Raw genomic sequence first — 118,482 nt, 5'->3', positions numbered from 1 at the left:
TTTTCTTGATTATTCACTCTAACGGGGGACGGGGGGAAAGATGTGACATAGATAATACAAATCCCATCGGGGCAGCAGCAACAGATGGCAGCCTCAGGAACGTGGGACCGGGATAAATACAGCGGCAGTCAGGAGTCGTGTTGTGTGTGAGGTTGTTGGGAAGGAAAATAGATTTATGGCTAGGCCGAATTACAAAAATCTGTAGGGAATTCACCCATGAAAAATTGAGCGGATTATTTTTAATTGTTGGTTAAACCTCTGAGAATATACGGGTGATACTACAGTCAGGCTACAACGGCTCACTTAAATATGCCTATTGTACTCTCCTGAGTGCTTAGTACATTGCACAGAGTAAATGCTCAAATACTATTGCTGGACTGATTGAGTAGCCTATAATTACCTGGTAATTACAAAGCACAAGGAAAAGTGGGTTTGGACCTTTTTAAGGATGGAGACTTTGCTTTTTTACAGATGAATCAGCGGCTTAAACTGAATTTTGTGCTTTTAGTAAAAGTCTTTTATTTATTGCCCAGATTTTTTTTCGTCTGAGAAGTCAATCACAAATGCATGCCTTGGTCAGTTACAAATCAAAAAAGGCTTAGGAAAAGCCACTGCTATTAATTCAATTCCATGTTTGAAGAACCACAACTCAACTTTCACACTTAGAAACCCCAGGAACCATAAAACAAAAATATCTTGAAACAATTATCCTAATTCAGGTCCTCTTTATTTTCTCCCTGCCTCTGGCTTCTGAATAAAGATATCCTACTTTAAATATTTGTTCACAGATACACTGTGGCAGGATTAGAACAAAAAAAATCAGACTAAAATAGCAATAGTTTGACAACAGGAGCTGATTTGATTAGCAAAATACTCAGCAACCAGATGTCAAATTCCATTTCATTTTCACATTCTTATAAGATACAAACCGAAAGAAGATGCATACAACTACCTGGAGAAAAAAAAAAAAGGTAAAACTAGGATACTAGGGGAAAGCTACACTATATAATTACAAAATGCCTTTAAATGTAGAGGGAGTGTGATACTGAACCCTTAACCTCTTCTCAAGCTGTAAAATACAATGTCTATATACATATCCAAATCTCCAGCTACAACAGGCATTGCTTTAGCAGAGCCATAAACACTGAAGAACACTGAAAACTGAATTAGTCTAAATTAAATGGACAAGGAAGGCAGAGGAAAAGAAAGGTAATCAGGGGAAAAAGGTCCCTGTGGTTTAAAACTTGGATTCCCTACTTTTAGAATTAAGTTTGATGCTCAACATCACCAGGAAGGGAGTAAACAGTATTTACAAACATGAATTTCATCAATTTTGCAGAGGCTCCTTCGCTAAAACAAATTAAATATTTCCCCTTGTACTTAGCTCACAGCAAAGTGTACTCTGAAAATGTTTCAGGCTTATTACAGCTTATAATTGCCTTGTAATTATTTTACGGTGACTCAGGTTTATGCAAATTGTACTCTCCTCCTTACGAAGCATAAGCTTAGTGACCAAGTGTAGTCCGGCATTCACCTTGAATTACATTCACATGCTTAAAATCTTCCCCTCTACACTGGCTGTGAGGAGAAATAGGAGGTCTCACCCATCCCCCTGCACCATCACCCCAAATTTCCAGTTGTGTCAGACTGCCAAATGTCCATTAAAAATGTCCTCACTCCCCACCTCCACCTCCGGATTAACCGCTAGATGGTGCCCAGTTCATTTCCCTTGAAGACCACCTAGAGTGAGGCGTTTTAGGGTTAGCTGTCAGGGCCACTTTTATTTCTCTTTGGCCATTCCACTGTCCTACAAAACAAAACCGGAAACATAAATTTCATTTCTCCAACATTTAAACCCCCAAACCCAATTTCCCTTTTCAATCTGAATGGGATGCTCCCCCAAAGTCCAGTTTTGACCCCAAAGGTGCTGTCCTCATGAATGGTGGCTTGCAAGGATGGATTAACTCAAGCCAGGAACTGGGTCAACCTACCATCAGCATCTGCTGTGCTTTATTCTGTAACCAGCCCAGGCCAGACTGTTTTCAATATTGTCCCAGACACACGCCTATCAAGAAAACACCAGCACTTAAATGGACTGTTATTTCCAACCATAAAAGTGTGTGAGGAGCCAGTGAAATGGTTAACCAAGGGCAGAAACAGGCCTTTCACATCTGACAGGAGAGTTAACGGAGTGGCGAGAACCTGCTCAACTAGGGGGGAGGAAAAAAAAAAGACTTGTGAAATTTTAGATCAATTCATACTATGGCTTATTTGGAGGTGGCCATCCTAAAGAGTTACATGATAGCAAGGCTTCTTCTTTTGCACAAACAATTGTAGTTATTCCTGCCAGCATTAAAAAAAAAAAGCAGCATCTTTGGCTTTGCTTTCACCTCTTGGAGGTATTTCAGGAAAAAAAGCAAGAGCGTGGAGAACATCAGAAAGTACTTTGAGAGGAAACCTGATACAGTGACTGTCAATGAAACCCTACAGGTTTAATTCTTATGGAATTACTGTATCGTACCAGGCTCTTTGCAATCAAGGCTAAATGTGATATCAGTGGCTTATCTTTCCAGATTGTGAGTGAAATCTCTACTCAATTACCTGTTACAATAGTCACCAGAAAGTTACAAAATAATTTCTTAGTTCTCCATTTAGATCTATCTAAGGAATTGTAAAGTTTCTTGAAAGGGACAGGGAAGAGAATTGGCAGTAAGTTATAAAAATGAACACTCCAGCTTTGTCCAATTGATCCAAGGAGTTCAGAATTAATCAAAGGAAATCAATATGCAACATCAATGAGCAGACTGTAAAGCTACAGCCTAGAATACATCAAACACTATAAAGCAGAAGCATTTTGACATCTTCCACATCCCCTTAAGCATTTACAAATGACAAAAAGACAATTTTACAGATTTTTTCACAGAGCCGCTTTCTTACTTATTGTATATATTTGATTCAGTTACAGAATGGCAAAGATGGGACACATCTGGAGAAGGATCTGGAGCGGGCTCGGAAGAAGTCGGTTCAATCTTCGACAGTGCCAGATTCTTTTGGTCTAAAAGCTGCTTATCAAATATTTCCCTCTCCCTGAAGGACACAAACACTCAGTTAACATTGATTTATTACTTTAAGAAAATGCCCCCACTACAGACAAAATTACTGATGAAATTGGTGGTAACCCAAGGCAGGTAGCAGGTGAGAAAACTTCAGAGTGGTAAACTATGTTCCGCATTAGGAATGAGAAACAGACTGTAAACTCGTTATGGGCAGGGAATGTGTCTGCTAATTGTTATACTGTACTCTCCTAAGTGCTTACTACAGTGTTTTGCACACAGCAAGGACTCAATAAATACGGTTGAATGAATAACCCACTTTCCTAAACCAAAACAATTTCATCTAAGAAATCTGGTCAAAAGAACATCTGGTTTGGGACAGAGTGATGAATAATCATCACAATAATGATAATAATAATAATGGTACTTGTTAAGCACTTACTATGTGCCAAGCACTGTACTAAGTGTTGGGGTAGATAGAAATTAATCAGGTTGGCTGCAGTCCCTGTCCCACATGAGGCTCACACTCTTAATCCCCATTTTACAGATGAGGGAACTGAGGCCCGGAGAAGTTAAGTGATTTGCCCAAAGTCACACAGCAGGCATGTGTCGGAGGTGGGATTAGAACCCAGGTCCTTCTTACTCTCAGACCTGTGCTCTAACCACTAAGCCACACTGCTTCTCAACATTAAACATTAAGGCTAGTTGACCGCCCTTCAAACCAGAGCATCCCCAACCAAAGGATGGACTGCAGACCCACGGCGGTGCCATGCTGCAGCACCTTTCATGGTCAGCCAGGTTGGCAACTGGTGCGGGCAAGCCCAGCCCAACCAGGTGAGCAGCAGAAGCAGCAGCCCAGGTTGGGGATGGATGTGTCAATGGCAGAGAGAAAGGATGCTCAGGCTGAGGTATTGGGGGGGGTGGTACAAAGTTAAAGGCCAGCCTTTGACCTAGACGTGGAAATTTAGGGGGGGGGGGGGGGGGGGGGGGGGGGGAGAGAGAGAGAGAGAGAGAGAGAGAGAGAGAGAGAGAGAGAGAGAGAGAGAGAGAGAGAGAGAGAGAGAGAGAGAGAGAGAGAGAGAGAGAGAGAGAGAGAGAGAGAGAGAGAGAGAGAGAGAGAGAGAGAGAGAGAGAGAGAGAGAGAGACATACACAGAGAGAGAGAGAGTGTGTGTGTGTGTGTGTGTGTGCGCGCGCATATACAATGGAAGCTGTTGTTTCCCCTCCCATGCCTATATGGACTAAACTCCCACCTCACTCTCCCTAGGTTTCTGAAAAGACCTGAGAGCAGTTTAATCAACCAATCAATGGTACTTATTGAATGCTTACTTCTATGTGCAGAGCAGTGTATTAAGTGCTTGGGAGAGTGCGATATAAACAGAGTACTTAGGTACGTATCTGTAATGACATATTGATGTCTCTCCTTCTAGACCGTAAGCTCGTTGGGGGCAGGGAATGTGTCTGTTTATTGTTGCATTGCACTCTCCCAAGTCCTTAGTACAGTGCTCTGCACCCAGTAAGCGTTCAATAATAATAATAATGCATTTATTAAGCACTTTACTATGTAAAAAGCACTGTTCTAAACGCTGGGGAGGTTACAAGGTGATCAGGTTGTCCCATGTGGGGCTCACAGTCTTAATCCCCATTTTCCAGATGAGGTAACAGGCACAGAGAAGTGAAGTGTCTTGCCCAAAGTCACACAGCTGACAAGTGGCAGAGCCGGCATTTGAACCCATGACCTTTGACTCCAAGGCCTGTGCTCTTTCCACTGAGCTCAATAAATAGAACTGAGTGGACTCTGTACATATATATAATTTATTACTTACATTAATGTCTGTCCCCTGCTGTAGACTGTAAGCTCATTGTGGGCAGGAAATGTGCCTGTTATATTGTACTCTCCCAAGCGCTTAGTACAATGCTCCTCACACAGTAAGCGCTCAATAAATACGATCAACTGACTGACCAACTAGACACATTCCCTGTCCACAACGAGCTTACAGTTTAGAGAGCAGCGCTATCTTTTAATTTTGAGCAAGGCGGCAAAAGGCATGCCAGCGAAGCTGGGAGTCCAGTCCTGCTCAACAAACCATTATTCATTCATTCAATCGTATTTATTGAGCGCTTACTGTGTGCAGAGCACTGTACTAAGCGCTTGGGAAGTACAAGTTGGCAACATATAGAGACAGTCCCTACCCAACAGTGGGCTCACAGTCTAGAAGGGGGAGACAGGGAGCGGGCACCTATGCCAAGAATGAGTGGGGGTGGAAAGAGCTAAGAATTTCTGAGCAGCCCTGGAGAGACCCAGCCATTTTTATCTGTATGCATCAATCTAGAACAAAGCCTGAGGTGGTTTCCCCCATCCCCACCCCCAACACAAGGCTAGCATTCAGTGAAAACATCCCCCACTTCTCTGCCTACATAGCTTGGAATGGAAGGGAGCAAGGCAGGACATTAAAAAGAACCGACAGTATTAACCTGGCTAGCGCCCCAATCTGTCTCCTCCCTTCTAGACTGTGAGTCCGTTGTAGGGTAGGGATTGTCTCTATTTGTTGCCGAATTCTACTTTCCAAGTGCTTATTACAGTGCTCTGCACACAGTAAGTGCTCAATAAATATGACTGAATGAAATGAATGAATGGTGTGGAGAGTTAGAACCCTTAAAACCCAGGGATCCAGGTCAACTTATCTTCAGTTTGTCCCTTTATTCATCATTTATTTCCAGCCTCTTCATTAGAGGCATGCCAATTCATTATTTTAATTTCCACCTTTCCCAAGCCCACCTCCATCTTTTTGCCCCAGTTAATTTCTTCCCCCAAATACATTCGCTCCCACACAGAGGTGGGCTTGGGGTTTACTGCCAATTTGGATTTCCATGAAAGTCACAAAGGAAGGAAACAGAAAGGAGAGGAGCACATATTACATTTCTCTTATGGCCCACATCCTGATTTCCCTTATGACAATCCTGATGTTTTACACTCTGGGCATATGGGCCAGTGCTTATTTTCACTGCTGCTTAACCAATCTGATAATTGGACACCTGGACTACTTTACTGCCTTTTGATTAGCACCTACCACCGCAACTCACTGGAACAATAGTTAATAAAAAAATAAGTTAATGCTTATACCGCTTGCTTACAGATGGCCCTTTGATGTACTTTTCTTCAGCTGTCTTGTAGTCTATCTCATCAACAGCAGAAATTGCATAAATGATTGCCTGTAAAAGATAACACAGAGCTTAAAGTTGAAACACCACAATCTAAAAGATTGCAATTCACTATAATAAGCATAAGTATACATTGAATGGTTTTCACTGGTATTTTTAATTTACATTTCTACCACTACATTCTCCAAATGTTTACTTGCAGCTCTTAGAACATTAAGTTGTCTTTTAAAGAAATCAAGTTTACTCAAAGATGGGACTTTAACTTTTTTAAATTTTAATTTTTCTAAGAATTCCTATCTTTTGTAAAAACTGCTGCATAAGACACATTAGCTCTAAAATGAATGGGAAAGGGATGAAAACAGGAAGACTTTCGAACAGTTTTCAAAACTCGTAACATTGGAAACTAATTTTCAATTGATTTGAAACAGTAATTGAGGCCTTCTGATCTCCTTCCTGACAATGTTGAAATAAGAAATTTTGATAACTAAGATAAAGTCATCTAAATTGTTAGATGTTTGTTCAACATAAAGCATTAACGCACCAAAGCAGCATGGCCGAGCAGAAAGAGCACGGGACTGAGAGTCAGAGGATCTGGGTTATAACCTGGCTCTGCCACTTGCCTGCTGCATAATCTTGGACAAGTCACTTTGCTCCTCTGGGCCTCAGTTTCCTCATCTGTAAAATGGGGATTCGAACCTGTTCTCCCTCCTAACTTAGACTGTGAGCCCTGTGTGGGACAGGGACACGTTCACCCTGATAGTCTTGTATCTACCCTAGTGGCTGACACAGAGTTAGGCACTTAAATACCACTATTATCATTATTAATAATAATAATAATAAACCAAATCATTACAGAAAGTAAATTATACACTTGGAACTATTTGTATTTTGAGCAAGAACTTTCCCCCTTGCTCTGGAGTTCAAAGAACTAAGGATCAGGGTTTCATCAGTGTCAGTGGTATTTGAGTGCTTACTGTGTGCAGAACACTGTACTAAGCATCTGGGAGAGTACTATATAACAGAGTTGGTAGACACGCTCCCTGCCCATAACAAGCTTACGGTCTACAGAGGGAGAAGTAAAAGGTCTCAAGAAAAGAACCTCAACTAGGCCTCAAGTAGAGACCTCAAAGTAGAGGTCTCAGGTAAAAAAAAAAAAAAACAAACCTGGCTATCCTCTATTATTTGTTGGTATTCATAAGAGGAACTTGAATTACTTTATTAAAAAATATTAAAATGGACCATTTACTAAACCACCAGTTTTAAGCGGCCAAGATTGCATTTAGTGGTGAAAACGTTCTTGCGCTTTTTGATTGGCATGAGAAGGAAGCTGGATTAAAGTCTGATTTACTCAATCTCTGAAATATGTTCCATGCTGTCAACATTCACATTTCAGTAAGACTGCAGAAGACAGCAATGCCTGTGCTAATTAAAAAGTATTTTAGCATACTTCAGTTTCTACATTAAAAAAACAAACTACAAACCATTGGGCTGGACAAAATGCTTAGGCACTTCAAACTCTTTGGCTCAAACCCCAAGGACTCTTTCCTGGGTCAACAAGTCCCCAGATATTAGAAATGGGCCAACGAGTCCCCAAATATTAGAAATGGATAAAGTCAGCAACTTACTTCAGGCAAAAGAACATCCAGAATAAGTTTTATTCTATCACCATTTATTAAAGTCAGTTTACTGCCTATTTCTTGGCAGACGTCTTGTAAATAGTTCACCACCAGGTTCAGCTGTTCATCATCTTCAAGGTAGGTTTCAATACAGGCTATGTACTGACTTGAATTTAAATACTCGTTCAGCCACCTTGACTGCTTTTTGTGTTTTAGAATGGCCAAAAGATGGTCTTCTGCCCCCTTGTTTTTCACTATATACTCCACCAACTTCTCATTGGCCCTGTCTCTGGCAGCCCTCGTCCGATCGGGAAGCACTTTCTTGGAGGGCTTCACCTTGCTAAGGGGGGTCTCTAGCAAGGGCTCTTCAGGACAGTCTTTCTTTGAGCTGGGAAAAGTCATGGTGAAGGCACCTTGTTTGATTCCTTTTCTAACTGGATTGCCTGAAAATGAGATCAACTTTGCTAATGAAACCTTTAATTACAAACCACCAAATAATGCAGCATACAAGCACATGCGGAGAAGGCACCACAAATGTATCTGCATATGAGTGACTACAAAGAGAATGGGATTTCCTCTCAGCTGGATCTAAAAATAAATAAATAAATAAAAGGAAATTAAGCAGACTTGACAAAATAACATTATTCCGTGTAATTCCGCCACTCTTTCTGAATCAATCAACTGGTGACATTTAATCAAATCAAATGTATTGCAAGCATATATCGGAGAATACAGAAACTAATGTTGAGAATGTTTCTAGGATGCCTGCTAAAATTCTGTCCATAGTTTCTTCTCGCTTTGAAAAATACAGTTGTACTTACTCATATCAGCTGAGCAATATTCTAAGAAGGACCCCGCAAAAGAACCACAGCCTGGGGTGAAAAAAAAAACAACAAAGTTCATAAAAATCCAAAAGACTCCTGGGGAAAATATACCAGATAGAAATGATCAAAATACTGTATATTTCAGGGCTTTCTATGTGAATACCGAACTAGACAGGCTTTCTTCAGCCTTCAATGAAGGAGTTACAATGAAACACCCCGACCGTCTCAGGACCAGTCAAATGCTCAAAGAGCCACTCTACTTTTTTAAAGTGTGAACCTTCTAAAAGTGAGCTAAAAAGGTAATGAGAGTGACCATTATTCATTCCCATCAGCCAGGCTGAAAGGGAAAAACCAACCCTTTTGAAAAAAGCTACTTTTTCCTTTGTTCAAAGTCAAACTTTTCTTATTTTTAGACTCTATGTATCAATTGGCAGGGCTGGGCTCACCCGCCAAGGCCCTGGGAAAATCTCAGTGGGCCAGTGAGGGCTGGGTCCGACACCAAGTGGCTCACTGAAGTTCCTTTACTTCGATCCACGAGGCTATTCTAACTGGTGCTGAAGAGCTGAAAAGTAAAATGACTTCAGCTCCTCGAGCCCTCTCTTTTCTTCCCAAGACTGGTCCAGGAAGAATTTTCGGAGCTGGTCTGACCCTACCCAACACCATCACGCCAGCTGTGCCACGAGGCATGAATCCCTTTGCCCCCACACGACAAAGGGGCTTAAAATGGGCCTGGCTACCACGGGGCCAAAAAATTTAACAGACCCTCCCCTCTCTCATTACTTTAGGTCCTCTGAATCACAGAGGTGTTGGGCTGGAAAGGATCTCCAGGGATCGTTTGATCCATCCCCCTCGTGCCTCTGGGGACATGTCATCTAAACCCTTCCACCCAGATGAGGACCTGTTATGTTCTTTATTTAAAAACAATGACAACCACCACCATCCACAACCTCCTTTGATAACCTGTTTCACACCCCTTAACACCCCTTACTATTGGGGACATGTCTGAAGTGTATCTGAGAGAACATAATAATAATAATAATAATAATGGTATTTGTTAAGCACTTACTACATGCGAAGCACTGTTCTAAGCGCTGGGGGAGATGCAAGGTAATCAGGTTGTCCCATGTGGGGCTCACAGTCTTAATCCCCATTTTACAGATGATGTAACAGGCACAGAGAAGTTAAGTGACTTGCCCAAAGTCACACAGCCGATAAGTGGCAGAGCCGGAATTAGAGCCCACGACCTCCCAAGCCCGGGCTCTTTCCACCAAGCCAGGCTGCTTCTCCTGCGACATTTTAACACCCATTTCCTCTCTTTCTCTATGGATGATGACGTGAACTGCGTAAAAACTTCTGGTGCACTAATTCTTCTGAAGAATGGCGTTGGCCCCATTGCTTACCTAGTCTGATTCTGTAATCAGAAATCAGAGAGATGCACCAATCGATATCCTGGCTGAACTTCTCCTTGGCCTTAATCTACAATCAAAAAAGTCAGTGAGTTTCAAGTTAATGAAACAACTCCCAGTATTCTTCAGAACCAAATTGGAAAATCTGGGGGCTTCTGCATGCCAAAGGATGGAGAAACATCTATCTTTGCAAATCAAAGAAGTTCCTTCCCCGTATTGTTAAAAAAAAGAAAAAAAAAGAAAAAAAGTGCAGTCCTATAGTTTTAAGGCTCTACAGCAGATACATTTGAAGACTACAGGTTTTAGAATTCTTTTTAGGGGAGCCAGTATCACCGGGAGATGTGTTTGCAGCTATTTATTAAACCATACCCCACTGTGGGAGCAGCTTTTCATCCTCTCCCAACTTGCTGAAAAGTGTACATTGCACTAAAATTAGTATTGGATTGGCCTGATGCCCTGCAAGCTACCACTTCCAGCTTCAGATAGCTATTTTAGGTTATGAGCAATTAAAGCTCATCTTACTGAGCAGCTGTCGCTAGATAAAAGCGTAGCTTGGAGCTTCAATAAAAAGGGGTTAATCGTTTAAGCTTTGGCACATTAAGTATGAGACATCAGAGCCATTCAGAGTATGGACTGCCGACTATTCGCTACTGCTGTATTTTACCCTTCGAAGACAGAAATTATGATCGAGTAAGTTTCTAGCAGAATTTGCTACAGTTAGTTACTGACGCTTAACTCCAATTGAATTTAGTATGGAAGAAGAAGAATGTGATGCGGATTACTGAGTCCTGGCAAATACACAAAGGGCCACAAAAACCAATAAATTGGCGGAACTTCTGCAAACACGAAGAAGATTCAAGCTCCCAACTGCACTTAGGAAAGAAAAACACGTGAAAATCAGTTATTTTGCTACAGCCAAATCCTATAATTTAATAAATATGGACAATTAAAACAAAATACCACCAGCCCGGGTTAACTCAGTAACATTAACTACAAAATCACAACTTTAAGGCAATGCCTAATTAAGAGAGCGAACTTTGGGCTGACTCCCTTTGATGCTACTTCAAGTTTTCAACCTCTCTCACCAGAACAGGAAAAGAAGTTCTCAGATCCCCTTTTGCTGGGGCAATCACGTCCAATTCCACTAGTTTCAAGGACTGCCAACTTCACTGCCTGATTACTTCACATGGGCTTTCCTGGCAATAAACAGAGCCTGATTACAAAGGGCTACCCTGGATTCATCTCATGCCCACAATGGTTGTCAGTGGGTCCAGGAATTTTTAAGTGGCCAGCCCATAAGAGAGTTAGATTTTTAAAATCAATCTGAAGAATAAGTTTGGTAGAAATAACTACCTAAACATTTGAAGTCATAAATCCAGAACTTCCCACCATACCTACCATTAGTTCCTGTTTCTCTTCACAATCAAAATGCTTTAATCTTTTAAGGGGTGCTGTAAAACTTGAGGAAGCAGAGAAAAACTGGATTAAGAGGAATGCATATCAAAATCACCTAAACACACTTAATCAGGCCTTTATTCTCTCCCCTCCTCCCCAAACTAGAACGTATGATCAACTTAATGACAAACTAGCTAGGTTTCTCATGTTCTTTCTCTGGCATCCCAGTGAAGATTTAATTAAATCTCATGAACCACACAACCTTCCGTTAAGATCCCTTCCAGCTCTATGACCCTATAATCTGCTCTCTGCAAGAATATTACCATCACCTTGCGTTTATCTGGCACCTTTCTCCCGAACAGCTCGCTGAGTTTTCACAATTACTTTCTCACTTGCCCTTATGCAACAACCTCATATGGGAAGCAAAGCCAAGGCAGAGATGTAACGTGAATCGAAAGAGATCCCCGGGTCTGGGGTAGGACGGAGCTGATATTCGGGGCTTTTTATTTTTGACCTTGACGAAGCGGCCTCCCACTGACTTTACCCCAATTTGTGTCCGTATACCCTTTGCTGCGGTTTCAAAGTTGAGGGTACAGCACGTCAATCAATCGATTGTATTTATTGAGCGCTTGCTGTGTGCAGGGCCCTGTACTAAGCGCTCAGGAGAGCACGACATTATAACAGACACATTCTCTGCCCAGAGCTGATAGCCCAGAGGGGGAGACAGACATGAATAAATGACAGATATGAATAAATTATGGCTATGCCCATAAATGCTGTGGGTCTATCCTGTAAATAATCAGCATCCTACAGGAGGCTCCAATGCAAGCTCTTGATAACTTGGGGAATATCTGGATCTCTTCCAAAGTTATAGGATACTGGACTTTGGCAGGATGCCTACCAGCAGGGGTGGCAGTGTGAGCAGCGCTATACCCACCACTAGTGCTTTCATCAGTTCCTTTATTCAGGGTCTCAGTCTCCAAGTAGTTGCAGAAACTCCTTACTGTCAGCTCCAAGGCAATTGATCAATTCGCCCCTCCTATACTACCTCGCTGATTTCCTACTTCATCCCAGCCCGCACGCTTCGCTCCTCCGACGCCAACCCACTCACTGTACCTCGATCTCGTCTATCTCACCGCCAACCTCTTGCCCACATCCTGCCTCTGGCTTGTAACCCCTTCCCCCTTCATATTCATCAGACCATCACTCTCCCCACCTTCAAAGCATTAAAATCACATCTCCTCCAAGAGACCTTCCCCAACCACACCCCCATTTCCCCTACTTCCTCTCCCTTCTGTGTCCAGTGCTTGGCACATAGTAAGCGCTTAACAAATACCAAATTATTATCTATGCACTTGGATTTGTACCCTTTAATCAATCAATCAATCGTATTTATTGAGCGCTTACTGTGTGCAGAGCACTGTACTAAGCGCTTGGGAAGTACAAGTTGGCAACATATAGAGACAGTCCCTACCCAACAGTGGGCTCACAGTCTAAAAAGGGGGAGACAGAGAACAAAACCAAACATACTAACAAAATAAAATAAATAGAATAGATATGTACAAGCAAAATAAATAGAGTAATAAATATGTACAAACATATATACAGGTGCTGTGGGGAAGGGAAGGAGGTAAGATGGGGGGATGGAGAGGGGGACGAGGGGGAGAGGAAGGAAGGGGCTCAGTCTGGGAAGGCCTCCTGGAGGAGGTGAGCTCTCAGTAGGGCCTTGAAGGGAGGAAGAGAGCTAGCTTGGCGGACGGGCAGAGGGAGGGCATTTCAGGCCCAGGGGATGACGTGGGCCGGGGGTCGATGGCGGGACAGGTGAGAACGAGGTACAGTGAGGAGGTTAGCGGCAGAGGAGCGGAGGGTGCGGGGTGGGCTGTAGAAGGAGAGAAGGGAGGTGAGGTAGGAGGGGGCGAGGTGATGGAGAGCCTTGAAGCCCAGGGTGAGGAGTTTTTTTTAGCTTTAAGCACTTGACATTCAGCCCTGCAGCATGTATGTACATACCCATATTTTAATGTCTCTCGCCCCCCTCAAAACTGTAAGCACCTGGTGGGCAGGGAACGTGTCTACCAACTGTTGCACTGTACTCTCCCAAGTGCTTAATACAGTGCTCTGCACATATTAAGCACTCAAAAAATATGACTCAGATTTCGAATGGACCGAGGCTCAGTCATTTTTCATAACAGAAAACTCTATCATCAAGTTCTTGACGGAGGCTTTTAATCTTCTTCCAGGTGGAGGCTGGTTAATTCTGCCAGTTAAGTCAACAACACCCACAGGAGCTGCCCTAAGACTTGCTTCCTTCAGAAACCCTAGGTACTCCAATTGTATTTCTATAATCCACTACTCAATTCACACCAAGCTCACAAGATTTCTCTTCAGATACCTCCGTCCATGAAAAAGCCAAGTGAGAAAAATGTTTTACCCTTTCTTTTCAGAACACAAATCCTTTTCAACAAAAAGCACACTTGCTTTATCTTTCCGCCATACACTTTTGACCTGTTGATAAACAAATCCAAAGTGAAACCATTATGCAGATTCATTTCCTAAAACAACACAAAAAAGACATTTGGGGCATATCTGTAAGACCATGATTCTGAAATTATTCAATTGTCTTTACAGAAAACAGTTGCTATTTGATGACAGGAGTTCCTCAAAAATACAGATCTCCAGCAAATAAAACCTATCCCTTCTAAAGGTGACGAGAGTCGAAGGTTTGATTTATTACAAAACTCAATCAATTGTCCCTGCTCAATAAAAAATGCCCACTGTTAGAAAGCAGTGGCAAACGGTAAATTCACCCTTGGTAAAAGCCTCAGCCTACTTTCAAGCTGCTGACTTATGTGGAACTTGTTCTGTAGGTCTTGGAAAGATAGGGGTAAAGCATCCAATGGGGGAGGATTCTTTCAAGATAGCTATTGGGCTTTATTTTCCAGTTAATCATTTTTTTAAAAAAGTAGCAATAGTACCCTTGTTAGAGAAGACGACTCATTCTGTCTCGACAAGGGACAGTTGGAACAAAAGTGCATGTAATGGCATCAGTCAGTGGTGTTTATCGAGCACTGTACTAAGTGCTCGATAATTCTTCCATTTGTTAGTAGCAAGTGCATTTTTGGATAAAGTCTTCTTCGGAGTGTCAAACACCACTCTGCTACTGACTTTAAAGAGTTAGTCTTGCCACTTTATCCACATCCTCTACGGGGAAGAAATGAACTCTCAAGCTCCACGGACCCATCTGCACATTATGACTCTCTCAAAGCAAGTCGGTCATTTTAAAGCTTCATTTTCGGATTGGATATAAACATGGGAAGAGCGATCATGTATGATTTGAAAGCTCAGAAAAATTTGGCGGGCAAATAGCCGCTAAGAGATGATGGACAAAATCTACAACAGATAAGACAGGAGAAGAAGAGGATTACCGGGAAACAAGCCCAAACACCCTGAGAATTTGGCATTACTCCTAGGAAGAAAATGCAAACATGTGAATGACTTGGAAGAATTAAACGAAATTCTACTGGGAAACTAGTGCTCTTGGGATTACAAGAATGTTAGTTTCAAGCACATGAACAATCATTTATTACGCTAACATTGTAGATGATGGAGGTGGTGATTCTTACCACTGCTGGCCAATATGGGTATTTTTGACATTTACACCAGACTAACATTCCTGCTTCTATCGAACAAGGCTCTATGGCACAAAAAAAAAAGGGAGAAGAAAGGAATGAGAAATTGATCTGAACAATCAGACATATGCAATAGGTTGAATGGTCTAGACCAGAAGCTGTTCGTTCATCCAGGATGCCAAACCACCAAGGGCAGTAGTACTTCCGGGAGCCTTTCAAAGTATGGTAGGGGGTGAGGTCACTCTGGCAGTGGTAGTTGCTTCTTGCCGGGCTCCCCGTTGAGGCGAGAACTCTGCAGGGGCCAGCAAAAAGCAGAGGAGCAGCTGGGAGCACAGCATATCACGGTCCCAAAGCCCTAGAAGCGTGTACCCTGGGAAGTTGGCAGCAGGAGCAGTTTCTCTTACCAACTCCAGCTGCTAATGCAGCAGCTCACTCCAGTGGGTAAGGGGGGGGGAAGGGGGGGCAGGGGGCACCAAAGGGGCGGACGCACGGACAGGCCGACCTGTTCAGGTGTCAGTTAAAGCCATGTCAGCACAGGAATCTAGCCTCCCCCCCACCCCGCCAAAAAAGTGAACCCCCCCCGCCCCCCAAATTAGACTATGGAGAGATCACTGTGTGAACTGGAGGCTCAATACACTAACAAAAAAATCTTAAACTCGGGAAGAACCTTAGCAATCAATTCATTTCCAAAACATTCAGAGATCTCCAGGCACACTGAAGCCAAGTGACACCTGCTTGGGCACTTAATGATCAGAGTGTTCTATTTTTCTCCAATTTCTGCTTTAAACGGTGGTCCTAAGAGTCGCTCAGTAATATGAAGCACTTTCTTCCTGGGGGAAAAGTGATGCAAATTACGCTGAATAAGAAGGGGAAATTTCTGAAAAGCAGACAAACTGGTACCTTAAGTTCAAGGTGTCAAACAATTTAACCAAACCCTCTTGGATTTCTATGTAACTTGAAAGAAACTGTCCCAGTTATTTCTTACTTTGGTACAAAAGGATAGTCGGAAGTTCTTCATCTTCCTCTTCTTCATCTACAAAGTTAGTGTTCAGAGATGAGGTTTCTAGGGAGCTAAGCTCCAATGATAGGTCGGAGGATTGAAATCCTGTCAATGAAAGTGGATTAGACTTTTGTTTTACCTCAGCATTGCCTCATGGTTTTAACAAGCTAAAGACACATAGCAGGAAACGATTTTCTGAAGAAAAGGAATGCTTAGCATGCAACACAAAAGGCTAATGCAACCAGGAGGTCAGAATGCACAGTGTGAACCTGGCATAATATGTCCGGCTCTAGTAGGGTATACACCGAGTTAATTAAAAAGCCAAACATCCTGGAAGGCTGGCCAGGAAAAAAAAAAAAGGACTTTTAAGGAGCGAAGTGATGAAAGATGGACTGGAAGCCTTTCTAGAAAAAGGGACTTTTAAGGAGAGAAGAAGAGAGCCATCGGGTGCCCTTCCACCTTAAGAAATGGAAGACAGTTTCAGGTGAACAGGTGAAGAATTACTTTAAGATTCCGGCAATTCTTCCCGAGAGGGGACCTTTTTTCTCTGTGGCTTTCCGCTGGGCCTGCATGGGCTCGGGGAGTTCTTAGCCTGTGTCCACCACTGGCACTCGCCTAGCCACAAGGGAGTGAGAAACAGCCTCCAAAGGCGTGGCTGTGCGGGTAGCAGGAAAGGGACCGAACCGCACTGCAGCGTCTCTGCTCGGTGCTACGAGGTCCCACAGACCCAGAGGCAGAAAGTACCTGCCGCCCTTCAAGACTAGGAAATAGGTGGCCCTCGTTTGCCAGGACGCTTTCGTGGATTTGGGATCCACATTTGGCCAAAAATACCAAGACCTCTCCAGAACGATAGAAAAAAAGCAAAACGAAAAAACCCAGCAGGCCACGGTGGCGAACCCCATAGCAGACTCTGGATGCCTAACCAAAGTTGGCAGCACAACCCGAAGCAGTTCCCCTGCTCGGAAACAGTTGGAAGCCTTTAACTTTTACAGATCCCCGTTTGGCCTGCACATCACGAACGCCAGGAAAAGCCTACCAGGTTTTAATCCAAACCCAATGCTAACTCACTAAATCTTGACCTGCAGCCAATACAACTTGATTTGACTTTCATTACTATCGAACCCATCCCAGCCATTTTTTATTTTATCTGTGGCCATTAAAAGTGAGGTGTTGACCTACACCCAACCAGATGCCAAATTTATTCCGATCTGCCCGGGGCTGGATCTGCCGGACCCGCCTGTGGGTTAACCCTCGCATACTAGGGGAGGGACAATTCCCCAATGTGGGGAAAAAAAAAAAAGACAGCACTGTGGAGTGAGAGCAGGCTGTAGCAATTTTTGCTACACCTAACAGTGATTAACCATGCAGCACAAATTTGCTGTCATCACGAGATGTGGCCAGAAATAAAACTGCAACACCAAATTGCCTCCTCTGCCTCACCTCGCTCCAAATTTGTTTGGGAAGTTTTTTCAGCCAACTCAAAAGGAGGTGAATTTGGAGGAACGATATTCCCGGTACCGCTTAGAGCAAAGTACAGCGGGAATCTGCCTCTCCCCTAACTCTGTTGCTTGGGACTAGACTTTGGGCAAATCACAGAGCTGTGACTTCCTATTAAATTGGTAGCTAGCAATAAATATTCAAGGTTCAGACTGGGTGTGGGAGAATTGGTTCCAATCGATTTCAGTATCAAAAGAAAAAAAAAAATCACCACGAGAAAACATAGAGAGATTATGCAAAGTTAATTTCCATGGAAAAGTTTTTACCTTCTTCATCCTCCTCAAAATCTGGGAGCTGAAGATCTTTGATTTTAGTCAGTGAGCAGTCTGGAGACCAGTCACCGTCAGAGGTACTGGGAAAAGATCTGGGGCTTCTCGTGTGTTGTCTACTTTGATACTGGGTCCTGTCTGTATTTAGATCTTGTTTCTGATCCACTGGCTTTTTACTTCCATCTGAAGCCTTGCTGTATTTCCTTGAGGACTTTGTAATGTCCTCATTCTCTGACCATTTAGGGGCACTGTCTGTAGAAAAATTCAAGGATTTTTTGGTGGAACAATTTGCCCTTTTTCCTGAAGCTGATGACTTGGAGAGTTTAATGGCGGTCCAAGCGGGTGAGCTTTCTTCAGTGGGGCACCAGTCTCCACCCCTCGTGGCATCAGGAGGTGAATCAACTCTGGTGCTCCTTGTCCTCCTTCTGTCCACCGTGGCGTTTTGAAAGAAATTAGCTTTCTTTCGGCTGGAACTTGAGCTTTGGCAATCCTCATCCTGAGGGGTCTGAATGCCCAAAATGACGGTAGTTGGAGACGTCGAGAGACGGGTTTTGTTTTTGTGGGTTTTATCAGGCTTCCTCCAACCAATTTCACATCCAGTTTCCTTGGTGGAAGTTGGACTGAACTGTTCATTTTCTTTCAAAAAGGATCCAGGCCTTTCCAAGATCCCTTCGTGGAAATCAGGGGAACAGTTAGAGACAGAAAACAAAGGCCCTGTTTGGTTTTCTTTCTGCAAGACAGGCGTTGTCATTTCTTCATCTGAAGAGGTTGCTGCTCTAGTATTGGATTTCACATTCAAAATATCCAGGGCAACGTTAAGTGACTTTCTGTAAGTTATTTCCTCAGGCTTAACATTCCTCTCAGTCTGGGATGCTGAAAGATATGAAAAGCAAATTTTGTTCAGTGCTCTACGTCTCTAGTGCTGATCTTGGAGTTAATTACAAGGTCAGGAAAGTTCTGCCCCAAATAAGACACTTTTACAGGTTGCGGGTAAAACTGACTCATGCTCAGGACCCCGTTAGCCGCTGGGTAGAGGCCAAGGTGCTACCTGAGGTCCCCGGGAGATACCATGACAGTCAACTTAACAGCAGACCTTTGTCGCCATGGCAGCCACAGAGGAAGGAAGGGTGGACACGTGGTCTGGGGAGAGTAGATGGGGTGCGTTTTGGTCCAGGGGATCCCCCTCTAGCTTCCACTCCTCAAGGCCCCCCACCAAAGCCTTCAGCGTGGCTCAGTGGAAAGAGCCCGGGCTTTGGAGTCGGAGGTCATGGGTTCAAATCCCGGCTCTGCCAATTGTCGGCTGTGTGACTTTGGGCAAGTCACTTAACTTCTCTGTGCCTCAGTTACCTCATCTGTAAAATGGGGATTAAGACTGTGAGCTCCCCATGGGACAACCTGATCACCTCCCCAGTGCTTACAACAGTGCTTTGCAAATAGTAAGCGCTTAATAAATGCCATTAAAAAAAAAACCTAGAAACTAGCCTACCAAATAGAACAGTGTGGTCCAGTGGAAAGAACATGGGACTAGGAGTCAGGAAACCTGGCTTCCGATTTCCAGTTCTGCCACTGGCCTGGTGCGTGACCGACGGCAAATCACTTAACTCCTCGTGTCTCAGTTTCCCTCATCTGCAAAATGGGGGATAAGATATCTGTCTGTTTCCCCTGCCTCTTGGATTGTGGGTTCCATGTGAGTCAGGGGCTGGGTCTGAACTGATTATCCTCCATCTGTCCAATCACTTAGCATAGTGAAAGACTCGAAATGCTTAATAAATACCATAATTATTATTACTGATATCACTTAGTGACAAAGAACAAACTCATTCCAACTATCAACACTTTTCGACATTTTTACAAGAGCTCCCGTGCTCTAAAACGCATTAAAAAAAAAAAAAGGAAATAGGATTTTGCAAGGAGCTACTCATCTGGGGAAACCATTTATGCCTAACAAACAAATACTGGTTTAATGTATGAACCTTGGGGGAAGAAAGTGAGCCGTAAAAAAAAAATTGGGGACTGGTAAATTCTTTGCAAGATTGCTTTAAAGAATGCAAGAAAGAACTATTTAAGGGTTGACACAGAGGCACTGGCATTGATGGGGACTTCAGGAGAACTACTGAAAAACTCAATAAATGCAGAACTACTTTCACTGAGGTTAAATTTCTGAGTGGCAACAACATACTGGATATAGGTAATGAGCTGGTTTCCAGGGCCTTTTGGGAGTAATTTGGGAGTTACAGCAGATTCAGCTTACTTGAACAGCATCTTTTATTTTCAACTTAAAAATCTTTCAGAAATGTTAAGTTAGAGAGACCAAAAATATTTTGATGCTTCACTAGGAAACTAGGAATGTACCTCTTCATTTAGGTTTGAATTTAAAACCTACATTTAAAAAGAAAAAAAGGTATAGTCTCACCGAATTTAGTGACAATATCGTCAATGTGTGTCTTCTCTAGGATCTGGATTTCTCTGCACTGCACGCTAATTCTGCAAAAACAATAACTGTCATATACCATATGCCAATGATACAAAACAGTTTTAAATCAATCACTTTTTCTGGAGACAAAGGAAAGTCTGAATGCTGAAGAGGAAAAAATGTGGAAACCAAAATTCCCAGCAACACTTTGAAATCAAGTATCAGAAGCTAGTGACAAAAGTTGGCCACGAGGGTCTTCTTTTAATATAGATTTACGATGCAGTGTAGATGTATGGGTTAAAATGAACAGTAAGTACAGGCAGTCCTCGACTTAAAAGACATTTCAAGTTACAGCAAACTGCATTTATAACATATCTAAATGTAGTTTCTGCATAACACATTGGTTTTGCCTTTCCAACACTAGCCTCTTAGGGCACTAGTTTGGGGTGGGTGGTGGGTGGGAGAGGGCAAGGGACATACACAGGAGACACGTGGAAATGGGGAGAAGATTGGATCAAAGATGAGGAGGACAACCTGACTGCCAGGCAGAGTTACCCCACCCATTTTACCTCTGATGAAGTTTGAAAAAAAAAAAAAAATCAGCTACCCTATCATGGAACATCTCTGACTCAAAATAAACACATTAATGTAGCTCTACACTTGACTGAATACCCAACTCTGGGTGATTTTAGAACGGGCAAGGTATCTAACCTCGGTTCAGGAATCAATCCCCTATACAATTGACAGTTGGAATTAATTTTCTCTTAGGAACTGTGTTCCAACTTCAAGAACCAACTGTATCAAGTCTGAAGGCCGCCTGTACTTTTGAAAAAATAAAATGTATTGTTTTCTGAAATGGTGGTTTCTCCTTCCTTACCTAGCTCAGGAAGCATTTCAAACTAAAGGCTTAAAAATACATTCACTTACTGAATTCAAATTTGATAAATAAGAATTTGCAATCTTCCGTTTAGAATACCACCATTTCTCTAAAGAGGAAAGCACAATGTATATAGATTTCAGTCTTCTTTCAATCTTTAGGAATAAAAAAGGAAACAGTTTTTCTTGTAGAACTGAGCAAATGAAAAGAATACCTGAATAAAGAGATACCATACTTAACTTTTTATCTAGTGAAAGTATTTCGACATCTACAGAGTCTGGCTCCGCGTTCTGGGTATCTTCTCTTCTGGAAATTCCCGTTTTGGATAAAACCTAAGTTTAAAAAAGCGATTGTCTTCTCAGTAACACAGATTCATAATCCTGTCAGAGTTTTGTCAGCGTGTGTGTTTATGCTGTTCGTTCCCGATAGACCGCGACAACAGAATTAGGGAACGTTCTTCCACCAATTTGCGTCGGCCTGGCTACAGCACGATATGGTGTTGGAGGAAATGGTTAAGATGCATGTGGGCAGCAGCAGACCCGGGGTGAGTGTTGCAGCACAAGTTATCTTTCATGCAGGGTCCTGCGAGAATGCAATTTCTGCGCTAATCGGAGAACTGTGTCATCAGCATCAGCAGAGACTTTCACAAAGCTTGTTGCGGCCAGGGAATGTATCTGTTTATTGTTATATTGTACCCTCCCAAGTACTTAGTACAGTGCTCTGCACACAGTAAGAGCTCAATAAATATGATTGACAGACTAAGAGAACACAAAAAATTGACATTAGAGCCACAGAGGAAGGATCTATCCAGGGCCATAGGTGGACAATTTTATGCCCGTTGCTCTGCTCTTTCCCATCTAGAGGCAAAGGCTTCTGAGTCAGGAGGGACGTCCAAAGGACTTTTTACTTGTGCCTTCTGCAAGTGACCCCTCACGTCCACACCACTACCAATCAATGAAATTTATTGAATGCTTACTATGACCAGAGTATCATCATCGATATTTATTGAGCGCCTATGTGCCGAGCACTGGGCTAAGCACTGGGGAGAGGACAATACAGCAGAGTTGGCAGACACGTTCCCTACCCACAACGAGCCAGTGCTACCACTCTCACGGTTCTTTCAGGAACCAGAGTTAGGGGAGCAAGGGAGAGGGCCCTTCTAAATGTGCCCTCTTCCTCAAGGCAGGCGTGACAGTTATTAGCACCCTTGCCATAAGCCTGGCAGATCCCTGGGCATCGAGGACTGTCTCTTCATGAGACACCACCTTATCTCACTGCCTTCCTACATTTGTTTCAACCCACTTAAAAATGGGTGAAAAATGGCCCCATCTGGAAGGGTGCCTAGAAGCTATGATTAAGGTTTGGCTACGCTAGTCAGTGCTTGATGTGCCCCTCACTCGAACGGGAACCTGAAAACCCACGCCATTGTGTCACGCTGTGCTTCCCTGCCGCAGAAGAGCTATGGCCCCCTGAGGCAGCGGGAGGTAGGATCACACACTGGATAAACTTAAATTGTGCGAGGATACTCCATCTTGACCCAAATCAAGCAGCCACTCATTTCAAAGCCTGCTGGAGCATCGTTTGAACCCACAGTGCACTTCAAGTGGAAATTCGAGTTAAAAATGTAAAAATCTCCATTGCGGTTCATTTTCAACCAGGTGGTGGACTGACTAGCTTAATCGCTTTTACTAAGACGAAACCCAGGAATCTCTCTCTCTCATCTCTCGAAACGATGGCGGTTACCTTTGCTGGCCATAAACGGCCTTCCCATTTGCATAGGACATAGTCCGCATCCGTCATGATTAAGATTCTGGTGGTAACAATCTGGCATCAACCAGTCTGCTTCAAGCTCTGATGTACTCTGCAATGAAATGAAAATGAAAATCACTTGAAAACGTTTAACCTATTGTTTTACCGTTGCCACAGCAGCCAAGGGCAAAGGGCAACATTGTACAATGCATCCACAAGTACACAGATGAACCACTGTTGTGATGCTGAAATGGGGGATTCGACAAGAAACACGCTTAGGAGGAGAAATGGCTGGCTGTAGTTCCTGGGGAAGGTTTTTATCTCTTGCATTTTTTAGTATACTAAAAACAATGCCATTTCCCAACCCACAATGCCTTGGTCTCAATTAGAAGGAACTTCAACATAAAATGATTTTCCACATTTCTTTCGATTTTTGCACCTCAGAAACATTATATATGCACATACAATGCACTTAGGAAAATCTTTAAACAATAAAGAAGCCAGACCCTGAGAATGTACTGTAGGTATTTACTCCCAGTGCTCAGTACGGTGCTCTGCATACAATAAGTGCTTAATAAATACTATTACTACTACTACTTCTAAAAAGACTTACACGACTGAAGATTCCTCATCAGTTTAACCAAAATTCCTGGTTCGGGCTACACAAAAACCGAAACAAATGCAGATTACAAAGTGGCTCCATTTACGCCGAATCAACATACTAAAGCGGGAGTAAAGTGTTGGGTTTTTTTTAAACCCCGCCAAACTTTCAACTCCATTCCTCCTTTTGTGAGCTAGCAGTGCCAGAGCAGGGGAGGGAAAGGGGAAGGGGCGCGGCAACCCCAATACCACTGGTTTTCTCGTCTCTGGGAAAGCATCCCAAGTTTCTGCTTTCTACTTTGGACCCAATACAAGAGGGGAGAGGGTTACCAATGTTTGTCTCCCACCCGGTTGACGTAGCCCTGCGCCATCGCTTCCCGCGACGCAAAACCAGCAAAACCCCTAAAACTGGGGAGAACCCCTGCCTATTCCCTCCCCCGACCTTTTCCCTTCAGGGGGAGCAAATGGCAAAAGAAAAAAAGAAAAAGGACAATACAGAGCTGGGGATGGAGGAAGGTGCTAAGGAGGAAAGGAGGTAAGAAAGACAGAGAGGAGGCGGGAGCACAAACACCCTCGGGCTGGGGGAAGGGGGGAAGGAAGAAAGGAAGGGAGGAAAGGAAGGAGGGAGAGAGAACGGAGGAGATTAGGAAAGAGGAAGGGAGGGAAGGGGCAGGACTTCCTTCTCGCAGGGCCCCTGCTAGTCACCCGGGGGGGGGGGGGTGAGGGGGGCGGTGGCGATAGTTACCGCGCATGCGCAAAGGCGACATCGGTCCAGCCCCTAGGAAACTTGTATCGACAGAAGTTGAGGGGCAGAAACGAACCCCCCCCCCCCACCGCCCAGGGGTGAACCAGCCTGTCAACTCGCCCCCAAACTCCACTCCCGCCCCCCGCAGACGCATCCTCCTCAGGGGCGAATAGCCACCACCTGCTCCTTAGGAGAGGCCTCTCTTCTCCCCCCTTCCCGCCCCCCTCCCCCCATATTTTCCCGGTTTCGGGGCCGAAGGTCCATACTAGGCTCACCCCATCCGGGGTACGGGGACTATTCCTCCTCCGATGCCTCCCGCTGCAGCAAAAACAGCAGCACCCCCCGCCCCCCGTTTGGGGGAGGAGCGGCAGTGGGTTAGGGATCAAAATTCAAGCCTTCCCCGCCCCTCCGTGTTCGCTCTCTCTCTGTCTCTCTTCTCCCTCCACCCCCTTCCCCTACTGCCTCACCCTACGGTCTCCGTCTCCTGCCGTTCCTGGGGCCGTAGGTTGTGCGGGTTTGGGGGCGGAGAGGGCGGCTTCAACCCGGGCTGCCCCCTCCTCTCCCAATTAATCAATGGTATTTATTGAGCGCTTACGGTGTGCTAACCGCTTAGGACAGTTCAATACTCTCCTCCGTCTCGAAGTGGCTTCGGGCTAGGCTCCACCCCTCCTGAAGGCGCCTCTCGGCGCTGGCAGAAAAGAAGGACGCGTAGGGTGAAGAGTAGAAGTGGTGAGAGCGCGCATTTGGTCCCTCCCGATCGCGCGCGCGCGCGCCTGCGGGGACGGGGAACGCGCCGTGGCTCCCTTCCGAGTACGCGCGCGCGACCAGGGCGGAGGACGCGCCTTGGTTCCCTTCCGAGTGCGCATGCGCGACTAGGGCGGAGGACGCGCCTTGGCTCCCTCCCGAGTAGGAGCGCGCGCGCGCGACCAGGGCGGGGGACGCGCCTTGGCTCCCTCCCGAGTGCGCGCGCGCGCGACCAGGGCGGGGGACGCGCCATTGCTCGCTCCCGTCCTGGTTGTCCTCCGCCTGTGTCTGCCTCGTCATTCTCTTGGCCAGTTTCCTGCTCCCTTTCCTCCCCGCCGTGTCAGCTTTGAGTCATCTCCGTGCCGTCCTTCGTCGTCCCCCTCCCTCCGACAATAAAACCCTCTTCCATTGCCCAGTGTTTGCTGAGCGCAGTATTAGAATTACCGACATTATCTTTCCCTCGGTGAATTTACTTTCTCATGAATTTACTTTCTCATGGGGGAAGAAAGGCAGGCACAAATTAGATTTATATCGAATTCGTTCATTGCCCATTCCCTGCCCACAACGAGTTTACAGCCTAGAAGGGAGACAGACATTAATAGAAATAAATAAATTACAGATAGGTAGATCAACTGTGGGGCTGGAAGGGGGGATGGCTAAAGAGCCAGTCAGGGCTTCGCAGAAGGGAGTGGGAGAAAAGGAAAAGGGGGGGGGGGGTTTAGTCAGGGAAGGCCTCTTGGAGGAGATGGGCCTTCAATAAGGCTTTGAAGGCGGGGGGGAAGAGTCATTGTCTGTCGGATATGAGGAGGAAGGGCGTTCCAGGCCAGAGGCAGGACCTGGGTGAGAGGTCAGTGGTGAGACAGATGAGATAATAATAATAATGGTATTTAAGTGCTTACTATGTAATAATAGTAATAATGGTATTTGTTAAGCGCTTACTATGTGCCAAGCACTGTTCTACGCATTGGGGTAGATACAAGGTAATCAGGTTGTTCCACGTGGGGCTCACTGTCTTAATCCCCATTTTACAGATAAGGTAACTGAGGCACAGAGAAGTTAAGTGACTTGCCCAAAGTCACACAGCTGACAAGTGGAGGAGCAGGGATTAGAACCCATGACCTCTGACTCCCAAACCCTTGCTCTTTCCACTAAGTCACGCTGCTTCTCTATGTACCAGGCACTGTACTGTGTGCTGGGATGGATACAAGCAAATCAACTTGGACATAGTCCCTGTCCCAAATGGGGCTGATAGTCTCAATCCCCATTTTACAGATGAAGTAACTGAGGCACAAGAAGTGAAGTGACTTGCCCAAGATCACACAGCAGACAAGTAGCAGAACCAGGATTAGAACTGATGACCTTCTGACTCTCAGGCCTGTGCTCTATCCACTACGCTATGCTGCTTCTCAAGAAGCAGATTGAGATACAGTGATTCGTTTGTTCAGTTGTATTTATTGAGCACTTACTGTGTGCAAAGCACTAAACACTTGGGAGAGTACAATATAACAACAATCAGACACATTCCCTGCCGCAAGGAGCTCAGTCTAGAGGGAGAAGGTTAGCATTAGGGGACTGAAGTGTGCAGGTTGGGTTGTAATAGGAGAGTAGCGAGGTGAAGCCGGAGGGGACAAGGTGAGCTCAGTTTTAGACGTATTAAGTTCCAGGTGATGGGAGGACATCCAATTAGAGATGTTCTGCATTAGCCTTCTCGCAGACCTCCCTGCCTCCTGTCTCTCCCCACTCCAGTCTACACTTCATTCTGCTACCCAGATCATTTTCCTAAAAAAAAATTCAGTCCACATCTCCCCACTTCCTCAAGAAACTCCAGTGGTTGCCCATCCACTTCTACATCAGCGTGGCTCAGTGGAAAGAGCCTGGGCTTTGGAGTCAGAGGTCATGGGTTCAAATCCCGGCTCTGCCACTTGTCAGCTGTGTGACTTTGGGCAAGGCACTTAAATTCTCTGGGCCTCAGTTCCCTCATCTGTAAAATAGGGATGAAGACTGTGAGCCCCATGTGGGACAAACTGATTACCTTGTATTTACCCCAGCGCTTAGAACAGTGCTTGGCATACAGTAAGCGCTTAACAAATACCAACATTATTATTATTATTACGTCAAACAGAAACTCCTTACCATTGGCTTTAAAGCACTCAATTAGCTTGCCCCCTCCTATCTTACCTTGCTGATCACCTACTACAACCCAGCCCACTCACTTCGCTCCTGTAATGCCAACATACTCACTGTACCTCATGTACCCCTTACCCACATCCTGCTTCTGGCCTGGAACTCCCACTCTCTTCATTTCCAACAGACTAGCACTCTCTCCACCTTCAAAGTCTTATTAAAATAACATCTTCTCCAAGAGGCCTTCCCCGACTAAGCCCTCGTTTTCCCCACTCCCGCTCCCTTCTTTGTCACCCTTGCACTTGTAGCTGGACCCTTTAAGCACCTGATATTCAACCGATCCTCCACCCCACAGCACTTATGTACATATCAGTAATTTATTTTAATGTCTGTCTACCCCACTGTAAACTCCTTCTGGACATGAACATATCTGCCAACTCTGTTGTATTGTGCTCTCTCAAGCGCTGATTGGTCTGCACACAGTAAGCTCAATAAATCCCATTGATTGATTGATTCCCTTTTTATTCTCAACAGCGACACCAAATTGTTTGTGGAATTCTTGTGGTGGTTACCTTCGTGGATGTCAGTCCTCATGGTTAAGGATAGGCCTTCTAGTATCCTTAGCTCTTCCTCTAATAATCCATTATGTTCCTGTTGTCCAGGAATCTGTCTAAATCCTTCTAATCAATCCTTACTTTTCCCTCTAATAGCCCATCATTGATTTATTGTCCATAAGTTTATCCCAACCCTTTGAACTGATTGATATTTCCTTTCTCTCTGGTTGTCATTCTTTCCTTCAGTCGCTGGTCGGAGCCTAATCCATCACATAAGGCCAGCCCCCTCAACCCAAATGCCCAATTTAATCAAACCTTTTTTTTTTTTATTGATCTTCCTGGGATGGATTCGTGTTGTCACTAACAGTTCCCAATATTTATTCTCAACTAATCAAGCGCTAGGTCCAGTTTATTCTGTCAGCAAGTGTGCTGCAGTGGGAATTTCCTACAAGAATAATAATAATAATTGTGGTATTTGTTAAAGCGCTTACTTTGTGCCAGGCACTGTACTAAGTGCTGGTGTGGATACAAGCAAATCAGGTTGGATATGGTCCCTGATCCACATGAGGTAATTGAGGCACAGGCAAGTGAAATGACTTGCCCAAGGTCACACACCAGACAAGTGGCAGAGCTGGAATTAGAACCCAGGTCCTTCAGACTCCTAGGCCCATGCTGTATCCACTAGGCCATGCTGCTTCTCAGTCACAATAGTGACTGAAGCTTAGTTTCTCAACTCTCTTGTACACCTGTGAATTGCAACTTCTGACAACTGTCTCTGATTTACCAGAGGGATAGGGGGTAATTAATTTTGAAATTACCTGTAGGGCTACATTAATTAGCATCTCAACCAGCCAATCCCTTAAGTTCTGTACTAGTTCCAGGCCAATAGGAAATGTTTCAGGTGGAGGTATTGAGTGACAAAAATGAGTAGGAAAATATATTAGTCAAAACTACTCAAAAGTTAATGTTTTCTTCAATATAACTGATGAAACAAACATTCCCATTTGGGAAACAGAGGAATTGCTCACTGAAACCATCAGTTGCAAATGGCAAACATGTGGACTCTTAGGGGCATCCAAACATATGTTCATTAAAATAATTTGCGACTTGTTGAAATAAATGTTTCATTTGACATACATTTGCCATTATAGACTACCTCTCCATTCATGTGTCTATGAGAAGCAGTGTGGCTCAGTGGAAAGAGCACGAGCTTGGGAGTCAGAGGTCATGGGTCTAATCCTGGATCCACCATATGTCTGCTGTGTGACCTTGGGCAAGTCACTTAACTTCTCGGAGCCTCAGTTACCTCATCTGTGAAATGGGGATTAAGACTATGAGCCCCACGTGGGACAACCTGATCATCTTGTATCCCCCCAGTGCTTAGAACATTGCTTTGCACATAGTAAGCACTTAACAAATGCCATCATTATTATTTTGAAATCCTTTTAAGGAATACTAGAAACATTTGAACTCAAATAATGATGGTATTTATTAAACCCTTACTATGGTCCCAAACCCTGTGCTAAGCACCAGGGTAGATACAAGATAATCAGGTCAGACCAGACTTCCAGTCTCATGGAGAAAAAAACTGGTATTTTGTCCCCATTTTACAGATGAGGGAACTGAGGCCCAGAGAAGTGAAGCGCCTTGCTCAAAGTCGCAGAGTCGGGACTAGAACCCACATCTCCTGACCTCCAGTTCTGTGCTCTTTCCATTAAGCCTCCCTAATTCCCTTAGTCTGTTTTTCCTTCTTTTGCTAACAACAAAAAGGACAAAGGAAGCATTGGGTTAACAGTGAGCCGGAAAGTTACTAATCTCCTGGCATTGGTCTCACTGCTCAGCTGCACACTGTAGGTTCAGTGGCTTTCAGCATGAATTTTTCCATGAAGAAGAATAGTAAAAAGAACATTTGCGTGATGCTGGCCCTGCCAACTTGTAGGTGAAGATGAGGCATTCATAGTATTTGTTTCAGCTGCTGAAGGGATAATAGTGCAAAGTTACCCCTCCTCCTCCTCCCCACCTTCCACCCTGCAAGGCTGGCTATCTGGGAGCTATATAATAATAATTATTATAATGGTATTTAAGTGCTTACTATGTGCCAAGCACTGTTCTAAGCACTGGGGTAGACACAAGGTAATCAGGTTGTCCCACGTGGGGCTCACAGTCTTAATCCCCATTTGACAGATGAGGTAACTGAGGCACAGAGAAGTTGAGTGACTTGCCCAAAGTGGCTCACTTAGCCTGAAATCCCTTCCTAAGTTCCCATCCATGCAGGGCCACCCCTAAGAGAATCCATCAACTTCTGGGTTCAGTGAGGGCGGGGAGGTCTTTAAGGAGAAGCATCATGGTGTAGTGGATAATCAATCAATCAATCAATCGCATTTATTGAGCACTTACTGTGTGCAGAGCACTGTACTAAGCACTTGGGAAGTACAAGATGGCAACAAATAGAGACAGTCCCTACCCAAAACATGGGCCTGGGAGTCAAAAGGTCATGGGTTCTAATCACGGCTACGCTTGTCTGCTGTGTGACCTTGGGCAAGTCGCTTCACTTCTCTGGGACTGTTACCTCATCTGTAAAAATGCAGATTGAGATTGTGAGTCCCACGGGACTCAACTTGATTTGCTTGTATCCACCCCAGCACTTAGTACAGTGCCTGGCACATGTTAAGCGCTTACCAAACACCATTGTTATTATTAAAGAGTGGTCCTACTCACTGGTACAGTAGCTGCACACCTTAAATTGCCCACCCTGCCTTATGTACGAGTCAATGAGCCTTTGGTTTTAGACTGTGAGCCCACTGCTGGGTAGGGACTGTTTCTATATGTTACCAACTTGTACTTCCCAAGTGCTTAGTACAGTGCTCTGCACACAGTAAGCACTCAATAAATACGATTGATGATGATGATGATGATGGTTCCAAGGGCTAGCTGAATGCTTCTGGCTGAGTCCTCCCAGCCCCAGTGACTAGGCTGCTGTAGCCAGTCCACTGGGGAATTGGCAAAACTAGTCAAAGGGAGAGACGACCTTGGGCATCTGACCCAAAAGAAGATCAGTCTGACAGCTGAACATCAAGCAATAGAAGCATCATGATAATGATCCATATTTAATGAAATTTCTGTTTTTATAAATACCCACACCATTGAAAATGTTAACAGCAACAGTAGCATTCATCAATCATTATTCAAACACGTTTCAAAAACACAATGTGACATCATATTACTACGAGTCAGGGACTAGACGTCCACTATCTTTAAAGAGCATAAGTGTTTAGAATAACTTATTTGACAAGACACGCCAGCTAGGAATACTCCCATTTTTTGCTTGTCTTCCCTCAAAATCCCTCCATTGTTAGGGGACAGTCATTCTCTTCCACTCCCAAGAGCCACATCCATTAGACCAGCCAGACTCCAACTGCAATCAGCCAGTTTACCTACACAAAAAGTAATGGGTTGAACCCCACCATGTTTTCCTTCTGTTTCCTTTTGATTTTTTGAAGTCTTTCACTTGGCTATTAGCTATTTCAGAATAGAAGGTCCACTGTAATTGAAAGGTTTTGCTTTTCTCCCTCTTCTCTGGCCTTTCTTGGAAAAAGGTGAATTACAAGTCTTTCTTTCAAGGCCCAGTATCACATTCTCTCCCATTATCCCCGGACAAGGGCCTTTTCTTTGGCCCACACTCTTTTCTACAAACTGATGTCCTCCCAATTTTTTGTTCAATTTGTGTTCTTCCCCACCCTCCCGCCCAGCCCCCCACCTCTCTACATGTTACTGAGTCTCTATTTTGGTTTGACATAAGACATTTTGGGTTTAGATAAGGAATTTGGGTTTTTATCTCCTAAACTGTTTTGGGCGCACACCCTGTTACATACTATCTTCACAGAATTAGAGAGAGACTGAATTGGAATTTGCCATCTTTACAAAACAAGATGTTGCACAAAAACGGTCTTCTCACTCTTTTTGATTTCTCTTTACAACTTTTTTTTAAGGTATTGTTAAGCTCTTACTATGTGCAGGGCACAATTCTAAATGCTGGGATAGATACAAGGTAATCAGGTTGGACACAGTCCATATCCCACAGGGGGCTCACAGTCTTAATCCCCTTTTTACAGATGAGGGAACTGAGGCATAGAGAGTGAAGTGACTTGCTCAAAGTCACACAGCAGACAAGAGGCAGAGCCAGGATTAGAACCCAGGTCCTTCTGACTCCTAGGCCCCTGTTCTATCCACTAGGCCATGCTGCTTCTCTAAAAGTCTGTAACCTCACCTCCATCCACTTGGGCAGATTTCCATCGGCACAACTAACACTTAAGCTAAGCCAAAACTGAAATAGGTCAATTATAAGCCCTTTTATACAATCCTCTGAACACACGCACAGCCAAATTGGCCCTATTTACCTACTTCATTCTCTTGCAATGACATGGTTTTCAGGCTTGAATCAATCATTTTTACAGGCATGCCTGTAATAATGTGACTGGACAATGTAAGCTGAAGTAAGTAAAGCTCCAAGTATTGTTTTTGAAGTGCCATTCTAAAATGTCATCTCAACAATAATTTATGGGATTGTTTATGCTATACAGCAGGGTATGGAGGCTTTTCACTTACCATCAGGGAACCTGGATACATTAATGTTTCATACTCTTAGCAAAAAGACTCGCAGCATAGGAAAGAGGGGATGACCCACGATACCTAGAATTTCTTTCACGGAAAAAGTGGACTCTTATAAGGTTCAGAAAAATGCCCACAGATATCCAAGGTTCTTGAAGAAAAAGTATTCAAGAACACAGCAATAGCTGAACGGTTGTGAAGTTAGCCAAGAGATGATATGGAAACAAAACACTGCTTATCTAAATGTGGCTAGATACATCCATATGTGAGCAGGAGATGCATCTTAAAAGCCTAGCTTAGTACTGAAGGCTGAATTTATAATCGTCTGGGCTGAGGTACTTTCTCTTTCAGGAAAAGTATAGTTGTAAATTTATGAGCAAATATTCTTTTTCTCAGTGGAACTAAAATTCTAGAGTCAGGTAATCAGCTCCAGTAGCACCACATGATGTCAGTCTGCAGGGGTGGGGAGAGAGAGGGAGAGAGAGAGAAATGGGAATTTACCAAAAATCTGACAAATATTTTTCTCAAAGGATGACACCCTCCTGAGAGAGATTTCATCAGCAATGTATATACAGAGAGAGGCACTGTCCTTCCAAAGCCATTAATTCCCATAAATAGATTAATTCATTTTCTGTGTTGGTTCAGTAATTTTTAGTTTTCATTTTTGTGTATCCTATCACAAGAAGATGGTTCGAATCTTTAAAACCAAATCAGAACTCAGTGGAAATCAGTACTCGTCCCATACTGTGTGTCTGTCATTTGCTGTAATACGTGTTTTGTAGGCATTTCAATCCAGCCATGACAGACCAGCAGTGTTTTGTAATGTGTCCAGCTGCCAGGGCTGTCTCATCTTTGAAGCAGACATGTCCCCGCAGTGCAGTTTTATCCTGCTATTCAGGTAGGAGAGAGCTTCACCTGTCTGGGCAGTGGGCTGGGGTCGGGGGGAGGGGGTGAAGAGGTGGGGGTGGGGTTAAAGAGGAGGCATGACTGAAGGCAGGGGAATATAGTTGATGACCAGCAAGGTCCCTCCCACCCTCATGATTCTATTTACACATACCCCTTTTGGCTTTCCAGTACCATGACAACACGCTCCCACCCCACACTCCACCCCCAAGCCCAGAAGTCCCTTTCAAAACCTTGTTCAGATCCTTTGTCCATTTAATGCTAATTTGGGGAAGGGATTATGGTGTTATTAAAAACTGGTCTCGAGCTCTTCTGTTACTGTGGCCGAAATCTTTAGAGGATGAACCGCTGAGGTATTTAAAAATATTTTTCACCATTAAAATCATACAGCATATTGTAATTTTGCAAACCGACGCGAAGCCTGAGACCACCAGCGGTGAAGATGTTTCAGCGTTCTTTGTTATTCCGAAGGATCACGCTATTACTGGGAAATTGGAGCTTCTTGAAGCGGCTGAAACTGTAGTGTACTGAAAGCACCGACCAGGCTAAAATCAACGGGACTTCAAAGGAGACTAAAGCTAACAGCTACAATCCACAGGGAGTCAATGACTTAAAACACATTTTTTTTTCCCCTTTGGAGGAGATAAAATGACTGAGGTCAGATTTGACAGAGTCTTTGGCTCTACCTAAAACATTACCCGGCGTCTGGCTTGGCATTTTTAAAGAATTAGACACATAATACGCACATAACCTCTTCCCCCAAATATGTCCATCAGGGTGACTTGTGTTAAAAACCATGTCAGGCCACAAAACCAGTCTTGAAGAGCACGTGATGAATAGCCCTTTGGCTGAGATCAAATGTTAGGTTGTGTGCCTGGGGTCTAGAGGCTGCTTTGGTAGAAGGATGCACTATGCTGAACTTGCGTATCCTTTCTATCTCTTAAGGACGGAGGCAATTTTCTGGTCAGAGGCGGAGAGGTAGAAAGGAAGCCTTTAACTACGGTTGCTGTCTCTTGCCCCACCTGGAAGGAAGTGATTTTGACACCAAGATTCATTCTGGAAGGGGCGATTAGAATGCGAGATAACTTTGACCGGTTGAACAAAACGATTAGGAATGAACAGGAAGAAACGAAAGCCAGAAAGAGAGATACGTTCAGGGTAACATAATGTGCTGCCAGCGCAAGATGGGGAGGATCGGATTGACCAGCCCTGTGAGTTACAAACTACAAACGAGTAGGAAATAGGGGTGCTGTGATTCAGTCAATCAATGGTATTTATTGAGTGTTTACTGTGTGCAGGGCACTGTCATTAAAAACCAAACAAGATGCCCCTCCCCCCACAAAATGGCGGAGGCCACAGGACATAAAAACAGGAATGGAGCTTTCAGGAACCCTCTCCTTGGTCTTGACCATTCATCAGGCTGGGATACAAACACTGAGTCCAGTTGTGAATGCTACCTTATCAGAAGGAAGGATAACCAAGTCGGTCCCAGAAGAGGAGGAAAAGAAGCAAAAGGATTTAAAAAGAAGATTTAGGGAGTAAAATTAAAAGAGCTGGGGCCATCCAGTCCAGAGAAATGAAGATTAAAAGGGAAACAGTCACAGACTCAACTGAACTTATTGGTATCATTGAGGATGCTAAGGGGAAGCTTGATCGTTATCTTCAAGCACATGAGAAATTTCAGGGAGAGGAAGTTTTTTCTCCATCTCCATGGAAGAAAGGGGAGGGGCAATAATGGGCTTTGGATTAGAGCTATTGAGTCTTTGAACATAAGGGCCAATTCCATGGGGGCGATATGGGTCACTGCTTCCCGTGGGTTTCCAGCCTCCCTGGGCCCAGGCCTCTGACCAGATCTGAGAATCTCCAGGTGGGGCTGAAAAGAGCTAAGAGGTTGTGGGCAGGGATGAAAAGCTCCCAGATCCGGTCTTTGTACTTTTTAAATAATAATAATAATAATTTTGGTATTTGTTAAGCATCAGCTATGTGCCAGGAACTGTACAAAGCGCCAGGGTGGATATAAGCAAATCAGGTTGGACACAGTCCCCGTCCCATGTGGAGCTCACAGTCTCAATCCCATTTTACAGATGAGGTAACTGAGGCCCAGAGAAATGAAGTGACCTGCCCAAGGTCACACAGCAGACAAGTGACAGAGCTGGGATTAGAACTCATGACCTTCTGACTCCCAGGCACATGCTCTATCCATTAGGCCTCGCTGCTCCTCTGAAACCTACCTTTCTCCCCATCCCTACCCCATTTGGTCCCCCCCAGCTCAACCACTTTTGGCCCCCAGGCTCAAAATGAAAGGTGTGGCACCTCTGGTGATGAATATCTTCCTGAATGTCTTATAGACCCACCCTTAGAGGGGACTGTGTCTGGCCTGATTATTTTGCAACTTCCCCTGCACTTAGAACACCGCTTGATGCATTGGAAGCACTTGATAAATACAATTATTATTGGACGGTGTGGCGGGGCGCTTAGTACAGTGCTCTGCACATAGTAAGCACTCAGTAAATACCATTGATGGAGGGTCGGGGAGCAAAAGGGGGAGGAGGGCAGCCCTAGGATTCTATCGCTTTATTTTCTTTACAGTACAAACCCATCACCCGAAAATGTCACTGCCAGCTTCCCCAGGCAAGTCTGATCCATCAAGAAATCTTCCCAAACCCAGAAGTGTGGTTCTAACGCTCTCAGGTGCTCACCTTTCCACGTTCCTCCTCCCTCTGCCGTTTTCTCTCCTTTATCTACCATTCTATAAGTCCCTTGGCTCAAGCGTGAAAGAGATACCGCTAAGGTTCTAAGAGGAAGCAGCTCCCCTGGCCTTCTCCAGCCCACCCCTGCCCCCGGGGAACACATGCCCACCCCCACCTCTATTTACAGTGCTAACTTTCACAGCCGGCTCCATTGGAAACAACTTGGGAAGCAGCAGAACCCTCTTTCAGGGAGGCTTCGAGGCCCTCAGACTTGGCCAAACTGCTCTTGTTCCCCGCTCCCTCTGGCGGGCCAGAGATCTGGCCGCCCGCAGGACTGCAGGTTTCTTTGGTACCGACGTGTCCCCGGCTGTTCCTGGAGCCGTCGTGATGCCCATGGTTTCCCAGCCGGCTGGAGGCCACGACGGCTTTCATTGCGGCCTGTTGAAAGAAGAAGAGGGTGGAGGGAAAATAAGGCATGTGGCTTACAGCTGTCCTGGGGCCTTCTCAGTTCGACAGACATCACTTCTGAGATGCTGACCGTGTCTCCTCAAAATAGTAATTATGGTACTTGATAATAACGATGGTATTTGTTAAGTGCTTACTATGTGCCAAACACTGTTCTAAGCACTGGGGTAGATACAAGGTAATCAGGTTGTTCCATGTGGGGCTCACAGTCTTAATCCCCATTTTCCAGATGAGCTAACTGAGGCACAGAGGAGTTAAGTGACTTGCCCAAAGTCACACAGCTGACAAGTGGCGGAGCCGGGATAGCCGGGCGGACCCTTGACCTCTGACTCCCAAACCCATGCTATTGCCACTAAGCCAGCCTGCTTCCAAGGACTTGATAAGTCCTTGCTATGTGCTAAACACTAAACTAAGCGCTCAGGTAGATACAAGATCATCAGGTTTGGTACGGTCCCTGTCCCAAATGGGGCTCACAGTCTGAGGGAATAGGATTTAATCCCAGTTTTACAGATGAGGAAACTGAGGCACAGAAAAGTGAAGTAAAGGTCACAATGTAGGCAAGTGGTGAATCTGGGAAATAGAACCCAGGTACTCTGGCTCCCAGGCCTGTGCTCTTTCTGTGAGGCCACAATGCTAATGAGTCATTTTTTTCTGACACACTTAAGGCTCCTAACTGACGTTTTCTCACAGGCCTTCACAACATCCTTGGAGCCAGGAGGGGGAAAAAAAAAATCAATGGGATAAACTGGGGAAAAGGTTTTCTTCTGAGGATAAAATCTTGTTAAAAAGAAGCCACTTGGCCCCTCGCAAAAAGCCTGATAGTGGGGTCTCCTTCAAATTATGGAAGGGCAGCGGCAACTGAAGAGGGGAGAAGTGGCAGTGGCTTGGGGTGGTCAGAGAGAGACTGCCCAGGGGAGCTTGTGGGAGGTACAGCGAGTCTGGGTCTCTTCCCCGGCTGCTTCTCCTTCAAGGTCCCCCTGCCCGGGCCCCCCAGCCCAGCTGCCGTTGGTCACTGAGTGGTCAGAAATTCCTAGTGCCTGCCTAGGAGTTGCTCATAACCAACTCGCATCTTTGCTGCATTAATGTAATAAGTAGGTGCTTGCTGGGCCGCTGGTAAAGAATACTGATTTCCTTGAGGGATCGTGCCTACCAACTCTACTGAATCGTAATAATAATGGTATTCGTTAAGGCTTGAGATGCTTAACAAACAAGCAAAAACTCCTCACTCTCGGCTTCAAGGCTTTCCATCACCTCGCCCCCTCCTACCTCATCTTCCTTCTCTCCTTCTCCAGCTCAGCCCGTACCCTCCGCTCCTCTGCCGCTAACCTCCTCACTGGGCCTCGTTCTCGCCTGTCCCACCATCAACCCCCAGCCCACGTCCTTCCCCTGGCCAGGAATGCCCTCCCTCCACACATCCGCCAAACTACCTCTCTTTCTTCCTTCAAAGCCCTACTGAGAGCTCACCTCCTCCAGGAGGCCTTCCCAGACTGAGCCCCCTTTTTCCTCTCCTCCTCCCGCCCAACGCCCCCCCAACCCTACCTCCTTCCCCTCCCCACAGCACTTGTATATATTTGTACAGATTTATTACTCTATTGTACTTGTACATACTTACTACTCTATTTTATTAATGATGTGCATATAGCTATAACTCTATTTATTCTGATGGTTTTGACGCCTGTCTACATGTTTTGTTTTGTTGTCAGTCTCCCCCTTCTAGACTGTGAGCTCGTTGTTGGGTCAGGACCGTCTCTATATGTTGCCGACTTGTACTTCCCAAGCTCTTAGTACAATGCTCTGCACACAGTAAGTGCTCAGTAAATACAACTGAATGAACGGAATGAGGCAGATGGCTTACAGCTGTCCCTAGCTCTTTTTAGTTCCATGGACGTCATTTCTGAGATGCCAACTGGGTTCCTCAAAATAATAATAATAAGAAGAACAATAATAATAATAATGACAATAATAGTTGTAAAGTGCTTACTATGTGCCAAACACTGTATTAAGCACTGGGGTAGATACAAGATAATCTGGTTGGACACAGTCCCTGTCCCACATGGGGCTCCCCATCTTGAATACCATCTTGGGTATTGAATTCCCTACTTACAGATGAAGAAACTTGGGCCCAGAGAAGTGAAGTGATTTTGCCCAAGGCTCAAACAGTGGGCAAGTGGTGGAGCTCAGATTAGAACCCAGGTCCTCTGACTCTCAGAACCTAGGTTCTTTTCATTAGGCCGCACCACTTCTCTACTCTCCCAGGTGCTTATTACAGTGCTCGGCACACAGTAAGTGTTCAATAAATACCACTGACTGACTGATTTCACTAGCTGCAGGATGCTGGTAAGCATATTCTGTGGGCTAGCAAAACGTTTAGAACACCAGACCATGAGCCACACCCAAGACTGTCTCCAAGACTCCAGGAAGCAGCACTGCTTAATGGAAATGCTTAATGCCCCTGCTCTCCCTTCCTCCCTCCAGGCTCGTGTCTCCTCCTGCCTTCAGGACATCTCCATCTGGATATCTGCCCGCCATCTAAAACTCAATATGTCCAAGACTCAACTCCTTATCTTCTCCCCCAAACCTTGCCCTCTCCCTGACTTTCCCGTCGCTGTAGACGGCACTACCATCCTTCCCATCTCACAAGCCCGCAACCTTGGTGTCATCCTCGACTCCGCTCTCTCATTCATCCCACACATCCAATCCGTCACCAAAACCTGCCGGTCTCACCTCCACAACATCGCCAAGATCTGCCCTTTCCTCTCCGTCCAAACTGCTACCTTGCAGGTTCAATTTCTCATCCTATCCCGACTGGATTACTGCCTCAGCCTCCTCTCTGATCTCCCATCCTCCTGTCTCTCCCCACTTCAGTCTATACTTCACTCTGATGCCCAGATCATCTTTGTGCAGAAATGCTCTAGGGATGTTACTCCCGTCCTCAAAAATCTCCAGTGGTTGCCTGTCAACCTACGAATCAAGCAAAAACTCCTCACTCTCGGCTTCAAGGCTCTCCATCACCTCGCACCCTCCTACCTCACCTCCCTTCTCTTCTTCTACAGCCCAGCCTGCACCCTCCGCTCCTCTGCTGCTAACCTCCTCACTGTACCTCATTCTCGCCTGTCCCGCCGTCGACCCCTGGCCCAGGCCCCCCTGGCCTAGAATGCCCTCCCTCCACACATCCGCCAAGCTAGCTCTCTTCCTCCCTTCAAAACCCTACTGAGAGCTCACCTCCTCCAGGAGGCCTTCCCAGACTGAGCCCCCTTTTTCCTCTCCTCCTCTCCATCCCCCCCGCACTACCTCCTTCCCCTCCCCACAGCACTTGTATATATATTTGTACAGATTTATTACTCTATTTATTTTACTTGTACATATTTACTGTTCTATTTATATTGTTATTGATGTGCGTATAGCTTTAATTCTATTTGTTCTGACGATTTTGACACCTGTCTACATGTTTTGTTTTGTTGTCTGTCTTCCTCTTCTAGACTGTGAGCCTGTTGTTGGGTAGGGACCGTCTCTATATGTTGCCGACTTGTACTTCCCAAGCGCTTAGTACAGTGCTCTGCACACAGTAAGCGCTCAATAAATACAATTGAATAAATGAATGAATGAAAGAACATGGGTCTGGGAGTCAGAGGACCTGGGTTCTAATCCCAGCTCCACCACTTGCCTGTATGACCTTGAGCAAGTCACTTCACTTCTCTGAGGCTAAATTTCCAGACCTGTAAAATGGAGATTCAATGCCTGTTCTCCCTCCTCTTAGATGGGGAACCCCATGTGGGACAGGGAATGGGTCCAACCACATGATCTTGCATCTACCCTACTGCTTAATACAGTTCTTGGTGCGTCGTAAGCGCTTAACAAATACCACAATTATTATTTTAGCCAACGGCAGTACCAGGATGCTTGGAGGAACCAGTCAGTCAATTGTATTTACTGAGCGCTTACTGTGTGCAGAGCACTGTGCTAAGCGCTTGGTAGAGTACAATACAACAATATAACAGACACGTTATCTGCCCACAACAAGCTTACAGTCTAGAGAACCACACATGAAGGTTACCCTCCTGGACATCCATCCTTATAAATAAAGGGTAGAATGTCTAATATCCCTAACTTTCCCTCCACAAGCCTACCTTCTCTCTCTGTGGCTCTGTTTCTCTCTGTTTCTCTCATTAAATCCTGAGAAATGCTATCCTGGGTCAGACCAGTTCAGGATTCTGTTTCCCCCAGTGGCACCAGGAACCATGTGCAGTGACCCTCCTGGACATCCATCCTCATGATTAGGGATGGACCATCTCATTTTCCCTCCAGTAACCCACTGAGGACCACCTACCCATCAATTTACCCAAACCCCGCTGAACCTGCTAATAGTTTGGGCCGGCACAACTGCCTTTGGGAACAAATTCCATACGCTTACCCCACAACGTGAGGAAGGATGCATTTCTCTTTACACAGGACTGGTTTAGAGAAGGCTTCGTAAAATATAAAGCGGGATGATGACAACTATAAGTCAGCCACTAAGGTGATAAAGTCCCTCATTCTAGGATCCAGTGAAACAGGTCCAGCCCCACCTAGATATTATACTGTTTCTACTGTCTTTAGTGGCTGACAACAATCATATAATAAGAACAAGTAGGGAGCCCACAGAACACTACATGTGGAAATTGTCAGTGCAAAAGACAGTAATAATAATAATCATAATCGTGGTATTTGTTAAGCACTTACTATGTGCCAGGCACTGTACTAGTACTGGGGTGGATACAAGAAAATTGGGTTGGGCACATTCCCTGTCCCACATGGGGCTCACAGTCCCAATCCCCATTTTACAGGTGAGGGAACTGAGGCACAGAGAGTAAAGTGACTTGCCCAAGGTCACACAGCAGACAAGTAGCAGATCCGGGATTAAAACCCAGAGAATGTGTCTGTTTATTGTTCATTCATTCATTCAATCGTATTTATTGAGCACTTACTGTGTGCAGAGCACTGTACTAAGCGCATGAGAAGTACAAGTCGGCAACATATAGAGATGGTCCCTAACTAACAATGGGCTCACAGTCTAGAAGGGGGAGACAGACAACAAAACAAATCATGTTTTGTTGTATTGTTGTATTGTACTCTCCCAAGAGCTTAGTACAGTGTACTGCAGACAGTAAGCACTCAATAAATATGATTGAATGAATGAATCAATGCATGACCTTCTGATTCCCAGGCCCGTGCACTATCCACTACGCCATGCACAGTGTTCCAGCCTTACTTTCAACTTCCGTCGGGCATTGAACTCCTGTAATTTCTTCTGGGTGCTGTCCATGTGGGCAAATTTAGCCGCTTTGCCCGTAACCCAGGGGTGCTCTAGGGCCTGATGCACGGTGAGCCTCTTTCGTGGGTCCAGGACGATCAGTTTCTGAACCTGTGACCAGGAATAAGTTGAGATATGGGCAAAACTTTATTACGTGGGACCCAGGAGGAGACACAAGCATGATTCTGAATAGGATGCTAGAGGGTGGCGGCCGGAAGGCATTAGGCTTCAGTCCAAATCGAAGAGCTACAGAACTGTAGTGTTATCCAGCATTCTCCACGGTTGGTGAACTGCGGGCACCTGCCCCTCCTGACACCAAATCTGACTCCTTAAGCACTCACGGACCAAACTCAACGTCAAGTGGCACAACAGGATCACAAGCAGCGGAGTCCTGGAACAAAGGCGGTCCACTAGCACTGAAGCTCTGCTCACGTCAGCACGGCCACCCTGGGTGGGCCACAGGAAGAGGATGGATGACGCTAGGGGACCCCAGCAGCTGCTCTATGGCTAGCTGAAACTGGGCCACCGACGCAGTCATGCAAAGCCTCAGACGATGCTACAGTTCGGCTGAAAACCGGGAGACCCCTGAAGCAGGCGGACCAGCCTGGCCTGCTGCAATCCAGAAAGGAGAGGCTCTTTCTGAGACGAAGCTGTGAGAGGCTAGTGAGACAGAGACAAAAGCAAAGGCGGCACTGGGCGCTGCCAAGGACCGACACAACAAAGAACGCTCTTTGTGTGTGGGCCCAGGGTGGTTGGGGTAGGGGGTTCCTCGCTGGTCTCACCTATGGCCATAGGTGAACTTTACTGTCAGTGGCGTCTTCTTTGGGTACAAAGGACAACTAGATTTCTCGTTGTAATTGTGTCGATCTCTCCTCTTGTTCACATTCATGCCGTTCCTTGGCTGGGGTTGGGCTTTGGAAAGAATCCGTTGGGATGATGCTTGCAGATGAATTGCCACTGGGAAGGATGCATGTTGGAGCTTTGATGCCTATGACTGGATGCGGGTTTTAAGGCAAGGGGCATCCAATAAGTGCAAAGGTCTGCTCCTTGCTCAGAAGCAAATTTGACGCACCCGCTGCTGGCGACTCATTTTTGTATCAGCCAATCGATTCAGGCTGGGGTTTGAAAGGCTTAAAACAGGGGAGCTAAGAGGTTGCAGAGATCAAAATGGCTCAATTTTCATCTTTTGTCCCTGCCTGTAATTTGTTATTGGGCAGGAGTTGAGAAATCACCTCAATGGTATGGTCATAAAACTTTCTTTCCTCTCATTTCTTCTCCAGGATATTTTAAATGGGGCCGAGGGGAGCATTTTACATAATTTTTCAAAAGCAACTGCCTACTGCTTCTGAGTGATTACTCCAGGCTGTATATATTTCAAAGTCCTTTGCCCACCTGGATCGCCTATTGTGCCAGACTCACCATGTTGCTTATGGGGTTCACAGTTTTTCCTTGCATAAGACCATCTCCTGCGGAGCTCTCTTTCAGCTTGGCTAATTCCTGTTCTGCAGCACGGAATGGCTTACCAGATCCTTGGCGTTGAGCGAGACCTCATCCCACCAGGGCGAAATAAACTCATAGTCACAGTTCAGGATCCTGCTGTACATGTACTGATCTCCTCGGGCGTCGAAAAACGGCTCGAACCCACACAGCCTGTCGACGAAGCCGAGCGTGCGTTAGACAACAGCGGGGTCACTGGGAAGCACCTTCGGAAGCTTCTGCTCACATGAGGTGCTTGGCAGGGTATCCCCTAATTCTAATCACAATAATCATCATGATAATAATGACTTTGGTCTCTCATGAGTGCTTACCATGTGCCCAGCACCGTACTAAGCACCGGGGAAGAGACAAGATGATCGGCTCGGACGCGGTCCCTGTCCCACGGGAAAGAATAAAAACCTCAAGGGACCTGAGGACCACTGACACGGTTGTGGCATGCTCAATTGCATCCATCTTCAAAAGTTTTATTAACATTTAGTATGGCACGAAAAACTCAAGTCCTGATTCCTCCGTCTTTTTTCCAAGGCTCCGGAGAAAGAAATCGAGAGACTCTGGACTGTGGCAAGCAGATACTGATGGTGTCCAAAACCCCCCAAATTGCTGGTGTGCAACACCCTCACAGCTACCTAAACATCAAGGTTGAGTAGAATGGAGCTTCCTGCCCGGGAACCCAGTCACGGGAATTCCCCCGAGCCCACAGGCTCAGCCGGCACCCCAAAAAAGAAATCAAGCCAGGCCTAAAAGAAAATGGGCAGCAGGCAAGCAAATACCAACTGGAGCACGAGGGAGGCATTTCCTCAGGGTGCAGAGGCTCCCTGCCACCTAGTGCCCAACCCCAGGCGCTTGAAAGGGTAATAATAATAGTCATAATGATGGTATTTGTTAAGGGCTTACTATGTGCCAGGCACCGTTCTAAATGCTGGGGTAGAAACAAGGTAATCGGATAATTGGACATGGTCCCTGTCCCATATAGGGCTCACAGTCTTAATCCCCATTTTCCAGATGATGGAACTGGGGCTCAGAGAAGTGAAGTTACTTGCCCAAGGTCACACAGGAGACAAGTGGCGGAGCTGGGATTAGACCCCATGACCTTCTGACTCCCAGGCCTGTGCTCTATCCACTAGGCCACGCTGCTTCTCGTGGGGACAGGTCCACATTTTGGCCTGGGAAGGGACAGTATTTCTGAGCCACTCTGCAACGCACACCAGCCCTGCCCGGGGCCGATTTTGCCTGACTGGTGGTGGGAATTTATAGCCAGCTCCCTGTTTCACTCCCTTCATCCATGCCAGGGGAGGGGGGAGGCTAGCAGTAATGCTGAAGACAAGTGACTTCGCCCTTGCTCTCCAAGCAGCAACGCTGAAGGCAAGAGACTCACCCTGTGCTCCGCTAGCAGCATTCCTAGGGACGTAAGGTAATTCCTTTCCATACACGGTAATCAAGTCACAATGTCACGATGGCTTGTGACAAGGCAGGAGCTGCCTAACCTTCCCTTCAGTCCCAATGACGGCAACTCTTCTATCAGCTGGCAGTTCCTGTTTTGTGCTGTGAAACTCAGCCAGGTGGAATAAAGCCGTTCAGAGCAACCGGGCTTGAAAAGGGCCAGCGGGGCCCATTAGCATGGCGTTGGCTAGTAATATTTAAAAAAACCATAGGTAACAGTTGGCCAAAAGAAATGACTAAATCAGCTCCTGGAAAGAAAGCTTTCAACACAGAAAGCCAAAGCTCTGTAGGTGAGAGTCTTTGTCCAAACGGGGATTAAGAAAGCCAAGCCCGCTGATAGCTGGATACTGCGTACCGAGGTCTCCCAGCCTACTTGTCGAGAGGCGAAATGAGTTGTTTTTGCTGCTGCTGTGGTGGAGGCTTCCTTTTTCTAAATGTTTTCCTTTATTTTAGAAATGATCCCGGAAGCTTCTTGGGACCAGGGATCGTGTTGACCAACTCTATTGTATTGTGCTCTCCCAAGCGCTTAGTCCAGTGCTCTGCACACAGTCAGTGCTCAATAACTACATTGATTGATTGATGGATTGATTGACTGGGGAAAACCCCAGAGAAAACAAGCCCACATGGGACCTCACAGGTGTTGCCCAAAGCGAGGACAGCAGCTCTTCCGATCCACATGACCCAAAATGGTAGCGGGAACCCGGATGAGTCATCGGCCTGTCCCGTCCCCCGCCAGTCCCCACCCGCTTTAATCCAGGAAAGAGGCAGACAGGTCTGCCACACGTTAAAATGATTACTCACAGGATGTAGGTTATGACTCCCACTGACCACATGTCCACCTCAGGTCCATACGGCCCCCCATGGAGAATTTCAGGAGCTGGAAAGTCCAATCAACATTTAGAAACCCACGCGGAAGACCCACTGAAGAGAATAATAATAATAATTAATAATTATGGTACTTGTTAAGCACTTACTAAGTGCCAGACACTATACTAGAGAAGCTGCATGGCTCAGTGGAAAGAGCACGGGCTTTGGAGTCAGAGGTCATGGGTTCAAATCCCGGCTCCGCCAATTGTCAGCTGTGTGACTTTGGGCAAGTCACTTAACTTCTCTGGGCCTCAGTTACCTCATCTGTCAAATGGGGATTAAGACTGTGAGCCCCCCGTGGGACAACCTCATCACCTTGTAACCTCCCCAGCACTTAGAACAGTGCTTTGCACATAGTAAGTGCTTAATAAATGCCATTATTATTATTATTATTATTATTATTATTACTAAGCGCTGGGGTGTATACAAGCAAATCGGATTGGATCCAGTCCCTGTCCCATGTGGGGCTCACTGTCTGGGCTTTGACATCCAAGAGGTATGGAACCGGTGACTAGCATGCAGCACCTTGACCTAGATTTCCCATCTCCTAGAAGCTGGGACTCCAGAGTGCTTCCGGGATCCCATGCAAATTGCCAGGGAAGTAGCAAATCCCAAATTCCTGAGCCTCCAAGCTAAATCGGCAAGCCTCAAATGAGAGCAGGCTCAGATTCCCCCACCTTCCTGGTCATGCCACTCCATCTGGAACCTCAGTACACATGGATTCATCCACTTCCTATTACTTATCCCCTTTGCAATTTGTGTTTCTATTTTCCCCCTCTTGATTATGGTAGATTGGTTAATTCATATCTGTTGTTCGCCTTTTAAACTGTAAACTCCTCAAGGGCAGGGATTATATCTTCAACTTCACCTGTAGGTCCTCCAAGTGCCCAATTCAGTGCTTCGCACATGGTAATAATAATAATAATAATAATAATTGTGACATTTGTTAAGTGCTTACTATGTGCCAGGCACTGTACTAAGCACTAGGGTAGATATAAGGGTTCACAGTCATTCATTCATTCATTCAATTGTATTTATTGAGCTCTTACTGTGTGCAGAGCACTGTACTAAGGGCTTGGAAAGTACAATACGGCAATAAACAGAGACAATCCATGCCCAAAACGGGCTCACAGTCTTAATCCCCATTTTACAGATGAGGTCTGCACATGGTAGACACTGACTAAATATTGTTAATGTGGCTATTAATTGACAGAAAGTTAAACATTTGGCTAAGGCACTCTTCTGTTTTACCTGCAATTCTAAATAATAATAATAATAATGATAATAATAATAATTCCATCTGTCCTAACATTCAGAAATATATTCCTGCTACTTCAGATACTTGGTTGCTCTTGACCATCCTTGAAAGAAACTTGCTAACTTACCGCAATATCCTGGAGTTCCACAGACAGTCTTCATGGTGCCTTGTTCATCCACAATCTTAGACAACCCAAAATCGCCTTTAAGCAAACAGAAGGAGGGCATGCATTAGAGAAGTGTGCTGTGCACTCTCCACCTGCTGCTTCCAACACCCCACCTCCACCCCCACCCCTACCACCAAGATTATTATTATTATGGTATTTGTTTAGCGCTTACTATGAGAAGCAGTTTACTTGCTTACTTAGCAAGCAAGTAAGCTTACTTGCTTACGTAGAGAAGCAGCCTGGCTCAGTGGACAGGGCATGGGCTTGGGAATCAGAGGTCATGGGTTCTAATTCTGGCTCCACCACTTGTCAGCTGTGTGACCTCGGGCAAGTCACTTAACTTCTCTGTGCCTCAGTTACCTCATCTGTAAAATGGGGATTAAGACTGTAAGCCCCATGTAGGACAACCTAATTACCCTTTATCTCTTTCAGCACCTAGAACAGTGCTTGGCACATAGTAAGCGCTTGACAAATACCATTATTATTATTATTATTATCATTATTATTATGTGCAAGGCACTGTATTAAGCACTGGGGTGGATACAAGCAAATAGGGTTGGACACAGTCCCTGTCCCGCATGGGACTCATAGTCTCAATCCCCATTTTACAGATGAGGTAACGGAGGCACAGAGAAGTTAAGTGAACTGCCCAAGGTCACACAGCAGACAAATGGCAGAGCCGGGATTTTATGATGGGGGGGCCCTGGACCCTCTGGTCTCTGGCTCTTTCTCTTCCCGTGCACCTGAGGAGCCCCCTAGTGGATGGGAGGACCCAGATGAACTCGTAGCCTGAGTGACCTTTGCATCAGCACCCCAGTGTGACCACCCCGTGGCTGCCTTCATCTTGCAGTTGCAAGCGAATCCGTTTTGCAGTGCTCAAGAACAAGGCCTGATTGCTGAGAAAAATCCACAAATCAAACTTCCTCACCCCAGAGGGGTCCACTGAGATCCCATGCTGCAGAAGTGACTGCACAGTTCCCTGCCCTATCTCTAGCTGTGCTGGGGGCTTCTGGGGTGGCGGGGGGGTCGGTCAGGACCAGGTTCGTTTCTTCCAGTCCTTTCCCTCCAAACAGGGGAAATGGAGTACACGTCTGAGGTCTTCCTGGCTGCTAGGAGGCCCCCCAAGGGGAGCAAACAAGTTTGCACAACAAGGGGAAATACTTGTGGGTGTATGGGGTGGTCAGGACTGTGAGCCCTGCATTGCCCTTTACCCAGAGATAAACCAACATCACTAACACCATCTTGGAAAACAAAGGACAGCTAGAAGGGTTGTCAGGGAGGGGGAATCCTGTCTCAAACACAATATGGAGGGGCTCAGCAACCTTGGCTTGAGTCCTCCTATTCCCAAGAAACCCCATCTTCAATAACACAGATCAGTGTAAAGAGCCTGGGCATGGGAGTCAAAGGATGTGGGTTCTAATCCCGGCTCCACCATGTGTCTGCTGTGTGACCTTGGGCAAGTCTCTTCACTTCTCTGGGCCTCAGTTCCCTCATCTGTAAAATGAGGATTAAGACTGCGAGCCCCATGTGGAACATGGACGGTGTCCAACCTGATTAGCTTGTATCTACCCCAGCACTTAGTACAGTGCTTGGCATGTAGTAAGCACTTACCAAATACCATTACAAAAAAAAAAATCAACCAAGTCAAGTGGGAAGTGGATCCAGGCTAACCACGGTGCCTCACAGGGACTGAGCCTGATCTATGGGTCTTGAGACCTTGGACTCAGGCCAGGATCAAAGGCCCTCCACAGGCCTTCACCTGCTTTTCCTGCTCCATTTTGGGGGGTTTGGGACCTTGAGGAGTGGGCCACACCTCAGAAGGAGATTGCGCATGTGGAGCTTTGCCAACCTTGGGGCAATCTTACGTGCCAATGCGCGATGGCACCACGGAGCACTGAGGCTCAAGACCACTTCCTATTCGGGCTCAAGACCACTTCCTGTTCACTGTAGACCCAGGCTCCTGAGCCAACATGCTGCAATCCTGAACTTGGTGAAAGCAAGTGGGGCAGGACAGACCATGTGAGGGTGGCCCATGCAGGGCTCTACTTCTGAGTATGGAAAGTCGGCCTGAGGCATTCGTTTCTGACCACCTCTGACAGCTCCATTCCTGCACCCCCCATCACTCCCTCCTGCATGGCTCCCTCCATCCCCTGTCCCCCACCCCACCCCACCACCCTGGTCTTCTTCATTCAGTTACTAAACGTTACCAATTTCCTTTTCTTGTTCTTCCCCTATATTTCATCCTCCCTTAACTCTGCGCGCTGCCAGACACAACTGCTGATAGCAGCCGTTTCTCTCAGTGCCTGATCTTTGCAGATTCTGCTTGGAAAATGACCGTAATTCAGAAGCGGAAGAATTCCAGAAAGGGAAACGTGGCACTCAAGTGTTGATAAGGTCGCCAACGGCAGCATAAAAATGGTTCTGGGAACAAGGGGAGAAATGAAGCTTGAACCGAGAGAGGAAAGAGGAAATAGGATCTTTCGGCTAAAACGTTTAAAGATGTTCTAGGCCAGGCGGCGTGGCTTGTTATTTCCAGCATCAGCATCTGAGTCTCCAGAAACATTGTCGTTTTTATTCCGCTTGGAGAACGCAAACCCTGTGATGTGTATCGTTTTAAGAGCCCAGGCAGACGGGCAGTCACAGAAGCAGGAGATAGGTGTAAAAAGAAAAAAAAAATCCTTCGGACTTACCTATTTTTAAAGAAGCATCTGGAGAGAGATCTGCGTACAGGAGATTTTCGGGCTTCAGGTCCCTGTGGACGACTCCGTTCGCATGTAAATACTGAAAAAAGGAAGAGCAACCGCCCGCCCCCTTCTCATGAGAAAAATTCTATTTTTCATTCAGACCTCTGTCCTAAGCAAACACAGAGTTTAATCCATTCCTAACAGTGGTTCTAGTCATGCACTAACAAGGAATCCCTTAACCAATTTGGGTCCCTGTCACCCAGTAGACACTCCCTGATTAATCCTTACCTTCCTGATCATGTCACACCATCAGCCATTGTAGAACTCATGGGCAAGTCTGTTTACTCATCACTGATTTATTTAATTGTTTACTTTCAGTTTTTATCATTTGTATCTATGCTTTTACTCTTACCTACTTTACGTTTGCTAATTTGCCTCTGCTTGTCTCCCTCAAAAGGTTGCAAATTACCTGAAGGCAGGGCAGGAGGGGCCTGGAGTCTTTTACTTTTCTATCCTGTGTTCCCAAGGACTCAGTTCAGTATGGTGCACAGCATGGCCTAGTGCAAAGAGCCTGAGTTTGGGAGACAGAGGACCTGTGTTCTAATCCTGGCTCCATCGCTTGTCTGCTGTGGACACTTCTCTTTGCCTCAGTTTCCTCATCTGTCAAATGGGGATTAAATCCTACTCCTTCCTACTTAGATGTGAGCCCCATATGGGACAAGGACTGTGTCCAACCTGATTATCTTATATCTATCCCACTGCTTAGTACAGTGCTTGGCACAAAGTGCTTAACAAGTACCGTAAAAAATTTTAAATAGGGAAGCCCAGTGCAGTGCTCAGTGCCCAGGAGATGATCAGTACAGTACCCTGCACAGAGTAGACACCCATTAGAGTGTTCTGCACACAGGAGGTACTCAGTATGTGCTTTGCCCAAAGTAGGTGCCCAGTACAGTACTCTGCATACAGTACACATTTGAGAAATGCTGTGGAAGAGAAAGGGAGGCACTCTGCAAAGCTGCAGTACTAAATTACTGGGAGCTGGTTACTAAATGAATGCAGGGGCATCAAACTCAAACTTGTTTTTAGCATAATGTCTGCTAGCAATCGCTCTGATGGGCTGGGGATCCCAGGGAAGAGAGTAGTGTGATGAAGGAAGTAGATTCTGTCACTCTCTGATAGGGGGGACAGCAACAGCACAAAAAAAAAAATAGACCCCCAGATGCACGTGACCTCAACACACATTCCTCCACATGCAGGATAACATGATGATGCCATGACGTGATATCAATGCCATTTTTGCGGTTGTCCGCCAGATTCCTCCTGAACCTAGAGCCTTCCTCCAGGACACTCCCTCCTTCAACCCCATGGTGTAGTGGACAGAGCACGGGCCCGTGAGTCAGAAGGTCATGGGTTCTAATCACGACTCCGCCACATGTCTGCTGTGTGACCTTGGGCAAGTCACTTCACTTCTCTGGACATCAGTTACCTCATCTATAAAATGGGGATTGTGACTGTGAGCCTCAGGTAGGACAGGGACTATGCCCAATCCGATTTGCTCGTATCCTCCCCAGCGCTTAGTACAGTACCTAACACATAGTAAGTGCTCAACAAATACCACAATTATTATTAATTGCTCAGAGCCATTGCATTCCCCTCATAGTTTCCTCTGAACAAGGTCGCGGCTTCCAGGCACAGAATTTGGTAGCAGGAGTCGAAAGGGAAGGGGGACTCGGCCTTGAAAATATAAATAGCAGACAGAAAGATGTCCAGTGTAAAACCCATAACCAACTGCGGACAGATTGGAAGAAAACCGAACAATTGTTCTCTGGGTTCCTAAACCTCCAGAACCTTTGGCTCTGCCTGTTTTTTCCTGACACCTCCAAACTTTATTCTTAGAGAGAGACCGAATCATTCAGGGGTGGGAGAGGACAAGGGCTTCCCTCCGTGATGCTGCCACTTGCTCTCAAACCTGTACTAAAAACGGGGAGGCGCCCGTGACTGACTGATTGAGTGAGTGGGAGCTGGGGGCCTGAGCATTTAGGACAACGAGGGGCATTTTTGAGACGCTCATGAAAAATTCATAAGGTTTTGGGGTTTTCTCCTCTCTTGTATCAGTCCCACCAGTATGTACTGGGCTTGTCCTGTGGGAAGAGCACTGAACTGGGCTCTTATTGTGTGCAGAGCATTGTACTAAGCTATTGGGAGCACACAAAAGAAATAGAAGACACGGTTCCTGCCCTCCAGGAATTTACGATCCGATGGGGCAGATAAGCGGACACAATCACAAAAGTACATTCCTCCCAGCTTGTGGATGGGCAGATGGAACCAAGGCTATTATTGGTCATTTGATATTTCACCTTTAAATGACCGCTTCAGGGCAGGACAGTGAAGGGCCTCTATTGCCTTAGGGGATTATGGCTGCTTCCCAATGTGAGTATTAAGCCGATCAGAGCACAGAATGGTATTTCTACCCCCAGGAGAGACTTTTTTTTGATGGCATTTGTTAAGCACTTACTATGTGCAGAGCACTGTTCTAAGCGCTGGGGGGGGATACATGGTGATCAAATTGTCCCATGTGGGGCTCACAGTCTTAATCCCCATTTTACAGATGAGGTAACTGAGGCTCAGAGAAGTTAAGTGACTTGCCCAAGGTCACCCAGCAGACATGTGGCAGAGCGGGATTCGAAGCCATGACCTCTGACTCCAAAGCCCGTGCTCTTTCCACTGAGCCACGCTGCTTCTCTCAAGGACTTCATCCTTTATCTCCTGGAGGTGATCCTTCATGCCATCTAGAACCATCCTCACCCCCCACCCACACCTCCTTGTCCCCTTCACACTCATTCATTCATTCAATCGTATTTATTAAGCGCTTACTGTGTGCAGAGCACTGTAGTAAGAGCTTGGGAAAGTACAATACAAAAATAAACAGTGACATTCCCTGCCCACACCGAACTCACAGTCTAGAGTGGGGGAGAAAAACATCAAGAAATACGATTGAATGAATACAAATAAATAAAATTACAGATAGGTACATAAGTGCTTTGGGGCTGGGAGGGTGGGGAGAAGAGCAAAGGCGTAAATAAAATTATGGATATGTACCTAGGTGCTTTGGGGCTACTTTTCCACTTTAGTTATTTGAAGCGAGTCACTCAGAGGCTAGCTAGCCCCACCCTCTATTGCCTGTGAGAAATCCCTCCGGTTCCCTGCCCTGAGAGGCCCACAACAGAGACTGAAACCAACATTCACTTGGGCTAAAAAGGCTCAGCAGTGGGCTCATTCAATTGTACTTATTAAGCGCTTACTGTGTGCAGCGCACTGTACTAAACACTTATAGTTCTGCCCGTGGAGGTCTGGACACTTTTGGAGCCCATGGCCAGGTGGTTTGGCCATTATTCCTAGACATCACATCTGCAGCGGGCAAGTGGGGACAGAGAGAGCTGGTACCCTCACTTGTAAGCATTTTCACCCAGAGGACTCTGGTGGCGCGGAGGATTCTCCTCTAACCTGAGGGTTGTGTCCTTGACGAACCCTCCGTTATGGAAAACCTGCATTTTAGTACTCACCTCCAGTCTGATGTCATGCACATGCGCACAATCGTTTCTTCCAATCCTGCCACTGGGTCGCGTTCCATCCAGACACATGGGCGTTGTTAGAAGAGCATTCCATAATTCTGCCATTGCGCTCTTGCCGATATGCATAGTAAAAACATACTCTGGCCAAACTGACTGGACTGTGATTTAACATTGACCGAGTGCCAACAAGGTACTAGACTCTACTGGAGTTTTCCACATACTGTGCCGGATGGCTCCAAATTTGACTCCTGTGAGCATGGGGGGGAAGGGGGGAGATTTTCTCGAACTTCTTCCCCCTCCTCCCCTCAAGGGGCCTCTGTGTGAAGTACAGAGCAAACGGCTATCCTAGAGTCCCCATTTTGAAGCCCACGGTTGCTATAGAAACCCTCTGCAGCTGACCTTTATTCAGAGAATCGAAGACCTTTCCCGATGCAATCCTTTGCTTGTTCCCTCATTGCTCCCCCATCTTCCCAGCAGTGAGGATTTTTAAAGGCCTCCCTCGCTAAACAATACATTATGGATTTCTCTGCAGAGCGTGAGCCCACTGGGGCGAATTTCAATAGAGGAGCAAACGAGCTCCCCCTCCCTCACCTCCCCCCCCCCCCCCCAACCTTCCCCGCCAGGCACTGTCAGACCTTGTCGTTGATGATCACTTTACAATAGTGAAGGAAGTCTGACAGCGCCAGCTAGGGCCAAGCATTGCTGCTTCTCCACGGGTCCCTGGCTCCGCCGCATGTAGGACAGCCTGGCGGACTTCATGAGGTTGGGAAGAACACCGGACCTTGTCCGCCTGGGACTTTAGCCGATTCCTACCCGTCTCCTTTGCTGGAGGTCCGGGGCTCTGAAGACCTGGCTCAGCAACCGTCTTCTTCCCACTGCAGAAATGTGTGTAGGGCTGACAAGGTCCTGCCTCCGGGGTGTGTCCCTGTTTGCAATAGCGCTCCTGCCTGCTGTCCACTCTCGATTATCCACACAGATGCAAGGGAGCCCATGGCCTGGGCAGCAGATGACGATGAGGGATGGGGGCCCCCGGATGAGTGGATGCTGAAGAGAGCCACTGTTACGGACTGGGAGTGCGGGAGGAGACTGGAACAATGGGAAGGTCAGAGGGAAGAATAGACTTCTAGACTGTGAGCCCACGGTTGGGTAGGGACCGTCTCTATATGTTGCCAACTTGTACTTCCCAAGCGCTTAGTACAGTGCTCTGCACACAGTAAGCTCTCAATAAATACGATTGAATTAATGAATGAGGGAAGGATTGTGTGTGTGTGTGTGTGTGTGTGTGTGTGTGTGTGGCGGGGGGAGGAGGGGCAGGTGGCCGGTCAGGGTTTAGGATCGGCCACGAGTCATCCACAATGTGGGGAATCCACTCATGGATCATTGGGAATCGACAGTCTCTAGTTTGGTGTGAGGTGGAAATCCAGAAGAACTCACGTCCCTTCCAGATTTGGCCGCTGGCTTCTGAAGTACCTGCTCCAATCCCTGACAGGGGCTGATTATGTCCATCGCTTCAAAGGAAGATGGCACTTGTCTGCAGACACTCACCATGGTCCTGAGCAATGGTCCAAGGCTACACTGGCTGCCTGCCTAGGTGATAGTAAAAGTCCATAATGGGGCATTAGAGCAGAAAGTTAGAGTTATTAGAGAGAAGAATTAAAGCTGTTCAGAGGTTCGAGAAGGGTAAAATGGTAGCTCCTCGAAGGCAGAGATCGCGTCTACTTACTCTCTTGTACCCTCCCAAGCACTTCACCCAGTTCAATAAATACCCCTGATTGATTGAAAGGAAGAAAGGCCTATGAAGGGTTAGAGAAGGAGCATTTAGAGAGGGTTTCAATCAACTCATAGACGAGCGGTCCATGATGGGTTATCAGAGGATAAGTTGAGGATGTAGAGGGGCAAATTAAGGATAGTAGATGGGAGATCGAGGAGTTGGACAGCCAGCAAACACACAGTTCCTCCAAGCATCCTGGTGCCACTGTTGGAGACAGAGCCCTGGGCCACTGCTTCTGGCTTTATGATCTTATGCGGCCATTTGAGGTAGAGAACAAGAGTTGGCACGAAATCCCATCACACTGCTGGCTCATGAGTCTTGCTGATGGTGGTGTGTGACGAAGGAGAGGCTAGAGGGCCTAGTTTCATACTGAGATAACAGGTCGAACACACAGTCCTGGAGAGCCGGGAGAGGGAACAATCATCTTGCTTTGACTTGACACTGATATGGACCTCGCCGAGGGAGACCAAGGCCAGGACACGGGTGTCAGGCAAGTAGATTCTTTGCCGACCAAATGTTTCAGGGAAAAACTCCATTTTATCCAGAAGCCTGGTGGGGCAAAGGCCTGAAGCTCAGCCCGGGCTGCTTGAGAGTCGCAGGGCAGGAAAGGTAACAGACCCCCATCCTCAGAGCAGGGAGGGAAGGATCTGTGCACACATCAGAAGCCCACCACAGCCGCCTTCCTGAAAGTGGCCCCCACACCTTGCTTTGAACCCTGCCACAGCTACTATTCTAGGGTTAAGAAATATCGCTTGCAGTACGTGTGTGTGTGGTGGTGGCGGGGTGGGGGGAGGCTTGGGGGCCAGGGGAGAGGAGCAGATACACAGAGGTAAGGAAGGGCATAAGCCTGGGCTGGAGGTGGGTGAGAAAGGATGAACTTTGGCCAAAGGGACCCACCAGATTTCCCAGGCTGCAGGTCCATAAATCGACTTGATTTGTAAGGTCCTTGAAAGCAGGGATTGTGTCTACTTACCCACTGCACTTTCACCAGTGCTAAGTACAGTGCCCTGCATAGAGTAAACACTCAATAAATACCACTGATTAATTGACCCTGCATTCAGGGCCTGACTCACACTTGCATTGGCTGGTCATAAGCATGCAACAGACTGTTAAAGAGCTGCTTAACGGCAGTCCTTGCTCCTTCTGGAGGCTGGCTCTGTGGTGCTTCTGTTCCTCCAGCCCTCTATCCCTTCACCCTGCTGCCACCCAGGGAGCCTGAGGGCAGGCTCAAGAGTCAGACGAGCTGGCAGCAGAGGTGGGAGAGGGCTGACAGGGCTGTCCACACCCTCTAGCATCAGCTGTCAATTACACAGACTCCTAAGTCAAACAGGAGGCCAGATAATGTGAGCCCGTTGTTGGGTAGGGACTGTCTCTATATGTTGCCGAATTGTACTTTCCAAGTGCTTAGTACAGTGTTCTGCACGCAGTAAGCACTCAATAAATACAATTGAATGAATGAATAATGACCCCATGGCTTTGATTTCCATAGGCAAAGCCTCTTGTTCTCCAGGGAACTGCCCTGATCTGTCCCTCAAAACTCCAGTTACTGATCTCCCTTTTGCTACATTGACTGAGGCTGGGAGTACTGTAACCATTTTTTTAATGGTATTTGTTAAGCGCTTACTATGTGTCAAACACTGATCAAAGCACTGGGTTAGATATAAGTTAATTAGGTTAGACAAAGTCCCTGTCCCACATGTGGCTCATGGTTTAAGTAGGAGGGAGAACAGAAGAACAGAGGCACAGAGAAGTGAAGTGACTTGCCCAAGGTCCCACAGCAAGCAATTGGCAGAGCCAGGATTAGAACCCAGGTCCCCTGACTCATTCACGCAGCAGCGGGGCTTAAGGGAAAAAGTCCGGGCCTGGGAGTCACAGGACTTGGCTTCATTCATTCATTCATACTTATTAAGCACTTACTGTGTGCCGAGCACTGTACTAAGCACTTGGGAAAGTACAATACAACAATAAAGTGTGACAATCCCTGCCCACAACGAGCCTGGCTCTGCCACTTGTCTGCTGTGGGCCCTTGGGCAAGTCACTTAATTTCTCTGAGCCTCAATTTCCTCATCTAGTAAATGGAGATTCAATTCCCGTTCTCCCTCCTACATAGACTGTGATCTCCATGTGGGACAGGGACTGTGTTTGACCTGATTATTTTGTATCACCCCCAGTGCTAGGCACATGGCAAATACTTAACAAACACCACAATTATTAGTATGAATCATCAGGCGTCCGACTGAGAGATGGGTGACGGTTGACCTTGATAAGTGAGGAAAACAGCCAGAAAACCAAAACAGCAAGAGAAGGTGGGTTTCTCAGCCCGACACAGGCCACATTGTGCAGACCAGCTGCACAAGGACAAAGCTACCATGTGTTTCCCTTTAATTTAAAGCAATTCAAATGGGCCCCATGGGGCCTGGGGAGAGGGACGTTTGGCACAGGAAGGACAAGCTATTGCCGCCCAAGGGCAAACCCTGCAGGCTGCCGTAGGTGAAGTGAACAAGATGTCAAACACGTAGTCCGGTTCTATCCTGGCAAATTATTGACACTTCTGGAGTCCAGGTCTAAAAAGGCAAATTTATGCAGATAATTCAAGGTCCCACAAATATACACTAACCTCAATGACCTGGCTAGTCCCAGTAAGCCCCAGTAGGGAAGCAGCATGGCTTAGTGGATAGAGCATGGGCCTGGGAATCAGAAGGACCTGGATTCTAATCCTAGCCCTGCCCCATGGCTGCTGTGTGACCGTGGGCAAGTCATTTAATTTATCTGGGCCTCAGTTCCCTCACCTGTAAAATGAGAATTATGAGTGTCAGCCCCATGTGGGACAGGGACTGTGTCCAACCTGATTAACTTGTATCTATCCTAGTGCTTAGCACATATGAGCTTAACAGGTATCATAATTATTATTGTTAAGATGGTTTTTTTTTTTTACTAGGGGAGGGAACTGAATCATCCAGATAATGAAGTTAAATATGTCTATTTCGACATGAATGATCTGGATAATTTGCCTGGGTAGCACAGGCCACAGAATCAAGGGACCAGGGCCGACCACCTTTTCTCCTGCCGATTGGTTCATCTATTTGAGAAGATTGTTCACCTCCCTTGATCAGTTACTCCAGTTCCTCACACCTCTTCCTCCAGCACTCAACCCCTTCAGCACCCTGAGGGAAGCAGTGGAGGGCAGCGGTTTGTGGAGCGTAGAGCGGTGGCAGCAGCTGCCAACTATTTAGTCTTCAACTTCCAGCACCGCTCCCTTCCTCCCACTTCTTTCTGAGAAGACCGCCCACCCCCACGGCACTGGACGCTGGAACCCCCACTGGAAGGGCCTGGGTCCTGAATCAGGCGTGAGACCTCAACTTGGTGCAGGGCTTAGGTCGTGGCCCTATTTGGCCCTCCCCTCCCCTCTTCCCTCCGGCTGCGGGGAGAGGGATGATGGCAGCATGGCCCCATGGATAGAGCCTGGGCCTGGGAGTCAGAAGGTCACGGGTTCCAATCCCAGCCCCGCCATGTGCCTGCTGCGTGACCTTGGGCAAGTCACTTCCCTTCTCTGGGCCTCAGTTACCTCAACTATAAAATGGGGATTGAGACTGTGAGCCCCTCGTGGGACAGGGACTGTGTCCAACCCGATTTGCTTGTATCCATCCCAGTGCTTAGTACAGTGCCTGGCACATAGTAAGTGCTTAACAAATACCAGAATTATTAAAGAGCACTTAAGGCATTGGCAAAGCTCCCCAAAAGCAAAGAGAGGTGGCAAAGTGAAGGTTTCAGGCTTACCGCTACTGCTTCCAGGATCTGCTTGACCACATGGGCAGCATCTCGCTCACTGTAGAAACCCCGTTCCACGATCCTGCAAGCACATGGGGCCAAGAAGGGATCAAGGGGAAGTCAATAGGAGGCAACAAGAGAGTGGCGGCCCCAGGTGAGTGCCCCAAATGCACAGAGCTCGCCCTGAACCGACACCAACCCTGCTTCCGCTCTAGGGTCCCAGGAATATCACTCGCTAAAAATTTTAGGCTTGCAGTGTAGCACAGCTGGCCTGGGCTTGAGAGGATGAAGTGAGCTTGGGTGCATCTCCTAATTGGTCTTGGAAGCCACATGATCGATAGCCAATGCCTCGGGGTGCTGGTGGACCTGTACTCCTGCTCTCTCCCACTTGGAGCTCGAGGGTCCTCCCTTTGAAGATGACCCCGAGGTCGGCAACAGGATGAGGGGGCCAGGCTTGGGAGGTGGGAGGGCAGCCATGCCCAAGATGATCTCTGACACGCAGGTTGAACTGCAGATGCCAGATTTCCCTCTTCCCTGGCCCCATGGGGCCTATTTGAATGGCTTTAAAGGGAAACACATGGTAGCTTTGTCCTTGTGCAGCTAGTCTGCAGAATGTGGCCTGTGTCAGGCTGAGGAACCTATCTTCCCTTGCCTTTTTGATTTCCTGGCTGTTCCTCACCTACGCATTCAATTGTATTTATTGAATACTTACTGTGTGCAGAGCACTGTACTAAGCACTTGGGAGAGTACGATATAACAATAAGCACAAACATTCCCTGCCCACAATGAGCTTACAGTTTAAAGGACTCTCTCATTCAGTTAGGGAGCTCAATGACTCATAATAATAATAGTAATAATGGTATTTGTTAAGCGTTCACTATGTGCCAGGCACTGTACTAAGTACTGGGGTGGGTACAAGAAAATCAGGTTGTACACAATCTTAATCTCCATTTTACTCATGAGGTAAGTGAGGCACACAGAAGTGAAGTGATTTGTCCAAGGTCACACAGCAGACAAGTGGCAGAGCCAGGATTAGAACCCAGGTTCTTTTGACTCCCAAGCCTGCGCTCTATCCACTAGACCATGCTACTTCTACTCAAGAAACAGTAGTAGTAGCAATAGTATTAATTAAGCTCTTACTGTGTGCAGAACACTGTACTGAGCGCTGGGAAAGAACACACAAGTGGGAATTAGACACGGTCCCTTTCACTGAGCGTCCAGAAGGGTCCATGGTTATTGAGGTCAATCAGGCCAGCATGACCCATCCCCATTAATTTAATTAATTTAATGATAATATTTGTTAAGTGCTTACTATGTGCCAAGAACTGTTTTAAGCGCTGGGGTAGGTACAAGGTAATCAGGTCGTCCCACGTGGGGCTCACAGTCTTTATCCCCATTTTACATATAAGGTAACTGAGGTACAGAGAAGTGAAGTGACTTGCCCAAAGTCACACAGCTGATAAATGGCGGAGCCGGGATTAGAACCTGCGAACTCTGACTTCCAAGCCCGGGCTCTTGCCACTAAGCCACACTGCTTCCATTACTGTGGAAACAATTCAGGGGAACTTCTGACACCGACAACATCAATAGAGTCTTAACAGGCTTATCCCTACATGGGCAAGGGGGCTTATAAGATGCCCTATTCTATCTTTGTAGGATGCATCTTTGTGGAAAGACAAGAGATTGTCTTTCAATGAGACTCCCACCTATCTCACCATCAGCGGGGTCATCTTTGAACACATAGGATGGTTCTAAAAGGAGCACCCCTGTGGTCACAGGACACCATTTTGGCGAGGGTAGAAGTGCCGGTCCATGCTGGCAGCTGGACGGCTGTTTCCCTCCACCTCCCGCAAGGATGGGTCTAAAACAGCCATGTCTGAAGGGAGTGGTGCTGGGGAGGGTGCAGGCTTCTGCTGCCCTGGCCAGTAATTCTCCTCCTGAAATAAAGACTCTCACACTCAATTTTCTCAGCACTGCCCGAGGCCCCTCGTGACTCTCCTGAGCATTTCAGATCCCTCAGGGAAGGCAGGGTTGGGGCAGATTTCACAGAGGCATGCGACCTCCATCTGGATGTAAATGGATTCTCTGGAGCGATAAATATGGCCTGTTCTGGAATTATTTGGCTGCCAGACTGGCCGATTTTTCTGTTTAATTAGGGAAGCATGGATGGACCCCCTATTCCCCATCCGTCAAGTTCTTGCTCTGCGCTGAGTCACAAAAAGGCCCTTAACCCTCAGATGGTAGAGGTGTCCCTCCCCACATCCCTGGGTCTTACCTGGGGGTGAAACCACTGTTGCCACTCCAAAAACTAACTGGGCCAGACTCTTGGTCTTGCTAAGAAGACTCAATAAGTGCTTTGGCCATAGAGAATGGAAGAGAAGGTCTGGGTCCAGGGTGAAGCTGGATACTTGTTCAGATTCCAAGTGTACTGTTGGGTGGCATTGCCACCTTCTCCCTTGGGATTCAGGTTTTTCCTACCCATCTCCTCCCCTCCCCACCCCCCCAACCCCGCTCCCCGACTAGCTCCCTGATATGCTTTGGCCTATACTCTCTGGATATTTTCAGACAAAAAGAACCTCCCCTGCCCAGACTGTAAGCTCATTGTGGACAGGGAACGTGTCTACCAACTCTAATATATGTACTCTCCCAAGCACTTAGTACAGTGCATTGTACACAGTCAGCGTGCAATAAATACAATTAAGAAAAGTCAGACCCCTCCCCTACAAAAGAAAGGAATTGCCTACACCCTAACCTCCAGCCTCCAACAAGTTAAAGAAGCCATGCAAATTGACACCAGTCCTCAGGGCCCAGTGGTCCCAAAGAAACAAGCTGAGAGCAGCTAAGCATTCTTGCAGGAAAACTGAAGTCATGATTCATAGCCCTGTTTCCTGATGCTGGATCATCCCTTGGGCCAGGCCTACAGAGCAAAATAGACAATTGGAACAGTGATCTGGATAGTTTGGACCTCCCCAAACCACTTTGGTCTCAAATATCCAGAATTCGGGCCTGGAGAATGTTTGGGCCTGGAATCCCCCGATACGCCTCAAATCCTTCCTTCAACTTCTTTAAAAATACCCTTTGATCAGAATTTTTCTAGCAAGCTGCAATCTGGAAAGAAGCTCCAAGAGGATCAGAAGCTAAAAAAACACTACAAACCACAAACACACACAAACACACATAAACACACACACACCTCTACTTGACAAAGGCAAAGGGTGTGTGTGGGGGGGGGTGTGGGTGTGGGTGTGTGCGCGCATGAGCACGCACAGTGTGGCAGGGATTGGGGGTTCCCACTTTTACCTTTTCTGCCACACTCACACTCATAGGTGAACTTCACCATCAGCGATGTCATCTTACAATACAAAGGACAGCTGTACATATCCCCCCCACCCCCACGCACTCATGTGATAGGATATTACGGTATACGCATGGTTATTTTAACACATATATACAGACATTTCAGTGCACACAGACATCTGAATATTTGGGCCCAAATAAATCCAGTCTCCCAAGCTTCCAAATAATTCAGATCAATGATTCTGCATCTGAATATCCAGCTAATTGGCATGGCTAACAGCTTAAGGGTAGTAGGAAAGGCAAGTGGACACATCTGGCAGTGGAGAGAGAGACACGCACAGAATCTCCCCTGCAGAACTGGTCTCTGGAGAAATCAGGGACCCCCTGAGCAGCCTCAGCCTCAGCCTCAGTCTGGGCCTCGCCCTCAGCCGGAAACAGAGTTTATTTCTAAGAGAGCCAGAGGTGGGTCAGCTCCATTCTTCCGACAGGAAGAAAGCGCAGTTGGGGGGGCATGGAGAGAGAGAGCAGGGGAAAGGTTAACACATCAAAAGCCACTCGGTGTTAGTCCCGGGCAAATCACCTGCCTCTTGGAATTGCCCAGGAATACGACCCCGGGAGAAGAAAGATGGTAATTTATTCGCCGAGACACCACGCCATCCCTTCTTTTGCTCTCTTCATGTTAAGGACCGACAGGTTAAATGGAGGTCTGGCTGATGAATTACCTGTCAAAGAGTTCTCCTCCCGTCACCAGCTCAAGAATCAGAGCAATCTCGGAGGGCGTTTCAAAGATCTCCTTCAGCTTGATCTGGGAAACCAAAGAAGAGAAAAGGACAGAAAGCCAGAGACCAAGAGAGAAAGAGAGAGACACAGAGAGGCAGGAGAGTTGAGAGAGACAAAGGAGAGAGCCAGTGACCCAGAGAGAGGGAGAGGGAGAGAGAGATAGAGAGAGAAAGAGAGAGCGAGAGAAAGAGAAAGAAAAAGCAACAATCACAGTTCAGGGCAAGGTCTCCTGACATCTCTGGCTTTGCTGTTGAAGTCCTTGTTTCTGACATGCTATGGGGCAGTGTGGATTGAACCGCCCCATCAATTACCCAACAGACATAAATCCAGCTGATACAGGGGAGCCATGGCCTGTACTTGGCATAAATCAGTTTACTCCCTTAACAGATTTACTCTTTTTAGAAGACACTTTTGAAGGGGGCTCACGGAAACCTACAGTGGCCACGGAGGAGTAAATAAATGCCGAACAGGCTGTCCGGATTTAACAAGGTTTGCGCTGAAAGCCGTCTGCTGTCATCTCCCTCCCCTAATTTTTTGACAAGGCATTTTAATTATTCAGTTGGGCTGGCTGTTCATTTAATCAGGCAGGATGTGATCCCAACTTAGGAATAGGAGCAGACTGGATGCGGAATAGCTGTTCTCCCCCGCCTCTCATGCCCATTTCTGTATCAGTTTATCCAAAATGAGCCAAGTTGACTTTTTTTTTTAAAATGGTATTTGTTAAGCACTTACTATGTGCCAGGCATTGTACTAAGCACTGAGATAGATACAAGATCATCAGTTTGGACAAAGTCCATGTCCCATGAAGGGCTCACAATCTCAATCCCCATTTTACAGATGAGGAAACTGAGGCACGGAGAAGTTAGATGACTTGCCCAAGGTCACACAGCAGACAAGTGGATTAGAATCCCAGGCCTGTGCTCTTTCCACTGAGCCAGGCTACTTCTAACTAGGCCATGCTGATTCTCAAGCTGCTTCTCCGGTTAGTTCCATGGCAAACAGGTCCCAAGTTGTGTGATATAGTTTTCAGATCCATATCACTACTTTCCTTTGTGCTGTTTAGACACAGTCTGACGCTTCAGGAAAGGACTGTGCTGAAGGTCTAGCATTTCAGCATGCAATGAAATAGGTATTTTTTTTAATATTTGAGATCCACCACTATCATTTATCTTATTAAGCCTCCAACAAACCATCTATGAAGAAAGTGTCTCTACAGTGGACCTTATTTCTCAGCATCTTCATCATCAACAAGGAGAAGCAGTGTGGCTCAGTGGAAAGAGCCCAGGCTTGGGAGTCAGAGGTCATGGGTTCTAATCCCGGCTGTGCCACTTGTCAGCTGTGTGACTTTGGGCAAGTCACTTAACTTCTCTGGGCCTCAGTTACCTCATCTGGAAAATGGGGATTAAGACTGTGAGCCCCACATAGGACAACCGGATTATCTTGTATCCCCCAAGTGCTTAGAACAGTGCTTGGCACACAGTGAGCACTTAACAAATGCCATCATCACCATCATCATCATCATCAACAACAGTATGGGCTCCAAAACAGACTAATCATTATTATTATTATATGTGACAAGCACTGTTCTAAGCGCTGAGGTAGATATGTTAATCAGTTCTGACGCAATCTCTGTCCCACATGGGGCTCATAGTCTAAGTAGGAGGGACACTTTGAGACTATAAATTGCTTGAGGGCAGTGACCATGTCCTTTGCTTGTAACGCATGTTCTCAAACACCTGGTACAGAGCTCTGCACCCAATAGATACCCCGAAGAATGCTCTGCACCTGGAAGGTGCCCGTTTGGTGCTGTTGATGATGATGACAAGTGATTACCTGCTGTTGGCAGAACATTTTGTTCTTGGCCCTGGAGGAACATTTAGAAGGAGGCAAAGATGCAATCTGTGCCCCCCTCTCCTTCTCTGCAGTCTCGTAGTTCCTCCTGCTTTCAGGACAACTCTACCAGGATGTCCCCTCGGCACCTCAAACTTAACATGTCCAAAAACGAACACCTCATCTTCCCACCCAAACCCTGTCCTCGGTCTGCTTTCCCATCACTGCAGACAACACCACCATCCTCCCTATCTTACAACCCCATAAACTTGGCATTATCCAGCACTCAACCCTCTTATTCCACCCACATGTTCGAGTGGTCAATCAATCAATCATATTTATTGAACACTTACTGTGTGCAGGAGCACTGTACTAAGTACTTGGGAGAGTTCAGAATAACAGAGTTGGTAGACATGTTCCCTGCCCACAGCAAGCTTATTATCTAGAGTTTACAGTCTAGATGGGTAGACACAATCCCTGCCCTCGAGGAGTTTACAATCTAGTGCCACCTTCACCACCAGAGGGCAAAGCATTTTAAGTGCTTGATGAATTGCTAAATATATGATAATTAAATGAATGTGAGAGTAGAGCCACATAATAAAGAGGATAAATAATCTAACTAGATCAATCCATGAGGGCTGAGATGGCTGAAGGGATGGACTTCCCAAGCGCTTAGTACAATGCTCTGCACACAGTAAGTGCTCAATAAATACGATTGAATGAATGAATGAATGAATGATGGCATGACTGGGTGAGTAAGGGAATGGTGAGGAGATTTGCTTGGAGAGGCAAAGAGTGGAGGAAGGGGAATCAGGGGAGGGGAGGGCAGAAAGGCCTAGTGGAAAAAGCACGGGCCTGGGAGTCAAAGGACTTGGGTTCTGATCTCAGCACTGCCATTTGTCCGCTTCGTGTCCTTGGGCAAATCACTTAACTTCTCTGGGCCTCAGTTTCCTCATCTGTAAAATGGGGATTCACTGTTCTTCCTCCTACTTAGACTGTGGGACAGGGATTGTGTCCACCATAATTAATTTGCATGTATCCCAGTGCTTAGAACAGTACTTGACACATAGTAAGCACTTAACGCATACCATTCGAAAAAATATAAAAAAAGATCTGAGGGAGCCAGTGGATGGACAGCCTTGAAGTCTATGGTCAGGAGATTTTGTTTTATGTGAAAAGCAACTGGAAGCTAAGAGAGGTCTCTTGAGGAGGGGAGTGATGCCTTCTGATCAGAGTGCAGCTCCTTGAGGGCAAGTATTGCATCTTCCAACTCTGTTGAATTGGACTCTCCCAAGCTTTTAGTCCAGTGTTCTGCACACAGTCAGCACTCAAGAAAGCCCTTGATTGATCGATTGATTCCAGCTGAACGTAGGCTAGAGTGAAGAAGGGAGAGACAGGGGTGCCAGGAAGGAAGCTGGGGCACGAATCCCACCTGGGAGGGCATAATAATAGTAATAATAATGATAAGCATTAGAGAAGCAGCGTGGCTCAGTGGAAAAGAGCACAGGCTTTGGAGTCAGAGGTCATGGGTTCAAATCCCAGCTCCGTCACTTACCAGCTGTGTGACTTTGGGCAAGTCACTTAACTTCTCTGTGCCTCAGTTACCTCTTCTGTAAAATAGGGATTAAGACTGTGAACCCCCCATGGGACAACTTGATTACCTTGTAACCTCCCCAGCTTGGCTAGGCACATAGTAAGCGCTTAATAAATGCCATTATTATTATTATTATTATAATGGTATTTGTTAAGCACTTACTATGTGCCAGGCACTGTACTAAGCACTAGACTGGATACAAGCAAATCGAGTTGTACACAGTCCTTGTCCCACGAGGGGCTCACAGTCTCAATCCCCATTTTGCAGATGAGGTAGCTGAGGCCCAGAGAATTCATTCATTTTCATTCATTCAATCATATTTATTGAGTGCTTACTGTGTGCAAAGCACTGTACTAAGCGCTTGGGAAATGACCTGCCCAAGGTCACATAGCAGACAAGTGGTGGAGCCGGAATTAGAATCCACATCCTCTGACTCCCCGGCCCACACTCTATCCACTACACCGTGATGAAACTGGGTACCAGGGGTGACTGGAAGAAGGGTGGAGAAGAAGGAGCCAATCGGGGAAAGAGTCTACAGGAAGAAGCAGCAGGGCCAAGAGGAAGGAGGAGGAAGGGTTAAACACAACCAGAAGCAAATCAGATCTCTGGCCTACTGGGACCCAAGAAGTGGCTACATAGAGCGGGCTAGCGGTCCCCCGGGAGGCCCGTGCCATCCCTCCCCGCTGGGTTTTGCCCCCATAAGAAGCGAAGCGGAATGTTTCCGCTTCTCTTTGTTCAACCTGCCCGGTGCAGAGGGAGGCTCCAGCGCGGGGCGTATTGTGCTGATGCAGCAAGTCTGGAATTAACGGATCCCCCCCTAAAAAAGTGTCCGGCGTGATATTTTGATGGGAAACAGAGAATTTCACAGTTGTTAGGGCTTTTGTGACACAGTGAATTTCATGGGGCTTTAATCATTACCTAGCCGGCTGGGGTGAGGAGCCCTGGGAACTCCCCGCATAAAAGCTGGTCTCTAAGCTGCCTGCATTATTATTATAATACGTGCAAGCCCCATCATTTTCCTATTAACTTCAAAAGTTTACAATCCTATTATCGTCTGGTTCTGAGGACGGGGGTGAATGATAGCAAAGACTCGCGTCCCACGGATAAATAATGAAGTAAAACTCCCACTTTTTTTTTTGGTTATTTGCATCTGCAGGCAAGCAGAGTCTGCTAAACACACAAATGCACACAAAAACAACTCCCCCCCATGCACACACACACACACACACACACACACACACACACACACACACACACACAAACAAACACAAACACACAAAACCCCCAAATCCCATTTTACAATCTCCAGCCACCAACTGGGTAGCTGAATGTTTCTGATGCACAGATGTGCCTTGTTTTGCAATTAAAATTTTTGTAAAAAAAATCCCACATAGATGAATCTCTCCACCCACCCCCGACTCCACTCCTGTGCCCAGAAACAGAGTTTTCTGGAACACCGGGGCCCCAGTTGGGAGCAGGAGATTTCAGGCAAAAAATAGCAACGATCAGGGTGGGTGGAGTTAGTTGATGGGCATTCATTCATTCATTCATTCAATCGTATTTATTGAGCGCTTACTGTGTACAAAACATTGCACTAAGCCGTTGGAAAGTACAATTCAGAAATAAAGAGAGACAATCCCTACCCAAAATGGACTTACAGTCTAGAGCAGGGGGAGACAGACATCAAAACAAGTAAACAGGCATCAATATTAGAATTATAGATATATACATATATACATAAGTGCTGTGAACTGGGGAGGGGGGGAAGAGCAAAGGGAGCGACTTGAGGTGATGTGGAAGGGAGGGGGACCTGAGGAAAAGAGGGCTTAGTCTGGGAAGGCCTCTTGGAGGAGGTGCACCTTCAGTAGGGCTTTGAAGGGGGGAAGAGTGATCTTTTGGCGGATTTGAGGAGGGAGGATGCTCCAGGCCAGAGATAGGATGTAGGCCAGGGGTCGATGGTGAGACAGGTGAGATGGAGGCACAGTGAGAAGGTTAGCACCAGAGGAGCAGAGTGTGCGGGCTGGGATGTAGAGGGAGAGAAGGGAGGTGAGGTAAGAGGAGGCAATGTGATGAGAGCTTTGAAGCCAATAGTGAGGAGTTTTTGTTTGATACGGAGGTTGATAGGCAACCACTGGAGGTTTTTGAGGAAGGGGGGTGACATGCCCTGAACGTTTCTGTAGAAAGATAAGCTGGGCAGTAGAGTGAAGTCTGGATTGAAGTGGGGAGAGGCAGGAGGTTTGGAGGTCAGCAAGGAGGCTGATGCAGTAATCCAGTCGGGATAGGATGAGTGATTGTACCAATGTGGCAGCAGTTTGGATGGAGAGGAAAGGGCGGATCTTGGCGAAGTTGTGAAGGTGAGACCAACAGGATTTGGTAGCAGATCAGATATGTGGGGTGAATGAGAGAGCGGAGTCAAGGATGACACCAAGGTTGCGGGCTTGTGAGATGGGAAAGATGGTTGTGCCATCCACAGTGAGAGGAAAGTTCAGGAGAGGACAGGGTTTGGGAGAGAAGATAAGAAGCTCTGTCTTGGAAATGTTGAGTTTTAGGTGGCAGGAAGACATCCAAGTAGAGACATCCTGAAGGCAGGAGGAGATGCGAGCCTGGAGGGAGGGAGAGAGAACAGGGGAGGAGAAATAGATTTTGGGGTCATCCGCATAGAGATGATAGTTGAAGCCATGGGAACGAATGAGTTCTCCAAGGGAGTGAGTGTAGATGGAGAATAGAAGGGGACCAAGAACTGAACCTTGAGGGATCCCTACAGTTAGGGGATGGGAAGGGGAGGAGGAGCCTGTGAAGGAGATTTAGGGAACAGCCAGAGAGATGAGAGGAGAACCAGGAGAGGACAGTCAGTGAAGCCAAGGTTGGATAATGTATTGAGGAGAAAGGGATGGTCCACAGTGTCAAAGGCAGCAGAGCGGTCGAGGAGGATTAGGATGGAGTAGGAGTCATTGAATTTGGCAAGAAGGTCATTGGTGACTTTTGAGAGAGTGATTTCAGTGGAGTGAAGGGGGCAGAAGCCAGACTGGAGGGGGTCCAAGAGAGAGTTGGAGGAGAGGAATTCGAGGCAACGAGTATAGATGACCCACTCAGGAAGTTTGGAGAGGAAGGGTCGGAGAGAAATGGGGCAATAACTGGAGGGGGCTATGGGGTCGAGTGAGGGTTTTTTTAGGATGGGGGTGACATGGGTATGTTTGAAGGCAGTGGGTACCACTTTTGTATTTATTGTTGAGCCAGCGGGGGTGTCTTCTCACCAGTGGTGAATAATATAGGGCAGCTTCTGCTCCCCACAATGCTTCTTCAGCCATATGGGTGCTGTTTTGGGGTCTCTGGAAAGGATTTTGAAAGCGGGGAGGAAGCACAACCCCAATCCTGTTTCTTATCAATGTCGTCATCATCATCATCATCATCATCATCAGTATTTACTAAGCACCTGTGTGCAGTCCTAAAAAGGCTGCTTATCGTAATAATAATAATAATAATTACTGTATTTGTTAAGCGCTTACTATACGCCAGGCACTGTACTAAATGCTGGGGTGGATACAAGCAAATCAGGGTGGACACAGTCCATGTCCCACATGGGGCTTACAGTCATAATTCCCATTTTACACATGAGGTAACCGAAGCTCAGAGAAGTTAAGTGACTTGCCCAAGGCTATACAGCAGACAAGTGGCAGAGCCTGAATTAGAACCCATGACCTTCTGACTCCCAGGCCCATGCCCTATCCACTACACCATGGTCTTGGGTACCTATCAATCATGAAAATATCTCAGTTTCCTCAGCTTTAAAATGGGATTTAAATATCCATGTTCTCCCTTCTATTTAGAATGTAAGCCCCATGTCTGTTCTGATTATCTTGTACCTACCCCAGAGCTTAGTTCAGTGCTTAGCACAGAGTAAGCACTTACCAAATACCACAATTTTAAAAATTGTTTTATTGAGTGTTTACTGTGGGCAGATCCCTGTACTGACCATTTGAGAAAGAACAATAGAGTTAGAAGAAATAATCCCTGCCCTCGAGGAGTTTACAATTTAGTGGGGGCTACAGACATTCAAATAATGTAGATAGGAGGAAGATAGAAAAGAGAATCTGAACATGAGTTAATTTGTAATAGGGTTTGTAAGATATGCACAGAAGTGTTACAGGAGGTTAAGTGATGCAGAAGTGCTGAAGTGGCAGGGGAGGAGGCCGAATAGAGTGAGGAGAGGAGAGATCAATCAGGGAAGGTCTCCTGGAGGAGATGGGATGTCAGAGGGACTTTGAAGATGGGGAAAGCACAGGTCTGCTGGCTATGGAGTGGGAGAGAGTTTCAGGCAGGGGAGAGGATGTGAATGAGGGGTCGGTAGCAGGAAAAATGAGAATGAGGTGCAATGAGTAGGTGAGCATGAGAAGAATGAAGAGTGTGAGCTAGGGTGCAGGGGGAGAAGAGAGTGATGTAGAATGCCGTTCTGGGCCAGAACCTAGCTCTCTCCATCTCCTTCTAGTCTGTAAGTGTCTTGTGGGCAGAGATTGTGCTGCAGTGCTCTGAGCACACTAAGCGCTCAAGAAATACCAATGATTCATTGCTTCAAAGCCCTCCTGAAATCCCACCTCCTACAGGAGGCTTTCTCAGATTAAGGTCATTTCCTCTCCCCTAATGCCACATCACCATGCAACCCAAAGCCACCCATAGCTCTTTTGTACATGTCAATTTCAATTCTTATTTTTCCACATAGCCATCTTCTCATTCTCTTCTTTCTCCTATCTGTAAATTACTTTTTGTCTGTCTTTTAAGCTCCTTGAGGAAGGGAATTGTGTCTTCCACCTCTGTTGTACTCTACCAAGCACTTAATACTGTACACTTAATATTACACATTACTTAATACTGTCCCCCCCCTCACAAACCTGTAACCTTGGCATTATCCTCCATTATCCCTCTCATTCAACCCACACATTCAATCTGTCACGAAATCCAGCCTGCTCTACCTTTACAAAATCTCTAGAATCCTCCCTTTCTTCTCCGTCCAAACTGCTACTAATCTGATCCTAGCACTTAACCGATCCCACCTCAGCTACTGCACCAGCCTCCTCACTGACCTCCCTGCCTCCTGTCTCTCCCCACTCCAGTCCATACTTCACTCTGCTGCCTGGATCATTTTTCTGAGAAACTGTTCAGTCCATATCACCCCTCTCCTCAAAAACCTTCAATTGTTGCCCATCTACCTCAGCATCAAACAAAAACTCCTTTCCATCAGCTTTAGACACTCAATCAGCTCTCTCCCTTCTACCTTACCTCGCTCATTACCTACTACAACCTAGCCGGCACACTTTGCTTCTCTGACATCAACCTACTCACTATACTTCGATCTCGGCTATGTCACTGCTGACCCCTTGCCCACATCATTTTTCGGACCTGGAATTCCCTACAGTTCACCACTCTTCCCACCTTCAAAACCCTCCTAAAATCACATCTCCTCCAAGAGGCCTTCCCAGACTAAACCCTTTATTTCCCCTATCTGCCCTGCCCTCTGCATAGACTCTACGCTTGGCTGCATACCTTAAGTCCTTTGATACTCACCCTGGCCTGCAGCACTTATATGACCATCCTTATACTCTATTTCCCCATCCATATTTTATTTTAATGTCTGTCTCCCCCCCTTTTTTTTTACAGTGCTTGTTCAGTGCCTTCTATGTGTCAAGCACTAAGAGCTGGGGTACACACCGGTTAATCAGGTTGGATTAACCGAGACCCTGTCCCACAGGGGGCTCACAGTCTAAGTAGGAGGAAGTAGGATATAATCCCTATTTTACAGATGAGGAAACTGAGGCACAGAAGTGAAGTGACTTGCCTAAGGTCACATAACAGGCAAGTGGAGGAGGGGGGATTAGAACTCAGGTCCTCTGACTCCCAGGCCCGGGCTCATTCCACTAGGCCACTCTCCTTCCCTTTCCCCATTAGGATATCCACTCCATAGCTGGCCTGTTCATCCCCCACCCACTTTCCCCTCTGGCCCCAGGCCACTCCAATCGGAAACTTGGCCCCAAAGGGCCCTCCACCCTTGGGACAGCTGCTTTCAAGAGTCTTGTCCATCCGTCCCCAGCCAGGGAGGGAGACGGGTCCGTGGCTTTTGGGAAGTGGGATGAACTGTGGGGAAAAGTGGAAAACCCACACAAAAACATGCGAGTTGAAAGCATCATGGTGGGCGGAATGTGAAGATGAAACCTTCCTTCCAGGCAAAGCATTTCTAAAAGTCAACTCTGGTCCCCTCTCGACCCAGTCTTCCTGGCAGCAAGACCAAACTCAACTGTGGGGAGGGGGGCCTGGGCCTTAGGGTTTGGACCCTCTCTCTTCAACGAAAGGAGCAGAGGCGAGAGTGGATTGAGGGCTTTGCTCAAGGTCAATGCCGTGGGACCTGCGGGGGCCGACTTGAGCTCAGATCTTCAAAAGAGGCGGAGCCCGGCTGGTTCCAGCATTTCGGCTTAGAAACCAAAGGGGAGACAGAGAGAGAGGCAGTTCAGAGGCACAAATGAAGGCTTTGCAAACCTTTTAAAAAAATAAAAGGAAGCCCTCCACAGGCTCCTCCGGGAAGACAGATGCGATAGAAATGCAAGAGACCAGCCGTGTTGGAGGCGTTCGGCGCTCCCTAAAGTCTCCCCCGGCCAGACTGCAAAGCTCCAAACTCTGGGGCACAGGGCTTCAAATGGCATCACCTCCGGGAAGGTTAGGGTGAGACTCAAACCTCAGAAGCAGTTACATTCCCGCTTCCCACCATTCCCCTCACCGAGGGTCACGTGAGATTGAGGTAGGGAGGTGTGCGCTAGGTGGAGATGTTGCCTGCCTGGCTTCTGCCAGAGCTTCAGACCCATGGGCAGAATTCAACTGAGACCCGAGGAAACTTGGCAAAGAAAAAAAAACCCTTTCCACGCGTGCGGTATCAACCGGGCCGAAATGATCAGGCTGCAAGCCGCTGTCAGCTATACAGCACACCCAGATTTTCGAAACGAAGGATTAAGGAAATCTGAACAGTACCCTACTTCCCTATTGCTTTTTGGTTTTTCCTTTGTGTATCTGACCTTGTCTCATCTTGGCTTACTGTTCTTATTGTTTTGTCTTGTCTCATGCCATTGAGTCGTTTCCGACCCATAGCAACACCACGGACACATCTCTCCCAGAACACCCCGCTGTCCATCTGCAATCATTCTGGTGGTGTATCCATAGAGTTTTCTTGGTAAAAATACAAAACAGGTTTATGATTGTCGCCTTCCACGCAGTAAACTTGAGTCTCCGCTCTTGACTCTCTCCCATGATGCTGCTGCCCAGTATGGATGAGTTTTGACTTGTAGCAGATTGCCTTCCACTCACTAGCCACTGCCCAAGCTAGGAACGGAATGGGTAGGCCTGTGCTTGACTATTCCTCCCTTAGCCAAGACTGGTAGAGTACAGGAAACTCTCCAGGTGTGACCCTGAGAGGGGCTCTTATTGTTTCACCTCTTCTTAATGAGCCTGTCCCCTTGCCATCCCCTTCCCTCTAACCAGCCCTCCCACTTTCACCTTTTACCATTTTGGAAGTGCCAAAACGGTGCCCAATGGGCATTTTAATAATAATGATGATGGTATTTGTTAAGCACTTTGCTATGTGTCAAGCATGTTCTAAGTGCTAGGGTAGATACAAGCTAATCAGATTGGTCACAGTTCCTGTCCTTGGGGCTCACAGTCTTAATCCCCATTTTACAGATGAGGTAACAGAGGCTCAGAGAAGTGAAGTGACTTGCCCAAGGTCTTTCTGACTCCCAGGCCTGTGCTCTATCCACTAGACCATGCTTGATTCCATGCTTGATTCTGAGCAAAGAGCAGATACCCTGATATTCAAAGTTCCTCCTTACTCCCCTCGTCTTATGCCAATGAATCGTCTCCGACCTGTAGCGACGCCATAGACACATCTCTCCTACCCTCTTTCATAAAGCAATGAACCACTCATCCTGCAAAAAACCACCAGCAAATGGCATATATCCTGGTTGGTCTTCCTGCCAGTGGCAGCAATGCTAGGTGTTGCAATCGACAACAGTAGTAATAATAATATCAATCAATCAATGGTATTTAATGGGCACTTACTGTATACAGAGCACTGTACTAGGCGCTTGGGAGAGTACACTACAACAGGGTTGGTAGACATAATCTCTGCCCTCAAAGAGCTTACTGTTTAAAGAGAGAGACAGACAGTAATATAAATAAATAATTTATAGATATGTGCATGAAGGCTGAGGGTCGGGCAAATATCAAAAGTCACAGATCCAAGAGTAGAAGGGAGAGGGAACTAATAGTAGTAGTAGAGGTAGTAGTAATGGTATTTATTGAGCACCAGCTGAGTGCAATGGTAGTATTTAATAATGGTGGTATGTGGTAAGCACTTCCAATATGCTGAGCACTGTAATAAGCGCTACAGTACATATAAGATCATCAGGTTGGACACAGTTCCTGCCCCACACAGGACTCACAGTCTAAGTAAAAGGGAGAGCAGATATTGAATTCCCAATGTACAGTTGAGGAAGCTGAAGCATGGAGAAGTTAAGTGACTTGTTCAAGGGGTTTTTTATGGTATTTGTTAGGCACTTACTATGTGTCAGACACTTTTCTAAGCGCTGGGGTAGATGCAAGGTATTCAGGTTGGACACAGTCTATGTCCCACATGGGACTCACAGTGTTAATCCCCATTTTACAAATGAGGTAACAGAGGCACAGAGAAGTTAAGTGACTTGCCCAAGGTCACACCACAGACGAATGGTGGAGCAGGGACTAGAACCCAGGTCCTTCGGACTCCCAGGCCCATGCTCTTTCCACTAGGTAATGCTGCTTCCCTTGGGGGGGTCAGGAGGAAAGTGGGAAGCCATTGGAATTTTTTGAGGAGGTGAGAGATGGATACTGAATGTAGCTTGTCTCTAGACTGTAAGCCTATTATGGGCAGGGAATGTGTCTGTTACATTGTACTCTCCCAAGTGCTTAGTACAGTGCTCTGCACACAGAAAGTACTCACTAATATGATTGATTGATTGATTGAATGACATTTTAGGAAGATGATCCAGGCAGCAGAATGTAGTACAGCCTGGAAAGGGGAAAGGCTAGAGGCAGGGGGACCAGTAAGGAGGCTGATGCAGTAGTCTAATTGGGAGATCATGGGAGCTTGAACCAGAATGGTACCCATTTTGGGTGGAAAGTAGAGAGTTACTGTGGAGAAAGAACTGAGGAATTAGTGACAGACTGAGTGTGAGGGTTACAAGGTAGTAAAAAGTCAAAGACGGCACCAAGATTACAAACTTCAGGGACAGGGTTAGTGGTATTGCCAACTAATTGATTGACTGATGGACTGAGCCAGTTAAAGAGACTGAGAAGGAGCAGAGGAGGAGAGTTGGGGGAGTACCACGTTGGTGAGATCCAGCTCAGATTGTGTTTCTAGAAGGGAGTGATCAATAGGGTCAAGAATTAGAATGAAGTAGAACCCATTAGATCTAGCTACTTGGAGGCCACTGGAGACCTCAGAGACTGTGGCAGCTGTGGATTGAAGGGGAGTGGAAACCAGGTTGCACTGGCTGTAAAAGAGAGTTGGAAGAGAGGAAGTGAAGGCAGCATGTGCACAATCTGTTCAAGGAGTTTGGGCAGGAATGAGAGTGGGGCCAAGGGGCGGTAGCTGGAGGATGCGGTGGGATCCAGAGAAGGCTGCTACTGATGATACTGATGGGGCTGGATAGGAATGAACCAGAATGGTGCCCATTTGGGTGGAAAGGGAGGGGCAGACCCGGGTTCTAATCTCGGCTCTGCCAATTGCTTGCTGAATGACCTTGAGCAAGTCACTTAATTCTCTGTGCCTCAGTTACCTCATCTGTAAAATGGGGATTAAGACTGTGAACCATGTGTGGGACAGGGACTCTGTCCAATCTGATTAACTTAATAATAATAATAATTATAATGATGGCATTTGTTAAACGCTTACTATATGCAAAACACTGTTCTAAGTGCTGGGGAGGATACAAGGTGATCAGGTTGTCCCACGTGGGGCTCACAGTCTTAATCCCCATTTTACAGATGAGGTAACTGAGGCCCAAAGAAGTTAAGCGACTTGCCCAAAGCCACACAGCTGACAAGCAGCAGAGTCGGGACTTATCTACCCCAGTGCTAAGAACAGTGCCTGGCACATAATAAGAACTTAACAAATACCATAAAAACAAAACAAACAAAACAAACCAGAGTGGTGCCCATTTGGGTGGAAAGGGAAGGGCAGACCTGGGTTCTAGTCTTGATTCCATCAATTGTTGGTTGTGTGACCTTGGGCAAGTCACTCCTCTGTGCCTCAGTTTCCCCAATTGTATCTTCTAGACTGTAAGCCCGGTGTGGGCAGGGATTGTCTCTCTTTATTGCTGAACTGTACTTTCCAAGTGCTTAGTACAGTGCTCCGCACACAGTAAGTGCTCAATAAATACGATTGAATGAATGAATGTTCTCCCTCTTACTTAGACCATGAGCCCCATTTGGGACAGGGACTGTGTCCGACCTAATTAATTTGTACCTACCCCAGAGCTTAGAACAGTGTTTGGCACACAGTAAACACTTAAATACCTAAAAAACCCTGCAAAAGCCACTGAACAGCCCTGTCTGCCTGAGTCCATTGGCAGAACCAGCCCCAGGGCACAGGGTGGCCCCCTCCACACTGCTGCCGGGGGGACCAAGTCAACTTTGGAGATCCTCGACATTTATTATTATTAGTTATAATTGTGGTATTTGTTAAGCTCTCACTATGTGCCGGCACTGTACCACTGTATCACTGTCCTCACCGTACCTCGTTCTCGCCTGTCCCGCCATCGACCCCCGGCCCACGTCATCCCCCGGGCCTGGAATGCCCTCCCTCTGCCCATCCGCCAAGCTAGCTCTCTTCCTCCCTTCAAGGCCCTGCTGAGAGCTCACCTCCTCCAGGAGGCCTTCCCAGACTAAGCCCCTTCCTTCCTCTCCCCCTCGTCCCCCTCTCCATCCCCCCCATCTTACCTCCTTCCCTTCCCCACAGCACCTGTATATATGTATATATGTTTGTACATATTTATTACTCTATTTATTTTACTTGTACATATCTATTCTATTTATTTTATTTTGTTAGTATGTTTGGTTTTGTTCTCTGTCTCCCCCTTTTAGACTGTGAGCCCACTGTTGGGTAGGGACTGTCTCTATATGTTGCCAATTTGTACTTCCCAAGCACTTAGTACAGTGCTCTGCACATAGTAAGCGCTCAATAAATACGATTGATTGATTGATTGATTGATTGACTGTACTAAGCACTGGGGTAGATATACGCAAATTGGGTTGGACACAGTACCTGTCCCACATTGGGCTCACAGTTTTAATCCCCATTTAACAGATGAGGGAACTGAGGCCCCGAGGAGTGAAGTGACTTGCCCAAGGTCACAGAGCAGACAAGGGGCATATCTGGGATTAGAACCTAGGTCCATCCCCCAAGCCTCTGGCTCTATCCACTAGGCCACACTGTGGAGGAGCATGGGTAGGGATGGAGCAGCCCCATTTTTCTGTTTTGCTGGGGTGTTCCCAGTGAGAGCATGCTCATGTCATGTTCATGTCTCCCCTATCCTAAAACAGCCCTCCCTTGACCCCACGGTTCCCTCCAGTTATCACCCCAACTCTCTCCTACTGTTCTTCTCCAAACTCCTTGAATGAGTTGTCTATACCTGCTGTCTCCAGTTCCTCTCCTCCAATTCTCTTCTTGACTCCCTCCAATCTGACTTCTGTCCCCTTCATTCCACAGAAACCACCTCTCAAAGGTCACGAGTGATCTCCTTCTTGTCAAATCAAACGGCCTCTACTCCATCCTAATTCTCTTCGGCCTCTCAGCTGCCTTCAACACTGTTGACCACCCCCTTCTCCTGGAAACATTATCCAACTTCGGCTTCATGGACACTGTCCACTCCTGGTCCTCCTCCTATCTTTCTGGCCGCTCACTCCCAACCCCTTTTGCAGGTTCCTCCTCTGCCTCCTACCCTCAAGGTGGGAGTCCTTCAAGGTTCAGTTCTGGGTCCCCTTCGATTCTCCATCTAAACCCATTCCCTTGGAAAACTCATTCACTCCTATGGCTTCAACTATCACCTCTATGTGGATGATTCTCAAATCTAAATCTCCAGCCCTGATCTCTCTCCCTCTCTTCAGTTTCGTCTTTCCTCCTGCCTTCAAGACATCTCTACTTGGATATCCTCACGTCACCTCACGCTTAACATGTCCAAAACAGAACTCCTTATCTTCCCACACAAACCCTGTCCTCCCCCTGACTTTCTCATCACTGTAGACAGCACCACCATCATTCCTGTGTTACTAGCCCATAACCTTGGTGTTATCCTTGACTCCTCTCTCTCATTCAACCCACATATTCAATCTAACGCTAAATCTTGTTCGTTCAACCGTCACAATATCGCTAAAATTCACCCTTTCCTCTCTATCCCAACTGCTACCACGTCAATCCAAGCACTTATTCTATCCCACCTTGATTACTGATTGATTATCAGCCTCCTTGCTGACCTCACTGCCTCCTAGTTTTCCCCACTCCAGTCTATATTTCACTCTGCTGCCTGGATCATTATTCTACAAAAACATTCAGACCATGCTTCCCCATTCCTCAAGAACCTCCAGTGGTTGCCCATACAACTCCGCATCAAACAGGAACTCCTTACCCTCGGCTTTAAAGCACTCAATCACCTTGCCCCCTCCTAACTTACTTTGCTCCAGGCTGCACACTTTGCTCCTCTAATGCCAACCTCCTCGCTGTACCTCAATCTTGTCTATCTTGCCACAGCCCTCTCGCCCACATCCTGCCTCTGGCCTGGAATGCCCTCCCTCTTCCTACCTGACAATTACTCTCCCCACCTTCAAAGCCTTATTGTCCACCATCAAAGCCTTATTGAAGGCACATTTCTTCCAAGAGGCCTTCCATGACTAAGCCCTCATTTCATCTTTTCCCACTCCCTTCTGCGTCACCCCTCCCCGACTTGCTCCCTTTATTCATCCCCCACCCCAGTCCCACTGCACTTATGTACATACCCAAAATGTATTAATTTATATTAATGTCTGCCTTCTCCTCTAAACTGTAACCTCATTACGGGCAGGGAATGAGTCTGCTATATTGTTATGTTGTACTCTCCCAAGCGCTTAGTACAGTGCTCTGCAGACAGTAAGCACTCAATAAATTTGACTGACTGGTTGATTGATTGATATCCTGTCCCCCGACCCTGTCTCCTTTCCCATGGCCAACTTGCCTTGTAATTATATCTGCTCCCTCAGATCACATGCTGTCCCAGCCTGCCTGCCTACCGTTATCTCCCCTGTCTCTGGCTTACATCTGCACCTCACTCCTCGCTGCTGCCCTTGGCAGAAAGCAGCCCTCCCATCCCCCTCAACCAAACCCTCCCAGAGCCAGGTGGTAGAGGGAGATGGCCTTTATATTTTTCTCATTGCCTGGGGCTTTTTCTCGACCATCACTCTTGACACAGGCTCTGGGCCAGGAGATAATCTGGGCAGGCGGCTTGAATAATGCCAGACAGGATCCAGGCAGCAGCTTCCCCTCACATGGGAGCTGACTAGGATTCTTCTTTCCACTTCTCTAGGGCAATGTCGGCAATTTCTGACTGCCGGTGTCTGAGGGTCTCTTTGACACAAGATGATCAGGGCTAAGGCATCCTAAAGAAAAGGGCACGGGCCTGGGAGTCAGAAGGACCTGGGTTCTAATCCTGACTCCACCACTTGTCTGCTGTGCAACCTTGGGCAAGTCACTTATGTTCTCTGTGCCTCAGTTCCCTCAACTGTAAAATGGGGATGAAGACTGTGAGCCCCCTGTGGGGCAGGGGCTGTGTCTAACCTGATTAATTTGTATCTACCCCAGTGCTTAGTACAGTGACCGGCACATAGTAAGCACTTAATATATACCATTTAATTTAAAAAAAAAAACCTCCCCTCCTCCAGACAGGATCAGATTTAGGAAGGGGAGCAGGAGTCATGATCAGGTAGCCAATTCAATGAGGGGAAGGTGGTCCCCTGCTCCTTGAAACTGAGGGGAGTCCCCAAGCTTTTTTGGGGCAGGGTGAGTAACTGGAACAAGCTCCCCCTGCCCCTTGGAACTGGAGAGGGCCAGAGCAGAGCTTCATTCTTCTCCCTGAGCCTGCAGTTTGGCCCCTGAATTGCAGAAGCAGCTGTGATCTCTTCCCCAGCCTGTCCTGATAATAATAATAATAACAATAAAATAATAATAAAGCTTAGAGCTACTCTCTCATCAGGGTTACCATAATGGAAAGGCCTAAGCTGAAGCGTCAAAGTTGATTCACCTGTGCTGGACAATAGCGGCATAGGAAGGAGTCAAAGGCAGATGATTAAGTGATCAAACAATAATAATATTTGATATGTCTCAAGCACTTACTATGAGCCAGGCACTGTACTAAATGCTGAGTTAGAACAGCTGATCAGACTGGACACAGTCCATGCCCCACATGGAGCTCACAGTCTTAATCCCCATTTTGCAGATGAGGTAAATGAAGCCCAGAGAAGTGAAATGACTTGCCCAGGTTCACACAGCAGACAAGTGGCAGAGTTGAGATTAGAAACCAGGTCCTCCTGATTCCCAGGCCCATGCTCTATCCAATAGAGCAAGGTACTGAATCCCCAGTTTACAGATGAGAAAACTGAGGCACAGAGAAGTGAAGTGACTTGCCCAAGGTCATCCAGAAGATAAGCAGTAGAGTCAGAATTAGAACTCAGGTTGCCTGACTGAGGTGGGGAGGTTCTGGGCTCTAGAGCCCCCACAAGCCGATCCACTGAGCCACCGCCACTTCCCAAGGTTGGACTGTCCCTGCCCAAGCAGAAGTGGGTCCAGCCCAGCTGGCTTGTCCTCTTGGCTGGCAGCAGTGATGTTGACAATGATGAGGCAGAGGAATGACAAATACTTTCTACCTTTTCCATTTGTCTTCCCCTCCTCTTCCCCCATCCTTTTCCCCACTTCCCATCATCACCCGAGTTCTCCTCTTTCTCTCCACCTCCATATTACATCTCCCCAGGCCTCTCAACTCTCTGTGAATCAAGCCTCACCGTGGCAGGAGAGTTTGCATATACTAATAAAGCCTAGAGCTACGCCATTGAGAGATACTCTCTCATCAGGGTTATCCATAATGGAAAGGTCTAAGCCGAAGCATAAAAGTTGATTCACCTGTGCTGGGCAGCATCAGTATGGGAAAGAGTCAAAGGCAGATGATCAAGAGATCAAAATGTTGATCAAAGACAACGGCAGAGCCTTAAGTTTTTACTGTGCAGAAGAAGGCAATGGTAAACCACTTCTGTATCTTTACCAAGAAAACTCCACGGAAAAAGAGCCATAAATTTGCTTATGAATTGGCAATGATTCGACGGCACCTAAGAAGAAGGATTCTCAAAGCCTTAATCCGGTTCTACTCCTGTCCCCAGCTCAGATCCCACCGCGTTTATAAGCCAGAGGGAGGTAAACAGCCCATGATGGGTCACTAGGGGGACGTCGAGGAGAAAGTGAAGGGTATTAGATGGTGCTGCTGTTGGAGACAGAATCCCGTGGGCCTGTCCCAAACTGTCTAGGCTTATCAATTTAGGGAAGTCAGGAGCTGAGCAATTAACCAGTGAACCTGAGCTGTATAGACAGCCAATCGAGATCAATTCAGGTCTCAGATCCCCTCATTTTCCTCCTTGTAGGCTGTTCACCTGAATGAACTGGGTCAATGTCTCAACCCATCCACTTGGGGTAGGGTCATATGAACCTGGGATTGATGGAACCAGAGCCTCTGTCCAGGGAGGAGCTATTTAAGGTTGGAGCTACCATACTAGCAAGGGGTTATGCTCTTCAAATTCCCTGCCAGCTGCCCACCCAATGGCCTCTGAGTGCCACATGGCCAGACATGCACTAGCTTGGCAAATTCCACTTCCAGGTGAAACCAGGGGGGACATGGCATGCCCCCCGATGTCCACCTCCCACCCTGCCTGTTGACAAGTAAAGTCTTGCCCTCCTCCTTCTCCTCTTGGTCACCATCTCCATCGTCCTCCTCCTCCCTCTTGCCCCTTTCTCCCGCCTCCCGCTCCTCCGAAATCTGGGACACGGGGATTTCGTGGGTGGGAGCCAGGGGTTGGTATAGGCTGGCGGAAGGATCCTTTTTTGAGGCAGCTTCAGGAATGCAAACACCATACTGAATCATCAGAAGTGCCAGGGGAAGGGGAGCACGGCTTCTACTTACAATATTTGGATGTGAGAGCCTCAGTAAAACTCCAATTTCGGTCCTTATGATCTTTTTGTCAATCTAAAAAAAAAAAGAGGATGACACAGAAAATCTTTTTCGTTTTCTGGATAGTTGAAGGGCATCAAGCCGCTGCTGCCCCAGGAAGATGAAATGGGAAAGATGATGAATGGACTCTGCCTTATCCCTCCTACTAGCAGGCTTGGAAAAGTTCCAGGATGCAAGGCCAATAAGTAGAATTTCCAGGGAATCAATCAATCAATTAATCACATTTATGGAGTGCTTACTGTGTGCAGAGCACTGTACTGAGAGCTTGGAGAAGGCAGAGTGCCCACCCCTGAGGCCGAGTAGATTGGAGCTCTGGGCCCGAGGAGACTTCACCCCTGCAGATGAGCACTGGGGGTGGGGAGACGGAAAGTGATTCATTCATTCATTCAATCGTATTTATTGAGCGCTTACTGTGTGCAGAGCACTGTACTAAGTGCTTGGGAAGTACAAGTTGGCAACATATAGAGATGGTCCCTACCCAACAGTGGGCTCACAGTCTAGTGATTCATTCCTACCCCACGGGCCTGGGTCCCTCTCCCTAGGAATAGCCCTGCAAGCCAGCAAGAGAGCCCGTTGCTCCCTACAATTCCTTCTGGAAAAGTACAAGCTTTTCCTTTAGACCACTGAGCAAATACTGTGTGACCTTGGGAAAGTTATTTAACTTCTCTGTGTATCAGTTTCCTCATACGAGGAAGGGAAATTCAGTACCTGTGAACCCCTGTGGGATAGGGACTGGGTCCACTCTGCTCATCTCATCTCTACTCCAGTGCTTGGCATATAGTAAGTGCTTAACCGATCCCACAGTTATCATGAAATGCTTCAAAAGTCTCTGGGGTGGTAGCCCAACTGCCTGGTTAGCCCGGCCTGGGGGCGCCAACTAAAATAGAGGGGTGCCTGCAGTGCCACACCTCATCTAGGAGGATCTCTCAACGTCTCTGACATTTTCATTCATTCGTAAGTTTGAATTTATTGAGTACCTACTGTGTGTGCAGTAATAGGCACTTGGGAGAGCACTGTACGCTACAACACAAGGGAAAGACCTGAGCCCTTCTCTCCCTTCCCAACATACTAACATGAATCAGATGTGCCTTTTTGACAGAGCAGACTGACTCGGCTGCCCCCGCCAACCTCCAACCCCACCCCACCCCAGCCTCTTCCTGTCCAGGACATGCTCTGCTGCTACCCATTGTAAACAACCAAAGGCAATCTTTGGGGGTGCATGGTGGGTCCCCAGTCAGCAGGACCCCCACAAACTGCCATTGATGGCTCCTGCTGGCTGATGACTCCTACTGGCCCTACGTGTTTATAAATGCTACAAGCCGCTTGTGGGTACAGGAGTCAATGTGCAAATGGGGCTGGGGGATGTACAGGGGTGTGTGTGTGTGTGTGTGTGTGTGTGTGCACACATGTGGATATGGCTGAGAGCACATGAATGTCTGTGTGCATGTGTGTGCATGTGTGTGTCTGCATGTGAAATATGTGAATGAGCCAAACAGGGAGCAGTGGGCAGAGTCTGCATGTGTGTGTGTGTGTGTGTGTGTGTGTGTGTGTGTGTGTGTGTGTGTGTGTGTGTGTGTGTGTGTGTGATAAAGTACTTGTTAATCATTACGAACTAGCAATTATTATTAATAATAATAATAATTATTATTATTATGGTATTTGTTAAGTGCTTACTATGTGCCAAGCACTATTCTAAGAGCTGGGGTAGATACAAGTTAGGTTGGACACTGTCCAGCTCATGCTCTTAATCCCCATTTTACAAATGAGGTAACTGAGGCCCAGAGAAGTGAAGTGACTTGCCCAAGGTCACACAGCAGACAGGTGGCAGAATCAGGATTAGAGTCATGACCTTCTGACTCCCAGGCCCTTGCTCTATCCACTAAGTCCCACTGCTTCTCTTAACAATTCTCTTAGTAATTGAGTGCCAGTCAGTCAATCAGAGCACTGTACTAAGCGCTTGGGAGAGTACACTATAATAATAAACAGTCACATTCCCTTCCCACAATGAGTTTACAATCTAGAGGGGGAGATAGACATTAATATAAATAAATTATAGACATGTACATAAGTGCTGTGGGGCTGGGAGGGGAGATGAATAAAGGGAGCAAGTCAGGGTGACGCAGAAGGGAGTGGGAGTAGGTACTGTGTGCTGGGGAGAGATGCATAGACATTGATTCCAGCTAGATCCCTGATCTAGCTGTGAGCCCCTAAAAGGGGAAGGGCAGGGGAAGGGGAGGGAAAGATTTCTGCTGAGGTTTGGGGATTTCTCGGCGACTTACTGTCTTCTTCAGGATCTTGGCAGCGTAGGGTTCCCGCGTCCCTTTGTCTTCACAGTAGAACACAACCGAGGTGGCACCCCTGGACCAGAAACATAAGAGACAAAAGGACAGTTTTTTTCCTTTCAGGAAACCCACACCTGCCTGAATGGCCGTGGGCCCTGCCAATCCAGGGCGAGGTACCCAGTCTGGCCAGTGGAACTGCTTAACAACTGCTTGACAGAGAAGCAGTGAGGTCTAATGGATAGAGTACCGTCCTGGGAGTCAGAAGGACCTGGGTTCTAGTCTCAGCTCCACCACTTGTTTGCTGAGTGACCTTGGATAAGTTGCTTCACTTCTCTGGGCCTCAGTTACCTCATCTGTAAAATGGGGATTACAACTGTGAGCCCCATGTGGGACAGGGACTGTGTCCAACCTGATTACCTTGTATCTATATACCCCGGCTCTTAGAACAGTGCCTGCCACATGGTAAGTGCTTAACAAATACCATTAAAAAAAAATCCTCAGTTGGTCAGCTAGCTCGGGTTCAGCTCCTTGAACTCCCTGTGAGGGAATGCTGCAGGGAGGGACTGAAGGAAAAGACAGGAGATGCACACACATTCTTCATTAATTCAATCATATTTATTGAGCGCTTACAGTGTGCAGAGCACTGTACTAAGTGCTTGGAAAGTACAATTCAGCAACAAATAGAAACAATCGCTACCCAATAGTGGGCTCACAATCTAGAAGGGGGGAGACAGACAACAAAACAAAACAAGTAGACAGGCAGGCAGGCACGCGCGCGCGCACACACACACACACACACACACACACACACACACACACACACACACACAGCCACTGTCCATGCCTGTCTGAGGGGGTAAAGCACTGGGCATCCCCAACATTTGACCTGCTGACCTGGCTCCACACCCTTCACTGGGCTTTCTGTTGCTCGATTGAGTGTTCAAGGTGGTAAAGATTAAGAAATGGCCCACGCTGGAAGATTCCAAGGACAGTCAGAGATGCAGAGAGCAATCTAAGGGATCAAAGCCAGCCAACACCTCAAAACAAAACTCCTCACCTTCCCACCCAAATCCTGTCCTCCCCCTGACTTTCCCATCACTGTAGACAGCAGCACCATCCTCCCTGTCTCACAGGACCATAACCTTGGCATTATCCTTGACTCATGTCTCTCATTCAACCCACACATTCAATCTGTCACCAAATCCTGTCTGTTCTACCTTCACAGCATCTCTAGAATCTAACCTTTCTTCTCCATCCAAACTGCTACCATGTTAATCTGAGCACTTATCCTGTTCCGCCTTGATTACTGCATCAGCCTCCTCACTGACCTTCCTGCCAACTGTCCCTCCACACCCCAGTCCATACTTCACTCTGCTGCCTGAATCATTTTTCTGAAAAACCTTTCAGTCCATATCTCCCCACTCCTCCAAAACCTCCAATCATTGCCCATCCACCTCTGCATTAAACAGAAACTCCTGAACATTGGGCATTAAAGCATTCACTCAGCTCTCCCCCTCCTACCTTACCTCACTGATCTCTTACTACAACCCAATCTGCACATTTCACTGTAACACCAACAACCTAATCTCTGTACCTCGATCTCATCTGTCGCACCACCGACCCCTTGCCCATTTTCTCCCGCTGGCCTGGAACTCCCTCCCTCTTCATATGTGGCAGACCACCACTCTCCCTCCGTTCAAAGCCCTCCGAAAATCACATCTCCTCCAAGAGGCCTTCCCAGACTAAATCCTTTATTTTCTCTATCTGCTCTCCCCTCTGTATTGACTACTAATTTGGCTGTTACCCCTTAAGCACCATGATATTCATCTCCTCCAGGAGGCCTTCCCTGATTAAGCCCTCCCTTTCCTCTTCTCCCACTCCCTTCTGCATCGCCCTGATTTGCTCCTTTTGTTCTTCCCCATTCCCAGCCCCAAAGCACTTATGTATATGTCTGTAATTTTTTTTTCATATTAATGTCTGTCTTCCCACCTCTAGACTGTAAGCTCATTGTGGACAGGGAATGTGTCTGTTTATTATCTTATTGTTCTCTCCCAAGAGCTTAGTACAGTGCTCTGCACAGAGTAAGTGCTCTATAAATACGATTAAATGAATGAACGACAAAGAAACAAGGTCTGGAGGAGAGAGTTTGAGCTGGAGAATGGATAAAGGGGCAGGAAAAAGAAGTCACAGTTTTCTGTTTGGACCCTTTCCTTGCTTGGAAAAGTGAGAAAAACAATTTAAAGGCTCCATTCTGCAGCCCCCACAGGGAGAGGGGAAAAGACCAGGGCCCAGAATAAACTCCCCTGTTCTGCATCCACTTAATGAGCTTCCAGGGGATATGAGCATAAAGTTTCTGACAAGCTCACTCTGCTTCCCTGGAGGCCTGTGCCCAGAGAACTGCAGAAACCAAGTCTTTGCTTCCCCTGCCTTTCATACATAGTTGGCCAGACCTCAAGGGAATTGCATCGCTTTATGTCCGATCTGAAGGCTCAATCAATTGATCCATCAATCGATGTTATTTATTGAGCATTTGCTTTCCTTTTTTATGGTATTTGTTAAGTGCTCACTATGTGCCAGGCACTGTACTAAGCCCTGGAGTAGATACTACAAGCTAATCAGGTTGGACACAGTCCCTGTCCCAGAAGGACCTCACAATCTTAATCTTAATCCCCATTTTACAGATGAGGTAGCTGAGACACAGAGAAGTGAAGTGACTTGCCCAAGATCACACAGCAGACCAGTGGCAGAGCCGGGATTGGAACCCAGTTCCTTCTGACTCCCAGGCCTGTGCTCTATCCACTTGGCCATACTGCTTACTTTGTGCAGAGTACTCTCCTAAGCACTTGGGAGAGTCCAATACAATAGAGTTATTAGACATGCTTCTTGCCCACAGGGAGCTTACAGTATAGAGGGGGCGGCAGACATTAAAATAAATTATGGATATTTACATAAGTGCAATGGGGCTGAAGGTTCGGGTGCAGAGTGAATATCAAGTGCTTCAAGAGTACAAATCCAAATGCAGAGGCAGCGCAGAGGGGAAAAGGATTAGGAGAAATGAAGGCTAAGTTGGGGAAGTCCTCTTGGAGGAGATGTGATTTTAATAAGGCTTTGAAGGTGGGGAGAGTAATCGTCTTTCAGATATGAAGATGGAGATGGAGGATGTGGGCGAGGGGTCGGCGTTGAGATAGACGAGATCGAGGTGCAGTGAGTAGGCTGGCATTAGAGGAGCAAACTTTGCGGGCTGGGTTGTAGTAAGAAATCAGTGAGGTAAGGTAGGAGGGGGCGTACTGATTGAATGCTTTAAAGCCGATGGTGAGGAGTTTCTGTTTGATGCGGAGGTGGATGAACGATCACTGAAGGTCCTTGAGGAGCGGGGAAACATGGATTGAACGTTTTTAATTAAAATGATCTGGGTAGCAGAGTAAAGTAAGGACTACAGTGGGGCGAGACAGGAGGCAGGGCTGCCAGCAAGGAGGCCGACGCAGTCAGTAGGCAAGACACAGGATGGTAGTAGTCAAGGGGTAGGGTAAGTGCTTGGATCAACATGGTAATAATAATAATAATGGCATTTATTAAGCGCTTACTATGTACAAAGCACTGTTCTAAGCGCTGGGGAGGTTACAAGGTGATCAGGTTGTCCCACATGGGGCTCACAGTCTTAATCCCCATTTTACAGATGAGGGAACTGAGGCACAGAGAAGTGAAGTGACTTGTCCAAAGTCACACAGCTAACAAGTGGCAGAGCTGGGATTTGAACCTATGACCTCTGACTCCAAAGCCCGGGCTCTTTCCACTGAGCCAAGTAGCGGTTTGGATGGAGAGAAGAAGGCGGAGTTTGGTTATGTTGTGAAAGTAAAACCAACAGGATTTGGTGATGGACTGAATAAGTGGGTTGAATGAGAAAGATGAGTCCGAGGATAATGTCAAGGCTTGTGAGACTGGGAGGGTATTGGTGGTGACAACAATGATGGGAAAGACCAGGGAGGACAGATTTTGGGTGGGAAGATAAGGAGTTCTGTTTTGGACATGTTTAATTGGAGGTGTTGGGACATCCAGGTAGTGATGTCCTGAAGGCAGGAAAAAAAATCAATCTAATCCTGGCTCTGTCACTTATCTGCTGTATGACCTTGGGCAAATCATTTAACTTCTCTATGCCTTAGTTACCTCATCTGTAAAATGGGGATAAAGGCTGTAAGCCCTATGTGGGGCAAGGACTTTGTCCAATCCTCCGCCTGGCACATAGTAAATGTTTAACAAATACCATAAAACAAAACAAACCAAAAAAAAATCAACCAATCAATGATATTTTTCTTCTATTCTCTGCTGGGAAGGTCTGAGGGGGCCCAGGAAAGATGTAGCAGACTGCTCCAGACAGGAGCTCAGGCCCACACAGAGGTAGAGCCGGCTTTTCTGTCCAGTCAGTTTACCCCAATGCTCTTTCTTTAGACACTGCATCCTCTGATGCCACTCTCCCTCCTCTGCTGTCCTGAAAACCTTGTGTTTTGGATCCACATGTCTGTCCTCCCTCCATCCCTACCCTTGCTCCTAGAACAGAAAATATCCCGTCTCTCCATTAGAGTGTCAGCATTTCAAGGGCAGGGACTATGTGTGTGTGTTTTACCTCTCCCATCGGACTGTCAACTCCTCAAGGGCTCCTTCCTCTATCCCTCCACCAGAGCCCACAGCCTATTATTCTCTTTGTGTGCGTATGTGTGTTTCATCCCCATTAGAAGCACTGGGGTGGATACAGTGTCTGGCACACAATAAGTGCTTAATACTATTATTATTATTATTATTGCTATTATTATTATTAAGTCTCCATCTACCAAACCAGACCACAACTCCCAAATGGCCTACAGCCCATGATGAGAACCATCTTTGCCACACCCGTGGCCTAGCCTCACACATCAACTCTAAGGAGTGTTACCTAGTGGAAAGAGCACAGGATTGGGAGTCAGGAGAATTGGGTTCTAATCCCTGATCTGCCCAATGATCATAATAACAATAATAATATTTGTTAAGCACTTACTATGTGTCAAGCACTGTACTAAATGCTGGGGTAGATACAAGATCACTGGGTCAAACTCAGTCCCTGTCTCGTATCAGGCTCACAATCTGAAAGGGAGGGTGATTGAGTATTTTATCCCCATTTTACAGATTAGGAAACCAAGGCAAAGAGAAGTGAAATAACTTGCCCAAGGTTACACAGCAGGCAAGTGTCAGAGCCAGGATTAAAACCACTTACCTGTTGGGTGACCTTGGGCAAGTCACTTAACCAGCATGGCCTAGTGGATAGAGCACAGGTCTGGGAATCAGAAGGCCCTGGGTTCTAATCCTGCTCCACCACTTGTCTGCGGTGTGACCTTGGGCAAGTCATTTTACTTCTCTGTGCCTTAGTTACCTCATCGGTAAAAATGGAGATTAAGACTGTGAACCCCTTGTGGGAAGATGACTGTGTCTAGCCTGATTAGCCATCTGGCACATAGTAAGTGCTTAACAGATAGCATAAAAAAGCCTTATTCAAACCAACCAAAAAAAACCCCTCTGGGCCTTAGTTTCCTCATCAGTAAAATGGGGATTCAATACCTGGTCCTCCTCCCTTCTAGACCATGCACCCCAGGGACTGTGCCTGATCTGATTGCATTGTTTCTTTCCTAGTGCTTGACACATAATAAGCACTTAAACACCACAATTGTTATTCTTTGTATTATAACTACTATTATTAGTAATAATCATAATAATATTTAAGGCACCCGATCACCTTGCCCCCTCCTACCTTACCTCACTGATTTCCTACTAAAACCCAGTCCACATGCTTTGCTCCTCTAATGCTAACCTATCCACTATACTTACTCACTACTCACTATACTATATAGAGAAGCGGTGTGGCTCAGTGGAAAGAGCTCGGGCTTTGGAGTCAGAGGACATGGGTTCAAATCCCAACTCTGCCAATTGTCAGCTGTGTGACTTTGGGCAAGTCACTTCACTTCTCTGGGCCTCAGTTCCCTCATCTGCAAAATGGGGATTAAGACTGTGAGCCCCATGTGGGACAACCTGATCACCTTGTATCCCCCCAGCACTTAGAACAGTGCTTTGCACATAGTAAGTGCTTAACAAATACCATTATTATTATTATTATTATTATTATACTTCGATTCTGTGTATCTCACCACTGAGCCCTTGTCCACATTTTGCCTCTGGCCTGGATCTCCCTCTCTTCTCATATCTGGCAGACGATCACTCTCCCCACCTTCAAAGCCTTATTAAAAACATCTCTTCCAAGAGGCCTACCCCAACTACGGCTTCATTTATTCTTGTTCCACTCCGTTGCACTAGAACGTGCACCCCTTATTCACCCCACCCTCAGCCCTGTAGCACTTATGTACATATCCATAATTTAATTAATTTTTTATAATAATGTCTGTCTCTCCCTCTAGACTATAAGCTCATTGTGGGCAGGGAACTAACTAACTCTATTGTACACTCCCAAAGGCTCAGTACAGTGCTCTGCACACAGTAAGCTCTCAATATATCTGATTGACTGATAATATAATATGACAATACCATTAATAATAATTGTATGGCCCAATAAGGTCATGAGAAACCAGACTTGAGGGAGCAACAGAGGTGAGGGGAGAGAGAAACACCAAATTTGAACTGAGAGATGCTGAGGTTTCCTGGAGCTCAGGCCCCCACCAGACCAGTTTCCAGGCTGTGAGGGCCAGGAGATGCAGCCCGATTTGAAAAACAATCAACGAGGAAAATTGCCTTTCTGGTGACGAATGAAGCTGGTGGGGGGCAGGGGGGAGTAAGAGGGAGAAATTATCCACAGGAGCCACTGAAGAGCGACAGCAGGCAGAGCTTCCCGCAGAAGCACCCGGAGACCACTTAGTTTCTGATCTTGGTAATAATGTTTTCTAGCCAGTGGACGGTGAAATCAAATCTCGCTCTGCCTCTCAGCCTGCCGCTCCCAACTCCCCACTTCTACCCATCCCTCCCCTCCAACCCCCAGCACGATTGTTTTTAGCAACCCAAATCCCACTGAGTAATCTGACACTTTTTTTGTTGTTGTTTTAAAAAGTCTGGTGTTCACCCAGAGACCCTCTGAAATCCCCTGGAAGGGACACCTGTAGGGCCCTCCTCACCCACAACCGGTCAGTTGTGGGGTTCTAGGTGGGTCCCTGACTCTCTCTGAACCTCAGTTTCTCTATCTGTCAAATGGGAAGGGTCTCTACCGCCATCCCCTCAGCCTGCAGAGCTGTGGTGCAAACCGACGAGAGGTGTTAAGGGTAGCTGTGCTTTGAGATAACTGAGAGAAAGGCCCTTATCTTGCCTTTATTCTTTATTTCTGTTTCCCAGGCTGAGCCGGCCTTGTCCAATTATAACCATCTGGGTATTGACCAGACATGTTACGGTTGCCTGTGGTGAAGAGGAAAAAACCAATAAACAATACAGTACATGACTTGGTAGAGGGCCTTTTCTTTTCCCACAGGTTTTATTCCCACCTCCATCCTCTCATTTTAACCTCATGACAACCCCATGAGGTGGGGCGAGGCAGGGATTATCATCCCCATTTTACAGATGAGAAAATTGAAGGCCAGAGCAGTTGAGTGGTTGGCCTGAGGTTTCACCCAGCAGGCTGGTGGCCGAGCTGGGATTAGAACCCAGATGGGCGAATTCCCAGAACCGACCCATGCTCTCTCCACTAGATTGGGCTGCAAACATTTCCCAGTCATGGCCCAGGCCTCTCCTCAATCCCACCTTTGGCTCTGGGGACCTGAACCATTTCCCAAGCACATGAGGCCCCACTCCTGGCCTCCGAGATGATGGTCAGCTTTCCTTGGACAAACCGTATATCAATCCATCAATCAATGGTATTTATTGAGAAGCAGCGTGGCTCAGTGTAAAGAGCTCGGGCTTTGGAGTCAGAGGTCATGGGTTCAAATCCCTGCTCCGCCAATTGTCAGCTGTGTCACTTTGGGCAAGTCACTTCATTTCTCTGTGCCTCAGTTCCCTCATCTGTAAAATGGGGATTAAGACTGTGAGCCCCACGTGGGACAACCTGATCACCTTGTATCCCCCAGTGCTTAGAACAGTGCTTTGCACATAGTAAGTGCTTAACAAATACCATCATTATTATTATTATTATTGAGCACATACCGTGTGCAGAATGCTGTACTATGCACTTGGGAAAGTGCAGTACAACATAGTCCACAGCAAGCTTACAGTCTCCCAGTCCATGGAATCTGTTCCACAAATAACCCTTTGACAGGTCCCCCAGGCTCAGGTGAGGCAGGTGGAATTTGGGGAGGGGCGGGGGAACTGCAGGAGGCAAGGTCCATCCAAGCGGGAAGATGACCGTCTTCAAGGAGGAACCCAAAGTGTGGCTCAGTGGAAAGAGCACAGGCTTTGGAATCAGAGGTCATGGGTTCAAATCCCGGCTCCGCCAATTATCAGCTGTGTGACTTTGGGCAAGTCACTTCACTTCTCTGTGCCTCAGTTCCCTCATCTGTAAAATGGGGATTAAGACTGTGAGCCCCACGTTGGACAACCTGATCACCTTGTATCCCCCAGCGCTTAGAACAGTGCTTTGCACATAGTAAGTGCTTAACAAATACCATTATTATTATTATTATTATTATCTCATTTTTCTAAAAAGTCATTCAGCGCATGTCTCTCAAAAACCTCCAATAGTTGCTCATCCATCCATCACCATATCAAGCAGAAACTCCTCACCATTGGCTGTAAGGCAGTCAATCAGCTCTCTCCATCCCATCTATCCTCATTCCTCTCCCACTGCAACCCAGCCCGCACCCTTCATTCCTCCAACACCAACCTACTCACTGCTCCTCCATCTTGTCTCTCTCACCACAGGCACCTTGCTCACCTCCTCCCTCCAGCCTGCAGCTCCCTCCTGCTTCATATCCAACAGAGGATCGCTCTCCCCATCTCCAAAGTCCTACTAAAATCACATCTCCTACAGGACGTCTTCCCTGACTAACCTCTAACAAAGCCACAGCTTTGGGTGATTGCTGTCTGGCAGTTCTTGGTATTGTGAGTGCCATGCTGTGTGGGAAAAACCTCAGGCCTGGGAGTCAGAGGACCTGAGTTCTAATCTTGACTCTGTCACATGTCTAATGTGTGACCTTGGACAAGTCACTTAACTTCTCTATGCCTCAGTCACCTCAACAGTAAAATGGGAATTAAAACTGGGAGCCCCATGTGGGACAGGGACTGTGTCCAGCCCAATTTGCTTGTATCTACCTCAGCGCTTAGTCCAGTGCTCGGCACATAGTAAGTGCTTAACAAATACCACCATTATTATTATCATTATTATTATTACTTAACCTCTCTGTGTCTCAGTTACCCCATCTGAAAAAGGGGGATTAAATCCTACTCCCTTCTACTTAGACTGTGAGCCCCATGTGGGACATGGACTGAGTCCAACCTGATTAACTTGTATCTACTCCAGCTCTTAGAACAGTGTTTGGCACATAGTAAGCACTTAACAAATACCATAATATACACTGTATACAAGAAGGGTCAGTTTTCCCATCAGCCCTTATTTCCCTCCCACCTACGTAAGCACTCTTTGCTCCGCCCAAGCAAATGAATGTCTCTCTCCCCCTCTAGACCCTGCTCATTATGGGCAGGGAATGTGTCTGCTAATTCTGCTGTATTTTACACTCCCAAGCGTTTAGTACAGTGCTCTGCACATAGTAAGCACTTAATAAATACAATTGATTGATTGATTGATCCTTCACTCTTGACACTGCCACCTCTGACCCATTGCTCCAGCCTTTTCTCTTCCTCAGATTCGAATGCCCCATCCCAAAAGAAAGCTGTTAAGACTTTGCTGAAGATGGGGCCAGACTCAACACAGATCATGGCCTAGTGGATAGAGCACAGGCCTGGAAGTCAGAAGGTCATGGGTTCTAATCCCAGCTCCACCATTTATTTGCTGTGTGACCTTGGGCAAGTCACTTCACGTGCCTCAGTTCCTTCATCTGTAAAATGCGGATTGAATAACTATGGTACTTGTTAAGTGCTTACTATGTGCCAAGCACTGTTCAAACCACTGAGGTAGATACAAGTAAGTCAGGTTGGACACAGTCACTGTCCCACATAGGGCTCACAGTCTTTATGCCCCATTTTACAGAAGAGGTAACTGAGGCCCAGAGAAGTGAAGTGACTTGCCCAAGGTCACACAGCAGAGATGTGGTGGAGCTGTGATTAGAACCCATGACTTTCTGACTCCCAGGCCAGTGCTCTATGTGAACCCCACGTGGGAGAGGGACTGTGTCCAACCTGATTTGCCTGTATGCACCCTAGTGCTTAGTACAGTGCCTAGCACATAGTAAATGCTTAACAAATACCACAATTATTATTATTATTATTATCATCACAGACAACATTGCCTGAGGAGATGGTGAACGTGGCAGGATTCTCCAAAACACACCTTGTATTAGTGAAAATGAGGCCTTAGAAAGCCTAGGAAATACGCTCAGCCCTGGCACTGGTCTCGACTCCTGAGAAAGTCACCACAGAAGTCAGAATTGTGAAAAATGACCACGCGCCTGGACGTGGTGGGAGACCGGGAAGCATGGAGGGGACACCCTGCTTCAGCACTAACACAAGCTTTTCCTCAACAGAGAAGCAGTGTGGCTTAGTGGAAGGCGCACGGTCTTGGGAGTCAGAGGATGTGGGTTCTAATCCCGGCTCTGCAACTTGTCTGCTGTGTGACCTTGGGCAAGCCACTTAACTTCTCGGTGCCTCAGTTACCCCATCTGTAAAACAGACATTAAGATTGTGAGCCTCAAGTGGGAAAACCTGATTACCTTGTAACTACCACAGTGTTTGGCATATAGTAAGTGCTTAACAAATACCATAATAATAATTATTATTATTATTATTAGTCTAATGCTGGCTCCACCACTTGCCTGCTGTGACTTTTGGGACAAGTCACTTTGCTTCTTGGTGCCTCAATTTTCTCATCCATAAAAATGGGGAGAAGGTACTTGTCCTCCCTCCCCCTTAGACTGTGGACTGGGTCTAATCTGCTTATGTTGACTCTATCCCAGTGTTTAGTACAGTGTTTGGCACATAGTATGTGTTTAACAAATATCACAATTATGGTGATGACAACTAGTATCATTAATATGGAACACTGAGATGAAGCCACAGAATCTCAAGATCAATGTCACCTGGTCATCGCTGTGGGTGGGGAATGTGCCTACCGGCTCTGTTATATTGTACTCTCCCAAGTGCTTAATGCAGTGCTCTGCACACAGTAAGTGCTCGATAAATACCATGCACTGATTGATTGGTGTACTGATCTTACTGCTCTCTTTTCCCTGGCCCGAGTCCTTCTGGAGTAGCTATTTAAGGTTAGCATTGACGGCACACTCTCCAAATCCCCAAATGGCTTCAGACCCCAATATTGTGCATCAGGGAGCCGCACTGAAACCCCTATAAAGTTTCCAGAGACCTTTACAAAAACATTTGACACTATCAGTAGATCTGATAGTAGATCCCCTTCTATGTGAACCCATTGTTGGGTAGGGACTGTCTCTATATGTTGCCAAATTGTACTTTCCAAGGGCTTAGTACAGTGCTCTGCACCCAGTAAGCGCTCAATAAATATGATTGAATCTCTATTTATTTATTTATTTATTTTACTTGTACATATCTATTCTATTTATTTTATTTTGTTAGTATGTTTGGTTTTGTTCTCTGTCTCCCCCTTTTAGACTGTGAGCCCACTGCTGGGTAGGGACTGTCTCTATATGTTACCAACCTGTACTTCCCAAGCGTTTAGTACAGTGCTCTGCACACAGTAAGCGCTCAATAAATACGATTGATGATGATGATGATGAATCTGGACTCTGGAAATTGGTTAATTCATTCATTCATTCAATCGCATATATTGAGCACTTACTGTGTGCAGAGCACTGTACTAAGCGCTTGGGAAGTACAAGTTGGCAACATATAGAGATGGTCCCTACCCAACAGTGGGCTCACAGTCTAGAAGGGGGAGACAGAGAACAAAATAAAACATATTAACAAAATAAAATAAATAGAATAAATATGTACAAATAAAATAAATAGAGTAATAAATACGTACAAACATATATACAGGTGCTGTGGGGAGGGGAAGGAGGTAAGGCGGGGGAATGGGGAGGGGGAGGAGGGGGAGAGGAAGGAGGGGGCTCAGTCTGGGAAGGCCTCCTGGAGGAGGTGAGCTCTCAGTAGGGCCTTGAAGGGAAGAAGAGAGCTAGCTTGGCGGATGTGCAGAGGGAGGGCATTCCAGGCCAGGGGGAGGACGTGGGCTGGGGGTCGACGGCGGGACAGGTGAGAACAAGGCACGGTAAGGAGATTAGCAGCAGAGGAGCGGAGGGTGCGGGCTGGGCTGTAGAAGGAGAGAAGGGAGGTGAGGTAGGAGGGGGCGAGGTGATGGAGAGCCTTGAAGCCGAGGGTGAGGAGTTTCTGCCTGATGCATAGGTTGATTGGTAGCCACTGGAGGTTTTTGAGGAGGGGAGTAACATGCCCAAAGCATTTCTAGATAAAGACAATCTGGGCAGTGGCGTGAAGTATGGTTTATAAATTTGACTGCCCCGAGAAGTTAACTTAAGATTCTGAGACTGCTTCACGGCCACATGACTGGTCATGTCAGAGCAGGGGGTTCCCTGCTTCAGCGATTCCCTGTCGCCGACGGGAAGAAATAGGGTGGGTGTGGAAGGCTCGCCCCGATCAATTTGGTCTCCACAGCCACACCGGAGGATGCCGCAGGGGACCTGGAAGCTAGAGTGGAAATATGCTCTCTGTCCTTGAAGAAATACTTCAGACTCAACGGGCTTCTAGCATCGTCGAGAGTCTCAGAGGTGGTCATTCAAGAGTTGCTGGGAGCGGGTGATTGTACCCTGGAGGCCCGCAGCCAATTAGACTTGCAGAGGACTGTAAACTGCTTTGTAGAGTTGTCCCAGAGCTGGGGACTGATCAACCGTGGATCTGAAGAAAACTGAGGTCGGGTTTCTGACGTGGGCACTGGGGAAGCCCTGCCAGCAACCAAGAGGTCTTTGTGGGCCACATAGAGCTGAATGCCATAGCTGGATTCGGTCACCTAGGCGGCCCACTGGCCGATGATGCAACGATGGACAAAGAAGCAGCTTGGCCTAGGCCTGGGAGTCAGAGGGCCTGATTTATAATCCTGGCTCCATCACTCATCTGCTGTGTGACCTCGGGCAAGTCGCTTCACTTCTCTGGGCCTCAGTTCCCTCATCTGCACAATGGGGATGAAAATTACGAGCCCTTTGTGCGAGAGGGACCGGACAATCTGATTATCTTGTATTTCCCCCAGCGCTTAGTAAAGTGCCTTGCACATAGTAAGTGCTTAGTAAATACCACTATGATTATTATTAAAATAAAAATCATATCAAGGAGGCCATTCCACCTATGGGAGACTGACAGATTGAGTGTACCAGCAGCATGAGGCTTCAGGCCAAGACACCACAGCCAATCAACTCCTTCAACAGTTCCAACAGTGGCACTTACGGGCCGTTCTCAAAATCAAGGGGCAAGACGGGATCACAGACAAGTAAGTCTTGGAACCAAGTCAGCCTATGAGCACTGAAACAAGCCTCCCCTCCACACAGCTGCACTTGCGTGAACCATTTAGGGAGAATGGATGTCAGGCATTCACCTTAAACAGTTGGAATGCAGTGATCTAAATCCATCACTCAATGGTATTTACTAATACTAATGATGGTATTTGTTAAGCGCTTACTATGTGCCAAGCACTGTTCTAAGCACTAGGGTACAAACAAGGTAATCAGATTGTCCCAGGTGGCGCTCAGTCTTAATCCCCATTTTACAGATGAGGTAACTGAGGCACAGAGAATGTCATGACCAACGTCACACAGCTGCTAAGTGGCGGATCCAGGATTAGAACCCATGACCTCTGACTCTCAAGCCCGTGCTCTTTCTATTAAGCCACAAATGCTTACTTTGTGCCGAGCACTGTACTAAGCACTTGTGAAAGAACAATACAGTCGAGTATTGGAGAAACATTCCCTGCTCACAAGGTGCTTACAGTCTAGAGGAAGCAAGGGCGAGAGGGAGAAATGCTCTGACAACAAAGTAATGCGCCTCAGTGTGGCATTTCAGATGAAAACTCGGAGACAACTGCAGGAGACAAACCAGTGTGACACATTGCAATCCAGAAAGGAGTGGTTCTTTTCTAGAAAAAGTTTAGTTTGGATTGTGACAGAGACACAAAGGCAAAACACAACAGCTCAACAAAAGATAGTCATCGCATGTGCAAAGGTTGGATAGGACTGAAGGTTTCATATTAGCTTCTTCAGACACCCATCTACTCAAAAGTATAATTTACTTGTGCACTGGGGTCTGTACTATTTAAGCACTTGATATTCACTCCCACCCCCAGCCCCACAGCACTTACCCCTTTTTCCTCTCCTCTTCCCCATCCCCCCCCGCCCTACCTTCTTCCCCTCCCCACAGCACTTGTATATATTTGTACAGATTTATTACTCTATTTATTTTACTTGTACATATTTACTACTCTATTTATTTTGTTAATGATGTGCATATAGCTATAATTCTATTTATTCTGATGGTTTTGACACCTGTCTACATGTTTTGTTTTGTTGTCTGTCTCCCCTTTCTAGACCGTGAGCCCGTTGTTGGGTAGGGACCGTCTCTATGTGTTGCCAACTTGTACTTCCCAAGCGCTTAGTACAGTGCTCTGCACACAGTAAGTGCTCAATAAATACGATTGAATGAATGAAACAGATCCCTATGCTCTCCTACTTTCCCTATCTGTAATTTATTTTAATGTCTGCCTCACACTCAAACTGCAGGTTACTTGTGGGCAGGGATCATGTCTACCAACTCTACTGTACTGTACTCTTCTAGGTGCTTAGTACAGTGCCCTGCATACAATACAGAGAAGCAGCATGATCTAGTGGAGAGAGCACGGGTCTGGGAGTCAGAAGGACCGGAGTTCTAATCTCAGTTTTGCCAATTGCTTGCTGGGTGACCAGGGGCAAGTCATTTCACTTCTCTATGCCTCAGTTTCCACAACTGTTCTCCTTCCTACTTATGACTGTGAGCCTCATGTGGGACAGGGAATATGTCTGGCCTAATTAACTTGTACCTGCCCCAGTGCTTAGAACAGTGTTTGACCCATAGTAAGCACCTAACAAATACCGTAAAATAAATAAATACCATTGATTGATTTACCACGAGTGACATCATCTTTGACCATGAAGGACAATTATATAGCAGACCCGCCACCCCCCGTAACACTCAACTTCCGCAAACCATTTTCCTTCCTTCTGCTAAATCCCTCCTAAGTAAAAATAATAATTATGGTATTTCTTAGGGATGCAGCATGGCTCAGTGGAAAGAGCACGGGCTTGGGAGTCAGAGGTCATGGGTTCTAATCCTGGCTCCACCACTAGTCAACTGTGTGACTTGGGGCAAGTCACTTAACTTTTCTGTGCCTCAGTTACCTCATCTGTAAAATGGGGATGAAGACTGTGAGCCCCACGTGGGACATCCTGATCACCTTGTATCCTCCCCAGTGCTTAGAACAGTGCTTTGCACATAGTAAGCACTTAATAAATGCCATCATCATCATCATTATTATTATTAAGCACTTACTATGTGCCAGGCACTATACTAAGCACTAGGTTGGATACAAGCAAATCAGGTTGGACACAGTCCCTGCTCCACATAAGGCTCACAGTCTTAATCCCCAATTTACAGATGCGGTAACTGAGGCACAGAGAGGTGAAGTGACTTCCCCAAGGCTACACAGTAAACAAGTGGCAGAGGCAGGATTAGAATCCATGACCTTCTGACTCCCAGGCCTGTGTTCTATCCAGAACGCCCATGCCCTGACTGATAACCCAAATTAAGCCACCCCATCATCCACTAGTGTATTCTTCTGTTTATTTGTTATTGATTTATACATTCCCTCATGCCTGTTATCTGTATGTAGTCTCTATTAAGTACTGTATAGTTGCCAACTATTGGTTAATTAAAATAATTGTGGTATTTGCAAGCACTGCTCTAAACTCTGGGGTAGATATAAGATAACCAGGTTGGACATAGTCCCAGTCCCTCATGGGGCTCACAGTTGGGGGCTCTGATCCAAGTGGGTAGGGGCTGGGCATCTCCTCCTATTTCCTACAGAAGCTGTTTGGAAGCAGAGATGCTGCCTGTGGCAGAGAGATCAGGGAGCAGGAGTGGTAGGGGAGATTCTGGAGGGAAAGGTACCAGAGCTGGGGGTGCTAAGGAAGTCTGTCAGACCCTGGTGTGTGTGTGTTGGGGGGAGGGGGGATAAAAGGGGCATAAGGGGAAGGAGAAAAAAAGGAGAGGCCCAGAAACTGTCTGTGGCAAAAGGTGTGTGGGGTGGGGGGGAAGGGGGGTGTTCTGGCCCCAGAGCACTTAGTACAGTGCTTGTCACATAAAAAGTGCTTAACAAATACCATTTTATTATATAAACTAATCGCTTCCCCTTCCTCTTTCACAGCAGCTCAGGGCAGTGACCCCCATCCTCATCCCCCAACCCAGGTTGTGATACTCAGTTCAGGGGTCAGCGGGGGGCCAGACTGGTTCATTCATTTATTCAATCGTATTTATTGAGTGCTTACTGTGTGCAGAGCACTGTACTAAGCACTTGGGAAGTGCAAGTCGGCAACATATACAGTCCCTACCCAACAACGGGCTCACAGTCTAGAAGGGGGAGACAGACAACAAAACATGTAGGCAGGTGTCAAAACCGTCAGAATAAATAGAATTATAGCTATATGCACATCATTAACAAGAGCCCAGTTAGGGCTGAAGACAGGTGTGGGATGGACCTTTCTCTTTATGTCTCTGTGTCTCTGTCTCGCTCCCTCCCCCTCCTGGGCCCAATCTCCCCGCCAACAAGAACAAGAAATAGAGACACGTGCCCCAGGACGGCCTACCCAGGTCCACCTAAACAAGCCTTTAGTTAGGCACTTAGACTCGGCCTTAGACTCCCAGACCGGTTCTCCAGCCCTGGCTCCACGCCGTGACCTGAGCTCCAAGGTCGGGGTCGCCTCCCCCGCCCACCCCGCTCCCAGCTCTCCCTCTTGCTTTGCTAGTCCTGTTCTTCTCCCAGACCAGGAAGATCAGGGAAAGAGGACCACTGTGCCACCTTGGTCCTTCCCTCCTCCCAAACCCATTCCTGGGGACAGTCAGGATTTCGGGGGAGGGGGTTGCCGGTCCAGATGGCCCTTGGGGGGCGAAGAGACTGAGGTACCCAATGCTAGAAGCAGAGCAGTGCATGCTCTCTGCCTTTGCTTATAGGGCATCTGAAGAGGGGAGGAGGGGAAGGGGGAAATCATCTTTTTTTTCCAAATCCGGTTTCTAATCCCCGCCCCTCCCCATGACAGTGGCTAGCAAAACCTGGCCTCTTAGATTAAAATTTCCACCCCCCCCCCCCCCATATCCCCCTTCCCACTGCACTCTCCTCCCACGCCCACGGCTAGAACTGACAGGGAACATAACTCAGCTTCAGCAGAGGGCTGGAACCCAACCTAGTCAGAGAGAAATCAGCCTTTTTGCGGCGGCTCTCCAACCACCCCTCTACCCCTCTCTCCTTCTTCCCCTTAGAGCCCGTCCCCCCCCCCCTCCCCCTTAAATCCCCGCTCTCCCCACCGGCCGCGTACCTGCCCAGCTCCCGGCCCACGGTGTAGAAATCGCGCAGGGCGGTGTCCCGGTGGGAGCCGTCAATCCAGTACTCGGCGCCGGGGGCGGAGGTGGGCATCCTGGGTCCTGGGGCGGGGGTTCTCCCCAGTTCCCCTCCCCCAACAGCCCCCTTACTCGGGGCTCCGAATCCGCCGTCTGGATCGGGAGAGAGAAGGGCGGGGAGCGGGGACAGACAGAGCGAGTGAGCCAGGCTGGGTCCCTCCGTCTCCTGCCTGCAAGTCACACCGACCGGGGGCGGGGTGGGGGGGCAAGGGGAAGGAGGAGGGGAAGCAACGGTGCCCTCAGGAGCACCCCCCCCCCCCATCCACCCTGCATTGCTTACAACCCAGGGAAGGGGTCTGCAGATGATCTGAGTGCTCGCCCCCCCGCCACGCCCTTTCCAGCCCCCCCCCGCCCAACCTGAGTCAGATCCCTACTTTCCTCCGGCCTATCTCCCGGAATTCCCACGGGCGCCCTCCCCACCCCATTTCTAGGCGCCCCCGCCCCCGCCTCCACTTTTTCGGCCCGACAGCTGCAATCTCTTATCTTTCTTATCTTTCTCACCCCTTCCCGTGACCTTTCCGAGAAAGTCCAGACCCTCGCCGAGCCCCCCTCCTCCCTCGCCGCCGGTTGCCTCACCCCACCTAGCGGGGACAGGGAATGGAAAATCGGGGGAGCGGGATGGGGACATGGACCTTCGGGTGGCAGGGGCTCCAGATCTTTGGGGCAATAGGGGTCGGTGCTCCCCCCCCCCCCCCGGGACTCTGGACCAAGTAATCATGTCAGCCTCCTCTCCTCCCTAGTCCCTACTCCTTTAATGGGGGAGATCAGATGCCATGAAGCCTGGTTCTAAAATCATCCATTCATTCATTCAATCAATCGTATTGAGCGCTCACTATGTGAAGAGCACTGTACTAAGCATTTGGAAAGTACATTCAGAGACAATCCCTGCCCAACAACGGGCTCACAGTCTAGAAGACTAGTCTAAAATTGTCCCCCTCACCCTCCGATTTTGCTTTCTCAGGGTACCAGAGCTGCCAGTTGTGTGGGAGATGATGGGAACCAGCTGTCGTCGTCCCCATCCCAACCCTGATTCCAAGCTGTGGGTTAAGCTGTTGTTCAAGTGCTTAGTACAGTGATCTGTACACAATAAGCGCTCAATAAATACAATTGAATGAATGAACGAATTCATTCCCACCCCACCCCATGGCTGTCTGGGCAGAACTTCTAGTTTCAGTTCATCTCCGGAGGTGTGGGGTGTTCTTCTGGGAACCAGTAAATCAATCAGTGGTATTTATCGAAGTGTGAAGAGCATTTGGGAGAGTACAATACAGCTAGTAGACAGGATCCCTCCCCTCAAGGAGCTTACAATCTAGAGGGGGAGACAGACCTTAAAATAAATTACAGATAGGGGAATTTTCTCTGAATGAAACTGGAAAACCCCCACATCAGGTCTCTCTCCCTAGTTCAGTGTAGTGGATAGGGCACAGGCCTGAGAGTCAGAAGGTCATGGGTTCTAATCCCAGCTTTGCCACTCTTGTCTGCTGTGTGACCTTAGGCAAGTCACTTCACTTCTTGGGGCCTCAGTTACCTCACCTGTAAAATGGGGATCAAGACTGTGAGCCCATGTGGGACAGGGACTGTGTCCAACCTGATCTGCTTGCATCCACCCCAGTACTTAGAAGTACAGTGCCTGGCCCATAGTTAAGCACTTAACAAATACCATAAGTATTATTATTATTAGTTCAGTCCTGTTTGCTTTGCCCCTCAAGGTCTCCTTTCCTCCCTCCCCACTCCTTCCTTATACTCACAGTGTAAAGTTGGCCCCGATAGAAGACCTGAGTTCTAGTGTGGCTCTGCTGCTGTGTGATCTTGGGTATGTAACAACCTCTCTGAGTCTCAGTTTCTGACATTCATAATAGGGAGACTCTTTCCTGCCTTCAGTGGTAGAGCACGGGGAGGTGAGGTAACAAGCATAGAATGACTTTGAAGAAAGGGAAGGGGCTAGGGAAGTCCATACACCTTTTTTTAGTAATGGTATTTGTTAAGTGCTTACTGTGTACCAGGCACTATACTAAGCATTGGAGTAAATACAAATTAATCAGGTTGGACACAGTCCATGTCCCACATGGGGCTCACAATCTTAATCCCCATTTTACAGATGAGGGAACTGAGGCATGGAGAAGTGAAGTGACTTGTGCAAGGTCACACAGCAGACAAATGGCAGAGCCAGGATATGAACCCAAGGCCTTCTGACTTCCAGGCCCATGTTCTATCCACTAGGCCATGCTGCTTCTCTACCTAGGCTCTTGTCATTACTTTGGGTTCCTGCTCTGCTCCTTGACTGGTCAGATGTATTTCTGGGGCAGGGAGGGTATTTCATCAGATCATAAACCTGGCCATCTTGGGACAGAACTATAGTCTGTCTAGCCCATGACTCTGTCTCTGATGCCAGCACCAGGACCCTTGGGGGGCCTTTCTGGCCTCCCATTCATGGCCTAGTGGAAACAGTCTGGGCTTGGGAGTCAGAGGACCTGGGTTCTCATCCCAGCTCTGCCACGTGACTGCTGTTTGACCTTGGGCAAGTCATTTCACTTCTCTGGGCCTTGGTTACCTCATCTGTAAAATGAGGATTAAGATTGTGAGCCCTATGTGGGGTAGGAACTACATCTGACCTGACTATCTTGTATCTATCCCAGCCCTTAGTACAGTGTTTGGCTCCTAGTAAGTGCTTAACAAATGCCACAATTATTATTATTATTAGGGTTGGATCATCCAACATCCCTGACTTTCCCCTCTACATCCCTGACTTTTCCTGTAGCATGGACTGCTCTTCCATGGATCTATACAAACCTCTTGTATGTGCTGATATTTTCAGCTGCACACTTTCCTGTGTTAACACATTCCATCTGCTCACCCCACCACTGAGTGAAGATATGTTTCCATTGGTCTGTTTTAAACATGCTCCCCTCCAACTCTTACAGGGGCCCCTCATCCTGGGGCTGTGGGATTTGGGGAACAACAATTCCATAATTGCTCTGACCCATATCATTCATGATTTGAGTGTGATCGCTCCGACCCCAGGCACCATCCCACCAGCCACCCCCTTTCCCCAACTCCTTCAGAAGGATGGGGGAGAGGGACTCAGAGGAGGAAGAGAAGGAATTCAAGAAGCATCAAAGGCCCATTGTCCTCTAGATCGCATAACTGGCTTTCTAGAAGCCATCACTACCTTCTAGCTATAGTCAGGGCAGAGGGAATATCCCTAGCAGACCCAGGAACCTGAGAGATCACCCAGTCCAGTATCCTGCCTCCAGGGAGATGAACAGCCAAATTACCCAGAGCAGGTGGGTGTCTGGCCTCTGTTTAAAGAGTTCCAGGGATCACCCATTCCAGTGCTTTATCTCCCCATGACAACCCAGAGGTTTTCCTAGTGTCCAACCATAACCTCTCCTGCTTCAGTTGAAGCCCATTTCCTCTTGTCTGGTCCTCATTGGAGGCAGAGAACAGCGAAGTGGAAAGAGCCCAGGCCTGGGAGTCAGAGGACCTAGGTTCTAATTCTGGCTCTGCCACTTACCTGCTGTGGGACCTTGGACAAGTCACTTAATTTCTCTGTGCCTCAGTTCTGTCATCTGTAAACCTATTGAATCCTCCTCCCTCCAATTTAGCCCCATGTGGAACAGGGTCTGTGTCCAACCTAATTCAATCATTCAATCATATTTATCGAGCACATACTGTGTGCAGAGTACTGTATTAAGCACTTGGGAGAGTACAGTATAACAGAGATGGTAGACACGTTCCCTGCCCACAATGATCTTACACTCTAGAAGGGGAGACAGATATTCATATAAATAAATTATGGATATGTACATGAGCGCTGTGGGGCCGAGGGAGTGGTGAATAAAGGGTGCAAATCCAAGTGCAAGGGCAATGCAGAAGGGGGTGGGAGGAGAGAAAATGAGGACTTCATCTTGGAGGAGATGTGCTGCCAATAAGGCTTTGAAGGTGGGGAGGGTGATCGTCTGTTGGGTATGAAGAGGGAGGGCATTCCAGGCTACAGGCAGGGCATGGACGAGGGGTTGGCAGTGAGCTAGATAAGACTGAGGGGCAGTGAGTAGCTTGACATTAGAAGGGCAGAGTATATGGGCTGGGTTGAAGTAGGATATCAGTGAGGAGAGGTAGGAGGGGGCAAAGTGATTGAGTGCTTTAAAGCCTATGGCAAGAAGTTTCTGTTTGATGCAGAGGACTGTGGGCAACCACTGGAGGTTCTTGAAGAGTGGAGAAACATGGACTCAATGGTTCTATAGAAAAAATGATCCTGGCAGCAGAGTGAAGTATCAACTGGAGTAGGGACAGACAGTTTGCAGGGAGGTCAGCAAGGAGGTTGATGTGGTAATCAAGGCAGGATAGGATAAGTGCTTGGATCAAAGTGGTAGCAGTTTGGATGGAGAGGAAAAGGTGGATTTTAGCAATGTTGTGAAAGTTGAACCAACAGGATTTGGTGACAGGTTGAGTATATGAGTTGAATGAGAGAGATGAGTCAAGGATAATGCCAAGGTTTTGGGCGCGGGATGATGAAGAGTTCTGTTAAGGACATGTTAAGTTTGAGGTGTCAGTGCGACATCTAAGTAGAGATGTCCTGAAGGCAGGAGGAAATGCAAGATGCACAGAAGGAGAGAGATCAGCTCTGGAGATGAAGATTTGGGAATCATCTGCATAGAAATGATAGTTGAAGCCATGGGAGTGAATGAGTTCTCTCCAAGGGAGTGGTCATAGACAGAGAATAGAAGGGGACCCAGAACTCAACCTTGAGAGACTCTCACAGTAAGGGGGTGGGAGGTGGAGGAGAAGCCCACGAGCGAGACTGAGAATGGGTGGCCAGAGAGACAGGAGGAGAGGATGGGGATTGGAGAACAGGTATTTAATTCATCCCCATTTCACAGATAAGGAAATTGAGGCATAGAGAAGTGAAGTGACTTGCCCGAGATCACACCAGTAGTCAGGTGGAGGGGTCAGGAAGCAGCATGGTGTAGTTTATGGGTTCTAATCCTGGCTCTTCTCTGGGCCTTCTCTTCTCCTGGCTCTTCTCTTCTCTCGTCACTTCTCTGGGCCTCAGTTACGTCTTCTGTAAAATGGGGATTAAGACTGTGAGCCCCATGTGGGACAGGGACTCTGTCCAACCCTATTTGTTTGTTTCCACTCCTGCACTTAGTACAGTGCCTGGCACACAGTAAGCACTTAAAAAATACCACAATTATTATTGTTATCATTATTATTGTTCTTATTAATAACCCAGCTGACCTGATTCCCAGGCCCAGTGCCTTTCCATTAGGCCATGCTGCTTCTCCAGGGCAGGTTGAGATCGAGGCTCCAGGATGACATGGTGGAGGCAGGGAGGGGTAGCACAGATTATCAGCAAAGTGGCTTGGCTACTCGGTGTACTGGAAGTTTTCTCTTCCCTGAGCCAAACCCCCCCACTTCCTTCCACCTTTCCTCCTTGCAGTTCCTCCTCCCCAAGGGAGCATCCAAGGCCTCAGAAAGAATCGGAGACCTACCCATCCAGCTGTTAACAGCTGCTCCTACCTGACCCCTTCAGTCAACCTGTGAGTTCCCTCTCCCTCCTCCCTCCTCCTAATCCCATCTTCCTTCCCAGCGCCCCATGCCCCCAGCAGTTTGTCAGCAAATGTTGGAGGTGTCTCCGGGGACTGGGGTGGCAGAGACAGTCTGGTCTTTACTATTCCACCTCCTCTCAGCCCCCCGCCTCCCTGCAAGCCCACCCGCCTGTTGTCTCCAGAGGAGCAAGAAATGATAACCGAAGGAAACCTGCAGCTGCACACTCTGCAGTAACAGGGGAGATGAAAATAGAATCTGTTGTTTTCCAAAAGATGAAAGCAACTCAGCAGTCCAGGTTTCTGTTTCTGGAGGGGGCCTGGGAGTCCTAGGGTTAGGAAGTTTGAGAGATAGGGGTGGGGGGTGGGGGCCAGGCGAGTCATCTGAAAAGTTTCTCAAAACCAGGCTGAGGATCCTACCTCAGGCTCACAACCTAGCTTATCCTCTTGCCCTAGCTAGGGAGGAAGGATTAGAAGGCAGAGGACAGAGAACCAGTGATGTGAAAGTCACATTGCAAAGAACACACATTTACCAGCCTGCTCCCATCCCATTTTCTACCAGCCCAAGGGACTTCAGGGTTCTTTGTTATGGAAAGGCATTTGTAGGGTGGAGTTAAAGTCTGGAAACTTGTTCCTTCAAGGGGAAGGTAGTAGGAGCAGGAGCGATAATGACATTTGGGAAGCACTTACATTGGGATGTAAGCACTGGGGAAAAGGTCCAGGGATGTTGGTTCATCACTTTTGTACATACCTGTCATGTATTTATATTGTTTATTTATATTAATTATCAACAATTCATTTATATTGATTTATTTAGATTAATGTCTGTCTCCCCCCTAGACCGTGAGCTCATTGTGGGCAGGAAAAGTGTCCACCAACACTGATATACTGTGCTCTGCCAAGCGCTTACTACAGTGTTCTGCATACAGCAAGTGCTCAATAAATATAATTGACTGATTGGTTCAGACAAACGTCATATCTGCCTCCTTGAGAGTTCCATTAAGGGTACTTATAGGCTAAGTATGGCATCAAATGACAAGACAGGATCACAAACAATGCATATATATGCATATTACCTGAATATTCAATTATTTATGCTAATTTCTTCTGGTATTTCATCTTGGCATATTTGCTCTGCCACCTATCTGATCCTTCTTCCTACTGCTCCCTCTATTTGTAAATTCCTCAATGTCTGTCTCCCCCATTAGAGGATAAGTTCCTTGTGGACAGGGAACTTGCCTCATGCTTTTGTTGCACTTTCCAAAGCGCTTAGTATGGTATTTTGCACCCAGTGGGCATTCAATAAATACCACTGAGAAGCAGCATTGCCTAGTAGATAGAGCACAGGCCTGGGAGTCAGAAGGACCTGGGTTCTAATCCCGGCTCCACCACTTGTCTGCTGTGTGACATTGGGTAAGTCACTTAACTTCTGTGCCTGTTACTTCACCTGTAAAATGGGGATTAAGACTGTGAATGGAGTTCATTTATTCATTCATTCATTCAATCGTATTTATTGAGCACTTACTGTATGCAGAGCACTGTACTACGTGCTTGGGAAGTACAAGTTGGCAACATATAGAGACAGTCCCTACCCAACAACGGGCTCACAGTCTAGAAGGGGGAGACAGACAACAAAACAAAACGTGTAGACAGGAGTCAAAATCGTCAGAACAAATTGAATTAAAGCTATATGCACATCATTAACAAAATAAATAGAATAGTAAATATATACAAGTAAAATAGAGTAATAAATCTGTACAAATATATATACAAGTGCTGTGGGGAGGAGAAGGAGGTAGGGCGGGGGGGATGGGGAGGAGGAGAGGAAAAAGGGGACTCAGTCTGGGAAGGCCTCCTGTAGGAGGTGAGCTCTCAGTAGGGCTTTGAAGGGAGAAAGAGAGCTAGCTTGGCGGATGTGCGGAGGGAGGGCATTCCAGGGCAGGGGAAGGATGTGGGCTGGGGGTCGACGGCGGGACAAGCCAGAAGGAGGCACAGTGAGGAGGTTAGCGGCAGAGGAGCGGAGGGTGCAGGCTGGGCTGGAGAAGGAGAGAAGGGAGGTGAGGTAGGAGGGGGCGAGGTGATGGAGAACCTTGAAGCCGAGAGTGAGGAGTTTTTGCTTGATTCGTAGGTTGACAGGCAGGCAGCCACTGGAGATTTTTGAGGAGGGGAGTAACATTCATTCAATTGTATTTATTGAGCACTTACTGTGTGCAGAGCACTGTACTAAGCTCTTGGGAGAGTACAATATGACAATAAACAGACACATTCCCTGCCCACAATGAGCTTACTGTCTAAAGAGCTTATGGTCTAGAGAGTTCTAAGGGAAGGAACTATACCCAGGTGAGGCGATGACTGAGATTACCCTGTGGAGGAGAGCAGACCAGATTTCCCAATGGTTCCCGGCTTCTCTTTATGACTGTGAGTCTCCAGGTGGGACAGGGCCTGGGTCCCACCTGATTATCTTGTATCCGCCCCAGTGCTTAGCAGAATGCTTGGCACATAGTAAGCGCTTAACAAATATCACAATTAATTATGAAAAGAGAAAATGGCTGAGGTCTGGTTACGATGGGGTTCAACAGTCTCTGCATCCTGAACCCTCTTTCTTCTCCAGCCCCTTCCTCATTCCCTCCTCCCCCACAAGAATAATAATTTTGGTGCTTGTTATGTCCTAAGTGATACACGCTGTGGTAAACGCTGGGGTAAACGCTGGGGTAGATAGAGAAGCAGCATGGCTTAGTGGAAAGAGCCCGGGCTTGGGAGTCAGAAGTCATGGGCTCTAATCCTGGCTCCGTCACTTGTCTGCTGTGTGACGTTGGACAAGTCACTTAACTTCTCTGTGCCTCAGTTACCTCATCTGTAAAATGGGGATTAAGACTGTGAGCCCCACGTGGGACAACCTGATTACCTTGTATCTCCCCAGGTGCTTAAAACAGTGCTTGGCACATAGTAAGCACTTAACAAATACCATAATTATTATTATTATTACAAGATAATCGAGCAGCATAGGCTGGTGGATAGAGTGTGGGCCTGGGAGTCCGAAGGACCTGAGTTCTGATTCTGGCTCTGCCACATGTCTGCTGTGTGACCTTGGGCAAGTTACTTGACTTCTCTGCACCTCAGTTATGCCATAGTAAAATGGGGATTAAGGGGACATGGACAGTGTCCAACCTGATTAACACCTGATTAACAACCTGATGGACACTGATTGACAGTGTCCAACCAAGTCTGACCTCCCCAAAGTCACCCCCCCCCCCTTCTCCAACCCCCCGGCTCTCAACGCTCTCTGCTACTCTCCCATCCTTCCCAGCAGTATCCTCAGAGGAGCTCTCCTCCCTCCTCTCAAGTGCTACTCTGGCCACCTGTGCTTCTGACCCCAATCCCTCTCATCTCATGAAATCTCTTGCTCAGTCCCTTCTCCCCTCCTTAATTTCCATCTTCAACCGCTCACTCTCCACTGGTTCCTTCCCCTCTGCCTTCAAACATGCCCATGTCTCTCCCATCCTAAAAAAACCCTCTCTTGACCCCACCTCACCTTCTAGTTATCGCTCCATCTCCCTCCTACCATTCCTTTCCAAACTCCTTGAACGAGTCGTCTATACGTGCTGCCTCGAATTCCTCAACGCCAACTCTCTCCTCGACCCCCTCCAATCTGGCTTCCGTCCCCTACATTCCATGGAAACTGCCCTCTCAAAGGTCACCAATGACCTCCTGCTTGCCAAATCCAACGGCTCATACTCTATCCTAATCCTCCTCGACCTCTCAGCTGCCTTCGACACTGTGGACCACCCCCTTCTCCTCAACATGCTATCCAACCTTGGCTTCACAGACTCCGTCCTCTCCTGGTTCTCCTCTTATCTCTCCAGTCGTTCATTCTCAGTCTCTTTTGCAGGCTCCTCCTCCCCCTCCCATTCCCTTACTGTAGGGGTTCCTCAAGGGTCAGTTCTTGGTCCCCTTCTGTTCTCGATCTACACTCACTCCCTTGGTGACCTCATTCGCTCCCGCAGCTTCAACTATCATCTCTACGCTGATGACACCCAAATCTACATCTCTGCCCCTGCTCTCTCTCCCTCCCTCCAGGCTCGCATCTCCTCCTGCCTTCAGGACATCTCCATCTGGATGTCTGCCCGCCACCTAAAACTCAACATGACCAAGACTGAACTCCTTGTCTTCCCTCCCAAACCCTGCCCTCTCCCTGACTTTCCCGTCACTGTTGACAGCACTACCATCCTTCCCGTCTCACAAGCCCGCAACCTGGGTATCATCCTCGACTCCGCTCTCTCATTCACCCCTCACATCCAAGCCATCACCAAAACCTGCCAGTCTCACCTCTGCAACATTGCCAAGATCCGCCCTTTCCTCTCCATCCAAACCGCTACCCTGCTCGTTCAAGCTCTCATCCTAGCCCGTCTAGATTACTGTATCAGCCTCCTCTCCAATCTCCCATCCTCCTGTCTCTCCCCACTTCAATCCATACTTCACGCCGCAGCCTGGATTGTCTTCATCCAGAAACGCTCTGGGCATGTTACTCCCCTCTTCAAAAATCTCCAGTGGCTACCAATCAACTTACGCATCAGGCAGAAACTCCTCACCCTCGGCTTCAAGGCTCTCCATCCCCTCGCCCCCTCCTACCTCACCTCCCTTCTCTCCTTCTACAGCCCAGCCCGCACCCTCCACTCCTCTGCCGCTAATCTCCTCACCGTGCCTCGTTCTCGCCTGTCCCGCTGTCGACCCCCGGCCCACGTCCTCCCCCTGGCCTGGAATGCCCTCCCTCTGCACATCTGCCAAGCTAGCTCTCTTCCTCCCTTCAAGGCCCTACTGAGAGCTCACCTCCTCCAGGAGGCCTTCCCAGACTAAGCCCCCTCCTTCCTCTCCCCCTCCTCCCCCTCTCAATCCCCCCGCCTTACCTCCTTCCCTTCCCCACAGCACCTGTATATATGTATATATGTTTGTATGTATTTATTACTCTATTTATTTTACTTGTACATATTCTATTTATTTTATTTTGTTAATATGTTTGGTTTTGTTCTCTGTCTCCCCCTTCTAGACTGTGAGCCCACTGTTGGGTAGGGACCGTCTCTATATGTTGCCAACCTGTACTTCCCAAGTGCTTAGTACAGTGCTTTGCACACAGAAAGCACTCAATAAATACGACTGACTGACTGAATGAATGATTAGCTTGCATCTACCCCAGCATTTAGTACAGTGTCTGGCACATAGTAATAATAATTCTGGTATTTGTTAAGCGCTTACTATGTTGCTAGGCACTGTACTAAGTGCTGGGGTGGATACAAGCAAAATCGGGTTGGACACAGTCCTTGTCCCACATGGGGCTCACCGTCTCAATCCCCATTTTACAGATGAGGGAACTGAGGCACAGAGAAGTCAAGTGACTTGCCCAAGGTCACACAGCAGACAAGTGGCTGAGCCAAGATTAGAACCCATGACCTTCTAACTCCAAGGCCTAGTAAGCACTGAAAAAATGCCATTAAAAAAAGGCCCTCACAGAGCTCACAGTCTGAGCCCACTGTTGGGTAGGGACCGTCTCTATATGTTGCCAACTTGTACTTCCCAAGCGCTTAGTACAGTGCTCTGCACACAGTAAGCACTCAATAAATACGATTGAATGAATGAATGAATGAAGTAGGAGGAGGAACAGAAATTGGAGATGGACTGAGGCACAGAGACGTGAACTGGTTTGCCTAGGGTCGCACAGCAGACAAGTAGCAGAGTGGGGATTAGAGCCCAGGTCCTCTGACTTCCTGACCCATACTCTTTCCACTAAGCAATGCTGCACATTCTTCTACTCTGTCTCAGAGACTCACACTGCTAAATATTAAGACACATCTGCCGGCATTGCTCCCCTTCCCAAAGGCCTCTGGGATGGTATGAGTGTTTCCTCTGATTCAAAATTTCCCACTCCTCACCTTCAACTCAAAAGCTCTATAGAGTCTTCCAGACAGTGGGGGAAGTGTGGGAATAGCTGCTCTGGAATCCACATGCCAACGAGCTGGAGAACTTATTTTCCCACCCCTGCAGGCCACCAGTATGGCAGCATGGCCTAGTGGCAAGGGCACGGGCTTGGGAGTCAGAAGGTCATGGGTTCTAATCCCAGCTCCGCCACTTGTCTGTTGTGTGACCTTAGGCAAGTGGCTTAATTTATCTGTGCCTCAGTTATCTCACCTGTAAAATGGGGATTAAGACTGTGAACTCCATGTGGGATAGGGATTGTGTTCAGCCTAGTTCAATTTACTCTTCTGCAAAATGGAGATTAAATGCTTGTCCTCCCTCCCCTTAGTCTGTGAGCCCATGTGGGACAGAGACTGTGTCTGATCTTACTATACTGTATCTCCCCCAGCACTTAGAACAGTCCTTCACACATAGTAAGCGCTTAACAAATGCCATTATTATTATTATTAGTAGTAGTAGTAGTAGTACAGTGCTTGATGTAAAGTGCTTAACAAATACCACAATTATTATTATTTGGAGGAACCATATGACAGTGGCCCTCCTGAACCCCCCCATCCTCATGGCTAGAGATGGACCATCCAACACCCCTGACTTCTCCTTCTACATCCTTAACTTTCCCTCAAGTGACCACTCATCCATGGATCTAGCCAAACCCCTCTTGGTCCTTGTGTGGAATTTGGGGGACACAAATACCATGTTCGCCCTGTCCACACCGTTCATGACTCTGTAAAGTCTTTTTATGGTATTTAAGTGCTTACTATGTACCTCACTGTACTAAGTGAGGGGTAGTGCATGTCCATGTCCCACAAGGGGCTCACAGTCTTAATCCCCATTTTACAGATGAGGGAACTGAAGCACAGAGAAGTGAAGCAACTTGCCCAAGGTCACACAGCAGACAAGTGACGGAGCCGGGATTAGAACCCAGGTCCTTCTGACTCTTAGGCCTGTGCTCTATCTGTTAGACCATGCCTCTTCTCAACAGGGTGCTGTCCCCTCTCAATCCAGTCCCCTCTCAGCCTATATCTCTCCAGAGTAAAAAGTGTGTCTTCGCACCTTTTCAGTATGTTTTCACAAGGAAGGCACTCCATCCCCATGACCATCATGGCTCTTACTACAACTCAGTCCACGCACTTCACTCCTCTAATACTAACCTTCTCACTGTACCTCGATCTTGTCTATCTTGCTGCCGCCTTCTTGCCTACATCCCAACTCTAGCCTGGAATGCCCTCTCTCCTCAAATCTGACAGACAACTACTCTCTTCACCTTCAAAGCCTTATTGAAGGCACATCTCCTCCAAGAGGCCTTCCCTGACTAAGCCCTCCTTTCCTCTTCCCCCACTCCCTTCTGCATCACCCTGACTTGCTCCCTTTATTCATCCCCCCTCCCAGCCCCACAGCACTTACGTACATATCTGTCATTTATTTATTTTTATTAATGCCTGTCTCCCCCCTCTAGAATGTAAGCTCATTGTGTGCAGGGAATGTGTCTGTTTACTGTTATATTGTACTCTCTCAAGCACTTAGTACAGTGCTCTGCACACTGTAAGCGCTCAATAAATGATTGAATGAATAAATGAATGAATGAGTGGTGGCCCATCTCCATCCCTTCTCCAGCTCTGTTATGTCTTTCTAAGACTCAATTTCTCACCAGGAATGAATCTTTGGGCCTGTTCACCAGTCACGCTGATGCTCCAGTTAGGAAACAGCCAAGGCCCCAGTCCTCCCCCGAGGCCAGGGGAGCCATTAGCCCTGGAGAGCAAGGCAGTGAGACCTCAACTACACTGTCAGTCGTATTTGGTTCAGGGTTCGCCCACATCCAGATCTATGGCTCCTGTTCAGTGTACCGCTTCCAGCCCCAGCCCCGGGAGCTGGAGGGCACTAGATCAGCTTGCCCATAAAGTCTTCCTCCAGCTGCACAATCCCAGGTCAAGGGACCCCAAGACCTGTATTGAGTGTCTACTTTGTGCACAGCACTGAGCACTATCTTGAGCACTTGGGGGAGAGAGAGAAGGAGGAAAATACATGATCCCTGCCTCTGAAGAGCTCACACCCTAAAGGGGGAGAAAGGATATGGAAAATGATGAATGTATCATGTGGAGTTAAGAGAGATTAGAGGTATATAATAGATTCAAGGGAATCAAATGAATCAATTTCCAACAAATAAACAGATCGATACATGAGTGCTGAGGTGGCTGAGGGGATGATGTGACCAAGGAGGCTAGTGGGGGGGGTGAGGGGCCAGTAATCAGGAAAGGCCTCTTGGAGGAGGTGGCTTTCGAGCAGTTTTAAAAGTAGAGAAGGACATGGTTTGGCATCATTCTATTGGAACCAAAACCTGTTCTGGGTTTCAGGTGGTAAAATCTGGGTGGGTAGGGCTGAGTCAGCATAATAATAATGATAATAACAATAATTGTGGTGTTTGTTAAGCGCTTACTATGTTCCAGGCACTGTACAAAGCATGGGGATAGATACAAACTAATCAGGTCGGACACAATCTCTGTCCTACATAGGGCTCACAGTCTTAATCCCCATTTTCCAGATGAGGTAACTGAGGCACAGAGAAGTGAAAAGACTTGCCCAAGGTCACACAGCACACAAGTGGCCAGGATTAGAACCCAGGTCCTTCTGACTCCCAGGTCCGTGCTCTATCCATTAAGCCACATTGCTTCCCTACTCAGCGTGATACTCAGCACTCTTGAAATGGGTCTTGAGCTTCAGGATTCAAAGACAGGCAGCTTGGCCTAATGGAAAGAGCACGGGGCTGGGAGTCAGAGGACCTAGGTTCTAATCCTGGCTCTGCCACTTGCCTGCTGCATGCCCCCAGACTTCTCTGAGTCTCAGTTTTCTCACCTGTAAAATGAGGATTCAATACCTGTTCTCCCTCCCTCCTAGACTGTGAGTCCCATGTGGGACAGGGTCTGTGTCTGACCTGATCATCATCAACATCAATGGTATTTATTGAGTGCTTACTGTATGCAGAGCACAGTTCTAAGAGTTTGGGAGAGTACAATACAACAGAGTTGGTAGATACATTTCCTGCCCACAAAGAGCTTATGGTCCAGACTTTATTATCTTGTCTCTCAGTGCTTGGCACATAGTAGGAGCTTAAAAAATGCCACATGAATATTATTACTTGTCCAGAGTGGGGAGAAGCAGAAATAAAAGAGCTCCCTTTTCCAAGCATAGAACCCTAAATCCAACCTGGGATCCTGTTCCCATGGGTCCCCCCCAAAGCCCCCACTCCCAGCTTCCGCTGGGACTATTTCTGGCTCCTCAGTCGAGTTTGTCAAAAGAGGCTCCCTCCTTCCCACTCCACTTTGATCGCAGGAACGGCTGTGGTCTCCAGTTCCCTCCCCTACTTAGCCCCTCCACCTGCAGGAAAATCCTCCATGCCCCCTCCCCATTTCCCCAGATTTCCTGCCTGTAGCTCCCGGCCTGCTCTGCTGCGTGCCAGCCCCTGAGCCCCCTCTGGTAGTAGCAACATCTTCACCGTGCGAACTGCAATGAAATGTAATGAGATCTGCTCTTGATTGAAAGCTGCGGGGAGAAGTGATTAAATTTAATCAAAGCTGCAGCGTCCAAACAAAGATATACTGTACACAGATGTCTCTCTCTTCTTCCCTAACCTCTTTGTGTTGCCTGGCTTTGACAATAAAGACTCTGGGAGTTTCTTATCTCTGGGTAGAGAAACCTCCTGATTACCCAGGCTAATGGGGCATAAGGAGAGTGGTCTGGATGATTGAAATCCACATAAAATCCCCAAACCCTTCTTTTAAGAACTACAGTTTCCTCCTGTTCCCCTTCTCCCTGCTCCCCTCTTCAACCTTTCACTCCCATTTTGGCCCCAACTCCTCCTATAGAGAGCAGCAGAGAGGAAGAGGAACCTGGATAATCCACACATACTGTATAACCCAACTAGGAAGCATCTGAAATTGCTTTTATCTTTCTAAGTGCCTGGAAAATCTGCCATCCTCCTACTAACTGCAGGCCAAATTACAAATCCACTTGGGAGGAAGCTTGTGATGACTCCCTTACCCCCATCTTCATACTTAGGGATGGACCAACCAACACCCCTGACTTTCCCCTTTCCATCCCTGACTTCTAGTAACAGATTAATTTTTAATGCCCGTGTCTGCCATATCTTCCCCATCCATCTATGGCTCTTTTTCTTTTTCAAATGGCATATGTTTAGCCTTTACTATGTGCCAGACACTGTACTAAGCTCTGGGTAGATACAAGGTAATCAGGTTGGATGCAGTCCATGTCCCACATGGGGCTCACAATCTTAGTCCCCATTTTGAGTGCAAAATTTAGAGAAGCAGCATGGCTTAGTGGAAAGAGCCCAGATTTAGAAGTCAGAGGTCGTGGGTTCTAATCCCGACTCTGCCACTTGTCAGCTGTGTGACTTTAGGCAAATCATTTCACTTCTCTGGGCCTCA

General features: G+C 47.1%; 2 protein-coding genes and 1 non-coding gene across 8 annotated transcripts; all 3 read right to left on the bottom strand.

Annotated features, from left to right (window-relative positions):
* Positions 1–494: 494 nt before the first annotated feature.
* PWWP3A (PWWP domain containing 3A, DNA repair factor) lies at positions 495–25,034 on the bottom strand. Of its 6 annotated transcripts, none has more exons than XR_005457322.1 (16): positions 24,827–25,034; positions 23,500–23,545; positions 22,881–22,998; positions 21,378–21,469; positions 20,261–20,331; positions 17,845–18,720; positions 16,067–16,186; positions 15,076–15,146; positions 13,884–13,957; positions 11,459–11,519; positions 10,055–10,130; positions 8,652–8,702; positions 7,840–8,273; positions 6,177–6,265; positions 1,992–3,087; positions 495–1,807 (listed from the first exon to the last, which is right to left on the bottom strand). XR_005457322.1 is itself a non-coding variant. In XM_038771871.1 (16 exons), exons 3-16 carry the CDS (start codon positions 22,935–22,937, stop codon positions 1,762–1,764), a joined length of 2,268 nt encoding a protein of 755 aa, XP_038627799.1. In that variant the 5' UTR covers positions 22,938–22,998; positions 23,500–23,545; positions 24,827–25,034; the 3' UTR covers positions 495–1,761. The 6 variants fall into 6 exon arrangements, 5 of the variants coding, with proteins under 5 accessions (XP_038627799.1, XP_038627802.1, XP_038627801.1 ...); XM_038771871.1 differs by having other exon boundaries at positions 2,938–3,087; XM_038771874.1 differs by lacking the exon at positions 24,827–25,034 and adding an exon at positions 23,817–24,087 and having other exon boundaries at positions 2,938–3,087.
* A 10,606-nt stretch (positions 25,035–35,640) lies between these two features.
* Positions 35,641–102,666, bottom strand: LOC119919524 (calcium/calmodulin-dependent protein kinase type IV-like). The gene is made up of 11 exons (XM_038740001.1): positions 102,449–102,666; positions 84,726–84,804; positions 82,399–82,461; positions 62,652–62,734; positions 58,642–58,714; positions 49,528–49,618; positions 46,799–46,873; positions 45,348–45,423; positions 43,133–43,259; positions 41,568–41,720; positions 35,641–36,292 (listed from the first exon to the last, which is right to left on the bottom strand). The coding sequence occupies exons 1-11, from the start codon at positions 102,544–102,546 to the stop codon at positions 36,044–36,046; spliced, it is 1,167 nt and encodes a 388-aa protein (XP_038595929.1). The 5' UTR covers positions 102,547–102,666; the 3' UTR covers positions 35,641–36,043.
* On the bottom strand, positions 73,451–73,588 carry LOC119920360. The gene has a single exon (XR_005448111.1). It is a non-coding gene; the product is annotated as a small nucleolar RNA SNORA7 (small nucleolar RNA).
* Positions 102,667–118,482: the final 15,816 nt, after the last annotated feature.

Source organism: Tachyglossus aculeatus, chromosome X1 (assembly GCF_015852505.1).
Source record: "Tachyglossus aculeatus isolate mTacAcu1 chromosome X1, mTacAcu1.pri, whole genome shotgun sequence".
NCBI lineage: Eukaryota > Metazoa > Chordata > Mammalia > Monotremata > Tachyglossidae > Tachyglossus > Tachyglossus aculeatus.
The sequence above is the reverse complement of the archived record's forward strand: the minus strand, read 5'-3'. Positions and strand labels throughout refer to the sequence as shown.

What these genes read in the sequence shown, in the direction of transcription:
- PWWP3A (XM_038771871.1), bottom strand. Translation starts at nt 22,937, where the DNA reads ATGACGGATGCGGACTATGTCCTATGCAAATGGGAAGGCCGTTTATGG. An exon ending in TTGTGTTCTGAAAAGAAAGG is followed by an intron (nt 11,520 to 13,883) that starts GTAAAACATTTT and finishes TGCTTCCTCAAG; the next exon opens with TTTTACAGCACCCCTTAAAA. An exon ending in TGGATGTTCTTTTGCCTGAA is followed by an intron (nt 6,266 to 7,839) that starts GTAAGTTGCTGA and finishes TATCTTTTACAG; the next exon opens with GCAATCATTTATGCAATTTC.
- LOC119919524 (XM_038740001.1), bottom strand. Translation starts at nt 102,546, where the DNA reads ATGCCCACCTCCGCCCCCGGCGCCGAGTACTGGATTGACGGCTCCCAC. An exon ending in GGCTCTCACATCCAAATATT is followed by an intron (nt 62,735 to 82,398) that starts GTAAGTAGAAGC and finishes TTGGTTTCCCAG; the next exon opens with ATCAAGCTGAAGGAGATCTT. An exon ending in CGCTCAACGCCAAGGATCTG is followed by an intron (nt 41,721 to 43,132) that starts GTAAGCCATTCC and finishes TCCTGGTCACAG; the next exon opens with GTTCAGAAACTGATCGTCCT.